Genomic DNA, 144,179 nt, shown 5'->3' on the forward strand with positions numbered 1-144,179 from the left:
GGTCCATACAGAAAAACATTGCACTAGGAACACGTGATTGAGGGAGCAGAAGTAGCATGTGTGTTCAATGTCAGTACTCATCCTGGCCGAACAGATGTGCTGCCAAGCCAAGGTCTCCAAGTGCTTCATCCCCCAATGTGACACATGAAGAGCTGAAGGATGTGAGGCTGGAGTGAGGGGGTAGGGGGAATGAAGATTCTGCAGTCAGAGCCCTCCATGGGCAATGTCAAGGCAGTGAGCTGGTAGCACAGCACAAAATAATTATGAATTCCACATCGTTAGTGAGAATTAGTCTAGAGTTGTTTGCAGCTGTTGACACAATGCAAAAAAAAATTAAGAGGAAACAGTTTCATGGTGATCGAACTCCATGTTGGGCCATGGGGAGGCAGGCAGGGTGTCTGCATTGGCATGCAGGCCATGGGATGAAAGTCGATGTTTTAATGACAGCTGCCTAAAAGTAGCGACCACCTCTGCAGAAGCTGTCCTGTTTCAACTGGGAGCTTAGACTGATGCCAGAACATGGAAATAAAAGGCTTTTCGTCAGTCAACAAGTGAAATTTTCCACCATACAAATATGGTAACATGAAAATTTTTGAAGCCATAAATAATCGCTAAAGAATTTTAGACGCCATAAATAATCGCTAAAGCCTCTTTCTCAGTTTGGGATAGTTGAGCTGTGCAGAGTTTAACGATTTAGAGCCCTTTTGCAATGGAGATGAACCAAGCTGACAATATGTGCCCTCACTGATTAAGGACACAGCAGTGCCGGTGTCCAGCTGGAATACCACAGAATGACTGAACAGCATTAGATCCAATATGAGCCTCTGTAGCGGCAGAGAAACTGCCAGCAGCAAAGCTGTGACAGAGGTGGTGGCAGGGTTGTCCTATCACAGCATAGGACACGGACGGCAGATTACCTGTTGACACACGACAGCCAGATGACTGTCCTCTCTGTAAATTCAGCACACCACAGCACAAAATGTGCACTGGCATGTGGAATGCCAATTGCCACACTCAGGACAAGACCATATGTCTGTGATGTGCATGATGGATGATGCAATGCTGAGGAGGGAGGGAGTTTCGGACCCTCCTGGATAACATTACAAAAAAGGTAATGCGATGCTGAGGTGTGGCGATGGGGCGGGGGGGGGGGGGGGAGGGGGGGAGGGGGAGGGGTGAAGGAGACAGTATGCGACACATGAAAGTCTCTCAGAGGATACTAGTGGTCCAGATACCTGTGAACTCGGATGAGACTTAGAAGTGGAATTAGAGGACGATGAGTCAGAATCATCAAATGATGACCGCTGCTTAAGATGGGGACTGACAATCGGAGAAACAGGAATGTCATTTATAAAGCATGCTGAGCTGCTGAAGCAACCTTGACAGATTTAGCAATATTAAGCAGTTCACTGAGACTGGGATTGGACTTGACCAAAGCTTTAGCTGTGAGCTCCCTGTCAGATGTGAGATGGACAATCATATACAGGGTGTTACAAAAAGGTACGGCCAAACTTTCAGGAAACATTCCTCACACACAACGAAAGAAAATATGTTATGTGGACATGTATCCAGAAATGCTTACTTTCCATCTTAGAGCTCATTTTATTACTTCTCTTCAAATCACATTAATCATGGAATGGAAACACAGAGCAACAGAACGTACCAGCGTGACTTCAAACACTTTGTTACAGGAAATGTTCAAAATGTCCTCCGTTAGTGAGGATACATGCATCCACCCTTCGTCGCATGGAATCCCTGATGCGCTGATGCAGCCCTGGAGAATGGCGTATTGTATTACAGCCATCCACAATACGAGCACGAAGAGTCTCTACATTTGGTACCGGGGTTGCATAGACAAGAGCTTTCAAATGCCCCCATAAATGAAAGTGAAGAGGGTTGAGATCAGGAGAGCATGGAGGCCGTGGAATTGGTCCGCCTCTACCAATCCATCAGTCACCGAATCTGTTGTTAAGAAGTGTAGGAACACTTCGACTGAAATGTACAGGAGCTCCATCGTGCATGAACCACATGTTGTGTCGTACTTGTAAAGGCACATGTTCTAGAAACACAGGTAGAGTATCCCGTATGAAATCATGATAACGTGCTCCATTGAGCGTAGGTGGAAGAACATGGGGCTCAATCGAGACATCACCAACAATGCCTGCCCAAACATTCACAGAAAATCTGTGTTGATGACGTGATTGCACAATTGCATGCGGATTCTCGTCAGCCCACACATGTTGATTGTGAAAATTTACAATTTGATTACGTTGGAATGAAGCCTCATCCATAAAGAGAACATTTGCACTGAAATGAGGATTGACACATTGTTGGATGAACCATTCGCAGAAGTGTACCCGTGGAGGCCAATCAGCTGCTGATAGTGCCTGCACATGCTGTACATGGTACGGAAACAACTGGTTCTCCCGTAGCACTCTCCATACAGTGACATGGTCAATGTTACCATGTACAGCAGCAACTTCTCTGACGCTGACGTTAGGGTTATCGTCAACTGCACGAAGAATTGTCTCGTCCATTGCAGGTGTCCTCGTCGTTCTAGGTCTTCCCCAGTTGCGAGTCATAGGCTGGAATGTTCCATGCTCCCTAAGACGCTGATCAATTGCTTTGAACGTCTTCCTGTCGGGACACCTTCATTCTGGAAATCTGTCTCGATACAAATGTACCGCGCCACAGCTATTGCCCCGTGCTAGTCCATACATCAAATGGGCATCTGCCAACTCTGCATTCGTAAACATTGCACTGACTGCAAAACCACGTTCGTGATGAACACTAACCTGTTGATGCTACGTACTGATGTGCTTGATGCTAGTACTGTAGAGCAATGAGTCGCATGTCAACACAAGCACCAAAGTCAACATTACCTTCCTTCAATTGGGCCAACTGGCGGTGAATTGAGGAAGTACAGTACATACTGACGAAACTAAAATTAGCTCTAACACGGAAATTAAGCGTTTCCGGACACATGTCCACATAACATCTTTTCTTTATTTGTGTGTGAGGAATGTTTCCTGAAAGTTTGACCGTACCTTTTTGTAACACCCTGTATTCAGATTCAGATTCAGATTCTTTATTAGTCATTCAGCATTATTACATGCAATAGACTTCGTCAGTTCACTTAACCTATTAATTTTACAGAATAAATTTTTACATATTTAAGTTGATATTGGGCATTTCTAAAAATTCTTCCAATGAATAGAATGGATTAGTTAACAAGAAGTTATGAACATTGTCTTTAAATAATTTGTCAGGCTTGATTGACCCATTTTTAGACAATTTGTTATATATTTTAATTGCTATATACTTATGACTATTGTTAGTTTTAGCTAATCTATTTTGTGGCAACAGCAGAGAAGTACACGTTCTTGTATAGTAACCATGCCTTTCATTTGTTACACTTAAATTACGTAGTTCAGCAAGTATGTAGTTAACACTGTCAAGAATGTATAAATTAATTACTGTTAAAATTCTATATTTAATGAATAATGGTTTACTATGTGTTCTATTATCTACCTTAGCCATTACTCTGCATCACCATAATTTCATTTATTTTTCTGCTGTTTCCCCAGAGTATTATCCCATACCTTAAAACAGATTGAAAAAAGGCAAAGTACGCTGTCCTTACGTACTCAAATGTCACACAACACATCAGTCTCTTCAACAAATATATAACTCTTGACAACCTAACCTCTATGTGATCAACATGAGGGTTCCATGTTAGACTGTTGTCAAGTGCAATACCTAAAAACTTTGCCTTTTGTTTTTCTATTTTTGTAGTCTTTGATAGACTGAACCACATATTATGGATCTTTTCCTCATTTAATAGCAGACCATTGGCATTAAACCATGATGTTGCATATTCTTTTGCCAATTTCATATCACTTATAAGGTTATCAAGTACATGGTTTACAGACAGAAAAGTTGTGTCATCTGCATACATATATGTCTTTACATCTATATTTCCTGGTAAGTCATTTATGTGTACAAGGAAAAGAAGTGGTCCCAATTTAGATCCCTGGGGCACTCCGTGTTGAACCTCGAGTATGTTTGACAGATGACTTCCTGAACTCACCACCTGTTTCCTTTTATTGAGATATGATTTGATGAGTTTTAAACTTTTATCACATATTCCATAGTACTCAAGTTTAGAGAGCAGAAGTGAGTGGTCAACACAGTCAAAAGCTTTGCTCAGATCGCATAAGGTTACCTGTGTGTGCACATGGTCCTCAAATGCTGCTAGAATGTCTCTGACTAAGAGCTCTATGGCATTTATAGCTGACCTTCCTTTTCTGTAACCAAACTGTGATGCACTTAACATACCATTTAGTTCTAGGTACTCATACATCTGCTTATATATTATGCCTTCAAAGACTTTTCCTAGTACTGGAATTAGTGAAATTGGTCTGTAGTTTGCAGGATCTGATTTGACACCCTTCTTAAAGACTGGAGTTACCTTGGATAGTTTGAGAGGATCAGGAAAAAACCCTTCTATGAGACACAGGTTTATAGAATATGTTAATGGTGCTGCAATGTAACGTATGATTTCTTTCAATAGATTGTTTGACATATTAAAAATATCTGTATTGTATGAATTTTTCATTTCTTTGACTATTTTAAGAACTTCATGTTGGCATACCTCTTTGAAGTGTTTCAATGATGATCTGGCCCTATTATGATTTAGGTTTGCTCTCTTCAGATAATCTATACATGTTACATTGGGTTTACTGATCAGCTTTTTGATATCATCAGCACAGCTTACAAAATATTTATTGAATGTATCTGCTGGTATTGGGACTGTCTTGTCGAAGTTTCTGACTTCACCTTTAACAGTATTAATTACTGACCAGGCTGTTTTGCATTGGTTTTTACTATTTTTTATGAAATTTGTGTTGTATCTTTGTTTTGCCAATTGCAACTCTTTCTTATACAGTTTCTTAGTGATTTTTTCGATATCCTTAATTTCATTAGAATTGTTTACTTTGGCAAGGAGCTTCAACAGCAGTAGCTTATTTTTTAGATTCTCCAGTTCTTTGGTGTACCAAAATTTACCCTTTCTTGTTTTATGGTATTTTTTGAACAAGATGGGCTTTTAAAATACCTGTTAAGTAATTGTGGAATGTTTCATAAACTGTTTGGGCACTGGAATCACAGTTTTGAGATAATTTGTCCCAGTTTGTTATGCTCAGCTGGTGTGTTAGTTTTATGAGATTGTGTTTTGTTAATAGTAAGGTATTAGATTTTGTTAACTTTTGTGCAGCCTTGTTCTCATCCCCTTTTATAAAATGTCTTAACTCTACTGTTAACATGGAGTGGTCTGAGAAAACAAATTCCTTTACCTTGGTGGAGTACATATCACGAGCACAGTTGACAAAAGCATTATCCAAGCACGCTTGTAGTCATGTTGGTTCTGAATTTACGTGATGAAAGTTGTGCTGCCTTAGCATATTCAGTAACTTATTTACACTGGGTTTGTTACATGTTACACCAAAGCTTGAATTGAAGTCTCCCCCAATTACAGTTACATATTGTTTCCATTTCGTTATGTAGCAGAGTACACTGTCTAAATTATCTAAAAGAGTTTTATTATCTGAGTCAGGGGAATGGTAGATACATACTATGATAAGTTTCACTATATCACATATGATCCCGGTAATTTCAAAGTGTTTCTCTACACATGCCCAACTAAGATCTAGTGGTCTACACTCTATTTCATTTGAAACATAGATAACAGTACCACCATTACGGTACTGAGATCTGCTAAAACTGTTTCCATGTTTATAACCTCCTGGTACATAGTATTGTATTTGTTCTGGTTTAAGCCAATGTTTTGATAGACATAAGAAAGAATACTTATTCTGTGGCAATGACTCCTCCAGAATTTCAACTTTGTTTTCAAGACCCTGAATGTTTAAAAATAGGATGTTGTTGTGACTTATCTGTGAGTTAGCAGGCTGGTTTTTCACATTTTTATTTTCTTCTTGGCTTGAAACCATAAAATTTATCACTGAATGACACAGACGTATTTTTCCTTTGGCTCCTCCTTAAGCATTGCTGTGTTGCTGCTCCAGTCGTTGTTGGTTCTGCTGCTGTTGCTGCTTCTACTGATAATGATGGTGCTGCTGCTGCTTCACTTATTTCTGGTGTTTGTTGTTCCATAAGTGCTGTGCGTTTCTGTGAATTATTAACATTTGGAGTGTTTACTTGCATTAATAAAATTTCACATTTGTCTTGGAGAGATGTAGCTTCACTGACAGCAGATTTCACATTGGAGTCTACAGGTAACACACACTTCCTGTCCATGAGAGGTATGACTTTTCTATCATCACACTGCACATTTGAGATTTTATTTACAAGTTCTAAAATTTTTGTTGCTATTACGTTTTTTCCAAGTACATTTAGATGGGAACCATGTGTTGTGTGAAATCTTTTCCCTAAATTGCTGATGTTCACAAATGTTACATTTTCAAACTGCTTGCAAATATTTTGCATCTCTTTATTTGCAGTTTCAATTTCTTTATTTACACAGGACCATTCTATCAAGTCTTAACGGTGTGGCACTGAAAAAACAATAACATTTGTTCCTCTCAGCTCATACAGTTTTCTTTTTAGCGAGATTAAGAGATCGTTTTTCTCGTACCTAGCTATATCATTTGATCCTGCCAGGAAGATGGAAAAGTCCTTTTTGCTCAATGAGGAAATTTTTTTCTTGACTCATTGACGTAGCAGCACTGAATTTTGCTCCTGGTTTTATTGTACAGTTAAAACTAAAATTCTGACTACTTGTACGCCGAAATTCAGTGGCTATATTTGGTCCTTGGCTGTCGGCATACATTTCAATTGAATCAAAGATTCCGCATACAAAACTTTACAGTTCTGGCACGTAAGACTGCACTTGCGTGTGAGATCCTGCAGCTTGTCAGCCTATACTGAGTACAATGTTCCATGCTATTTTTGATACTGATTAAAGTGGAGCTGAGTAGCAACTATTTGTATCTGCTGACTGCAGTATTCGATTAACAGTGCACAGAGGCCACTGAAAGACAATTCACTTGAATTTGAGAGTGGCCTCAATTTCTGCATGACTTCATGTAAACGACTGCCAGAAGACAAAAGAAAAGCATTTTGCTTCCTATCATAGATGTTACAAGCGAAACAATGGAGTTTGAAAGGATGAAGTTAGATTTCCTAGCTCTCCACTGCCAACTCGTTGAATGCAGTGAACGTCAGTGGGGGCATGGTGGTGGCCACCGCCTGATATGGTTGTTGCTGCTGAGACACCAACTGCAGGAGAGGGATTTGCTGTTCTTTGTGCTTCTGCAAGTGAGCTGTATTCTGTTCTGTTACAGTGACACCTGTTGCTGCCATAGTTCAATAAACTTGGGGTCCATAATACAGGAACTAAACGTAAACACAATGCCGTTGACGCAAGGGGGTAAGAACTCATAGTCACTAAAGAGTCTGAATATGATGAAAATGCAGGGCCTGTAAACAAAGCCAAAGTTATCGTGAGCAGAGTACTGAACAAACGCCAAGAACATAAGCCATAATGTCCTAGTCCAAAGCAGGGTTGAAAACAGAATAGCAACTAGGCATGATGCAATTGTGTGCGTGCAGTGGGATGGCGTGAGTAGATCTCTGACAGCTCGCTACACTGTTGTCAGTTTTCAACTGTGAAGTGCTAATGACTGCAGAGGAAAATTGTAGCTGTCTCTACAACTATCTGGGACCAATTTGTGCGCTGACTCTACAGTAGACAGCTGTGGTCGCCTGCCTGGATCCACGGTGCTGTCGGTGATACCATGTGATCTCGCAGTGGCTTCTGGTGGCGCCTGACTAAGTCTAGCTATAGTGCTGCTGCTCCACTATCGCTAAGACTGACTTTCCATTACCCAGGCTAATGATAATTACCTGTAAAATGCACAAGAGGAGTATGCAGGATCTGTCCCAAATGCTTCAAGAGTAATTTTTTTTATAGAGCTTTATTGCTTTTTATCGTACAAAACCTTAAAAATCTTCAAAGCACATTCCTTCTGCATCTAAATACTGCTGACACCACTTCATCCAGTCCACATATGCTTCCTGGAGGGCACACGCTCATGACTTTTGTGAGGCTCCCTACCTTGCCAAATTGCAGGTCAAGTAGTGTTTGCTGTTTCTATTTCTGTACTGTGTTGGAATTATGTGACATTTCGGTGTTGAATCCTCCTCTCGTTGTCACATGTTACACTACTGGCCATTAAAATTGGTACACCATGAAGAAATGCAGATGATTAATGGGTATTCATTGGACAATTATACTGGAACTGACATGTGATTACATTTTCACGCAATTTGGGTGCATAGGTCCTGAGAAATCAGTACCCAGAACAACCACCTCTGGCCGTAATAACGGCCTTGATACGCCAGAGCTTGGATGGCGTGTACAGGTACAGCTGCCCATGCAGCTTCAACACGGTACCACAGTTCATCAAGACTAGTGACTGGCGTATTGTGACGAGCCAGTTGCTCGGCCACCACTGACCAGACGTTTTCATGGTGAGATATCTGGAGGATGTGCTGGCCAGGGCAGCAGTCGAGCATTTTCTGTTTCCAGAAAGGCCCGTACATGACCTGCAACATGCGGTCGTGCATTATCCTGCTGAAATGTAGCGTTTCACAGGGATCGAATGCAGGGTAGAGCCACGGGTCGTAACACATTTGAAACGTAACATCCACTGTTCAAAGTGCCGTCAATGCGAACAAAAGGTGACTGAGACGTGCAACCAATGGCACCCCGTACCATCACGCCGGGTGATACGCCAGTATGGCGATGGCGAATACACGCTTCCAATGTGCGTTCACCGCGATGTCGCCAAACACGGATGCAACCATGCACGATCCGTTACAGCCATGCGGATAAGATACCTGTCATCTCGACTGCTAGTGATACGAGGCCGTTGGGATCCAGTACGGCGTTCCGTATTGCCCTCCTGAACCCACCGATTCCATTTTCTGCTAACAGTCATTGGATCTCGACCAACGCGAGCAGCAATGTCGCTATACGATAAACCGCAATCGCAATAGGCTACAATCCGACCTTTATCAAAGTCGGAAACATGATGGTACGCATTTCTCCTCCTTACATGAGGCATCACAACAACGTTTCACCAGCAACGCCGGTCAACTGCTGTTTGTGTATGAGAAATCGGTTGGAAAATTTCCTCCTGTCAGCACGTTGTAGGTGTCGTCACCGGCGCCAGCCTCGTGTGAATACCCTTGGAATGTGCAGCGCCAACATAAGGCCTTTTTTCTGCATCGTTTGCAGCATATTCACTTATGTATCCACTGCGTTTCCAACCACCATGGCAATATGCTCAATCCCCAACCTGATAATTGCTACAAATAGTGTGATGATGCAGCGTGAGGGCGACATTGTTGTGGGTTACACCAGAAAGCATTCCCAGTGGTTCAGCCCTCACCTCTTGTATGTGCATCTTCCACATCATGCTTCAGCCCAGCATAATGCCGAAGAATTTTTCAGGGCGCAACCTCTGGATGGAGCCTACAATGATGTGTACTGGCTTAGATCAGCTGGGGCTTTTTCCTGGTGATGATCACTACCTAGATTTCGATTGCGTTAAGCTGCCCTTTGGTAGTCCAAGCTCCAAGCTCATTGCAGGCATCTGTGCAGCCTGTGCACACTGATGCTCTTTACATGCAGGATCTGTCCCAAATGCTCAGTGAGTACATGAGGGGTCTGAGCACAGATCCCTGCAGCAGTCCTACCCTGATGTGCCATGCTCCTGAGGTGCTACCAGCAGCATGTACTTGAAATACATGCCCCTCTTGGTACGATTACAGCAGGCAGGCATGCAACTCAGGTACCCCCTGCACAACTATCTTATACAGGAAGCTCCATGCCACAGCAGTTGAAGGCTCTGGAAATGTCTATGCGCATCATCCCTAGGCGCAAGTGACACTCGTCAGCCCTATCAATGTGCCCCACCAGCTGCAGGAGTTGATGCTGTGTAGAGTGTCCCCTGCAGAAGCAAACTGTTCTTCAGGAAGTAGATCTTCCTTGCTGATTTGACGCTTCAGCTTCTTATTGTAGACCTTCTAGAATGCCTTGGAGAGGATGGACAGCAAGCTGATGGGCTTGTAGCTCTGCTCCAGCCTTGTGTCCTCGCCTGCCTTTGGAGTGGCTACCACTTTTGTATCTTTCCATACAAAAGGATAGTGGCAGGTTGTGAGGATACCGTCGAAGATCGACATCAGAATGCACACTGTGTCTGGTGGCAGTTGCTTCAGCACATGTTGTCCGCAGGGTCACACCCTCCTGTTTTGCCGGTCGGTGTGGCCGAGCGGTTCTAGCGCTTCAGTCTGGAACCGCGCGACCACCACGGTTGCAGGTTCGAATCCTGCCTCGGGCATGGATGTGTGTGATGTTCTTAGGTTAGTTAGGTTTAAGTGGTTCTAAGTTCTAGGGGACTGATGACCTCCGGTGTTAAGTCCCATAGTACTCAGAGCCATTTGAACCATTTGAACCCTCCTGTTTTCATGGGATGCAGATGATTGAGCTGCTGTTACACCTCCACCTCGATTTCTACGGTGTCATCATTGTTCGTCAGAACACCAGTCAGTCTACGTATAGTTTGCCGAAAATGTGTCACCCACGATGTGGGCATTGGTGTTTGGCTCTGAGATGACGTCACACCCCACTTGAACTGGCAGAGTGCACTGGCTCCGCCTCAGGAACTGCTTCGTCATCCTCCAGGTACTGTCGCCATCGGCCTTGAGCATGGCAATCTTGCCTGCCCAATCTCAATTCCGGTGGTTTCTGACTGCCACCAAGGTGTTACAATGGACCTGATTCAGTAACCTTTTGGTGGTGGGGTTTCTCTTCATCTGCCACTTATGAAGGATCCAAGTCGTCTTGGTTAACTTCAGTAGAATATCTGGCAGAAGTTGTTAGGAGTTGTTATTTGGCTTCTGTGGTTGATGTTCAATGGCTACATCAGCTGCATCCAGGGTCTGATGTGTGAATACAGCAAGTGCAGATACTGCACCCTCTATGCCTGGCATGGTGGCGATGGTCCCAGCATGTGTAATCTAAATTGCTCCTAGTCAACATCTTTCAGCTGTCAGTGGGTCTCCAATGGCGAAGCCCTGTCTGTTTCCTTGTCAATGATCACTGGCAGTTGATCTGATGACAGTGCTCAGGAGGTGGTTGTGATAACATTGTGGTGTCCCCCTTGATGATTCCGATCTCAAGGACATCAGAGAGGCTGCAAGTTGGGTAGATTGTGGGATCAAAAGGCCACACCAGCAGTGCATCATAGTTGTTGGCCACTGAGAGCAGGCAGTGTAAACTGGCATTGGTGATGTGGAAGTTTCAGTCCGGGTATCTGATGTTGAAGTTGCTGCCGATGAAGAGGTTGTCACAAATTGACAGCAGTACATCGAAGTCGTTTGCTTACAGAAGGCATTGTGGTGGTTAATATACCATCAAAAACTTTATCTGGGTCACCTCTGTACTGACAGTGATGCCAATAACTTCCATCACAACTGTCTCCAGAATTTTGCAAGTGATGATGGCTCTGTGATGTCTCCACATACACTGCCATGCCACCGCCCACCATCTTACAGTCTGTCTAGTAGCAGAAGTAGTTTGCCACCTGCATGTTCACGCAAGACTTGAGGTGAATTTTGGTGATGCATACATCCACTGCCTCATCCCACAGAAATAGTTGAAACTCGTCATCCTCGGTCCTGATGTTATTTGCATTCCATAAGCAATCAGTTAAATCAGAGCACTGTTGTATTATGCTGCTTGATGGGCAGCTTGAACCTCATGTGATATCAACTTCAGTTCTTTTGTGTCAAGTGGTGCAGATGACTGATGTGATCTTGGAATGCTCTTTGTTAGCTGGACTAGTTTAGAAAGTTGTTAGGCCTGGAATTTGAACTGGTCATTCTGTCTAACTTCCTTTCCTGCCTCCAGTCCTGTCTGGTGCTGGGTGCTCTGTCTCCAGTCTGCTACCATGCACACCTGCCATGGTACATACAGAACACTCCGTCTGTGCTCCATGCCCTGGTGTGTCTGCTTGGGTGGCAGGCTTCTGCTGAGCTGGTCTGGCTGGTCTTGACCCCGTTCCAGCAGTAGCGTAGCTTCTCACTGGCTGCTATGGCTTGGATAATGCAGGTGGTATGGTTCATCTGCACTGTTATGTGGTTGCACACTTGAAAGCAATGCAGCCACTGCAGTTTGCCATATGCTTTTTGGAGCTGTTGTGGCACTGTGATGGTTGCACCTTCCAGAGTGGACACACTTTGTTGTGGTGGTTACCAGCACACTTCACACAGTATGCAGGATCATGCAGAAGCGCGAGATGTAATCGATACCTTGGCACATGAAGCATTCTACTAGTCCCCATCTCTTAAGCAGCTCCGCCACTTGCTTCACCTGGAAAATCTTCCTGTAGCTCTGCATTGTCCACGAGAACAGTGAGGAAGAGAGTGGTGTGTCAGAGTTAACCTTGGGTGACTTTGTATGCAACATGGTGAATACACCAAAGTCCATATGCTTCATGGTGAGTACACCAAAGCCCATCTCTTTGAGAAGTTCCTTGTGGTGGCCAGGATCAATGTTGAACATAAGTTTGCAGAAGACTGCCATCTGAATGTTCATTGGCTCCAAAGAATGGGTGAAGCAGTGGATGCCCTGCTTGGTTATGAGAGTCTTGATCTCATGGTAGTCATGAGTATAGTAACTGGCAAATCAATACTGATACAGCACTGAGATACGAATGGTGAAGTTACTTTTCACTGCTGCCGTAATCTTCTCGTGGAAGTTAAAGGTACTAGCCCACTGAATGACTATCAGTTGGTCCTGTGGCGACTTGCTCTGTCAGTCTTCCTTTGCTTCCCCTACATTATCAGTGAGGTTGGAGAATCGGTTGCTGGTGTTGACCTCAGTGGCTTTGGCGAACACAAATACTTTGGCGGAGTGCTTACATCAGGGCTTCAGGAAGCCATCGTCTGCTGAGTGCTGCAGATGGGTTCTAACTCCCCTCTGCGACGCTTTTTGTTGTGCTGCACTGCTGGTGGAGCTTGAAGCCTCTCTCTTAGAGTGGTGACTTCGCTTGCATGAGTAGAATGTTTCTATGAGCGATGCTCCACCTCCATGGTTTCTTCTGCTGGTTTTGTCCCTTGTGTGAGGCCAGTCAGGAACTCCCTCTAATGACCAAGTTCTTTTTGTCCTCGGAAACAAAGAGAAGCTGCGCCAGGTGAGAAACTCTTGGGATGTAGCAACAGGTACAGAAGGCTTTAAGGAATCATACGTGAATGGAATGAGAGGAAACTTTAATACTCAATACAATGGAAGGTACCTTCTATCTTGCTCATCACAGTGTTTTCGATGAGTGTAAATATAGATATATGTATGAAGAACTAGACTTAGCGTACAACACATATCGGAGTGAGATAGTTTCCAGTTTTGTAGATGTTCGGTGTGAATCATAGAGCACGTTTGTAGTAGCAGCATTACTCGGTTCTGAAACAGCGATTCTCTTCCTTATAGTGAGATCTAAGTAGTTGAGCATGAAAATCAAAAATCTATTAACTACTTAGATCTCACTATAATTAATAACAATGGGAAACATTTATTCACCATATACAGGAAACCTACAACCACTGATGTTATTATTAATGCTACATCATGTCATCCTGACAAGTATAAAAAAGCATTTTTTAAGTCTATGATACACCGAATACTAAAATTACCGCTAGAAGCTAATGAGATCAAAAAGGAAATGACCATCTTAAAACAAATTGCAAAAACCAACTCTTTCGACACACGACAGGTAGATATCATTTTTAATAAAGTACAACAATCACAAAGTACTCCACTAATAAGTAATCCAAAATATATGAAGATGACATATATGGGAAACATATCAGATAGAATCACTAATTTATTCAAAAATTCTGGAATAACAATAGCATTTACAACTGACAATACTTTACAACAAAAATTAAGACATACCGTAAATAAAGATAATAGAAAATCTACCAGATCAGGAGTGTACAAGATCCAATGTAGAGACTGTAAAAAAATATATATCGGCCAAACAGGTCGAAATTTTGCAGTAAGGTACAAAGAACATACGTCAGGTACCTCACGAACAAAGTCTGTTTTTGGTCATCATATAACATTCAATAATCATGCTGAGGGGACAGTACAACAGAATTTACAAGTTCTTCATTATGCAAATAAAGGCTTACTTATGAATATCCTAGAAGAAATCGAGATATATGCTCATTTGAAAACCAAATCATCAATGCTGCTCAATGAACAATTAGATTTTCGTGAAAAATATTATTACGACCTTTTTGACGAAATTTTATAATAAAAGCATCTACTCTTTTGTTTTTTAATATAAGATTAGTTATACCCATGGCAAAATCAATGTATGTAAAATATGCAGCATCAGCAGTCTCATCAGTTATTTAGATATACATAATGTGGAACGTACTATTGGCTGCTAACCTAATGCTATAAAGAACATTGCCATAAAAACTACAGTTAAAACAAGACGATTCTACAGCATGCAACAAAGATGCAAGTGTGATGTAGACGACTCGGTATAATCGATATATACCACAACGCCAAGGATTTTTATCTTTGATGTAACTGGCACTGTAATAGTATTAAGGTTGTCCATAGAGGGCACAGCTATCACACATCGCAATTCACTGTTTTATCCTAAATATAAATAAGTTGTAGACATAACTACTATCTGTTAATCAGATATTTAAATGAATCAATTTTATGTTATTAGTGTATTTCTTACTTTTATACTTTGACGATGGCGTCATATTATGAACGCTGATTGGCAGTTATGAAGTAGTGTGACAGGAAGTAGGCGGAGCCTCTACATATTTAAGCTCGTGCTCAGCACTCATAACCATCAGTTGACTGCACAGCAACAAGGAGAGCTCCACCTACCAACCCAAGGGAGCCAATGGGTATAATTAATTTTATTTTAATTTTATTTCATTTTGTTAAAATTTTAACATCATTAGACTTTTTCATTCATTTAAAGATTGGTATCTAGTATTTCTTAAAATTTATTCACAGGTCTGAGGATGGTTTTATAGAGAAAACCGAAACCGGTTACCCATTAAAACAGACATAGCGTGATCAAGACTGAATTTTAATCAAAATATAACACTGCTTTTATTTTAGCATTTGGTATGCGCTGACAAGCTGAACTGTTACACAGATTGGTTCTAATAGTAGCATAAGTACTTGAAGACGTGTTACGTTCCAGATCTGGTGCTGTTTCTACTTATGGCCCAGGTCTCTGGACGGGTGGCCTGCAAACGTAACAATAAAATTAATAATTTCATTGTCATTCGGCTATTAGATCAACACACAACACCAAACATATAGTACATTAGTTAAATTATACATAACACATAATGTTCATTTTAACTTAAGACATTGAAATATCTCGAAAACTACGCATCAGATCAAAAAACGTTATAATTCCAATTCGTTTGTCCCGCAAGAGGACATCCAACAATACTTGACTCGGCCCGCCACCCGATCTCGAGCGTGGGTAGCGGGGGAGAGGGAAAACTTTGAAATCTTCAATGGGAACCCCAATTTTTTTAAATATTTTTTTTTTTTTTCAGATTACGACTTGACGGCAAAATCTACATACGTTTTGTCTGAAGCATTTTCTTCGTTTCGACACAGACGGCGCTGTAATAGGAGGAATACAAATGGGTAAACAATGCTAACTTACCACTTGCTACTCAATGGCCCTTGAATATCCAATGGTACCTGGGACCATACTTCCACGCTGCGAGGGTAGGACATGCCAGTAATTCATAACTTCTAATTGGAAATCCCATTCGCAACATTCTATTCCTCCAAAATATCGAACAGATGACTACTCGATGAGCCACAGTGGCCAAGGCTCAAGGCGAACGCTACTCTGCTTTCCCGGTTAGAGTAGGTATTCCAACGTAATACCACCAACTTAAGTACATTTGGTGATCCGCTTCTCAAAAGACAGTACGCAGGGCAGAAGCATATCTGCGAGAACGTTAGCAAAGGCGTTTCTGATGCGGTCGACCGTGTCATAACGTCGTGTTGGCACTTGCTGGTAGATCTTATCTTTTAAATAGCTTTACCCGTAAAATCGTAGTCTGCAATAAAATATGGGGCTTCCCATTCAAGATTTCAAAGCTGCCCCCCCCCCCCCACACCGCTACCTATGCGTGGGGTAGGATGGCAGGTCGAGTGCGGTATCGTTAGATATCCACTTCCGAGGCAAACAAACCGGAATTTTGTAATTGTAGCTTTTTTTATATGATGTGTAGATTTCGAGATATTTCAATGTCTTCAATTAAACTGGATAAAAATAATGTAGAGTAATGAAATTTTACGAATACATTTGTCCAGGTAACATATTTAAGTAACACTGCAAGATCGCAGGTTAATGCTAAATGCGAGGCAAGCTATGGGACATGTGAAATGCTTGTGCGTTCATAACCGTTGTCACCGCCAGAACGCTGAATGAACCAGACACCCCGGCTGGGATGTTCGGGAGCTTGGTGCAAGTCCTTTTACTTGACTTCGATGCACGATGATGAAAACAACGAAGACATCCAGACGCGAGCAGAAAAAAAAAACGACCCAAGTGGGAATTCAACCCGAGAATGTGTAATCTGAAATAGCAACGCTAAGTGCTAGGCCGCGAGCTGTTCACGCAAATTTGACGACGACAAAGAAATTATAAGAGACGCATGACGCGCAGAGGCTAAAATGTGACGGGTTTTTGACTAATATTAGCATGGAAGTTTAGATTAAACTAGCAGAGGATTGTATAAACATTCATTACGTCGAATCATATTACGTAGAACACATCAAACTAAAATATTTTCACAACAATCAAAGAGCAAACTCCTTTTTCAAATGGTAATTATTGTTCCATATTTAAGTAATTATTGTTCCACCAACTGCGACATAGTCGCGTGTACAAACAGTGAACCAATACTGTCAAATGTTTTTTATTCCAGTCCTTGATCACAATATCAATTCTTTAGACGATGACCGGTTTCAGTCCGTAATGACCATCCTCATTGTAGGACATGGTGTAAAAGAGATCTGAGGATAGTCATTACCGACTCAAACCGGTCATCGTCTAAAGAATTGATATTGTGATCAAAGACTGGAATAAAAAACGTTTCAATCATTGTTCCGTATTTCAAGTTACATTCTTCAAATTCAATAAATATTTTATATTCTTCAAATTAATAAATATATTGTAGAACACTCTTTAAAGTAGCCTATGCTCTTCCTCAGCATTCAAGCTATCTATTGATATTGTGATCAAAGACTGGAATAAAAAACGTTTGAATCATTGTTCCGTATTTCAAGTTACATTCTTCAAATTCAATAAATATTTTATATTCTTCAACTTAATAAATATATTGTAGAACACTCTTTAAAGTAGCCTATGCTCTTCCTCAGCATTCAAGCTATCTATTGATATTGTGATCAAAGACTGGAATAAAAAACGTTTCAATCATTGTTCCATATTTCAAGTTACATTCTTCAAATTCAATAAATATTTTATATTCTTCAAATTAATAAATATATTGTAGAACACTCTTTAAAGTAGCCTATGCTCTTCCTCAGCATTCAAGCTATCTATTGATATTGTGATCAAAGACTGGAATAAAAAACGTTTGAATCATTGTTCCGTATTTCAAGTTACATTCTTCAAATTCAATAAATATTTTATATTCTTCAAATTAATAAATATATTGTAGAACACGCTTTAAAGTAGCCTATGCTCTTCCTCAGCATTCAAGCTATCTCCATACCGTATTTTATCAAAATCGATTAAGCGGTTAGTCGTGAAAGCGTAACAGACAGAGTTACTTTCGTATTTATAATATTAGTATGAAACTATAGAGATAGTATGGACAATTGAAAAGTAACATTGTTCTTAGTGGACAATGATGCGATAGCTAGTCCACTTTCAAGAGAGACCGTACGGTAGTTTTTAGGGGGGTCTTGGGCAAGACCTGGTGTGTGGAATCTTTTTAATATTTTCGAAGACGAATGGCGACTTTAAATAACCGTTAAAAAGTTCCAGCTCTGATCTTGTTATGAACCTGCGTAATACCTACTTTTAAATCATCTTCTTGGAAGAAAAAATACCTGGCTGCTTTATAGTTTTTCCTTTATCTGAGAGCTTCTCGTATCGTAATGCCGATGGGCAGACAGACAAGCACTTTCGCACTTACGTTGCTACTATTGTACAGCTCGGGCAATCCGATTGGCTAACAACACTCTGTGGCTACAATTTACGCTACGTAGCTGCCGCCCAGTGGGTGCCTAAAATATCAACTAAGTTCAGCCCGCTAGGGCCAGAATCGCGCGTCGAGTCGCAATACCAAAATACGAAAACTGTGCATAATTGGCAACAGAAAATGTTGGTGTTGGGTCGGTGGGATGCGTTGATATTGGCTCGGCAGGATGTGAGCATTGATAACTAGAAGTGTTACGGCTTTAAACAGGTACTACTAAAATGAATAAAGCATATATGAAGTGAGTATTTGCGGATTTTTTTTTTTTTTTTTTTTTTTTTTGCGCTTGCTGCTTTAAACTAGCGACAGTGGAGTTACGACATGGGAAAGATGTATCTGTTGCCGAATACGAGGCAACAGGCAGCCAAGTAAGAGAGATAAATGTGTGATCGGCTTACCGGGGGCGGATGGTGGCGGGCCTAGGTGTGGAGGCGGGCTCACGCCCCCCTGGTGGCGGCACGTCCCTCTGCTGGCGGGGAGGCGGAAGCCTGAAAAACACGCAGTGTATCGAGTTAACAGTGTTGTTTATGTTTTATAGTAATAACGCTGGTCCATATACGACAGACAGACTACTAACCACTTGTACAAATCGCACCATACCCCCTGTTAGAGTCAAAAGGTTGTCGCATTACGTTAAGAGCACTAGTGGTTAGTCATTCTTAATAATAATGATGATAATATTGCCTAGTCACACAAGTAAACATACAGCTATATTCTAAAGCAGTGTCCGGCAGCCATTGTAAGAGCAACAGAAAGTTTCTAGAGACGGTGTGCGAAAGACACAGATATCTGAACTGTTTATCACTATTGTTGTTGTTGTGGTCTTCAGTCCAGAGACTGGTTTGCCGCAGCTCTACATGTTACTCTATCCTGTGCAAGCTTCTTCATCTCCCTGTACCTACTGCGACCTACATCTTTCTGAATCTGTTTAGTGTATTCATCTCTTGGTCTCCCTCTACGATTTTTACCCTCCACGCTGCCCTCCAATACTATATTGGTGATCCCTTGATGCCTCAGAACATGTCCTACCAACCGGTCCCTTCTTCTTGTCAAGTTGTGCCACAAACTCCTCTTCTCCCCAATTCTATTCAATACCTCCTCATTAGTTATGTGATCTACCCATCTAATCTTCAGCATTCTTCTGTAGCACCACATTTTGAAAGCTTCTATTCTCTTCTTGCCCAAACTATTTATCGTCCATGTTTCACTTCCATACATGGCTACACTCCATACAAATACTTTCAGAAACGACTTCCTGACATTTAAATCTATACTCGATGTTAACAAATTTCTCTTCTTCAGAAACGATTTCCTTGCCATTGCCAGTCTACATTTTATATCCTCTCTACTTCGACCATCATCAGTTATTTTGCTCCCCAAATAGCAAAACTCCTAAGTTACTCATTTCCTAATCTAATTCCCTCAGCATCACCCGACTTAATTCGACTACATTCCATTATCTTCGTTTTGCTTTCGTTGATGTTCATCTTATATCCTCCTTTGAAGACAGTGTCCATTTCGTTCAACTGCTCTTCCAAGTTCTTTGCTGTCTCTGACAGAATTACAATGTCATCGGCGAACCTCAAAGTTTTTATTTCTTCTCCATGGATTTTAATACCTACTCCGAATTTTTCTTTTGTTTCCTTTACTGCTTGCTCAATATACAGATTGAACAACATCGGGGAGAGGCTACAACCCTGTCTCACTCCCTTCCCAACCCCTGCTGCCCTTTCATGCCCCTCGACTCTTGTAACTGCCCTCTGGTTTCTGTACAAATTGTAAATAGTCTTTCGCTCCCTCTATTTTACCCCTGCCACCTTCAGAAGTTGAAAGAGAGTATTCCAGTCAACATTGTCAAAAGCTTTCTCTAAGTCTACAAATGCTAGAAACATAGGTTTGCCTTTCCTTAATCTTTCTTCTAAGGTAAGTCGTAAAGTCAATATTGCCTCACGCGTTCCAATATTTCTACGGAATCCAAACTGATCTTCCCTGAGGTCGGCTTCTACCAGTTTTTCCATTCGTCGGTAAAGAATTCGCGTTAGTATTTTGCAGCTCTGACTCATTAAACTGATAGTTCGGTAATTTTCGCTCATGTCAACACCTGCTTTATTTGGGATTGGAATTATTATATTCTTCTTGAAGTCTGAGGCTATTTCGCCTGTCTCATACATCTCGCTCACCAGGTGGTAGAGTTTTGTCAGGATTGGCTCTCCAAAGGATCTATAATAGCCAAATAGATAAGATGAAGGTCTCATCTGTAAACAATAGTAATGTACCGTCGAAGAGAAACAGAATTATTGTGTCAGATTATTGTGTGTGTTATTTATTCATATTAGTTGATAGTTCCTTCAAAAACCGAGAAATGGCAGCTCTGTTTCTAATTTTAATTCTCACTAACGGCAGCTTTGGCAGGATGAGTGCATGTAAACAGCGGTATGCGCCAAAAACCATGCTGCCACTAGTAGTAACGTGTGCGGTGTTCCTGCCAGGAAAACACTTTTCAGAGACGATTTGTGCAAATCCGAGGATGATGTGGATAACTAAGACTCAGATAAAGATCCTGAATATGTTCCTGAACGCAAATGCGTTTCAAAATTGTTGCTGAGCAGGTGAATGTGATAATTATTGAAGCAAATAAACAATGGTAAGTTGTGACGCTTACTATTGTTTGCATGAATTTACGTGACAGTGTGACGGAGGAAATGTTTAAGGCCCATCCTTAACACTATTTACGTGCTATGGCAAGGTGACAACAACATTACAGCTGCAGTTGGTTTCAGATTGTAAACAAACGTTTATGAGCTGCTTCGTTGAAGACTGGCGTATTGTGAAATTGTATTTAGTACTTCTAGTTGATTGGAGTTGCCTACCAGAGAGAGAATTTACGTGAGTTACAATCTTTACATCACATTTTTGTGTAACGAATGTCTTAAATCTAAGAACAGAATTGTGTTACAGTTTGCATATGAATATGGCGTTAATGAATGGAAATATAAAAAGGAAATTAAGTTTCTGGTAATCTAGTTAACAAAATAAGCAGTCAGAGGCATAGCAAAAATTGCGGAAGTTAAGTATATGTAAGGTAAATGATTTCTAATTCTGGTTCAAACCGCAAGCTTGTAACGCAGCTACTCGCAGTGGTTTAATTCCCGCTGAGTACACATGCATATGCACATATTTGTGATAGATGCAAGAAGGTGTGAAGGTGTGGATGCAGCGATGTTGAAGGCACAGCGCTTCGTGGTGATGACTTACTTGGGTCCACCCGGAGTGACGGGCCTGCAACAAATGGTGTACAAATTACGTAATCAGCAAGACGTGTCTTGTCATACTGCTAACATTACTCCTAATCTAAGAGGGAAAACTTTCATTAAAATTATTTCGCAAATAGCGAAGTGGTTCCATTCTGATCACGTTGCCGGACTTGCTTTTTATTACTATTTCATTCGCTTATGGTATGCATAATATACAAAGATGATAATCATCAGTACATAATTGCAGAAGCTTAATGATTAGTGTACAAGTGTAGCATAGTCACAATAAGATTCCAACATTAAATTCTTGCCTTATGTTTCAGAAAGATGGCGTCGACTAAGAAGGTAATATGATGTTCTGTACATTAAAATGTGTTATGATGCTAACAGTACTTTTTTTCTTTATTGTTATTTTAACACCTTATACAAGGTAGGTTGGCAGCAGCAATACTATGCCGCTCTTCGGCCACAGATAGTACAATATAGGAAGACATAGAAATACAAAACAAAATGATGAACAAAAAACAGTAGACACACTAGGTAAAAAACATGGAGCCATTCACAGGTGTAGTAAAATAAAAAACGTTCAACACTGGTACACGAACACAGATGACTGAAATGGCACACGTGAACGATGGAGTGTGGGTGGTGAAACACTAGAGCACTAACACAATTGCACAAAAAAAACCGGTGGCGATCTCTGGCCCGTGAATGTTCACTGTACGTGTAGGAGTCCAGGGACCTGCCAGAGGGGAAGAGGTGGGGGAAGAGGGAGAGGGGAGGTCGTAGATGCCAGTGGTAGAGGAGATGGGAGGGGAAGGAAGGAAGGTAGGGGGTAGGGGAAGCCCGGGGGAGAGGAGGGAGGGAGGAAGGGAGGAGGGAGAGACGGTAGAGAGGGTGCCCTTGGGAAAAGACGCAGGGGGTGGAAGGGGAGGATCAAAGTTGGTAGGAGGATAGATGGAGGGAATGAGGGCATCATCAGGGAGGGGGAGTTGGCAGAAGCCACCTTGGGCGAGGGTATGGAGAGTGGAGAGATGGAGAGCAGGTGGGACGTAGGAATACAGCCGCAGCAGTGGACGGGGGTGGGAGAGGATGGGAGAGACAAGTGGGTGAGGGGGATGAAGTTTATGGGAGGTGAAGAGGATCTGTATCCGTTTGAGGAAAAAGAGGAGGTGTGGGAGCGGAATGGGGTCATACAGGATCCGCGTGGGGGAGGGGAGGCGGATGCGATAGGCGAGACAACAGTACATGGACTGAGGGCGGTAAATTATCTTTCAGACGGTTTATGTTATTTTGTAAGGCCGTTGCTGTGCCCTTCCTGCAGACACAGGAAAAAAAGTTATTTCACTGCAGTTGTACACAGGAGGTCGTATGATGTTGACGAGATGTAAGTTTTGTTTGAAACGACCATAATTAAACATCGTGGACGATATACACAATCCAGTCACATTAATGTGACCACTGCATATATTCGAAGTCAGTGTGCAATAACCACTCAGAGACGGCAGGTGGCAGCACTAGCAGTGGGCGGTATATAAAGCGTATCGAGTGGATGCGGACACATTGTGCAGTCGTTGTAACGCGGAAAAGAAGCGATTTCTCTGAGGTCCGAAAAGACGTGATAATTGGCTTTTGAGCCAAAGGTGAAGGCAGATCCGAAATGGCCAAATTTGTAAGTAATTCGCGAGCCGCCATGATTACAGTATACCACGCAGACAAAACGGCACTATCCACAACCGGCACCAAGGCAACTGTGGTGTACCACTGACCGTAGATGACAGGGGTGAACGACGGCTGCGGAGATGTGTACGGGCTAACAGAACTGCAAGTGTTGAGCAACTGACCGCCCAGATGAGCCAAGAGACTATCAACGATGTCTCCTCAGCGACCGTCAAAAAATGGTTCAAATGGCTTTGAGTACTATGGGACTTAACTTCTGTGGTCATCAGTCCCCTAGAACTTAGAACTACTTAAACCTAACTAACCTAAGGACATCACACACATCCATGCCCGAGGCAGGATTCGAACCTGCGACCGTAGCAGTCGCGCGGTTCCGGACTGAGCGCCTTAATCAGCGACCGTCCAGTGAATGTTATTGCCTATGGGCCACTGCTGCAGGCACCTAAATCATTCACCCATGCTGACTGTCGTTCATCGGCGATGGAGGCCGGAACTGGCTGGACAATACCGCAAATGTACATCTACTGAGTTGTGACAGGGGGAATTTTCAGATAAATCACGTTTTATGCTGCATGGGACAAGTGCCTGTTGGTTTACATTGCGTGAAACGATTGAAAGAAAAGGGGTCCAGACTGGATGAGAGATCGTTATGCTCTGGAGAATGTTTTCGTGGCATTCCCTGGGTGAACTTGTCATTCTGAAAGGCGCAAAGTATCAACACAAGTATGCATCTGTACTTGAGGTCCATGTACACCCCTACATAGTTTGTTTTCCCTTGGAAGGTGAGCCGTGCTGAACCCAGCTTACGCGTTGCTTTAAAACTTTGGTTTCCTGCGGTTATTGCGGTTATGCCGTCGTTCCTCCTCTTTCTACGTGTGGCAGCAGTGATGTGTATCGATATTTGCACCGTATACCATCTTTGGTCTGGTGCTTATAGTTACGGCTTGGCGGTGTGCAGCCAGTTGGTCGGTTGGAGCGGATCAGCCACCAAGTCTCTGCGCAGTGCAGTCGGCCGGGCCCGCTGGTGGTCTCTAGGCAGTGTCGGAGCGTGTGGGGGCTGTTCCGAGTGCTGCGAGGTTCGTGGCTCACCGACCCAAGACATGAAACTTGAGTGGTGTTTTAATTACCGAAACCACGTCTTTTCACGTTGTCCCGTTGGTTGGTGGTTCGCTGTTGGTGGTATTCCTGGAAGCAACAGCGAGTGTTCGAGTTGGTGAAGATTTAGCCGCCGTGTGGTGGAATTAACTATATTTGTCGATTTGAAATTCAAGTGCGCCAGCGGAATTTTCTGCCTTGTGGCCGTTAGTGTTCCGGTTACCTGCTCTGGTCGCTGACGTAAACTCAGGCACCTGTTGTCGCTGTCCAACATGGTGTGTAGTTTTAGACAGCTTAATGTATATTTGGTTGTGGGCTGCGGTGTCTGTAACGTTTTGGCTTTGGAACCCTCGATACTGGTCGGTGGTTAGCAAGTCGTCTTGTCGATGGGTCCCTGACTGTCTCTTGGTTGTGTTGCCGGCGGATCGAGTATAGTTGGGCCGACTTCTTGTCTCACCTAAGCGAACGTTAAGATTTCAAGAGCAGACCGAACCCCCTGGAAACTTCTGAGCGCCGTTGCCTAAACTGCCTTTCTTATTATCCCTTTAATTGTGTGTTTTTAATGGCTCATAGCCGATAGTTTTAATTTGTATGCTGGTAATTGTGTTTTTAAAATCAAAGGCTTTCTGCCTGTTGAAAATTTATTGTATTGTTTTTTTAAAAAAATGTTCAAATGTGTGTGAAAACTTATGGGACTTAACTGCCAAGGTCATCAGTCCCTAAGCTTACACACTACTTAACCTAAATTATCCTAAGGACAAACAAACACAGCCATGCCCGAGGGAGGCCTCGAACCTCCGCCGGGACCAGCCGCACAGTCCATGACTGCAGCGCCTCAGACCGCTCGGCTAATCCCGCGCGGCGTTTTTTAAAAGCATCGGCCTTCAGCCACTTTAAGTTTCAAGGATCTTTCTTATCAAATATTACTTTTTGGAAGATAAAGCTGTGGGCTTTCTGCCTGTTGAAAATTCATTGTAGTGTATTGTTTTTAAAAGCGTCGATCTTCAGCCACTTTAAGTTTTAAGGATGTTACGTATCAAGTATTACATTCTTTCAAGATAAGCTGTGGGTCTTCTGCCTGTTGAAAATTTATTGTAGTTGTGCTGTTCTTAAAATGATGGGCCTTCAGCCGCTTTAAATTTTTGGATTCTTACTTATCAAGTCTTACATCACTTGCGCTTAAACGCTATTTAAAGTTAAAAGCTTTTGGCCTTCTGCCTTGGAAAATTGGTTGCAGTTTTTTTTTAAACAATGGTCTTCAGCCGTTTTGAAGTAAGGTTTCTTATTGGTCATAAAGCTTGGGCCTTCTGCCTGTTCAAAAGTTATAGTAATTTTGTTGTTTTAAATTTATGGCCCTTCATCTGCTTTTAAAAACTTAATCTATCTGACTAGTCAAGTCTTACATCGCTTGGGCTTAAATACTATTTTGGGTTAAAGCCTAGAACCTTCTACCTCTAAAAAGAAAAAAATTATAGCAGTTATATTTAATTCATGAGCTTTCAGCCATTTTAGAATTAAAGACGTTTTCAGTCGATAGTCAAGCTTAGAAGTTGCGCTGTAATGTTTGGACAACTAAATAAAGTGTTATGTTTGGAGTGTAACTGACAGCCACCCGTTCTGGCCCTCATCCACAATTCCTACTACTTGTCCTGTCCTGTGGGTTTAGCAGGGCGTCTCAGCAGGATAGCATATGCCAGCATGACAGTGCGACACGTCACCCAGCAAGCAATGGGCGTGCGTGGTTCGAAGAGCACAGGGATGACTTTACCATATTCCTCTGGCCACCGAACTCCTCCAATTTAAGCCCAATCGAGTATCTGTGGGACCGACTCGATCGGGCTCTTTGTGCTATGGATGCTCAACCCAGAAACCTAACGAGCTCGCCACGGCACTGTATCGGGCATGGCTCCACATCCCTGTCAGGCCTTCCAGCAAGTCTAGCAGCTGTCCACGCTGCAAAAGATGGTTATTCAGGCGTTTGACAGGCGGTGACATTACTGTGAATGGACAGTGTAGCCTGTGATTTCCCGCCAGTAGCTAAGTCCACAACACCGTGGTCTTATCTTGGGGTAGTTTGTTCTTCTTATAGCTTGTAAGGTTCTCATTCCCTTCCTGGTGAGATGCTTTATTTTGTGTATGAAGTTTCCTGACGGTACTAGTTGACCTTCTTGAGATTGTAAATGGCTTTCTTCTCAAGGGCATTAGCTATTTCATTGCCAGTATTGTCGATAAGCACACAAGGCGAAAAATTAGTGAATTCAGGAGACATCACGCCAGAACCGTGAAAAACTGCCTCCAACCTCCATAACGGCCTCAATACAGCTCTTTATTCACATGAAGTGTTGAGTGCTATTGACAAGGGATTTCAGATCGATTCCGTGTTTATGGATGTCGGGAAGGCTTTTGACACTGCACTGCATAGGCGGCTCGTAGTGAAATTGTGTGCTTATGGAATATCGTCTGAGTTATGTGACTGGGTTTATGATTTCCTATAGAGTGGTCACAGTTCGTAGTAATCGACGGAAAGTCATCGAGTAAAATAGAAGTGTTATGGGCCCTCTACTGTTCCTTATCTATATAAACGAATTTAGAGCAGCCGTCTTCGGTTGTTTGTTGCAGATGACGCTGTCGTTTATCGACTAATAAAGTCATTAGAATATCAAAATAGACTGCAAAACGATTTAGAAAAGATATCTGAATGGTGCGAAAAGTGGCAGTTGACCCTAAATAACGAAAAGTGTGAGGTCATCCACATGAGTGCTAAAAGGAACTCGTTAAGCGATAAATCAGTCTACTCTAAAAGCCGTAATTTCAACTAAATATCTAGGTATTACAACTACGAAAAACTTAAATTGGAAGGAACACATACAAAATTTTGTGGGGAAGGCTAACCAAAGCTGCGTTATATTGGCAGGACACTTAGAAAATGTAACAGACCCACTAAGGAGACTGCCTACATTACGCTTGTCCGTCCTCTTTTAGAAGACTGCAGCGCAGTGTGGGATCCTTACCGGATAGGACTGACGGAGTACATCGAAAAAGTTCAAAGAAAGGCAACACGTTTTGTATTATCGTGAAATATGGGAGAGTGTGTCACAGAAATGATACAGGATTTGGGCTGGAAAACATTAAAAGATAGGCATTTTTCGTTGCGACGGAATCTTCTCACGAAATTCCAATCACCAACTTTATCCTCCGAATGCGAAAATATTTTGTTGACCCCTACCTACATAGGGAGGAACGATCATCAAGATAAAATAAGGGAAATCAGAGCTCGTACGGAAAGATATAGGTGTCCATTCTTTCCGCGCGCTATACGAGATCGGAATAATAGAGAATTGTGGAGGTGGTGAACCCTCTGCCAGGCACTTGAATGTGATTTGCAGAGTATCGATGTAGATGTAGATGTAGATGAAGAGCGTTTACAAATTCCTTCAAGTATGCTATATGCAGCTGAAGCCACTCATTGACGACAAGATGTCGTAGAGCTACCAAACAGCAGGGATGCTAATTTCTTCATTTCATCCGCTGTCCAAAAGAGTAAATGTCAACGTCTGCGGGATTAAGATCAGGTGATATACACTCCTGGAAATTGAAATAAGAACACCGTGAATTCATTGTCCCAGGAAGGGGAAACTTTATTGACACATTCCTGGGGTCATATACATCACATGATCACACTGACAGAACCACAGGCACATAGACAAAGGCAACAGAGCATGCACAATGTCGGCACTAGTACAGTGTATATCCACCTTTCGCAGCAATGCAGGCTGCTATTCTCCCATGGAGACGATCGTAGAGATGCTGGATGTAGTCCTGTGGAACGGCTTGCCATGCCATTTCCACCTGGCGCCTCAGTTGGACCAGCGTTCGTGCTGGACGTGCAGACCGCGTGAGACGACGCTTCATCCAGTCCCAAACATGCTCAATGGGGGACAGATCCGGAGATCTTGCTGGCCAGGGTAGTTGACTTACACCTTCTAGAGCACGTTGGGTGGCACGGGATACATGCGGACGTGCATTGTCCTGTTGGAACAGCAAGTTCCCTTGCCGGTCTAAGAATGGTAGAACGATGGGTTCGATGACGGTTTGGATGTACCGTGCACTATTCAGTGTCCCCTCGACGATCACCAGTGGTGTACGGCCAGTGTAGGAGATCGCTCCCCACACCATGATGCCGGGTGTTGGCCCTGTGTGCCTCGGTCGTATGCAGTCCTGATTGTGGCGCTCACCTGCACGGCGCCAAACACGCATACGACTGTCATTGGCACCAAGGCAGAAGCGACTCTCATCGCTGAAGACGACACGTCTCCATTCATCCCTCCATTCACGCCTGTCGCGACACCACTGGAGGCGGGCTGCACGATGTTGGGGCGTGAGCGGAAGACGGCCTAACGGTGTGCGGGACCGTAGCCCAGCTTCATGGAGACGGTTGCGAATGGTCCTCGCCGATACCCCAGGAGCAACAGTGTCCCTAATTTGCTGGGAAGTGGCGGTGCGGTCCCCTACGGCACTGCGTAGGATCCTACGGTCTTGGCGTGCATCCGTGCGTCGCTGCGGTCCGGTCCCAGGTCGACGGGCACGTGCACCTTCCGCCGACCACTGGCGACAACATCGATGTACTGTGGAGACCTCACGCCCCACGTGTTGAGCAATTCGGCGGTACGTCCACCCGGCCTCCCGCATGCCCACTATACGCCCTCGCTCAAAGTCCGTCAACTGCACATGCGGTTCACGTCCACGCTGTCGCGGCATGCTACCAGTGTTAAAGAATGCGATGGAGCTTCGTATGCCACGGCAAACTGGCTGACACTGACGGCGGCGGTGCACAAATGCTGCGCAGCTAGCGCCATTCGACGGCCAACACCGCGGTTCCTGGTGTGTCCGCTGTGCCGTGCGTGTGATCATTGCTTGTACAGCCCTCTCGCAGTGTCCGGAGCAAGTATGGTGGGTCTGACACACCGGTGTCAATGTGTTATTTTTTCCATTTCCAGGAGTGTAGTTGACAAGCCGAGGTTCGGGAGGATGCCTGAATGTTCATCAGATCACGTACCTACGCGATTGGCTTTCTGAACACAGCTGTTGTCATCTTGGAAGATGGCTTGACAAGCCGAGGTTCGGGAGGATGCCTGAATGTTCATCAGATCACGTACCTACGCGATTGGCTTTCTGAACACAGCTGTTGTCATCTTGGAAGATTGAAGTTTAAAGTCGTGTTGAGAGCGCAGTCGTTACAGATGGAGCATAAGCGCTGATTTCGAAAGAATGGGGAAGAAAATTGGTCGTGCCCATTCCTAACGACACATCTCCATATTTGCCTGGAGCGATTTAGGGAAACCGTGGAAAACCTAAACCAAGACGGCCAGACGGTAATTTGAACCGTGCGAATCAAGAGCGCTAACCTTTGCGCCACACCGTCCGGTCGAAGATAAAAGTGTCCACAGCATATTCACAGCTTTCTCGTCATGAAGATATAGAAGAATGAGTAACATCTGATCACCGAGAATGTTTAAACTAACATTCTGGTTCATGTTCACGGTAACCTGAACGAGTGGGCCCAAATCAAGGCACAAAAAAAAAAAATAAAGCTCCCGAAACATCATAGAAGCACATCCGGTCTGAACTACACACTCAACCCGCCGCGCTTTACACGCTTCGTTGGGCCCTCAGTGTATTCGCCGTTTTGCGCCATTTGAAAAGAGGCAAAATCGTGACTCGTTGATCGACACAATGCGCCATTCAAGACTAGCAATTGTATGTGCCGCAGCAAGCAATGCCCTTTGGGAGTTTCGCGACTCCACATACTCACTGCATGTGGTTCCCTTCTCAAAGTTCGCTTGGAAAGTGGTTGAGATGGACCTTTATTTACTGACACCAGCAATTCTTCTTCCGTTCCAAACCAATTGTTACTGACAAGGCATGATATTCCCCTCCAGTCCCTTTCAGGATCTTTTTAAATCCACTGTTCTTACGTCCAGTGATACAACATTCCTTGCAAAAACATTGGACAGTCCATATTGATACCCAACAAGTTGGACAACTTCATTGAGGGTTTGTGCACGCACACGTCCAAACATAATGTCTCCAGTCTTCTGTTCTGCTACGTCTCATTCCTAACTCATCTTACTGCACTGATTAAGACAACCGACTGCCATGATTTACGTAAAATTTTTGTAAATTTGTGGTAAGTTCTTATGGGACCAAACTGCTTAGGTCATCGGTTCTAGCTGAATACAGGAGACATCACGCCAGAACCGTGAAAAACCGCCTCCAACATTCATAACGGTCTCAATACAGCGAGGAAAAGCGCTTACAATTTCCTTCAAGTATGCTATACGCAGAACAACTTAAACTAACTTACACTATGGACAACACACACACCCATTCCCGAGGGAGGACTCGAACTCCGATGGGGGGAACTGCGCGGACCGTGACAAGTCGCCCTAGACCGCGTGGCTATCACGCGCGGTATGATTTACGTCAATGATGGACTGTCGCGTATCCGACTGGTTGCCAATTACAACGCTCCAACGTGACCACAGCGCTCTTTTGAGGGGGTAACTACACTCATGCTCATAAATTAAGGATAATGCTGATACATGGTGAAACAACGCTCTGGTGGGCGGTTTGCGGGTTTAAATCACCTCGGGGTATGACCATGCGGGTGCATTTGACCCACGGTCGTCGCACGGTGACGCTGGCAGTGGTCCACATACGCAGATGTATGTTGGTGCAGGTCAGAGTTCGGTGCAGCGAGTAAGTGTGCAGACGTTTTCTGACGTGCTAATGGTGACTGTGTGTTGAAAAAGGCTCAAAGAACAGATATTGATGACGTTAGGAGAGGTAGAATACTAGGGCGACTGGAGGCTGGTCAAACACAGCAGGTCATAGCACGGGCCCTGCATTTGCCACAAAGTGTGATCTCAAGGTTATGGCAACGATTCCAGCAGACAGGAAACGTGTTCATGCGCTACAGCACGGGATGTCCACAGTGTACAACACCACAAGAAGACCGATATCTCACCATCAGTGCCCGCAAGGGCCATGGAGTACTGCAGGTAGCCTTGCTCGAGACCTTACCGCAGCCACTGGAACAGTTGTCTCCAAACACACAGTCTACAGACGACTGAACAGACATGGTTTAACGCCTGGAGACCTGCAAAGTGCATTCCACTGACCCCTGGTCACAGGAGAGCCCGTAAAGCCTGGTGTCAAGTACACAGAACATGGTCATTGGAACAGTGGTCCCATGTTTTGTTCACAGACGAGTCTAGGTTTAGTCTGAACAGTGATTCTCGCCGGCTTTTCATCTGGCGTGAACCAAGAACCAGATACCAACCCCTTAATGTCCTTGAAAGGGACCTGTATGGAGGTCGTGGTTTGATGGTGTGGGGTGGGATTGTGATTGGTGCACTACACCCCTGCATGTCTTTGACAGTGGAACTGTAACAGGTCAGGTGTATCGGGACGTCATTTTGCACCAGTATGTCCGCCTTTTCAGGGGTGCTGTGGGTCCCACCTTCCTCCTGATGGATGATAATGCACTGCCCCACCGAGCTGGGATCGTGGTGGAGTACCTTGAAACAGAATTAGGCGAATGGCGTGGCCTGCCTGTTCTCTAGACCTAAACCACATCGAGCACGTCTGGGACGCTCTCGATCGATATATTGCTGCATGTCTTCAAACCCCTAAGACACTTCAGGAGCTCCGACAGGCACTGATGCAAGACTGGGACGATATACCCCAACAGCTGCTCGACCACCTGGTCCAGAGTATGCCAACCCGTTGTGCGGCCTGTGTACATGTGCATGGTGATCATATCCCTTATTCATGTCGGGGTACATGCGCAGGAAATAGTGGGGCTTTGTAGCACATGTGTTTCGGGACGGTTTTCTCAACTTATCACCAATACCGTGGACTTACAGATCTGTGTTGTGTGTGTTCCCTATGTGCCTATGTTATTAGCGCCAGTTTTGTGTAGTACCACGTTGTGTGGCACCACATTCTGCAATTATCCTTAATTTATGAGCATGAGTGTTAACACACCGTCCAGTCACATTAATGTGACCACCTGTCCAAAGCCTGAATAATCACATTTTGCAGCGTGGGCAGCTGCAAGACGAGCAGGAAGAGCGTCAGTGAATTTCTGGAAGGTACTGACAGGGATGTGGAGGCATGCCGACTCCTGTGCCTTGGCTAGCCGCACTAGGTTTCTTGGTTCACGATCCATGGCGCGAACAGCTTGATCGAGGTGGTCCCACAGAGTCTCTTGATTGGGTTAAAATCCGAGGAGTTTAGTGAACAGGAGAATACAGTAAACTCATTCTGGTGCTCTTAGAATCATGCACATACGCTGCCAGCTGACAGTTACATTGTCCTGCTGGTAGATGCCATCGTGCTGAGGAAAACCAAACTGCATGTAGGGGTGAAGATGATCCATAAGAATGAACGCATAACTGTGTTGATCCATTGTGCCTACCACAACGAAGAGGTCATCCAAGGAATACCATGAAAACATTCTCCAGTCCATATAGCTCCTCTTTAGGCCTGAACCCTTCCGACGATTTCTGCACGATGTTTGTTTTCAGGCGTTTTATGCCGTACACGCCAACGACCATGTATCCGATGGAGCATAAAACGTGATCGTGATTCATATGAAGAGGCACTCAGTGGACTTCCAGCTGCGGTATTGACGTCGTTGATGAAGAACAGTCAGCATGGGTGCGTAAACCAATCACCTGCTGCGCAAGCCCACACGCAGCAACATTCGCCGACCGATCGATGAGGAGACATTACTGGTAGCCCCCATGGATCTTCTGGGCGGTTAGTTGATAAACAGTTGCACGTCTATTCGCCCATACAAATCTCCGCAGCAGTGAACTGTGGTGCAACACCGTTGTCTCGGCTCCATTTGGGTACGCATGGTATAGTTTAACCAAGGCGGCATATGAATAGTTTACAGACTTAGCCGTTTCGGAAATGCTCCCATCCTTGGCCCGAAAGCCAACGATCATGCCCTCATGGTAGTCAGTAAATCGCTCCATTTCTGTATTACAACGACTAGACTGTGTGTCACGTTATTCCCAAACACGTTTTGTATACCCTCCACTGCTAGTACTGCCACATGCCGTCTGTGTGTGGTTATTGAACGGTTGACGCCGAACATAAGCGGTTGTCACGTTGTTGTGACAGGATTGTGTATTTTGAGCGGTGAGTTTATGTTCTCTTATCCAACAAAATTAGGTATGATCTACTTATCCGTCAAGTGTTAGCCACTATCATATAGGCCACAGGGTGGTTCGAGCGTCCACCCCCACTCCCCCACCTCACGCACTCACAGATCCTTAAGTAAAGTAATAGGAGACCTGGAATTGGACAATGGGGGAGCATACTTCGTGGCTCCAAAGAAGGCTGTAAGCACGGCAGTCATTATAGTGGCTCACTGCTTTTTCTTTCTAGATAAATTACGTTTAAGCAATGTAACAATAGTGCCACGTGTATTTGAATTTCGAAGCTATGTCTGCCCATCTGTCTTACAGAAGATTAACCTATAGAGCGAGAAGACGAGAAAGACCTATGGTTAGAACAGAAATTCACACACCCTTTATACGAACGGTACTTCTGATGAAACTAAGAGACTACAGGATAAGGCGTAGACTATTACAAATACGTTTACAGACAACATGCATTGTAGAAAATATATTCAGCAGGTTAGAGTGAGGCAAGATACTAAATCCAGCATTATAAACGGTAAAGCTGTTAGAGATAATTTACATAATGTGAAATCTGTAGAGATTGTTCCTCATCAAACTATTAGACATTTCCAAGCTAGTTCCTTGATGAAACAAAGAAAAGGAAACAATATTAATATGAAATTCTCGCCTCATTGGTCACATAAAATTAGTTTTGAAGCTTAAATTTCCGGGAATCGTACCACTGTCCTCATGTCCCTATGAGGTTGGTGGTAATTGTGTTGAAAACTTCGAGTTACTGTTTTAGCGTTTTAGTACCAAGAATATTATTTTCATTGTTGCCGTCGTGGAAAACTCAGTAACCACATCATAACTTAAAATAGATTGTGTAGTGTGAAAATTTTAAATAATCTGTTTCGTGGTATTCTACGCTTGCCCAGTTACTCTTAGTAGACAAAGTCGTTTTCGTCATTTAGAATCCTTCCAGTCGAGTACTATTTGAAAAGTGGTCTCAGTGCCATTACTACAGTGATTCATAACTATTTCAAATTACTTGGGTGTGACAAGTCGCATCACAACAATAATAGTCCCTTCTTGTTCAATATAGTATGTACGTTCCACCTTAGGGCTACTGCTTACCTGGGTCTGATGGTGGTGGGCCGTGATTTCTCCTCGCCATCTTGCCGCTCCCTGTAACACGAGCGACAGTTCCTCAGCATCGGCTATACAGCTTTCTTTTACTACTATTATATTATTTATGTTCACGTCTTCCTACAGAAATTCCTTTCATTACTGCTTTTTCAACTGAAGTTTTGACAAAGGTTTTCATGAGATGATTAACTGGCGTTGTCTGCTTGCTTATTTATCTCTTCTGCCCCCTCTTCCCTTTTTCTTCTGAAAAGCGACTTTTGTTTATAAATGCCACGTCTGTATATAATACCGTGTACATCTAGCCGATTCTCGAAGGTTCCAATGTGTTGCATTAATTCCTACAAAACTCTCCAAGAGTTCTATTCTTCTATTCGTTTAAATTTACCCTTCAGAACTGTCACCAGTCACCCCAGCGACAGAAAAGAGTATGGATTTGACAATAACATCGGACGTTTTTGGAAATCTGCGTGTCATCCTTTGACAGCCTCGACAAGACATTTTTTCCTAGTGCCATCGATTGACACCTCTGACAACGCCTCCCTCCCTCCCCCCCTTTCTCCCTTTCTAGTTAAAAAGTCTTAGATCAAGCAAATTTTGTTAACCTAGGAGTTCTAGGGTTACAAGTATTGTTTTTTGTTACATTCAATACAATATATTTTTCAGGTACTAAAAATCTGTTACAGATTTCTCCAGGCATTCCAGAGTTATTCTGTAATATATACACGCTCATGTACGACCATATTTTTGTATACAGAATGATTCTCACTGACGGTAAAAAAAAAAAAAGACTGAAGCGATGTAGATGACGCTGAGGCATGTAATGTAATATAAGACACTTCCGGGCGCAAAGGTCAGGGAATATCCCAAAACTGGATGACAAATGTTGGACATATGACGTTACCAGATGACGTACCTCACTGCACGTACAGCGGTTGGGATTGTCAATTCTATCCTCACCGGTAGGGGGCAATGCTACATATCGCTCAGCTAGGGTACTCAGTTTTCGTTTTTACATTATACGATGTGATGTGATGAATCGGTTTACATTTACAAAAACAGAATAGCCTAGTGGAGCTATGTATAGCGCCGCCCCTACCAGCGAGAGCAGAATCGACAAACATAACCGCTGCACGTGTGGGAGGTACATCATCTGGTGACGTCCCATGTTCAACATTTGTCATCCATTTTTGGGATATTTCCCCGCGGCTCCATATGTATTATATTACATTAATTTTCTCAGTGTCAACTACGTCGCTTCGGAGACTTTTAAACGTCGATAAGAATCGCTCTCTTACTGGATCAGTCTCATTGTTAACACCGTTTTCATTTCTTGAACTGTTCAGGACATCGATATGAGGTTTACGGGAGCTGGCAGAAGACAGAGGTACACGTCATACTGTCACATGTTTATGTTTAAACACTTATATCGACCTAGATAGTGAAGCGAATTCATATTTTTGATGTAGCTGTACAAGTTTTTAATGGCATTCAAAAGCTCTTGAAACACGACAACAACGTTCGTTAATGTTGGCAGTGAATTATTTAACAAAAGTATCTGAGGAATGTACGGAAACAAAGAAATAAAGAGTCCGAAATCCGCTATTGTGGCGGAAACACCTTCAAACTTCTTGCTGCATATAACGGTCGAGTGTGATATGAGTGGCCCATTTGGTGGTGTTCATACCGCAATAACGGATGGCGGCAGCCTTTTGGCTCAACTTCAGCACTATTATGAAATTAATTTGTGAAAAATCTGAATACCAACATTAATAAGCGTTATCTCAGCATACTCTTCTTCCCAAACGCTCTATTAAGAAATAAATTCCTTGGTTTAGCGTCTTGTTTGATACAAGAGTCATGAATTTAAACATGTTACAGAATTATATACCCCTCTGCCATCTACCATTCACAGAAAACCTCGTTTCGATATCTCGAACCATTCATGAAATAACATCTAATGTCCGCAGCTCGTGGTCGTGCGGTAGCGTTCTCGCTTCCCACGCCCGGGTTTCCGGGTTCGATTCCCGGCGGGGTCAGGGATTTTCTCTGCCTCGTGATGACTGGGTGTTGTGTGCTGTCCTTAGGTTAGTTAGGTTTAAGTAGTTCTAAGTTCTAGGGGACTGATGACCATAGATGTTAAGTCCCATAGTGCTCAGAGCCAGTTGAACCATTTTTTTAACATCTAATGTGATTCGACTGTACACTGACAGGAGAAAAATTGTATCATCAATAGTATTGGGAAGTGCTTAAAAATGTCATTGGGAAAGCAGATAGAAAAAGATTATTTACTCAGTAATAAGAATGGCTATGAGGTGGCAGCTGATAGGGGCATGGTTAAGTGGGAAGTGCCTCAAGGGTCCTCCCAAACCCCTGGATCAATTTCAGCCAAATTTGGCACAGAAACAGTGAACCACAGGGTTTGTAACCTCTTAACTCCAATATGAGCAGAAATAAGAGCATAAACATATATTTTTCAGCACCTACTGTGTAGGCTTCCCCGTATGACTGGCATATAGTATGTGATTAGTGTTGGCTTACCTAATTAACCTGCTTTTCAGGGCACCCTATACATTAGGTGCAAGAAATGGTTTGCCAGCCTCTAACATATAAGCTGCTCTGCATGACAGGTGTACTGTGTTGTAGTAGCATCAGCATGCTTTATCAGTCTGCTTTGCATGGCAGACTATAAGTCAGGGGCAAAACAATGGTTTTGAAACCCCTGACTTACAGGGTACTCTGCATGAAAGGCGTGTTGTCAAGGTGGTATTGACCTCCTTTATTGGCCTGTTTTGCAAGGGCAACATGTGTGCATGGACACAGCTCTGGGAGAACTGAGTTAGGTAAAAGCAGAGGAAGGACAGAGGTAGGGGGCAGGAAGAGATGTATACGGAGTGAGGGGGCAGGACAGGATGGACAGAGGGGGCGTGAAGGAATGGACAGTGAGGGGGGGCAAGGAGGTGAGGGATAGAGAGAGAGGGGCAAGGAGATGGACAGAGAGAGGGGGAGGAGTAGATGAACAGAGGGGAGATGAGGAGATGGACAGAGGGCTGGGGAGGAGGAGATGGGAGAGACAAGGAGAGGAGGAGAGAATCAGTGAGGAAAGTGAAGAGGAGATGGCGAGAGAAGGGGGTGAGGCGTAGATGGACAGAGAAAGGGGGAGAGTGGTGTGAACAGAGAGAGGAGAGAGAGAGATTGTCAGTAGAGGGGGAGGAAGAGATGCACAGGGGGTGAGGAGGAGATGGAAAGAGAGAGGGGATAGGTGGAGATGGACAGAGAGATTGTAGGGGGGGGGGGGGGAAGAGATAAAGTATTTCTATTTTCTGATGACATTAGCATAGTAGTGAAGGACGTTGAGTAAAACACAGGCAGTTTTGCAAACACTGCAGTTCAAAGCAATTTCATGGCTAGATGGGAAAAAAACTGTTGCTAAATCAGAGTAAGACTCAGTTTTTAATTCCTGACACACAATTCAATTAAAACTGCCATTTTTTATTACAGAGAAAAGGCGCACGATGAGTAAGCCTGGACAATCCATATTCCTATTTGTTAGGGTACATGGCAAGCTGTCATGGAAAGTTCATGTTCAAGAAGTTGTTCAAAAACTGAATGTTGCTATATTTACCAATAGAGCAGTACCTGCAGTAAGTGATAATCCAACATGAAAATGAGCCTACTTTGCATTTTTTCATTCGCTTATGACATACGGCATCGCATTCTGTCCGAGGTGGTTCTTTCTATCCTGAAAGGGTTTTTTGGCTCTGAAACGGGCAGTTTGAGCAATATGCGATGTAAGTTCGAGGCCTTCTTGTCGACGCAGTAATATTAGTGTAGGAGCCGTCGAATCGGGCAAAATTTTCCATATTACCATAGGTTGGAAATCAACCGTGGTGGCGTTATGAGCATGAAACGACAGTCAACCAGCAACAAGTGAAGGTATTTTAAACCGCTACAATCATTCGTATCATTTCAGGAACTTTCGAAAGGATGTCAACTTTGTAGCGATTTTGGACGAAGGAATTTTGAACATTTGCTGCAAGCAATGTGATTTGAGAAAAAAGAAGTGTTTAAAATTTAATTGTTGTTTTCTGTTTCACCGTTGTCTTTGGTCTCACTGACTGATCCGTTGTACTTGTTAGAACAAAAGTTCATTGATGCGTACATTGGCAAACATTAAAAAATGTGGCCTTTACGTTTCATTATTAACAACACTACAGTTTACAGTATCATATATCGGTTATTTTACTGCAGTGATGTTTTCAAGTACAGTTTAATATTTTAAGAAATTATAACATAATGTAACTTCCAGCGTAGTTGATTTTCGCAGGAAACATCGCAGAACATTCTCATCTAGTCATGAATAAAGCTTTTAAAGTTTTTCTTCGTTTTGACTGTTAAGCTGAAACTATTATCTTCAATTACTTAATAACTAGCTGCGCTCCTTAGCAGTTATTAGCTGCGTCGAGTTCATTTAACTGTACATACTTCAGGGCACTCGTCGCTGACTGGCTATCGTTTTGTGGCCGTACCTCTTTACCTATAGTAATGTGGAAAACATTTGCTGGATTCGACGTTCCCTACCATGCTCTGAACTTATCACTTTGTTTCTCTCCACCCTGTTTATACATACTGATGTATGGTGTGCTTTTGACATGAGTAAAGAACAACAATCCATAATAACGCCAACACAACTTAGAAGCCGTCATTGCCTTCGATAGGATGCATGCATTTGTTGTGCATTGTACATCTAGCGTAAGAGACAAAGCTCAGATAAGGACATTCTCTACTCCAAAGGGTACGGTGGGGTGTTTGAAATAGTGCCTGTTATAGGGGCCTAGTTCCTTCCAGCCAAAAGAAACGTTGCCAGCACGTTCAACAGTAGTGTTGCTCCACAATAACTTAATTAAATGAGAAACTGGGCTGAACGGAAGCGGGTATGTAGAATTTTATAGCAACGTATTAGTATTTTTTCTTCTTTTCTTTCTTGCCAGCAAAATTATTTTTTTCTACATTGTAGTTGTTGTGGTCTTCAGTCGAGAGAGTGGTTTGATGCAGCTCTCCGTGCCACTCCATCCCGTGCAAGCTTCTTCATCTCTGAGTAACTACTGCAGCCACATCCTTCTGAATCTGCTTAGTGTATTCATCTCTTGGTCTCCCTTTAGATTTTTACCCTCCACGCTTCCCTCCAACACTAAATTGGTGATCCCTTGATGCCTCAGACTGTGTCCTACCAACCGCTCCGTTATTCTAGTCAAGTTGTGCCACAAATTCCTCTTCTCCCCAATTCTATTCAGTACCTCCTTGTTAGTTACGTGATCTACCCACCTAATCTTCAGAGTTCTTCTGAAGCACCAGACATCAAAAGCTTCTATTCTCTTTTTGTCTAAACTATTTATCATCCATGTTTCACTTCCATACATGGCTACACTCCACATAAATACTTTCAGAAAAGACTTCCTGACACTTAAATCCACACTCGATGTTAAAAAATTTCTCTTCTTCAGACACGCTTTTCTTGCGATAGCCAGTCTACATTTTATATCTTCCCTATTTCGTCCATCATCAGTCATTTTACTCCCCAAACAACAAAACTCATCTACTACTTTAAGTGTCTCATTTCCTAATCTAATTCCCTCAGCATCACCTGATTTAATTCGACCACATTCTATTATCCTCGTTTTGCTTTTGTTGATTTTCGTCTTATATCCTCCTTTCAAGACTCTGCCCATTCCGTTCAACTGGTCTTCCAGGTCCTTTGCTGTCTCTGACAGAATTACAATGTCATCGGTAAACCTCAAAGGTTTTATTTCTTCTCCGTGAATTTTAATTCCTACCCCATTTTTTTCTTTCCTTTACTGTTTCCTCAATATACAGATTGAATGACATCGGGGATAGGCTACAAACCTGTCTCACTCCCTTCTTAACCACTGCTTCCCTCTCATGCCCCTCGACTCTTACTGCTGCCATCTGGTTTCTGTGCAAACTGTAAACAGCCTTTCGCTCCCTTATTTTACCCCTGTCACCTTCAGAATTTGAAAGAGAGTATTCCAGTCAACATTGTCAAACGCTTTCTCTAAGTCTACAAATGCTAGAAACGTAGGTTTCCCTTTCCTTAATCTACCTTCTAAGATAAGCCACAGAGTCAGTATTTCCTAGCGAATTCCAACTTTTCTACGGAATCCAAACTGATCTTCCCCGAGGTCGGCTAATCCCATTTTTTCACCCGTCTGTCCGTCTGTCTTATATAAAATATATTTATGTTATTCATAAACAACTTCTGCATTTATAAATAATAATGGGAAACTCTTGCCTTTGATTATGATGAAGCACGTTCTATTCAGTACTAAATAACAACAATAATTATATATTTTTATGTGTGTACATGTAAACTGTGCTTGCATCAAAAGCAATTGATTTGGTTCGATAAAAGCGCAGACGTTACGCGATCAGCTAATTCCTATTACTTATAAAAAGCAATTTATATTCTGCAGGGATATAACATATACAACGGACTAACACTGAATGATGTGCAATTCTAATTATATTCCAAACAAATAACTAAACAAACAAAAAACGAAAAGAAGTCTTCGGTTCCCTGTATCTAGCTTACACATTCATTAACGTTTCTTTTCCTACTAATGCTACCAATACTGTTGGATAAATCTACCATTTACTATGTCATTTATATACTGCGCCAAAACTGTCGAACCGTAGCTTTGGTAGATCGCAACTCCGATCTATTAAGATGTATGTATCATTGTAAGCTCATATAAATGAGAATAATTATTTATTTTCGTTCAAATATTGACTCATTTCTTATTATTTATTACCATTAATCTCTTTGATATGTTATTGACAAGTTCCCAAGTAAGAATATGGATGAGTTGTGTTGTAACAACTTGAATAACCGGCTTGGGCTATGTCTGTGTAGCCGCCATTACGGCTATGTCATTGAGAGAGACACGGATTGTAGTAATTATTCAGGACCTGCTTGCTATTTAATTTGACTAAATCCGATTTGTTTTGGTGCACTTTAGATACCGGTATTCAAAGCTAACATTTTCGCGAGTAATAAGAAATCAAGCCAGTTATTCCACAAACAATAAATATTTCGTGCAAAACTAGAATTTTCAATTAATCTAGGGTTAAAAATTCTTTATAATGAATAACCTGTTACCTGCACGTAATGAAAGAGGAAGAAAATTAGACCATCGGAATTGGGGAGATACCGTTCTGCCTTATATTTTCTAGAATTTTCAAAATGAAATGGAAAAGCTTTCTAGCAGAGGAGGCGTCTCTGTTCGGCTATGAAACAGTCAACTACATGACGGAAGCACTTACCATAATACCACAGGCCAATACTACCTAAAGTTATGAAATGTTGTTGTTTATGGGTTTGTATGTATAAATGGAAATTGACGCTTATCTTATTAAACAAGATTAAGTACACAAATATGGAAATGTGGTTATTTGGTAGCTATCCGCATAGTGTGCTGTCGTACTATTGTTTGCATGGGATACATTGTAGCTTCTAGTTGCAAGCGCTATGGTGATTAAATACATGATTTCGTGTTAAGTCTATGATGTAATTAATATGCTACTGACCTAATGCAAGATTTTGACTAATGTTTCCGACAACACGGATGAGTTAATTATACTAGTAACATTGACTGTCAAAACAGTAGAGAGAAGACCGAATCTACTAATTGCAGGTTAACAAATTTTCAATTGGTAAGAGACTAACTGTTGAGGACACTAAAGTGGATAAAACTGAATTAAGAGGCAAGACCGTTGACAGTGTTAATCAACACAAAGTTCCTTATGTTATTATGAAAAACAGGAAATATCTACCAGAATTATACTATCACTTCACTGACATTTGAAACTAGGGCTGTAGGTATCTCAAGATTAGTTTTCTTTTACGCATTACTTTATTGAAGAAATGGCTCCTTTTATTGTTCTGATATGTTGTTTGACGGAATTCAGATTACACAAACTGGAGAAAACTTCATTTAGTTACCATTGCAGACTGTGTTTTAAATGACAACGAGAGTTTTGAATAGTTTTCGCATTAATATTGAAGGTAACAGAAACAATGATTTTGTTATTGGCAAATGTTAGATGTGTACTATAACTTCACTGTCTTGTACTGATGTCATTCCTTAGTCACTATAATTACTGATGCATAGAAAATTCATGCAGTAACATATTTTTCATTCAAATGCCACATCTTGGTTGAATATTTATGTCGCACTTAGTTACATGATGTATGAGAGTAACACAGAGATACCACTTAGATCTCCTATATAACTATATAATGTTTGATGCAAACACACCATTATTACGCTCCTAAATCACGAGGGACGTTGAACAGGTAATGCAACACTTATTTTTCTGGGTTAGTTTGGGTTGAAGAAATGCTGAATAGTTGTGGGACATCGTGGAATATTCCCGCTTCCCCCCCTATAGTTTCATAAAGATCCGACAGGTGGCTGCGCTATACGAAGCCTTTAAAATGACGTCTGTAGCGGAGGTGCGATCCATGCAGAGAGCTGTCATTGAGTTTCTTCTGGCGAAAAGCTAGAGCATCGCAGATATTTATAGGTGCTTGTAGAATTTTTACGGAGACCAGGCAGCGAACAAAAGCTTGGTGAGTCGTTGGGGTCGGCGTCTGTCAACAGCGCAACAACGTCGAGCAAATCTGTTCAATCTCCTGCGTGCCGGCCGACCACACACAGCTGTGACTCCTGCAATGTTGGAATGTGCGGACACTCTCATTCGAGATGATCGACAGATCACAATCAAACATCTCGCTATACAACTGGACGTCTGTGTTGGTAGTCTGACACACTCGTCAAGCATTTAGAATACTTATAGGTGTGTGCCCGCTGGCATCCTCGCGCCTAACAGAAGACCATAGAGAGCAGCGAAGGACCATCTGTGGGAACTGCTTGGGCGTTACGAGGCTGATCGTGATAATTTTTAGTCTAACACCGTCACAAAACCACACGACTTCTCTTTCTCATCCATACTACAGCCTGGAACTCCATCTGTTTGGCCCGATGAGGGATACACCCCACCAGATACATTACGTGGAAGATGGGGAGGCTACTGATGCAGCAGGACTTTGGCTCCAACGTCGACCAGTAGAGTCATTCGGGCATACAGGTCCTCCCGTGAGGTGGCGTAAGACCGTTCCATTGAACGTACATTATGTTGAAAATATGATTTTGTAGCCAAAAGAATGGGGGAATAACATGATGTATTGGAATCTTGCATAAAACCAACTTAACGAGAAAAAAAATGTGTTGCATTACTTATTGAACGCCCCCCCCCCCCCCCATATTTACACTACTGGCCATTAAAATTGTTACACCAAGAAGAAATGCAGATGATAAACGGGTATTCATTTGACAAATATATTATACTAGAACTGACATGTGATTACGTTTTCACGCGATTTGGGTGCACAGATCCTGAGAAATCAGTACCCAGAACAACCACCTCTGGCCGTAATAACGGCCTTCATACGCCTGGGCATTGAGTCAAACAGAGCTTGGATGGCATGTACAGGTACAGCTGCCCATGCAGCTTCAACACGATACCACAGTTCATCAAGAGTAGTGACTGGCATATTGTGACAAGCCAGTTGCTCAGCCACCATTCACCAGACGTTTTCAATTGGTGAGAGCTCTAGAGAATGTGCTGGCCAGGGCAGCAGTCGAACATTTTCTGTATCCAGAAAGGCCCGTACAGGACCTGTAACATGCGGTCGTGCATTATCCTGCTGAAATGTAGGGTTTCGCAGGGATCGAATGAAGGGTAGAGCCACGGTTCGTAACACATCTGAAATGTAACGTCCACTGTTCAAAGTGCCGTCAATGCGAACAACAGGTGACCGAGACGTGTAACCAATGGCACCCCATACCATCACGCCGGGTGATACGCCAGTATGGCGATAACGAATACACGCTTCCAATGTGCGTTCACCGCGATGTCGCCAAACACGGATACGACCATCATGATGCTGTAAACAGAACCTGGATTCATCCGAAAAAATGACGTTTTGCTTTTCGTGCACCCAGGTTCGTCGCTGAGTACACCATCGCAGGCGCTCCTGTCTATGATGCAGCCATGGTCTCCGAGCTGATAGTCCATACTGCTGCAAACGTCCTCGAACTGTTCGTGCAGATGGTTGTTGTCTTGCAAACGTCCCCATCTGTTGACTCAGGGATAGAGACGTGGCTGCACGATCCTTTACAGCCATGCGGATAAGATGCCTGTCATCTCGACTGCTAATGATACGAGGCCGTTGGGATCCAGCACGACGTTCCATATTACCCTCCTGAACCCACCGATTCCATTTTCTGATAACAGTCAGTGGATCTCGATCAACGCGAGCAGCAATGTCGCGATACAATAAACTGCAATCGCAATAGGCTACAATCCGACCTTTATCAAAGTCGAAAATGTGATGGTACGCATTTCTCCTCCTTATACGAGGCATCACAACAACGTTTCGCGAGGCAACGCCGGTCAACTGCTGTTTGCGTATGAGAAATCGGTTGGAAACTTTCCTCATGTCAGCACGTTGTAGGTGTCGCCACCTGCGCCAACCTTGTGTGAATGCTCTGAAAAGCTAATCATCTGCATATCACTGCATCTTCTTCCTGTCGGTTAAATTTCGCGTCTGTAGCACGTCATCTTCGTACCAATGTTAATGGCCAGTAGTGTACATTTAAACATTTGTGTTTTGCATAGTTAACACTGAAACGATCTTTACTAAAAAGAGTTTTTCTACCCTCAGTAGATAATGAACGTAAAATAAATTATGGCAAAATAAAATAATATAGAGACGCTAGGGATGACAATTGGTGCCCTGTTGATTGGTCACTAGGTTTGATCTTCAGAACGCTGTGGTCATTAATAGTCTGTGGCATTAACAGGCAACTAAAAATATACACAAAACAAGTAAATATAGCGAGGTGCCGTTTTCGTTAAGTTATGGTGAAATATGTGATGAATTTCCTGATGTACCCAATTAATTATTATTGTTTGTAGCTGCCGAACTACGACACTTACTTTTCAAAATGAAGCTATACACTTTTCCTGTAAAATTTGTCAATTTTTTCACTACATGTTAGCGAAAATCACATTTCGATATATTTACTCCTTCTGGACATACATTCTAAGAACAAAAACGACGCACCACGAAGATATCATCAGAACTGGACTGAAACCGTAAATGCGGTGTACGTGTGCAGACAAACAAAGGATTACAATTTCAGAAAAAGAGAAAGAGCTTCACAAACTGGGCAAATCAATGACGTATTGGTCCACCTCTGACCCTTATACAAGCAGTTATTCCACTTGGCATTTAATGACACAGACGTTGGATATCCTCGTGACGGATTCTGTCCAGCTGGCGCCTTAGGTCCTCAAAATTCCGAGCTGCTTGGTAGGCCTCGTCAAAAACGGTCCATACGTTCTCAATTGGGAAGAGACCCGGCGACCTTGCTGGCCAAGGTAGGATTTGACAAGCACTAGAAACTCTCGCCGTCTGCGGGCAGACATTATCTTGCTGAAATGTAAGCCCAGGATGGCTTGTCATGAAGGGCAACAAAACGGGGTCCAGAATATCGTCGACTTACCCTAGGCTGTAACAGTGCCGCGTATGGCAACCAAGGAGGTCTTACTACGAAAAGAAATGGCACTCCGGGCTATCACTCATGCTTGTTGGGCTGTATGACAGGCGACAACGAGGTTAGTATCCCATAGCTGTCCAGGAGTCTCCAGACACTTCTTTGGCCTTGAATCTCATTAACCGACGTAGAATTGTCTTCAGTGATGAGACCCGCTTACAACCACGCCCTAGTGACCGCGGTACACCTACGGAACAGCGGTACGTCGACGATGTTCTGTACCCTGTTTTGTTGCCCTACATGGAAAGCCACCCTGGACATCCAGCAAAATAATGCCCGCCCGCACACGGCAAGGGCTTCTGCTGCTTATCTTCGAGCTTGCCGTATCTTGGCCAGAAAGGTGGCCAGACCAACATCTACATGTGCATGGCTACTCTGCAAATCACGGCTTCTCTGCAAATCACACGTAAGTGCTGGCAGAGGGTTCATTGAACTACCTTCACAATAATTCTCTGTTATTCCACTCCTGAACAGCGCGTGGAAAAAAAGGATCACCTGTATCTTTCCGTGTGAACCCTGAGCTCCTTTACTTTTATTATGAGGATCGTTTCTTCGCTTGTAGGTCGGTTCAACAAACTATTTTCGTATTTGGAGAAGAAAGTTGTTGATTGAAATTTCGTAAGAAGAACCCACTGCAACGAGAAAAGCATTTGTTTAAATGACGTCCACATCAAATCCTATAACATGTCCGTGACATTATCTCCCATGTTTCTCGGTAATACGAAACATGCTGCCTTTCTTTGAAATTTCTTGATGTACGCCGTTAATTTTATCTGGTACGTATCCAACACCGCACAGCAGTACTCCAAAATAGCGTAGTGTAAGCAGTCCCTTTAGTAGATCTGTTGTAACTGCTAAGTGTTCTGCCAACGAAATACAGTATTTGGCTCGCTTTCTCGAAATATTTTCTGTGTGTTCTTTCCAATTTACGTTGTTCGTAATTGTAATTCCTAGGTATTTAGTTCAATTTACAACCTTCAGATCTGATTGATTTATCGGGTAACCGAAGGTTAACGGATTCCTTTTAGCACTAATGTGGATGACCTCACACTTTACAACCGCGCGACCGCTACGGTCGCAGGTTCGAATCCTGCCTCGGGCATGGATGTGTGTGATGTCCTTAGGTTAGTTAGGTTTAAGTAGTTCTAAGTTCTACGGGACTGATGACCTCAGAAGTTAAGTCCCATAGTGCTCAGAGCCATTTGAACCATTTTGAACCTCACACTTTTCGTTGTTTAGGGTCAATTGCCAATTTTCGCACCATAAAGATATGTTTTCTAAATCGTTTTGAAATTTGTTTTGATCTTCTAATGATTTTACTAGAAGATAAACGACAGCATTATCGCCAAAAAACCCAAGACGTCTGCTCAGATTGTCACACAAATCGTTTGTATAGATAAAGAACAGCAGAGTGTTTATAACACTACCTTGGGGAACGCCAAAAATCGCTGACGTTGCACTCGGTGACTTCCCGTCAGCTACTACTACGAACTGTGGCCTCTCTGACAGGAAATTACGAATTCAGTCGCATAATTGAAACAGTATTCGGTAAGCAGCCAATCTAATTACAAGCCGCTTGTGAGGCCCCAACTGAGAACGTTTGAAGTATTATGGGCAGGGCCCTCCAATCACCTCGTGATTTTGACGATCTAACGCGCCAATTGGACAGACTTTGGCACAATATCCCTCAGGATGACATCCAATAGCTCTATCAATCAATGCAAATTCGAATAACTGCTTGCAAAACATAAGAGGTGGAGCAACAGGTTATTGAATTGCTCGTTATGTGAAGTTCTTTCCCTTCAATAAATCATCCATTTTTTTCTGATATTGTAATAACGTGTTTGGTTAAACATGTACATCACATCTACCGATTTCCGTCCAATTCTGGTGCTTTGTTTTTCTTGTCTTGGAGTATATTGAGGGTGGTACGTCTTAGCTGACTCGCCCTGTAGATGTAGAGGGCTAAGACAAACTCGTGCTAAGAATGAGTTGTTCTGAATGGATCTATCGCAAGCTTAGAGTGTATGTCCGGCAGGTGTCCGGATAACTGTAGGCACTGCGCAGCGGAGGCGGCGGCGTACTTACTGCGAAAGGGCGCAGGCGACGGCGGCCAGCAGGAACACGGCCGTTAGCAGCCACGCAGTCCTCTGAAACACACAGGAACAGCTGACTGACCATCTACCTGTCCAGCTCAAGCTACGCAAGCAGCAACCGAAGAGCTGGAAAGTGCGTTGACGCCTGCAGGCCTCTGGTCCTGTACTGGCACATTTATGTTTGCAGTGTCTACATTACTGGCCATTAAAATTGCTACACCAAGAAGAAATGCAGATGATAAACGGGTATTCATTTGACAAATATATTATACTAGAACTGACATGTGATTACGTTTTCACGCGATTTGGGTGCACAGATCCCGAGAAATCAGTACCCAGAACAACCACCTCTGGCCGTAATAACGGCCTTCATACGCCTGGGCATTGAGTCAAACAGAGCTTGGATGGCATGTACAGGTACAGCTGCCCATGCAGCTTCAACACGATATCACATTTCATCAAGAATAGTGACTGGCGTATTGTGACGAGCCAGTTGCTCGGCCACCATTGACCAGACGTTTTCAATTGGTGAGAGATATGGAGAATGTGCTGGCCAAGGCAGCGGTCGAGCATTTTCTGTGTCCAGAAAGGCCCGTACAGGACCTGTAACATGCGGTCGTGCATTATCCTGCTGAAATGTAGGGTTTCGCAGGGATCGAAGGAAGGGTAGAGCCACGGGTCGTAACACACCTGAAATGTAACGTCCACTGTTCAAAGTGCCGTCAATGCGAACACGAGGTGAGCAAGACGCGTAACCAATGGCACCCCATACCATCACGCCGGGTGATACGCCATTATGGCTATGAATACACGCTTCCAATGTGCGTTCACCGCGATGTCGCCAAACACAGATGCGACCATCATGATGCTGTAAACAGAACCTGGATTCATCCGAAAAAATGACGTTTTGCCATTCGTGCACCCAGGTTCGTTGTTGAGTACACTATCGCAGGCGCTCCTGTCTGTGATGCAGCGTCATGGGTAACCGCAGCCATGGTCTCCGAGCTGTAGTCCATGCTGCTGCAAACGTCGTCTAACTGTCCGTGCAGATGGTTGTCTTGCAAACGTCCCCATCTGTTGACTCAGGGATCGAGACGTGGCTGCACGATCCGTTACAGTCATGCGGATAAGATGCCTGTTATCTCGACTGCTAGTAACACGAGGCCGTTGGGATCCAACACGCCGTTTCGTATTACCCTCCTGAACCCACCGATTCCATATTCTGCTAACAGTCATTGGATCTCGACCAACGCGAGCAGCAATGTCGCGATACGATAAACCACAATCTCGATAGGCTACAATCCGACCTTTATCAAAGTCGGAAACGTGATGGTACGCGTTTCTCTTCCTCACACGAGGCATCACAACAACGTTTCACCAGGTAACGCCGGTCAACTGCTGTTTGTGTATGAGCAATCGGTTGGAAACTTTCCTCATGCCGTCACGTTGTAGGTGTCGCCACCGGCGCCAACCTTGTGTGAATGTTCTGAAAAGCTAATCATTTGCATATCACAGCATCTTCCTGTCGGTTGAATTTCGCGTCTGTAGCACGTCATCTTCGTGGTGTAGCAATTTTAATGGCCAGTAGTGTAGTACGAGAGGACTCACTGCCTTCCCATTATTTCCCCTCCACGATGATGTGACGAAACGCAATCTTTATGTGGCAATACTTTGTTCCATATTACCTTACAAATGTACAAGGTGATATTTAGTAATACATTACAAGGGCCCCGCGATATGTAGCCTTTGCCTGGTCGAGACATACGTCTGCTGTCTACAGTGTCTCCAGACAAGAGTGGACGCAGAATACCGTGGCAAATAGCTGCGCAATTGGCAGGGCAGACGTGGGGGAGCAACACTCGGGGAGGTTGCAGGCAGGGCTGTAGGAGAAATGCCGATTGCTGGAGGGGAAGTTTTGTGCTAAACTGAAGCTTACACTCACATGTTTTGTAAATATTAAGTAACGATTTATTTTCGCCTTGCTTGTTAACCATTTGTAACTTTCAGAGAAGCGTCATGAGTATGGAATTTTGAGTGAAACATACAGTTCTCTTGTTGCCATGTTAAAATTTACTTCTTTTGCTGTAATACAGTGGAGTGTATACAATGTCACCTCACTAAAGTGTTGTGCAGATGCAACTTCGAGAGAATTCTGAAACAGACGTTTATTAATTGAGGAACGAAGAAAAAGCAAGGTCAACGGCTTATGAAAAAGCACATCCTCGGTATAAAAATAAACGCGTAATGTCTTCACTTATATTGTGCAAAACCCAGAGCATTTCTCGTTTGATCAGCAATCGACGGCTCTCAAAAATTACATTCTTTCATCTGAAAACACTATAGTTAGTGGAATGGCAGGGTAGATCACGAAGTTTCGTGTAAGAACCATATGGAAAAATACTCACCTCTTTGTATGTTATCATTTACCAAAATCTCATTTCGATATATCAAACCATTTATGAAATATGAGGAAAGTTGTGAATATTTTACTATGGCTTCATCGCTGGCGGCAATGGCCTTGCCGCAGTGGATACACCGATTTTTGTCATATCAGCGAAGTTAAGCTCTGTCGGGCGCGGCCAGCATTTGGATGGGTGACCGTCTGGGCCGCCATACGCTATTGCCATTTTTAAGGGAAGCGCTCAGCCTCGTGATGCCAATTGAGGAGCTACTCGATCGAATAGTAGTGCTCCGGTCACAGAAAACCATCATAACGACTGGGAGAGTGTTTAGGATGACACGGAGATCAGATGGTCCCAGTGGGCCACTTGTGGCCTCAAGGCGGAGTGCTTATTGCTGGCGCTCGCGATTGCAATTGAGTCTGCTACATCAGATCAATTTTCTCGAGACTGGTATCAGATACAGACCTCAGCCAAACTTCAATTGTCTTACCTAAATTTCATATGCAGCAACATGTTATGTAGTACACACCAAACGCAAAATCATAGCGAACCCTATTTTTCGCTGCAAACCATTTCAGATTTATCGCAGTGTTTTACTTAAATGCAAATACCACAAGAAATATAACCACTAACGAAATGATGGGCACATCATTATGAAGCTGACATGTAACTGTATATTTAACGCAAAAATGAATTTTTTAGCGAATAGTTTCTGTAAAATAGTTTGAGGGAGTGTGCAGGCCGTGCGCCGCGATTCTGTCATCGCAGGGCGTAGCTGACCGGCCGATAGCGGGCTAACAGTGTAGGTCTCTCCTGAAGAGACAAATAAACTCGCCCAGCACTATGGACGAAAATTGATCACGGCGCATCGTACACTGTACTCTGCGTGGACTCTACATGAGGCGTTCGCTGTCAACGGATGCTCGGCACTACTTGCGTGAACACAGGACATGGAAAGTCCAGTTCGGCATACATAAAGTTAAAATATTTCCCGACAGGCAGCGGATTATACTGGACAGATCGATCTGTCCGATTTCCAAAATGCCACTAGATGGCGCTTGGGGTGGCAAGTGAGTTACGAAACTTAACTGTGGAACAAGTTAATGACACTAGAAGCTTGCCCGCATCTCGTGGTCGTGCGGTAGCGTTCTCGCTTCCCACGCCCTGGTTCCTGGGTTCGATTCCCGGCGGGGTCAGGGATTTTCTCTGCCTCGTGATGGCTGGGTGTTGTGTGCTGTCCTTAGGTTAGTTAGGTTTAAGTAGTTCTAAGTTCTAGGGGACTTACGACCACAGCAGTTGAGTCCCATAGTGCTCAGAGCCATTTGAACCAACACTAGAAGCTTATTGTGAAGTGACATCAAAATGAATTGTCCCAGGATACTACCGCAAAAGTAGATAGCAATCGAAAAATGAAGAACTTTGGAGATACTGGATTTCGTAATTCTACAGTGTTTTCACATTTTAATTTGCATTTTATGACAGTGTGCTGCTGCAAGGCAATTGTACATTGAAGATTTATTACAAACACACCACTCTTGGTTGGTTCAAATGGCTCTGAGCACTATGGGACTTAACATCTGAGGTCATCAGTCCCCTAGAACTTAGAACTACTTAAACCTAACTAACCTAAGGACATCACACACGTCCATGCCCGAGGCAGGATTCGAACCTGCGACCGTAGCGGTCGTGCGGTTCCAGACTGAAGCGCCTAGAAGCACACGGCCACACCGGCCGGCCCACTCTTGGTACAGTTCGCTATAGTTAAATGTCGGTTAATGACATACTGGCGGTAACAGCCTTCGGAGAACCTAAGAAAAAAGCTCCTGTTTTGTAGTATGTACTGAGTGTGATCGAGAGCTTGCCAGCATAGCAGATCAACATATTCGGTGAGGGGACTGCCAAGCCTTTGTAATAAAAAAATAATAAAAGAGTAAAATTTCTATCGAAGAAATATGAGACATGTTATGTAACTCCACACAGAACAGTAGAAGAAAACGACGAAGAAAGAGAAAGAAAAAAAAGGTTAGAGACGTGGAGTTACGGAGGCGTCCTGCATTTTAATTTTTTTTATTTGTTTCGTTTTTGTTGCTCCCCTTTGCGTTTGTGTTCTGATTACAGACCGAAAGATTAAATTTCTGCGAATGAAACGAGCATAAATGACATTTGCTTTCTTGCTTGTCACAAAAATTTAGCTGCTTATTTTCGAAGATGTCGCGGTTTCCGTGAATCTTGTTAGGCAGAATTATATTCGCAAATTTTTAGCTTTTTTCCAATATTTGCGATTTCCGAGGGTCAGTTTACCCATGGAAGAAACTAATGTTACTCGCGTCATTATCGACTGCTATCGACTTTTATGGTTATGCGGTATCGTCATTTTGATATCACTGCACAGCAAACTTCTACTGAAACTAGATGCTCCTTCATGTTGCAGTCGCCTACGAAACTATTCACTGCTAGTCGGGTTTTGATGCTTGCGCGTAAGGTGACATGATATTTTCATACTATTATGTTGGAAGCAAAACTACACACGTTTTACAGTATGACGAATGTATGAATGAGACGTCGAAAGCTCAGAAGTACCGCTAAAATACTCTTAGCTGCTGCTCGGGTAGAGTGTGTGTCTTTTTTTGCTGTACCACGGAAGACTTGCCCGCCTATACGATATACGAAAAAGCACAATATCTAATACATTTTGTGTTAATGTTAATGAGTACTGACAGTAATAATTGTCTAAAGTAAATCTAAAAGATTTTTACTGTTTTTTTATTACATATACGACGCAGTGTTTGGACAAGGGATGACAGTTGTTCTTTCAGCGGGATCCGAATAATATGTCGCCAAAGAAACTGCTATAGGCATGCGTATTCAAACACAGGGATATGAATCCATGGACTCTGCATGTCAGCAGGGGACTGTTCAAGCTGGTGGAAGCTTTGTAATAGTGTGGGGCGTGTGCAGTTGGAGTGATATGGGATCCCTGATACGTCTAGATACGACTCTGACAGGTGACACGTACGTAAGCATCCTGTCTGATCCCTGCATCCATTCATGCCCACTGTGAATTCCGACGGACTCGGGCAATTCCAGCAGGACAATGCGATACCCCATACGTCCAGCTACATAGTGGCTCGAGGAACACTCTTCCGAGCTTAAACACTTCCGCTGGCCACCAAACTCCCCAGACATGAACATTATTGAGCATAACTGGGATACCTTGCAACGTACTGTTCAGAAGAGATCTTCACCACCTCGCACTCTTACGGATTTATGGACAGCCCTCCAGCACTACTTCAGACATTGGTCGAGTCCATGTCAAGTCGTGTTGGGGCACTTCTGCCTGCTCGCGGGGGCCCTACACGATATTAGGCAGGTGTACCAGTTTCTTAGGCTCTTAGTGTATTTCACTTGGTCGACGGACACACGGAAGAAGCCCGAAGGGGCACCATTTATCCTGCAGCGATTATAACGGTACCATGAATAAAGATGAATAATGAAAAATGTATATTGTAACAGCAATCAGTTCTCGTTCTGGCTACGACTAAGCGAACTTATACGTCATTGCTTAAAGTTTTTTATGCGTAGCATTATACACTCCTGGAAATGGAAAAAAGAACACATTGCCACCGGTGTGTCAGACCCACCATACTTGCTCCGGACACTGCGAGAGGGCTGTACAAGCAATGATCACACGCACGGCACAGCGGACACACCAGGAACCGCGGTGTTGGCCGTCGAATGGCGCTAGCTGCGCAGCATTTGTGCACCGCCGCCGTCAGTGTCAGCCAGTTTGCCGTGGCATACGGAGCTCCATCGCAGTCTTTAACACTGGTAGCATGCCGCGACAGCGTGGACGTGAACCGTATGTGCAGTTGACGGACTTTGAGCGAGGGCGTATAGTGGGCATGCGGGAGGCCGGGTGGACGTACCGCCGAATTGCTCAACACGTGGGGCGTGAGGTCTCCACAGTACATCGATGTTGTCGCCAGTGGTCGGCGGAAGGTGCACGTGCCCGTCGACCTGGGACCGGACCGCAGCGACGCACGGATGCACGCCAAGACCGTAGAATCCTACGCAGTGCCGTAGGGGACCGCACCGCCACTTCCCAACAAATTAGGGACACTGTTGCTCCTGGGGTATCGGCGAGGACCATTCGCAACCGTCTCCATGAAGCTGGGCTACGGTCCCGCACACCGTTGGGCCGTCTTCCGCTCACGCCCCAACATCGTGCAGCCCGCCTCCAGTGGTGTCGCGACAGGCGTGAATGGAGGGACGAATGGAGACGTGTCGTCTTCAGCGATGAGAGTCGCTTCTGCCTTGATGCCAATGATGGTGGTATGCATGTTTGGCGCCGTGCAGGTGAGCGCCACAATCAGGACTGCATACGACCGAGGCACACAGGGCCAACAACCGGCATCATGGTGTGGGGAGCGATCTCCTACACTGGCCGTACACCACTGGTGATCGTCGAGGGGACACTGAATAGTGCACGGTACATCCAAACCGTCATCGAACCCATCGTTCTACCATTCCTAGACCGGCAAGGGAACTTGCTGTTCCAACAGGACAATGCACGTCCGCATGTATCCCGTGCCACCCAACGTGCTCTAGAAGGTGTAAGTCAACTACCCTGGCCAGCAAGATCTCCGGATCTGTCCCCCATTGAGCATGTTTGGGACTGGATGAAGCGTCGTCTCACGCGGTCTGCACGTCCAGCACGAACGCTGGTCCAACTGAGGCGCCAGGTGGAAATGGCATGGCAAGCCGTTCCACAGGACTACATCCAGCATCTCTACGATCGTCTCCATGGGAGAATAGCAGCCTGCATTGCTGCGAAAGGTGGATATACACTGTACTAGTGCCGACATTGTGCATGCTCTGTTGCCTGTGTCTATGTGCCTGTGGTTCTGTCAGTGTGATCATGTGATGTATCTGACCCCAGGAATGTGTCAATAAAGTTTCCCCTTCCTGGGACAATGAATTCACGGTGTTCTTATTTCAATTTCCAGGAGTGTATTCTATTCTGTGGTGTAGAATAAACACATTTAAATGGGAGATTAAACTGACTATCAAGTAACAGTACCTAACAAAAAATGTGGAGCACCCGAAAGTGGAGGAGGAAACGATGTGAAACTTCAAGGATCGACAAGGTTCGTGATGTTATTTCAGTGATTATAAAATCCAGCCAAATTCACGAAAAACTTGGCAGTATAAGCCCACCTATCCGTATGACACTGCACGCCCTCTGGCCTGGATGCATGCGCTGGTACAATTGGGAAAGACCTCACAAAGCCGTCGTATCCTTTCCTGACGCAAGCTGCCCACAACTACTGTTATTTGGTCCTCACGGACTGAGTTCAGGTCCAAACTACTCCCACCACATGTTCTATCAGGAACACATCTGCGGATCTTGCTGATCAGGGGAGTACATCAGGTATCACACAGACATCGTACAGACGCGAGCCACGTGTGCGCGCGCAATACCCTGTTGCAGAATGGTACCACGATACTGCCGCAAGAAAGGTAAAACATGATGAGATATCAGACTCCCCTCAGTCACTACCAGCCGTGACATACCAGATGATTCCCCGGACGATAATGGCAGCGGTAACGCTGCTGTGCATCTCTGGAACACTGGGAGGATGGCACCTCTCTAACGTCGTCGCCATACAGTCCGACAATGATCATCGGGGTAGTGTAGAAGCGCGATTCATTACTGAACAGAAGCGCGATTCATTACTAAACACAGCCGGCCGAAGTGGCCGTGCGGTTAAAGGCGCTGCAGTCTGGAACCGCGAGACCGCTACGGTCGCAGGTTCGAATCCTGCCTCGGGCATGGATGTTTGTGATGTCCTTAGGTTGGTTAGGTTTAACTAGTTCTAAGTTCTAGGGGACTGGTGACCTCAGCAGTTGAGTCCCATAGTGCTCAGCGCCAGCCATTACTAAACACAATACATCACTCATCAGTAGTCCATGTTCCTACTCTTGGCACCACTCCAAACGTAGCCGTTCGTCTTGTGGTATCAGGGGCAACCCACGTATGAGACGGTAATTCTCTATCCAGCAGTTTCTACTCTTCGATCAGTGGTGCGGAATGACATTTAATGTTGCAGGGAATTCTTTACTTGTTCTCGGGTGGTGTGTGAATCTTCGATGGGGTTACGATGTGCTTGGTGCACAACACGGATCCTCACTTGGGGTTGTTAGAAGTGGTCGATCGGACCTTTTGCGGCGAGTACACCTGCCCTCACTTTCTCATGTAGTACGCCATCGGGCCATCGTCGCATCCAAACGTCCTACAAATACGGATACTGCACGATTCGACCAGCCGGGTTAATAAAGACCCACAATGAACCCTTTTCATATTCTGTCAGTTGTCGATAATCTTGTGTCACATCAGAAGGCGGCATCTCCGTGTTCTTCACCGTGATCGCTCAACATCTGACACTGCTAACTATTTGTAGTATCGTTCCCAGAACCGATCGCGGTCCTCTGGTTTGGAGCCGAGTGGAAGGCTTAAACCAGAGGCTCAGACGATTCTGCGGAGATCTGGGGTGCAAATTTCTTGACCTCCGCTATCGGGTGGAGAAATGTAGGGTCCCCCTGAATAGGTCAGGCGTGCACTACACTCCGGAAGCGGCTACAAGGGTAGCGGAGTACGTGTGGAGTGCACATGGGGTTTTTTTTAGGTTAGAGAATTCCCTCCCTAGGCCCGACAAGACGCCTCCTGAGACGCGGCAAGGTAGGAGTAGGCTAAATGCAACAGGGAATAACAATATTAATGTGCTAATAGTAAACTGCAGGAGCGTCTATAGAAAGGTCCCAGAACTGCTCTCATTAATAAACGGTCACAACGCCCATATAGTACTAGGGACAGAAAGTTGGCTGAAACCAGACGTAAACAGTAATGAAATCCTAAACTCAGATTGGAATGTATACCGCAGAGACAGGCTGGGCAGTGAAGGGGGAGGCGTGTTTATAGCGATAAGAAGTGCAATAGTATCGAAGGAAATTGACGGAGATCCGAAATGTGAAATAATTTGGGTGAAGGTCACTGTTAAAGCAGGCTCAGACATGGTAATTGGATGTCTCTATAGGCCCCCTGGCTCAGCAGCTGTTGTGGCTGAACACCTGAAGGATGATTTGGAAAATATTTCGAGTAGATTTCCCCACCATGTTATAGTTCTGGGTGGAGATTTTAATTAGCCAGATATAGACTGGGAGACTCAAACGTTCATAACGGGTGGCAGGGACAAAGAATCCAGTGAAATTTTTTAAAATGCTTTATCTGAAAACTACCTTGAGAAGTTAAACAGAGAACCGACTCGTGGCGATAACATATTAGACCTTCTGGTGACAAACAGCCCCGAAGTATTTGAAACAGTTAACGCAGGACAGGGAATCAGCGATCACAAAGCGGTTACTGCATCGATGATTTCAGCCGTAAATAGAAATATTAAAAAAGGTAGGAAGATTTTTCTGTTTAGCAAAAGTGACAAAAAGCAGATTACAGAGTACCTGACGGCTCAACAGAAAAGTTTTGTCTCAAGTACAGATAGTGTTGAGGATCAGTGGACAAAGTTCAAAACCATCGTACAATATGCGTTAGATGAGTATGGTGGTGGTGGTGGTTAGTGTTTAACGTCCCGTCGACAACGAGGTCATTAGAGACGGAGCGCAAGCTCGGGTTAGGGAAGGACTGGGAAGGAAATCGGCCGTGCCCTTTCAAAGGAACCATCCCGGCATTTGCCTGAAACGATTTAGGGAAATCACGGAAAACCTAAATCAGGATGGCCGGAGACGGGATTGAACCGTCGTCCTCCCGAATGCGAGTCCAGTGTGCTAACCACTGCGCCACCTCGCTCGGTCTAGATGAGTATGTGCCAAGCAAGATCGTCAGAGATGGAAAAGAGCCACCGTGGTACAACAACCGAGTTAGAAAACTGCTGCGGAAGCAAAGGGAACTTCACAGCAAACATATACATAGCCAAAGCCTTGCAGACAAGCAAACATTCCGCGAAACGAAATTTAGTGTGAGGAGGGCTATGCGAGAGGTGTTCAATGAATTCGAAAGTAAAGTTCTATGTACTGACTTGGCAGAAAATCCTAAGAAATTTTGGTCTTATGTCAAAGCGGTAGGGGGATCAAAACAAAATGTCCAGACACTCTGTGACCAAAATGGTACTGAAACAGAGGATGACAGACTAAAGGCCGAAATACTAAATGTCTTTTTCCAAAGCTATTTCACAGAGGAAGACTGCACTGTAGTTCCTTCTCTAGATTGTCGCACAGATGATAAAATGGTAGATATCGAAATAGACGACAGAGGGATAGAGAAACAATTAAAATCGCTCAAAAGAGGAAAGGCCGCTGGACCTGATGGGATAACAGTTCGATTTTACACAGAGTACGCGAAGAAACTTGCCCCCCTTCTTGCAGCGGTGTACCGTAGGTCTCTAGAAGAGTGTAGCGTTCCAAAGGCTTGGAAAAGGGCACAGGTCATCCCCGTTTTCAAGAAGGGACGTCGAACGGATGTGCAGAACTGTATACCTATATCTCTAACGTGTATTAGTTGTAGAATTTTGGAACACGTATTACGTTCGAGTATAATGACTTTTCTGGAGACTAGGAGTCTACTCTGTAGGAATCAGCATGGGTTTCGAAAAAGACGGTCGTGTGAAACCCAGCTCGTGCTTTTCGTCCACGAGACTCAGAGGGACATAGACACGGGTTGCCAGGTAGATGCCGTGTTTCTTGACTTCCGCAAGGCGTTCGATACAGTTCCCCACAGTCGTTTGATGAACAAAGTAAGAGCATATGGACTATCAGATCAATTGTGTGATTGGATTGAAGAGTTCCTAGAAAACAGAACGCAGCATGTCATTCTCAATGGAGAGAAGTCTTCCGAAGTAAGAGTGATTTCAGGTGTGCCGCAGGGGAGTGTCATAGGACCGTTGCTATTCACAATATACATAAATGACCTTTTGGATGACATCGGAAGTTCACTGAGGCTTTTTGCAGATGATGCTGTGGTGTATTGAGAGGTTGTAACAATGGAAAATTGTACTGAAATGCAGGAGGATCTGCAGCGAATTGACGCATGGTGCAGGGAATGGCAATTCAATCTCAATGTAGAAAAGTGTCATGTGCTGCGAATACATAGAAAGATGGATCCCTTATCATTTAACTATAAAATAGCAGGTCAGCAACTGGAAACAGTTAATTCCATAAATTATCTGGGAGTACGCATTAGGAGTGATTTAAAATGGAATGATCATATGTAGTTGATCGTCGGTAAAACAGATGCCAGACTGAGATTCATTGGAAGAATCCTAAGGAAATGCAATCCGAAAACAAAGGAAGTAGGTTACAGTACGCTTGTTCACCCACTGCTTGAATACTGCTCAGCAGTGTGGGATCCTACCAGATAGGGTTGATAGAAGAGGTAGAGAGGATCCAACGGAGAGCAGCGCGCTTCGTTACAGGATCATTTAGTAATCGCGAAAGCGATACGGAGATGATAGATAAACTCCAGTGGAAGACTCTGCAGGAGAGACGCTCAGTAGCTCGGTACGGGCTTTTGTTAAAGTTTCGAAAAGATACCTTCACCGAAGAGTCAAGCAGTATATTGCTCCCTCCTACGTATATCTCGCGAAGAGACCATGAGGATAAAATCAGAGAGATTAGATCCCACACAGAAGGATACCGACAATCCTTCTTTCCACGAACAATACGAGACTGGAATAGAAGGGAGAACCGATAGAGGTACTCAGGGTACCCTCCGCCACACACCGTGAGGTGGCTTGCGGAGTATGGATGTAGATGTAGATGTTTACGCTGCTTTTGTTCCCCGCTATGCCAGATAACAACACTAAACACGAATAATATTAATACATCCACAACTAAATTCTCAGACAGCAGTTGAATGTGCAAAGTATGAAACTTCCTGGCAGTTTACAACAGTATGCCAGAGTGAGACTCGAACTCAGGACTTCACTATTGGCGCATAGGTGCTACACCGACTAAGCTACGCGAGCACGACTCACGACGCCTCCTCACAGCTTCCTTCTGTCACTCATCTCCTGACTTCTGAACATCACAGAATGATTTTCTGGAATCGCAGCTACAGGTAAAAAATTAATTCTGGAAAGATCCCCCATTCTGTGACTAAGCCATGTGTCCGCCATGTCCCTTCTTCCAGAAGTGCTAGTCCTGCAAGTTCCACAGGAGAACTTCTGTGAAATTTGGAAGGTAGATGATGAGGTACCGCCGAAAAGTAAAGCTGTTCATGAGTGGAGCCTGGTTAGCTCAGTCGGTAGAGCAGCTGCCTGCGAAAGACAGAGGTCGCGAGTTCGAATCTCGGTCCGGCAAACAATTTCAATCTACCAGGAAAGTCAACATTAATGCATCGGGGTAGCCATTCTACCTCTCACAGAGCAAAGATACGCTAAAAATTGCATTTGATCAAGAACTGGTAAGGTAGATGGCAAAAGGAACAGAAAATTGGATACCGGAGACGTGAAGACAGCTGAGCAGTGCTGAACTACACTCCTGGAAATGGAAAAAAGAACACATTGACACCGGTGTGTCAGACCCACCACACTTGCTCCGGACACTGCGAGAGGGCTGTACAAGCAATGATCACACGCACGGCACAGCGGACACACCAGGAACCGCGGTGTTGGCCGTCGAATGGCGCTAGCTGCGCAGCATTTGTGCACCGCCGCCGTCAGTGTCAGCCAGTTTGCCGTGGCATACGGAGCTCCATCGCAGTCTTTAACACTGGTAGCATGCCGCGACAGCGTGGACGTGAACCGTATGTGCAGTTGACGGACTTTGAGCGAGGGCGTATAGTGGGCATGCGGGAGGCCGGGTGGACGTACCGCCGAATTGCTCAACACGTGGGGCGTGAGGTCTCCACAGTACATCGATGTTGTCGCCAGTGGTCGGCGGAAGGTGCACGTGCCCGTCGACCTGGGACCGGACCGCAGCGACGCACGGATGCACGCCAAGACCGTAGGATCCTACGCAGTGCCGTAGGGGACCGCACCGCCACTTCCCAGCAAATTAGGGACACTGTTGCTCCTGGGTTATCGGCGAGGACCGTTCGCAACCGTCTCCATGAAGCTGGGCTACGGTCCCGCACACCGTTAGGCCGTCTTCCGCTCACGCCTCAACATCGTGCAGCCCGCCTCCAGTGGTGTCGCGACAGGCGTGAATGGAGGGACGAATGGAGACATGTCGTCTTCAGCGATGAGAGTCGCTTCTGCCTTGGTGCCAATGATGGTCGTATGCATGTTTGGCACCGTGCAGGTGAGCGCCACAATCAGGACTGCATACGACCGAGGCACACAGGGCCAACACCCGGCATCATGGTGTGGGGAGCGATCTCCTACACTGGCCGTACACCACTGGTGATCGTCGAGGGGACACTGAATAGTGCACGATACATCCAAACCGTCATCGAACCCATCGTTCTACCATTCCTAGACCGGCAAGGGAACTTGCTGTTACAACAGGACAATGCACGTCCGCATGTATCCCGTGCCACCCAACGTGCTCTAGAAGGTGTAAGTCAACTACCCTGGCCAGCAAGATCTCCGGATCTGTCCCCCATTGAGCATGTTTGGGACTGGATGAAGCGTCGTCTCACGCTGTCTGCACGCCCAGCACGAACGCTGGTCCAACTGAGGCGCCAGGTGGAAATGGCATGGCAAGCCGTTCCACAGGACTACATCCAGAATCTCTACGATCGTCTCCATGGGAGAATAGCAGCCTGCATTGCTGCGAAAGGTGGATATACACTGTACTAGTGCTGACATTGTGCATGCTCTGTTGCCTGTGTCTATGTGCCTGTGGTTCTGTCAGTGTGATCATGTGATGTATCTGACCCCAGGAATGTGTCAATAAAGTTTCCCCTTCCTGGGACAATGAATTCACGGTGTTCTTATTTCAATTTCCAGGAGTGTATACAACGCGATTGCGAAAAAGTGCCCAGGGAGTATAAAACTCTGTCGTAGCTGAGGTACTGTGTAAGTTGCTGGGCTCGCAATAAGAACGATAAGAACTGTCGAGATTCTCATTAACAATTACAGCACGGTGCCCGTACGCCATACGGGCGCGGCCATCCTGACATTGGCGACGGCGCCCGTATACCAAATGTGTGTGAAATCTTATGGGACTTAACTGCTAAGGTCATCAGTCCCTAAGCTTACACACTACTTAACCTGAAGTATCCTAAGGACAGACACACACACCCATCCCCGAGGGAGGACTCGAACCTCCGCCGGGACCAGCGGCACAGTCCATGACTGTAGCGCCGCAGACCGCTCGGCTAATCCCGCGCGGCCGACCGTATACCGTACGGCCGAGCCTTTATTTGGCTCCGTAAGCGCGTTTAGCGCGTCTCCGAAGCAGTTTAGTCAACTAATGTGGAGGTATTTCATTCTTCTTCCGCAAGAGGCAAGCACTTATCGGCTATCTCATCCTGGGAGCGGCTGTTAGCACTGCAAAGACGAAGTTACCTGCACTTCATTCACAGGTGTTTACGATCGTGAAAATATCGCGCAGCGAGTTGACCGAGGCAGAGATCTTAGATATTCTTTATGGAGATGCAGGATCTGAAATTGACGACTCTGACAAAAAGGATTCGTACTCTCCAGACGAAAGTACAAGTGATGATTCAGGTATGTATATGTCTCAATTGTTCATAAAGTGAAGAGTTCATTACCGCATTTTGTATTGTGAGTAATGTTCATTACTTCACTTGCATTTAGTACCTTTTAGTACCAATCTTAGCATTATTTTTTTTTCTATGGGGACAGTGGTACAGACCATCAGTCACCATCTGTGGTACCTGGTCGTGTGTGCCTCACTGAGCACAAAGAGCAAGATTGGTCGGAACCAGACCATCAGCCAGCACTGCCGGTTTTCGAGAATGTAGTCGGCGTAGCATACATTGTTCAGATGCTACTGAGGAGCTTCGATATTTTAGTTATTTCTTTGATGACGACCTTATTCGGCTCATCAAAAGTGAAACGAATCTGTACGCTAGTAACGTTATTACGACAATGAAACGCAAAGGTAGCCTGAAAATAAACTCTGTTTGGCATAAGTCGTCCGCAGTAAAATTGTAAGAGATTTACTGGTCTCTCAGTATTATTTTGCATATGTGCGTCGTCAAATTGCCGAAAATCAGTGATTATTGGTCAACAGACTCGTTTCCACAGACAGGATTTGCGAGTAAATTGTTGAGTCCTGATCGATTTTGCGCTACATTGTCGATGTTCCACTTGAATGACAATGCTTCGTTCATTAGCAGAGGCGAAGGAAAGCACGACCCACTTCACTTTGTTTGATTTCTTTGTGAATAAAAACAAAATTAGTTTTCGTCCAGGCATGAATCTGACAATAGATGAGGCAATGTGTCCCTTACGTGGTAGAACAAGCTTCAGAGTATACATGAAAAACAAACCAATATGGATTAATATTGTATGCTCTCTGCGATTCATCAACTGGTTATATGCTAAACTGTGATGTATATAAAGGTTCTGCAGGCAGTGTTGACAATAGTATCCAGAGCCTTGTAAAAAGGTTGTGTTCACAGTACTTTGGCAAAGGATATTGCTTTTATATGCATAGGTACTACACCAGTCCATCTCTTTTGGACATGTTGTGGGAAAATAAAGCTCTTGGAGTGGGAACTGTAATGAAAAACAGGAAAGGTTTGCGACGAATATTCAGAGCACTAAAACTATAAAAAAAAGATAGTTTTTCAAAGGAAACACCATCTCTTGGCAGTGAAGTGGAAGTCAAAACGAGATGTTTTTTGTCTTTCCACAAAGCACAAGTCTACCAGCACTAGTATTCAAGTGAGGGCCAAAGGTGGAATAGCAGAAATTGTAAATCCAGACGTTATTATTGATTACAATAAGAATAAATCTGGGGTTGACAGAGCAGGTCAGTTCTCCAGCTATTATCCGTTTGCCCGAAAAACTTTGAAATGGTGGTAAAAGCTGTTTTTCCACTTGTTTATCGTGTCAACTGTCAACAGTTTTATTTTATATAAAGCGAAGAAATTGGCTCAGAAGAGCGGAAATATTTTTCAGCAACGAGCCGCTTCATTCTCACAAATTGAGAGGACATTTGCAAGGCACTTTCCAGAGAAGGTCCCATCACTGCAAACAAGGTGAATACTACAAGGTATTGCAAAGTATGTTCAGACAGGGGGAAGAAAGGTACGGGTAAGCGCATCAAGAAGGAAAGTAGATGGTGGTGCTAGGACTGTGGCATTGGCCTTAGCTTCCCACAGTGTTTCCAGGATTTTCACACAAAGGCTAACTACATCTGAACTATTAAAATGCTCTAGTTTACAGGTACCTGCAGCTAGACGGTCCAGTGATATTTTGTTTTAAATTTAGATGCAGTAATAATGGCACTACTCAAGAGAGAGATCATGTAAAAGTTTTTTATCGACGTTTTTTGTGTCATTTGTATATTATATTGGAAAATAAACTCACGTTCATTGAAAACTCTTACTTTTTCACTTTAAATGATGCAAGAACCATATTCGTATCATTTCTCTGTTCTTTGCAATCTAATTTCAAACATCCATTAAATACGACAGTTCACAGCCAAGTGCCGGGTGTAAAGAGGGCAGTGTTGAAAGTGTTAAAATTACTGGCGAAATCATAAATTTTGTTTTACATGGTAGACTAATTTCAAATTTAGCTGAGAGGTGGTCTGCGCTTCAAATGTTCTTACTTTTGAATGGTGTCAGATAATACAAAACAGTGTTATAGCAACGTGTACCATCGTACATAAATGTTTGTGGGCTTAATACTTTAGTAAGATGCGACGACCAGCGGCATACTTGCGTGATTTGTAATTCTCTGTGTCATCTACAAGCTGAGTGCAACGGAAAACACACTCCGCACCTTACTGAAGACGAATCGACACCTCCGTGTCCCGTAATTAGCATGCAAGTCTCTTAGCTGCTGCAGCCTTGGGCCGCGAGGCATCGGAGCGCGAGCCAGAGGGCCTACGGAAAAACTCCGAGTCACGAACAAAACCTCACAACAGAGAAATTGTGCTCCCAACTTCAAAAAACAGGAAATGCTCCACCTTCTACCACAATAACTATCTCTTCCACATACCTAAGTGCACCTTAGTTTGGTGAGTTTAGTGACAACCCCCCCCCCCCCCCCTCCCGCTTCCAACGTTTCCCACCAACTTGTCTGTAGAGTCCACAGTATCATCTCTGGCTTAATAACCAAGTCAAATAAAAACTGAAGGCTTGCACGTTGTGCGACAAAACTTACAAATCCTGCAGTAAAATAGAAATTCGGAAATACGACGGGAGAACAAAAGGCCAGAGGAAAAAAGGTGAAACAACGGCACGATGATTTCTCAGCAGGGAAAGTTTGTCAGTGATATTCGCATATTAATCAAACCAGGAAGGAAGGCCAATAATGAATCGTAGCCACGGAACTTCTTAATCTTGGCAGCAAGGTTTGCAATCTGAGTACAGTTTTGGGTGGAAGATGTGGAAGATGAAACAAGAGAAAAGGAATACGCAGATGGAAGAGGTTAAGCAAATTTAAAACAAACGAAACGAAATTTCGAACCAAACAACTAAAAACAATAAAAAAAAGTACTGCTCTGTGTGACTACAACAAAGCATACAGTGAAACAAATTTATTTGTACTCTAAATATAAATAATAAAACGGTTTATAGCGAAATTAGTTGTGCTGTGTTGAAGGAAAGTTTACATCAGACACCCATATAGTCCATTTGGAGGAAAACTAGCAAGAATATTTAAATGTAACCTGACTCCTCTTGTGGCACTACGATTCTTGTTGAGGAAAGTGTCACTATAAATGTGTCTCTTACGGTTGAAGAGGACAATTAGCTGAAAGACCTTTACTGTCATCATAATAAATGCGAGAGACAACAGGATAAAAAAAAGTGATATAGCATATTTATAAAAAAGGAAGCCTTGCTTAAGTGTTTATTGACGATGACTGGAATTCCGTGTTAAGCAGAGAAGACCGACTTTTAAATTTCGTTTGCTCTAGAGAACTTCGCAAAGTCGTAAAATATGAAATGGTGATGTAGGAAATTAAATATGCCACTACAGCTAAACGCACCTCCATCAGCGACAGATCGCTAAGCGGATTCCATAGAGTTCACGAGACAACGAATTTAGAAGATAATCATATTAGCAAGGAAATGGTACCCATATTCTTTTCGGATCACCTTTGCGTAAGATGCAATATTAGATACCTCCGCCAACAAACATAAAGGATTCGACCAACTTGGGAGCTGAACTTACACACATTCCAGGATTACGTTTTAAGAGAGCGAACAAAATAGATGAAACATGAATTTTAAGGATAGAACAGAAACAAAGTCAAACATAAACGGCTCTGAGCACTATGGGACTTAACATCTTAGGTCATCAGTCCCCTAGAACTTAGAACTATTTAAACCTAACTAACCTAAGGACATCACACACATCCATGCCTGAGGCAGGCTTCGAACCTGCGACCGTAGCAGTCCCGCGGTTCCGGACTGCAGCGCCTAGAACCGCAAGACCACCGCGGCCGGCTAAAGTCAAACATATAATGGTTAGCTATGCACGAGAAAAGTTCTTTAAAACATATTGATTTTCTATGTGATTAACAGATCGAAACCGATGCCGTTGAATTTCAGTATTCACGTGTACGTGACGCGTACGACGTTTCGGTAACGTCTAAGGAACAATTTAAACGAAGAAATGAGCTAAAGGAAAAATCAGTAAGTAATAAAAGGGTACCTTACACTATTTGAGGCGCCAAAAATACGAGTACGAATAAAAACGACCTTACAACAAGGACAAACGTCTTTATATCACCTAGCAAAAAGTGCACAAAACAGGAGGAGAAATGTGTCGGCGGAAGGCGATACCGGACACAGCGGTAGGCGTTTTAAATGCGCTTCCTAGAATTTTCGGTATACTATACGACAGTGATGAAATGGCATTATTAAAAGATATCGAAAACAGGAAAATATTAATACGAGGGTTGTCCAGAAAGTAAGTTCTGATCGGTCGCTAAATGGAACCACAATGAAAATCAGAAACATTTTATTTGCAAGAGTTAGCTACACTTTCCAGATACTTCTCTACATAGTCGACTCTCCGACTTATACATTTGTCACAGTGTTATACCAAACTTCCAACACCATCGTCATAGAAGGCAGCCGCCTGTGCTTTCCGATAATTCTCTACGCTGGTCTATAGCGCGTAGCCTGCGCCCAAGTGTTGTCTTCGTATCCAGCGTTTCATGTGAACAGAGATGGTACTCAGGACGAGCCAATTAGGGTTGTGTTGTGGGTGATCGAACACTTCCCATCGAAAAGCCTGCTGGAGCGTCTTCACTGCCCTGCAGAGTGCGGCTGAGAATTGAGGCGATGAAATTAGAAAAGGGACTTGTCATCATTTTTCGGGTGTATGAGTTATTACTATAGTTTGTATTTTCACACGATTCCGCATCTGTTGGTTCTAAAATGGGACTTGTTCAGTGTTTTTTCCCCTGTTAAAACCAGTGTTGAAATTACGTTTCGTGCAGAAAGAAGACTTGTCACAAAGACAAGGCCATATATTGCACGAAAGAACGTGAGGTGTGAGGGCAGCACTATAGCGGTTTGCAGTAATCAGCTGTGAGATTTCAAAACGGCTTCGGCGATGGAACCGTCAGACGAGTCAGAAGACAATTTACATGAATTTAGAAGCGAGAAAAGGCGCCCCCAATCGTGGAAGAGGAATGTGATTTAACAAAAGACGGTCAAGGGCACGTTGTGAAAAACTTGTACAAGGAGAAGAGGTGGGAAAATCAGAAATGATCACATTCGATTTCATGCACAACGTGACTTCCACACATACCGATAACTGATATGTTCTATTTGTGGCAGCCATGGGTATTTATATTTGGTATTCATAGATTTTCTGATAAGAAAGCTTTCATTTATATGTTTGATGAAGTAACCGCTAAGAAGCGTCCTAATGCAGTGGTTTGTCTCCTTATGGATTTGATAACTTAACATGTGGCCTCTAGTGTGAAAAAATTTTATGCATTTTCAGATGCTTGTACAGGGCAGAATAGGAATCGCACAATGGTTCAATTTTGGTACACTTTAGTTCATACTGGTAGATTTTCCAACGTTTTCCACATGTTCCCAACCCGTGGGCATTCCTACAATGCCTGTGATAGGGATTTTACAAGTCTGGAATTACGGAAAAGGAAACAGGACACAGTGTATACTCCCCACCAATGGTTCACAGTACTACAGAAAGCAAGGAAACGCATGCATGTTGAACTATGCACACAAGACGCATTTCTTGACTATCAGAAATATCCAGATTCATTTTTTAAGAAGTCTGTAACTGTGAAAGGAGATAAATGGGCTGTTACTCGTTACAAACTATTTGAGTACACTGACCAGTCAAAAATGTGTCTCTCTTTCACCCAATAGCAGTGCAATGATGAAATATGATTTTCGTCTGGTTAAGGCTGGGACAGTCCCTCATTTCCATAATGTGCCGAGAACATACATGGACGTCACTCCACTGAAACCTAAGAAATTGAATGATATTGCACGCATGGTTGACGTTATCCCTTTGCAGTGGGTATTTTGATAGCCTTCTAAGGCAATGCGACATTAATAAACTGACTGGTCGAGAGGACGCCAATGAATCTGGAATTGAAGTTTGGGACAGTGACCAAGAGTGACAAATTTATGAACATGTATCTCCGTCAATATAAAAAGGGTTGTTTAATAAGTAAAACATGTGGAATTAACTCTCCCATGTTACATGTGTATGACCATGTAGAAATGATTAAAAATAATATTTTGCTTGTATACGTGGTATTTTGTTTCGTTATACATTTCAGTACAATATCTGTTGTTTAAATAAAAAGGGGATATGTCAGTCATCTTCTGTTACCGTGTTCTATTAATTGCCTTCATCGTAAGACTGCAGATTGTATTCTTCCTCACAAGTCTGTGGGACTAATTATAAGGTTTGGGAATAACGCTATTCAGAGTTATACAGTTTTTACAACATATCTCAGAACATCAGTTGAGTGACATATTCCCTTTTTGATCTCAATGCCTCAATTGCCATGAAGAAGGAAATGCGTGGCAGTTGTGTTAGGCGGGTTGCATTCATTATGGCGAAGCCCCTCATCGGGCCCTCCTACTTGGACGGAGACATCGTTGTTCTAAACACCTTTACTCGCTCACAACAGTAAAGAGCGTCTTGATGCGATCGACGGTCGTACTACAGACACTACCCAACACATTTGTACAAAGCTTCATCGGGTTTTCACTGTGATGTCCATCTCGCAATCGATCGGAACTTGCTTTCTGGACAACCCTCGTAGACACGTTCCTAGCAAAGAGCTGTCATTAAGTTTCGTCTGGCGGAAAACCAGAGCATTGCAGATAGTCTTAGGCGCTTGCAGAATGCCTAAAGAGACCTGGCAGTGAACAAAAACACATGAGTCATTGGGCAGGGCGTCTGTCATCATCACAGCAAGGTCATAGAAACCTGTTTGATTTCTCGCGTGCCGGCCAGCCGCGAACGGCTACGACTCCGGCAAATTTGGAACGTACGGACACTCTCATTCGAGGTGGTTAACAGCTCACAATCAAACACCTCGCTGCCCAACTGAACATCTCTGTTGGTAGTGCTGACTCTCTCGTCCACCATTTGGGGTACTCAAAGGTGTGTGCCCACTGGATTTCTCGTGGCCTAATACAAGGCCATAAAGGGCAACGAAGGGCCTTCTGTGCGGAATTGCTTGCGCTGTAGGAAGCTGATCCTGACAATTTTTGTCGAACTTTGTCACAGGCGATGAAACCAGAAACAAAACGCCCATTCGTGGAGTGGAGCTACACCACCTCTTCTCTGAAGGAAAAGTTCAAGGCCCTGCCCTCAGCCTGCAAAGCCACGGCAACACTCATCTAGGACTCTGATGGGGTTACTTACTTGATGTCGTCCATCGTGGTGCAACGATCAACTCTGAAGTGTATTGCGCTATCTTCAGGAAACTGAAGACACGACTTCAGCGTGTTCCTCGCCAGAAAAAAAGGTATGAACTTTCCATGACAACACGAGGCCTCACAAAAGTCTTCGCGTCCGAGAGGAGTTCACAAAACTTTATTTAACTGTTCTGCCTCATCCAAGCTGCAGGCCGGATCTCGCACCTTCCGACTTCCATCTGTTGGCCCAATATAGGTTGCACTCCACGAGAAGCAAAACGTAGATGGTGGGGAGGTTATTGATGCAACAAGACGTTGGCTCCGACGTCGACCAGAAGAATGGAACTCTGCGGGCATACAGGCTCTCCCAGTGAGCTGGCGTAAGGCATTCGAAGTTAACGGAGATTTTGTTGAAAAATCGGGTTTGTAGCCAAAAGAGAGGGGAATAATATGACGGATTGTAACCCTGAATAAAACCAACCCGCTTTCAGAAAAAATACGTGTTGGATTACTTATAGAACGTTCCTCGCAGTATGGTCCGACAAGTAGCGAATGTATCTCTTGTCAAATGATGCAGGGCGTCGCTTGCACCGAAGGGCCAATGAAGTGTTTAACCTGCAGTGAATGAAGGTTGTAGTTCAGAGCAGAAATGGTTCTGTGATGTTTCAGGGGTACTTCTCGCACCGTGACTTGGACCAAAGTTCGCGGCCCAGGTCGACACACAGTTTTAGTCCGCCAGAAAATTTCATGTAGAAACCTCTTTCGCAATAATGACGTTGTTAATAGGACTGACATCAGGTGGCCTGGGGTTACACAATCAGATCCACGTCTTTGGAGAACTAACCAGAATTCGGGAACGATGTGACGGAGCACTGTCTAACTGAAACTACAGGCCCCCTGTAAGGAACTGTAAACGAACAAAAAGGTGCACATGCATGAACAGCAGGTTTCGGTAATTCTCGCCGGTGAGAGACGTGTCATGCCATGAGAAGATCACACACACATAAATACCTCCACCACGAGCCTAAAAGCAGCATCGCCTCATATTGCATTCTTATTTGTACCCCATCATCCAGACCTACCAATGTATACCATCATGGCTTCTGATCCTCAGTGAGGAAGTGATGGTGAGTTGTATGGCTGTTAACGTACTGATGTTGTCCATCAGTCAATAGGCAAGCAATTTGCTTCGTAGTGTAGCTGCTAACCGCGATAGTACACAGCATACCCCTGTCGGTGGCAGATGACTCTGGAACCGGCGGTTTTCCCCTAGTAGTATTAGACACGGCATGTGGATGACTAGGACGTGATATAGGGAAGAATATGGACTAGGTAGTGTAAATGGGAGAGGAAAATGGCTGAATGAGTTCCGCAATAACTTTCGTCTGTTAACGGCAAATTCACTGTTCAAAAACCACAAGCGGAGGAGACATACTTAGAAAAAGGCTGGAGACCAAGAAGATTTCATTTGGGTTACATCATGGTCAGACAGAGAGCAATGAGAAAAGCGTTCAATGATTTTGAAAGTAAGACGTTGTCAACCGACCTGAGCAAAAACCCTAAGACATTTGGTCGTATGTAAAATCAGAAAGTGGGTAAAAATCATCAATTCATATTCTCAGCATCAACACCGGCACCGAAACGGAAGAATAGAGAGAAGGCCGAAATAATGAATCCGGTCTTCCGAAGCTGTTTCACCGCGGAAGATTGTAGCACTGTCCCTCCTTTCAATCGTCGTACGAACGTCGAAATGGCAGATATTGAGATAACCGACCGTGGAATTGAAAAGCAGCTACAATCAATTAGTAGTGGACAGGCGTCAGGACGAGATGACATAACCACAAGATTGTATAAAGATTATGCGAAAGAACTTGCTCCCCTTCTAGCAGTAATTTATCGTAGATCGCTTGAGCAATGAAAGATACCTAACGACTGGAAAAAAGCGCAGGTCGTTCCCGTTTCTAAGAAAGACCGTAAGACAGATCCACACAATTATAGACCTATATCGTTGACGTCAGTCCGTTGTAGGATTATCAAACATGTTTTATGCTAAAAAATTATGACGTTTTTGGAAAATGAACATCGCCTCTATAAAAATCAACATGGATTCCGCAAACAGAGATTCTGCGAAACTCAGCTCGCTCTGTTCCTTCATGAGATCCACAGCGCAGTGCACAACAGAGCTCAGGTTGATGCCGTGTTCCTTGACTTCATTAAGGCATTTGACGCCGTCCCACATTGCCGTTTAATGAAAAAATACGAGCTTACGGAGTATCGGAGCAGACCTGCAATCGGATTCAAGACTTTCTTGCAGATAGCACTCAATAAGTCGCTCTTAACGGAACAATATCCGGAGTACCACAGGGAAGTGTGATAGGTTCGTTGCTGCTTATAATTTATATAAATGATCTAGTAGAAAGAATAAGATTCTCTTTAAAGCTATTCGCAGATGATGCAGTCGCCTATACCAAAGTAGCAATGCCTGAAGATAGTAAGAATTTGCAGAACGACCTGCAAAGAATTGATGAATGGTGTAGGTTCTGGCAGTTGACCCTGAACGTAAATAAATGTAACATATTGCGCACACATAGGAAATGTAATCCACTTCTGTACAGCTACACTATTGATAACAAACAGCTGGAGACATCGTTTGCCGTAAAATATCTAGTCGTAACTATCCAGAGCGACCTTAAGTGGAATGACCACATAAAACAGATAGTGGGAAACGCAGATACCATACTCAGATTTATCGAAAGAATCTCAAGGAAATATAACTGATCCACAAAAGTAGTGGCTTGTAAGGCGCTTGTTCGCCCGAATCTTGAGTGTTGTTCATCATCTGGGATCCCTATCAGGTAGGACTGATAGAGGAGATAGCGGAGATCCAACGAAGAGCGGCGCGTTTCGTCACGCGATCGTTTAGCTGGCGAGAGATCGTTACGGAGATGTTATACAAATTCCACTTGCAGACGTTACAAAAGAGGCGTTGTGCATCACGGAGAGATGTACTATTGCAATTTCGGGACAGCACTTCTCAGGAGCAGTCGGTCAACATATTACTTCGCCCCACATACATCTCGCGTATTGACCACGAGGAGAAAATTCGAGAAATTAGAGGCAATACATAGGCTTACCGACAATCATTGTTGCCACTCACTGTCCGCAAGTGGAACAGGGTTGGAGGGATCAGATAGTGGTACCGAAAGTACCCTACACCACACAGCAGCCGGCCTGGGTGACCGAGCGGTTCTAGGCGCTACAGTCTGGAACCGCGCGACCGCTACGGTCGCAGGTTCGAATCCTGCCTCGGGCATGGCTGTGTGTGATGTCCTTAGGTTAGTTAGGTTTAAGTAGTTCTAAGTTCTAGGGGACTGATTACCTTAGAAGTTATGTCCCATAGTGCTCAGAGCCACCACACAGCATTAGGTGGCTTGCGGAGTATGATGTGGATGTAGATGCACAGAGATTCCATTATCAGATATTGGATCGTACGGCGTACCCACGAACTGAACATGAAAAAGTGTGTGATCTCCACTGTAGTATTGAAAAAAAAACTCTGTTAAAATTTGGCTACACAGTACATCACTGGTATTTATGAATTGTCGATTCAATTGAATGATGATTACAACCACAAATTACTTAAATTGAAACTATCACATAGAAAATATTGTGGGAAGGCGAAACAAAGACTACGTTTTATTGGCAGGACACTTATATAACGCAACAAATTTGCTAAAGAAGCAGCCACCGCTACGCTTGTCCGTTCTGTTATGAGCACTGCTACTCGTCCTGGATCCTTACCAGGTGGGACTGACGAAGGACATGGAAAACATTCAGAGAAGGGCAACTCATTTTGTATTATTAGTATGGAAGAGTGTGTCAGGGATATGATAAGCTGCCTGTTGTAGAAATCACTAAAATGAAGGCGTTTTCCATTGTGGCGGGAACTTTAACGTAATTTCAATCATCAGCTTTCTCTTCCGAATGCCAAAATATTTTCTTGACCCCCAGCTAGATAGGGAGAAATAACCATTGTTATAAAATAGGAGAAATCAGAGCTAGCCCGGAAAAATTTAGATGCTCATTTTTCTCGCGTGCTATTCGAGACTGGAAATGTGGAGAAATGATCTGTAAGCGCTTCTGTGGACCTTTTGTCGAACACTGAAGTGTAAATTGCAGAGCAATCATGTAGATGTAGATGTAGTGTGTCTCTTTCTTAGCTTTTATCCCGTCATAGGTGGTCCGTTGTTTTCATAATTTGGCAAATTTATTTTTAACTTTGTAGCCGATGCACTTCTTATCGCCACAGTAAACCTACGGAAACGTAATGAGCCTACTGTATAGAGAGAGTCGTGCGGGTTATCTGTGATGCATATGAACTTCATTCTATGACTTGTCGTATGTTAAGCCCGCCGTTGTGACCGAGCGGTTCTAGGCGCTTCAGTCCGGAACCGCGCGACTGCTACGGTCGCAGGTTCGAATGCTGCCTCGGGCATGGATGTGTGTGATGTCGTTAGGTTTAAGTAGTTCTTAGTTCTAGGAGACTGATGACCTCAGATGTTAAGTCCCATAGTGCTCAGAGCCATTTGAACCATTCGTTAACCACTTGGGCATCGTATTTTGTGTGGTGTAAATTGAAAACAATCCCAGCATTTGCCTAAAGAAGATGGGAAAACAGCCTAATACAACACTGAGACTGGCATCTGGACTAGATCTCGATGGCTCCCACCCGGGCCTCTCTCCCCTCCTATCCTGGAAAGCTATTGCAGTGCGCGTTCAGCTGTACGAGCAGTCAACAGTGTGTGTTCGAGCATAAAAGCACTATGGAGCTCAACAGCGGATGAATCGGACCCTGGTGTGAGGGCGGCCGCAGGACTAGTAGCCAGTGCAGTCTTACCTTGAAGGCCATGGCGGTGCGCCAGCGAATGCTGCTTGCCACGGCGCTGGCGGCCTTTATAGGCGGCGCTGGGAGCGTCTCCGCAAACAAACGACTGCTGGTCACGCCTCTTCAGAGAAGCGAGCAGCGTCATCACTTTTCTCTCCGCAACAGACAGGCTTCACACACTTCTCCGAGATGGCGGCTAATAAACACCTGGGAGAGTTAGTGCAAATATACACGCGGTCGCACAAAATTAACTAGTCGCATCGGGGGAAAAAAAAAAAAAAAAAAAACCAGAAACAAATATCGCATCTCATGCAGTAGCAGAATAAAAAGTAGACGGATACTGGTGGTACAAAACAACTTACTTCGACATTAAAGAAGTAGAAAAAAGTTTAAAAAACCTTAAACTATATTATAACTTGGTAGTTTTCAACTTAGTATACACTGAGGTACCAAAAGTCATGGCATTCCTCCTGCTAACGTCTTAGACCTCCTTTTGCCCGGCGTAGTGCAGTAACTCAACGTGGCATGGTCTCAAAAAGTCGTTGAAAGTCCCCTGCAGAAGTATTGACCCATGGTACCTCTGTAGCCGTCCATATTTGCGTAAGTATTGCCGATGTATGATTTCGTTGATTTCGTGCACGAACTGACCTCTCCATTATGCCTCATAAATGTTCGATGGGATTCACGTCTGCGTAGCCATATAATTCGCTCGATTTTTCCAGAATGTTATTCAAACCAATCAATGTTATTCAATCCAATCACAAACAATTGTGGGCTGATAACATCTTTGTTTGGAAACATGAAGTTCATGAATTGCTGCACATGGTCTCCAGGTAGCTTTTCCAGTCAATGACCGGTTCACTTGGAACAGAGGCGTTGTAGTTGCTCATTTGTTTTGGTTTCGAAGCAACCATCCTTTCGTTTAGGAAGAAAGTCAGTCAAGCTCTAGCTCTCAGCTGATATAAAACTACAGAGCGTCGAGTTAAGTGTTTATTTTTTCTGTGTTTCCCTCGTAATATATTTATTAAATTTCATGCGCTTTTCTCTGCTGAGGAGGTTTAATTCCGCGTTTTTGTAAGGGCAAATTCATTCATTCTGTAGCACAGTTGCTCCTCGCTGGACAGCCAGCTACATAGCTCATTAACGAATCTGCGCCCATTGGTGACACATCGGGAGGGTAGCGAGATGCATATATAGATTTCTGTCCGGTTTTATAGCTTATTTCTCCCGGTTAGTCTTGCTAGGATGGCTAGGATGTGTGCATGCTGTGTGCTGAGCTGGCTGCAGTTCGTTAACAGCTGAATGCTCTTTTAGCTACTATGTGTCACCTTCAGGTCGCTGTTTCGGGGTGTAGCGGTGGCGGAGAACCTGGCGCGTCGCATGGCACCCTCTAGTGTCGCTTGTTTCGTCCACGTGCTCTGCTTCCGAGGCATCTTCTAGTGCACCCGACACGGTAGCTCCACCCTCATAGCAGGGTGAGTGGCGAGGGGTAACGCGTTCGTGTCGCTCGAGGTGGAGGGCCAGCGTGAAGACTGGGCGGCTGGCCTAGCCCATTCATCCTGTGAGTGGACAGGTGGCCGCTCCTCAGCAGGGTCCGAGCAGGCACACGGTGGCTAGAGGTTACTAGTTACTGGGAACTCCAATGTTAGGCGCGTTTTGGAGCCCCGTAGGCAGATAGCGTTGAGGGCTAGAAAGAAAGGCAATGTGCACTCGGTGTGTCTGTTGGGGAACCTTATTTGAGATGTGGAGGCGCCCGTGCCTGTGGCTATCGAGCGTGAAGGGTGCAGTCGTCTCCAAGCGGTAGCTCACGTCGATACCAGCGACGCCTGCCGTATGGGTTCTGAGGCGATCCTCAGTTTGTACAGGCGGCTGGAGGAGGTGGTTAAGACTGCTGGTCTCGCGCACGGGGTGTCAGCAGAGCTTGCAATTTGCAGCATTGTTCGCAGAGTTGATCGGGGTCTTTGGTTTGGAGCCGAGTGGTGGGTCTCAACCAAAGGATTGGTCGAGTCAGTGACGGTCTTGGCTGCGGATTTTTAGAGCTGCGTTCTCTTTTGAGGATTTGTAAGACTCTCCTTGATAGGTCAGGGGTGTACTACACAAAGGAAACAGCTACTCGGTTAACAGAGTGAACTCCCTGGACTAGCAGGACAGAGCGGGTGAGGTTATATTTGTGGAAAGGGGCCAAAGTAAGTTGCTGTCAGTTACACTCAACATACAAATTTTATTAGTTAAAACACACAATAGCCGCGCGGGATTAGCCGAGCGGTCTAAGGCGCTGCAGTCGTGGACTGTGCTGCTGGTCCCGGTGGAGGTTCGAGTCCTCCCTCGGGTATGGGTGTGTGTGTTTGTCCTTAGGATAATTTAGGTTAAATAGTGTGTAAGCTTAGGGACTGATGACCTTAGCAGTTAAGTCCAGTAAGATTTCACACACATTTGAACATTTTGAACAAAACACACAATAACATAAGCAAAAATTAAAAACTCTCAAGGTTTTAATGAAAGAGTTCTTTTGATTTGATTTAAATCGGCTGAAAGCCACATACGAAAATCCAGGGCCCAAGGCCTAAACAAGGAATTGAGGTACAGGAGTTCTTCTGGAAGTTTCACTTCTTTAAAAAATATATATATATTTTTTACTTCAATAAAAATAGGCTGAAGGCCACACATTAAGCAAGAACAGTGTTCGGCTTAAGGCTAAAAAAAAAGATTTTCAGTGTTAATTCTGAATAGGCTGAAACGCGGCTGAAGGCCGTATATCAACCAAGCAACTTAACGGCTTAAAGCCTAGGATGAAGAGCTTTCAATTTAACGGACTGAGGACCTTAGCTTAAACATTTCATGCAAACTCGGGTGAAGGCCTCATACTAAAGAATAACAATGTTATGACTTAAGGCAAGAGCAAGATTTTAAATTTTAGTTTAAGAGAGATTAAAACTCGGTGGAAGGCAACATACTAAAGAACAGCAATCTTATGACCTAAGGGCAAGACAAAATTATAATTTAAGAGAGTTTAAAACTCGTCTGAAAAACACACACCATGCCAAAACAATTTTGAGGCTTAAGGCCTAGGAAGATAAAGCTTACAATTTTTATACGCTAAAACACGGCTGAAGGCCACCCAGAGTACTTAAGACTAACAGGAAATCACTATGTAAAACACAAGGAGCGGCGCTCAGAAGGTTCCAAGGGTCGGCCTGGGAAGTAACACTAACGCACGTTTAGGTGAGACAGACAGCCAGACCGACAACCTCTTATCGGAAGGCAACCCAACTGAAAGTCAGCAGACAAACCAAACAACAAAATCAGTTCTGCTCCACCCGACGAGCAAAACGACAACAAGACGTCAATAGCACAACGTTCTGAGTACTGGTGCGCAAACCAGCCGAGTCAGAATAAACGCCCAAAACTACCAACACACCTCAGCTGTCGAACCACACGCCGTGCTGGACATCAACAACACGACGAGGAAAATACACTGCCAAAAACTACGTCAATGCCCAGGGCAGGTAGCCGGAACGTTAATGGCCACAAGGCAGAAGATACCGCCGTTGCACTTCATTAATGAAGGAGTGAATTAAATTAAGTTCAATCCTATCCAAGCAAACGGGTGCAATTCTAGCCGACTTCAATGCACACACGTTGTTGCTCGCGGGAATCTCGCAGAAAGCAAAAACCAGGATCAAACACGAAGAGAAGTGATAGCAGTTGAGGCTTGATAGTAGGTTAAGTGAGCAATCAACTTTAGAGTCCAAGATCAGCGGGAGACGAACTTCGTAACCCTCTCAAAAAGGGCCTCACAACTCCAAACACGCGTGCATGCCACGAGCGGCTCCGGCCCGACTCCGAGCGATAGGAACCTCCTGGCTGCTCTGCGCCAACCGACCGACTGCCACACACGGAAACGGTCAAAGGACCAAACAGACGTCGGCTGATGGGACGACCGATCGAACGACCAACCAATAGTCATTCCAGTCCAGTCTCCTTCAGTCAGACACCGCATGTGTGTCGCCAGTGGTCGGCAATTACTGGCTGTCCGCACCTCACTGCTGCTCCGTCCCCGACGCTCCTTCGTCGCCGACCGCTGCTCCGTCCCCGACTGCACTGCTGGTCCGTCTCCGACTGACTTCCAGACACACGACGACCCGGAAATACTATCGGTAGCTCCAGAGATGGTACGACAGTGAACTTATCGATCAGCGCTGCTGCTGCCACTCACGGGCAAGTAAGGCAGAAGTTAGTGACGCCAGTTAATGGAAAAGGAAACAAGGTGGCAGTACCGTGAAAGAAGATGACAAACAATAAATGGTATGAACACGAGCCGCGCACGGCTCACAGAGTACTTGTGGAGTCCACATGAGGGTACTTTTAGGCTAGACAGCGGTTGAGGTTCGTTGATGAACACTCGCCAGTAGATTCACAGGAAGGGTTCAAATGGCTCTGAGCACTATGGGACTTAACGTCTGAGGTCATCAGTCCCCTAGAACTTAGAACTACTTAAACCTAACTAACCTAAGGACATCACACACATCCATGCCCGAGGCAGGATTCGAACCTGCGACCGTAGCGGTCGCGTGGTTCCAGACTGAAGCGCCTAGAACCGCACGGCCACTCCGGCCGGCTCACAGCAAGGGAAGTCAGATTGCGTTCACAATAAAGACACTTCGACTATAATAATTTTAGCAGTAAACTGTCGAGGTATTCGTAATGAAGTTCCCGAATTTTCTTCGCTCCAGGAAGTCCTCACGCTGAAATCATTCTTGGGACCGAGCGCTGGCTGAAGCCCGAAGTGGAAAGCTCTGAAACACTAGCAAGTCTTGGAACGTATATTGCAAAGACAGATTAGAGGCCATAGAAGCGCAAGTGTTCATTGCCGTTGACAAAAGTATTGTCTCCGTTGAAGTCGAAATTGAGTGTGACAGTGAAGTTAGCTGGTCGCGTGCAACGGGTGTAGGTGAAACCAAGTTAACTGTTGGATGTTTTTACTGGTCATCTGATTCTGCTGCGACAGTTTTAGAGTCATTCAAATAAGTCTAGAGTGAACAGCACGTAAATGCCCAGATCATGCAATACTACACTCCTGGAAATGCAAAAAAGAACACATTGACACCGGTGTGTCAGACCCACCATACTTGCTCCGGACACTGCGAGAGGGCTGTACAAGCAATGATCACACGCACGGCACAGCGGACACACCAGGAACCGCGGTGTTGGCCGTCGAATGGCGCTAGCTGCGCAGCATTTGTGCACCGCCGCCGTCAGTGTCAGCCAGTTTGCCGTGGCATACGGAGCTCCATCGCAGTCTATAACACTGGTAGCATGCCGCGACAGCGTGGACGTGAACCGTATGTGCAGTTGACGGACTTTGAGTGAGGGCGTATAGTGGGCATGCGGGAGGCCGGGTGGACGTACCGCCGAATTGCTCAACACGTGGGGCGTGAGGTCTCCACAGTACATCGATGTTGTCGCCAGTGGTCGGCGGAAGGTGCACGTGCCCGTCGACCTGGGACCGGACCGCAGCGATGCACGGATGCACGCCAAGACCGTAGGATCCTACGCAGTGCCGTAGGGGACCGCACCGCCACTTCCCAGCAAATTAGGGACACTGTTGCTCCTGGGGTATCGGCGAGGACCATTCGCAACCGTCTCCATGAAGCTGGGCTACGGTCCCGCACACCGTTAGGCCGTCTTCCGCTCACGCCCCAACATCGTGCAGCCCGCCTCCAGTGGTGTCGCGACAGACGTGAATGGAGGGACGAATGGAGACGTGTCGTCTTCAGCGATGAGAGTCGCTTCTGCCTTGGTGCCAATGATGGTCGTATGCGTGTTTGGCGCCGTGCGGTTAAAGGCGCTGCAGTCTGGAACCGCAAGACCGCTACGGTCGCAGGTTCGAATCCTGCCTCGGGCATGGATGTTTGTGATGTCCTTAGGTTAGTTGGGTTTAACTAGTTCTAAGTTCTAGGGGACTAATGACCTCAGCAGTTGAGTCCCATAGTGCTCAGAGCCATTTGAACCACACAGGGCCAACACCCGGCATCATGGTGTGGGGAGCGATCTCCTACACTGGCCGTACACCACTGGTGATCGTCGAGGGGACACTGAATAGTGCACGGTACATCCAAAACGTCATCGAACCCATCGTTCTACCATTCCTAGACCGGCAAGGGAACTTGCTGTTCCAACAGGACAATGCACGTCCGCATGTATCCCGTGCCACCCAACGTGCTCTAGAAGGTGTAAGTCAACTACCCTGGCCAGCAAGATCTCCGGATCTGTCCCCCATTGAGCATGTTTGGGACTGGATGAAGCGTCCTCTCACGCGGTCTGCACGTCCGGCATGAACGCTGGTCCAACTGAGGCGCCAGGTGGAAATGGCATGGCAAGCCGTTCCACAGGACTACATCCAGCATCTCTACGATCGTCTCCATGGGAGAATAGCAGCCTGCATTGCTGCGAAAGGTGGATATACACTGTACTAGTGCCGACATTGTGCATGCTCTGTTGCCTGTGTCTATGTGCCTGTGGTTCTGTCAGTGTGATCATGTGATGTATCTGACCCCAGGAATGTGTCAATAAAGTTTCCCCTTCCTGGGACAATGAATTCACGGTGTTCTTATTTCAATTTCCAGGAGTGTAGTTGGAGGCGACCTCAACCTCGTGAGTACAGATTGGAATGTCTGTGGAATCATTGTGTGGGGTACAGACAGAAAGACATGAGAAATGCTTTTGAATACGTTTTCTGAAAATTGTCTTGAGCAGCTAGCTCGGCATCCCACACGAAATGAAAATATCTTAGACCCTGTAGCTGGAAATAGGCCGGAACCTATTGGCACTGTCAGTATGTAAACCGGGATTAGCGACCATATTGTCATTATAGCAACTATGAATACGAAAGTTAATAAATCAATCAACAAGTCTAGGAGAGTGTTTCTGCTAGATAGAGCAGATAAGCTGTTATTAGCATCTCACACAGACATCGAATTTGCATCACTTAGTTCCAGTAAGATGGATGTAGAAGAGTAATGGGCAAAGTTTAAACAGAATGTAAGTCGTGGTATGGAGAGTTATGTGCCTAGAAACTACTTTTGGTTTAATAACAAAATTCGGAAGATTCTGAGGAAGCAGACGCTATTGCACTCTCGGTCCAAGATGAAACGCACAAATGACGGCTATCGAAGATAGTAGAAATTAGTGCATCATCTGTGGAAATATCTATGCGGTAAGCAAACAACCACAACCGTCACACCTTAGCAACCGGAGAAAATTATGGTCTTATGTAAAATGGTTAAGCGGTTCTAAAGCTTCCATTCAGGCCCTTCTTGACCAGTCTGCTGTGGTAGTTGAAGACAGCAAAATGAATACCGAAGTTTCAAATTTCACGTTCAAGGAATCGTTCACACCACAAGAGAATCGTACAAACATACCGCCATTTGACGATCGGACAGACTCCCGTATGAACGACATAGTAATAAGCATACCTGGCTTAGAGAACAGTTGAAAGATTTGAAAGCAAATACATCACCACGTCCGGATGGAATCCCAGTTCAGTTTTGCAAAGAGTACTCTATGGCAATGGCCCTTGATTAGCTTGCATATATTGTGAATCTCTCGCCCAGCACAAGTCTCAAGCGACTGGAAAAAAGCGCAGCTGCTCCAGTACATAATAAAGGTAAAAGAAGGGATCCGCAAAATTACAGACCGATATCCCTAACTTCTGTTTGCTGCAGAATGCTTGAACATATTCTCAGTTCGAATATAATAAACTTTCTTGAGACTGAGAAGCTTATGTCTAAGAATCAGCATGGTCTTGGAAAGCTCGCTCGTGCGAAACTCAGCTTCCCCATTTCTCACATTATATACTGCGAATTACGGACGAAGATAAACAGGCGCATTACATACTTCTAGATTTCCGGAAAGCATTTGACACGGTGCCCCACTGCAGGCTGTTAACGAAGGCAGGAGCATAGGGAGTGAGTTCACAGATATGCGAGTGACTCGAAGACATCTTAAATACTAGAACGCAATATGTTGTCCTTGTCGGCGAGTGTTCATCAGAGACGAGGGTATTGTCAGGAGCGCCCCAGGGAAGTGTAATAGGACCGGTGTTGTTCTCTGTATAAATAAATGATATGGCTAACAGGGTGGGCAGCAATCTGAAAGCCGGCCGCGGTGGTCTCGCGGTTCTAGGCGCGCAGTCAGGAACCGTGCGACTGCTACGGTCGCAGGTTCGAATCCTGCCTCGGGCATGGATGTGTGTGACGTCCTTAGGTTAGTTAGGTTTAAGTAGTTCTAAGTTCTAGGGGACTGATGACCACAGCAGTTGAGTCCCATAGTGCTCAGAGCCATTTTTTGAGCAATCTGAAGTTGTTTGCTGATTATGCCGTGGCGTACAGTAAGTTGTCGAAGTTGAGCGATGGTAGGAAGATACAAGACGATGTACACAAAATTTCCAATTGATGTGATGAATTGCAGCTAGCCCTAAATGAGGAGGAATGTGAGTTAATGCGGATGAGTAGGAAGACATAACCAGTAATGTTCAGATACAGTATTACTAGTGCCCTGCTTGACACAGTCAAGTCGCTGGTACGACCTAATCTTGAGTACTACTAGAGTCTTTGGGAGCCGTACCAGGTCGGATTGAAGGAAGACATCAAAGCAATTCAAAACCGGGCTGCTAGATTTGTTACCGGGAATTTCGAACAACACGTAAATGTTACAAGAGATTCTTCGGGATCTCACATGGGAATCCCTGGAGCGAAGGCGATGTGACGTTCTTTTGGAGAAACACTATTGAGAAAATTTAGAGAAACGGCATTTGATGCGGAATGCTAAACGATACTACTGCCGCCAACACACATTGCGCGTAAGAACCACAAAGATAAGATACGAGAAATTAGGGATTATATGGAAGGAATTAGGCATCGTTTCTGCTTCGCTCTATTTGCGAGTTGAACAGGAGAGGAAATGACCGTTAGTGGTGCAGGGGGACCCTCCACCGTGCACCGTACGGTGGCTTGCGGAGTATCTGTGTAGATCTAGATGTAGATGTAGATGTAGATGTAGATGTAAGACCCAGTCAATTCCACGTAAACACAGCGCACACCATTACGTAGGCACCACCACCTTGCACAGTGCCTTGTTGACAAGTTAGGTCCATGGGATCGTGGGGTCTGCACCTCTCTCGAATCGTACCATCAGCTGTTTCCTACTGAAATCGGAACTTATCTGGCAGACCACTGTTTTCCAGTCGTCTAGGGTCCAACCGATATGGTCACGAACCCAGGAGAGTCGCTGCAGGCGATGTCTAACTGTTAGCAAAGGCACTCGCATCGGTCGTCTGCTGCCGTAGCCCAGTAAAGCCCAGTTTCGCAGCGCCGTCCGAGCGTTCATGGAACGTCCCACACTGATTTCTGCGGTTTTTCACGCAGTCTTGCTCGCCTGTTAGCACTGACAACTCTACGCAGACGCCACTGCTCCCGGTCGTTACCTGAAGGCCATCGGCCAGTGCATTGTCCGCGGTGAGAGGTAATGCCTGAAATCTGGCATTCTCGGCACACTCTTGACTCTGTGGGTCTCAGAATATTGAATTCCTGAACCAATTCCGAAATGTAATGTCCCATGCGTGTAGCTCCATCTACCATTCTGCGTTCAAAATCCCGTCGTTCGGCCGCTATCACGTCGTGAACCTTTTTACACGATTCGCCTTAGTAGGAATGACAGCTCCACCAATGCACTGCGCTTTCATGCCTTATGGACGCCGTACTACCGCCATATTTATTCTGTGCATATCGCTATCCCATGATTTTTTTTTACTTCAGTGTAACAAAAAAATGGTTCAAATGGCTCTGAGCACTATGGGACTCAACTGATGTGGTCATAAGTCCCCTAGAACTTAGAACTACTTAAACCTAACTAACCTAAGGACAGCACACAACACCCAGCCATCACGAGGCAGAGAAAATCCCTGACCCCGCCGGGAATCGAACCCGGGAACCCGGGCGTGGGAAGCGAGAACGCTACCGCACGACCACGAGATGCGGGCTCAGTGTAACACTCACAAGGGAACCTCCCCATCACACCCCCCTCAGATTTAGTTATAAGTTGGCACAGTGGATAGGCCTTGAAAAACTGAACACAGATCAATTGAGATAACAGGAAGAAGTTGTGTGGAACTGTGAAAAAATAAGCAAAATACACAAACTTAGTAGTTCAAGGGAAGATAAGCAACATATTGGACGATGGAAACGCAGGAGCGCCGTGGTCTCGTGGTAACGTGAGCAGCTGCGGAGCGATAGGTCCTTGGTTCAAATCTTCCATCGAGAGAAAAGTTAAATTTTTTATTTTCAGTTTATGTGACAAACTCTTATGTTTTCATCACTTTTTTGGGAGTGATTATCACATCCACAAGAAAACCTAAATCGGACAAGGTAGAAGAATCTTTTTACCCATTCGCCAAGTGTACAAGTTAGGTGGGTCGACAACATATTCCTGTCATGTGACGCACATGCCGTCACCAGTGTCGTATAGAATATATCAGATGTGTTTTCCTGTGGAGGAATCGGTTGACCTATGACCTTGCGATCAAATGTTTTCTGTTCCCATTGGAGAGGCACGTCCTTTCGTCTACTAATCGCAAGGTTTTGCGATGCGGTCGCAAAACACAGACACTAAACTTATTACAGTGAACAGAGATGTCAATGAACGAACGGACAGATAATAACTATGCAAAAATAAAGAAAGTAAAATTTTCAGTCGAGGGTAGACTTGTACCAAGAACCTCTCATTAAGCAGCTGATCACGCTACCACGGGACCACGGCGCTCATAAGCTCACTTTGTCCATTATGTTGCCTATGTGGCCAATGGACTACTCAGTTTGTATATTTTGCTTATTTTTTCACAGTTCCACACACCTTCTTCCTGTTTTCTCAATTGTTCTGTGTTCAGTTTATCAAGGCCTATCCACTGTGCCAACTTATAACTAAATCTGAGGGGGGTGCGATGGGGAGGTTCCCTTGTCAGTAGAGTGAGACCTAAAAGGGTGCATATTTTAATATACACTCCTGGAAATGGAAAAAAGAACACATTGACACCGGTGTGTCAGACCCACCATACTTGCTCCGGACACTGCGAGAGGGCTGTACAAGCATTGATCACACGCACGGCACAGCGGACACACCAGGAACCGTGGTGTTGGCCGTCGAATGGCGCTAGCTGCGCAGCATTTGTGCACCGCCGCCGTCAGTGTCAGCCAGTTTCCCGTGGCATACGGAGCTCCATCGCAGTCTTTAACACTGGTAGCATGCCGCGACAGCGTGGACGTGAACCGTATGTGCAGTTCACGGACTTTGAGCGAGGGCGTATAGTGGACATGCGGGAGGCCGGGTGGACGTACCGCCGAATTGCTCAACACGTGGGGCGTGAGGTCTCCACAGTCCATCGATGTTGTCGCCAGTGGTCGGCGGAAGGTGCACGTGCCCGTCGACCTGGGACCGGACCGCAGCGACGCACGGATGCACGCCAAGACCGTCGGATCCTACGCAGTGCCGTAGGGGACCGCTCCGCCACTTCCCAGCAAATTGGGGACACTGTTGCTTCTGGGGTATCGGCGAGGACCATTCGCAACCGTCTCAATGAAGCTGGGCTACGGTCCCGCACACCGTTAGGCCGTCTTCCGCTCACGCCCCAACATCGTGCAGCCCGCCTCCAGTGGTGTCGCGACAGGCGTGAATGGAGGGACGAATGGAGACGTGTCGTCTTCAGCAATGAGAGTCGCTTCTGCCTTGGTGCCAATGATGGTCGTATGCGTGTTTGGCGCCGTGCAGGTGAGCGCCACAATCAGGACTGCATACGACCGAGGCACACAGGGCCAACACCCGGCATCATGGTGTGGGGAGCGATCTCCTACACTGGCCGTACACCACTGGTGATCGTCGAGGGGACACTGAATAGTGCACGGTACATCCAAACCGTCATCGAACCCATCGTTCTACCATTCCTAGACCGGCAAGGGAACTTGCTGTTCCAACAGGACAATGCACGTCCGCATGTATCCCGTGCCACCCAACGTGCTCTAGAAGGTGTAAGTCAACTACCCTGGCCAGCAAGATCTCCGGATCTGTCCCCCATTGAGCATGTTTGGGACTGGATGAAGCGTCGTCTCACGCGGTCTGCACGTCCGGCACGAACGCTGGTCCAACTGAGGCGCCAGGTGGAAATGGCATGGCAAGCCGTTCCACAGGACTACATCCAGCATCTCTACGATCGTCTCCATGGGAGAATAGCAGCCTGCATTGCTGTGAAAGGTGGATATACACTGTACTAGTGCCGACATTGTGCATGCTCTGTTGCCTGTGTCTATGTGCCTGTGGTTCTGTCAGTGTGATCATGTGATGTATCTGACCCCAGGAATGTGTCAATGAAGTTTCCCCTTCCTGGGACAATGAATTCACGGTGTTCTTATTTCAATTTCCAGGAGTGTACATTGCCTGATAAAAATAGTGAAGCAACAAGAAGGCATGACTGGACGTCAATGTAATATAGTCCACTTATACACCGTCACCAGGTACATAAACGATTAGAGATACAATTCTCTGCGACAGGTTGAACGGACACCACTATGCATTAGTGTTGTTCATATTTAGTGCTGCTACCAGGTCTAGTAGGGCATAGCGGGGCTAGTACAGCATCAGATAATGAGTGATCACTGTAAAGAACACGGTGATGCCACATCCTCGTTTGAGTTGACGGTGTTATCAGCACCTGACAGAGTTTGAAAGTGACCTCATTGGTGGGCTCTATTAGGCCGACTGGTGCTGCACTTCGATGTGACAGTGGTGCCAAATTTCCGGTGAGATCCGCAGAGACAATTTTAGCATTAAATTCTTAACAGATAATCTTTTCCTCTGTGACCGTCCTGAAGTAACAGTTCCATATTCTTCCAAAACTGATAAATTCAGGCTGACTTCCTGCTTAAGGCGCTTCTCTTAGTTAACAGCCAGGTCTGGACTTCAGGAACCTCCCGAAAGAAGAAGGCGTCAAGTAGCACTTTTCCACTAGGCCACAACATATAAACGTATGGCAGTATAGCGCCCCTAGCTCATCACCGGTGTAAATGTTCCATTAACAGCGGCAGAAGACTCACCGCGCGAGCGTGATTTGTTCTCTTCAGTCGGCGAAGCGCCGGCTATCCACTGTGATCGCGGAAGGTAAACACGTACCCGAAATTTAGGCAAAGACAGAATTAGAGAACCTAACGATTGCGCGGCATGCACGGGCCGCCGTTAATGGACGTTTCTGGATTCGTCTGTTAGTTGATAGATGCATATTATTATAAAATACGGCTAACAATCGCGTACCACATGAATATTTCACTCGGGCCACATGTGGCCAACGGGCTGCTGTTCGATGACCGCTGGGTTAATGGTAACACTCCGTCATGTTTCACTGTCGCTTTTCATTGCTCACAGGTCTCATCTCACAATTCTCATTGTTCCATCCCTACAGTTGCTTTCGTTAAATCAGAAGGCATTTACCTTCTAACCTTTTTTGAGTGATGTTTTTTCTGTTGACGAAACGTGATAAGCCTTACTAGTAAACTTTTTACCTCCGACTTCAGTGCGAAATACTTGTTTGCTTTGTTGTTTGTAAATCTTTCGACTACAGTGCATTCCAATTAGCGAGTCCAGTTTAAGCTCTTTCAGGTGTTAAAACTGTGTTATGATGTTATGACCCTTCGTGTTCACCTAACATTGCAAGCTAGCCTGTAGTGGCAGCAGTTCGCCGTCTGCCAAACGACAAAAAAGTCGTAACCACCAGATCCAAGAGGTGCCACGGTTATCAATAGTGCAAAGAAATCTAACTAGTGGCCCCAGTGTGGATCAAACCTGAGTTGGCTAACTTGTCATAAAATTAAATTAATCGCTTCACACCCACAACAAATTAAATGACATCATAGGGAATGAGAATGGGTGTTGTTTAAAAATTAATAACATGGACCTACGGTATCACAAAGAGATTTATTAACTAATGTCAAGGTCAAGTGAGAACAAACATATAAACAAAAACTTCAACTGCGCAACATTTCATTAACACAAACTGAGGTTGTTTGGCAGTAGATTTGGGAAACCTAACTGGAATTTACGTGTAAATGAGACTGGCTACTGTGAGTGGAAAGATGCCATCCTAGGCAGGCACACTCTTCTGTATCGTTCCACTGATTGGTCTCTCGCGTCAAAATACAATTAAGCATGCAATGGACACTAGGAGTGACTACTGCGAGTACAAGGCTGTTATGAGAAAAGATGGTTGCGAAAACGATTTATAGGATTCTGAATTTGCCGAAGCTGCACAACGTTACCGATATAGCCGGTGAAGGACGAGACGCTGTCGTCTGCGGACGGACGCTGCCGAAGCGTCGTACTGCTGTAGATGACCCCACGTCCGCCGGTGATTGTCTCACGTCCGCGCAGATATAAAGTTTCACCCGGGTCTCAGACGTCTTTACAACTAACTGCTTTGTCTGTAGAAACGGAAGAGCTTTTGCGACTGTACTCCGCGATGGTTGAGAAGCAAGCGCCACGCCTCTCTGTTTTGCTCAAAACCTTCCGAAACCAGCCTCTCCCCCCCGATGTCCTAGAATAAACCTATCATGGCCCAGCAGTGGTTACCGTGACAATCATGTTTTCTAGCAAGAAGACCCGATCTTCCCCAACCAATCACTGCAGTGCAGTACACATTTTGTTCTCTGAAAAAACAGCACACAATGCCTGGAGATCCTGCAGCCAAACCCCTGGCGCATTTCACGAGATGAGGTAGTGGGCGCCGTTTTGGCGGGGCGCGGTGGCATCTAAGAAACGCGACTTCCGGAGACATTCGCTGTCCCAAGGTACGCCGTTCTTGTAATAAACGCATTAGCCGGGCGCCAGCCCGACGTCGCTTGACCTGGACCCGCACATGGAATAAGGAGACCAGACTCCCTCACCACGCCCACTCGTTAATAGGCGCCAGGATGCCCTGCGCCGCCAGTTTTTAAAGAAGTGAAATTTCGCATCCAGCGACGGTGTTCCCACCCTCTTGCTTGGTCGCTAGCGGAACAAGCTCGGCCGCCAGCATGGCGGCCCATAAATCACTGCCCTGCCAGGCTCAGGGCCCGTTTCGGTGACTCCAAAGGAAACCGCGAACTGGCTTGCTGCTCGGGGAAAGTTCTAAAGCTGCCCCTAACGCAATGGTCACCTCCAACGCCCAAAAATCTGTCTCTATAGCCGAGTTTAATTCTATTACTGCTATTCAAGTCGTGCAACTACTGTGAGATCAATCAGTGGTTTAAACTAACCCTAATAGTCTATTAGGGTAATATCAATCAGGGAAAATTTCGATACACCAAAGGCAAATGAAATTGTATGATAATCACCGGAACAAAATGAAAGGGGAGATGCCTGACGGGTATTACCACGGCAGTGGCCAGCCCGGAAGGCACCGCCATCTTTCAACATCTCGACGGTTAATACCTATTAATCTTTGTACCAACTGACCGTTTGATGCACGCCTGTAAGTAGGATAGAGTATGATGTTTTCGAGGCTACACGAAACAGCTTCTTTTTCTTTGGGTCCTAAATAACTTAAACTACGAAGAGCACAAATGGAAATTGCGCAAAACACGCACGTTAGTCAATGAAAATGCAAACTGTTCATATTACTGATCAGTAACTCATGTGTGACCAAAGCAGCAACTTCTGAATGACGTATTAGTCGGAAACAAAAAATGAATGAAACAATGAGCTCCCATGAATGAAGATTTATTCAAATATTATACAACTAACTGTTCCCAGTCATACGTTACTGTGGCTCAGTCTGGTCAAATGAAAAATAATGGAAGGAGAAGGCGCACATTTCTAACGTGAATGGGCATTGTGTATACGTCCTAATCTTCTTCTCCCAATTCTGACTCTGTCATCTCCTCCTGCTCCTCCTCTCTTTGTACATCTCCTCCTCCATCTCCTCTCTCTGTCGATCACCTCCTGCCCCTCTCTCTGTCCGTTTGCTCCTTTCACTTTTCTATGTCTATTTCCTCCATTCCCTCTGGCCATCTCCTATTCCCTCCTGCTCTCTGACCGTGAATCTTGCTTATTGTTACCGCAGCTCAGTGGTTCTAATCATAAGTCAATAAACCATAAATACAACTTTAACATTTACTAACAGTGTTTCACTATATAATGCAGGCTATGTATGTCCATATGTTTATTGCAGAAGCATGTAAAAATATGAAGTAAATCAGTCGGGAGCTTTTAGAGATTTTTGGTAAAAACGTTTCCCCTTTATATATTACGTATTTATTTATACAGTATATTGCGTATGCTAGAAATAGGTTATAAAAGGACACACATATTCAAATGCAATATTTTGTCACAATTTAGAAGCAGTCGGTGAAGAACTTTCGGAGATTTAAGATTTTGAACGAACAGACATTTACATTTTCATATAGATTTCGCCTATAATTATTGCACATGGGTATTGTAGTGGACTGTTAAGGCAGCCAGTCCACAGAGACGGGTAGCCGAAAGGGCACACCTACACACACGCCGACTGGCGCGAATTCTGGAACAGGATTCGTAATGAATGTGATAAAGAAAAGAACGTAGCTACTAGAACACTTAACTTTTATATCGTCCTTTGGTATACAGCATTCTTGATGATACAAGTGAGACTATCTTGAGATACATGCAATGGTACAAATGGCGCCTTGCTAGGTCGTAGCCATTAAGTTAGCTGAAGGCTATTCTGTCTCTCGGCAAATGAGAGAAAGGCTTCGTACGTGTAGTCGCTAGCAATGTCATCCGTACAACTGGGGCGAGTGCTAGTACGTCTCTCGAGACCTGCCTTGTGGTGGCGCTCGGTCTGCGATCCTGACAGTGGCGACACGCGGGTCCGACATGTACTAATGGACCGCGGCCGATTTAAGCTACCACCTAGCAAGTGTGGTGTCTGGCGGTGACACCACAGGTATTACATATCACGCTCCAGTAGGTATATATAAACATTTATCTATTTGATTGCTATGTTGTGTCAAAATTTGAAAGCAATCGGTGAAGAACTTTCACAGGTTTAAGATTTTCAACAAACGAACATGAGGTTTTTGCTAACGACGTATCATCTTTATTGTTAGATATGTACACTCCTGGAAATGGAAAAAAGAACACATTGACACCGGTGTGTCAGACCCACCATACTTGCTCCGGACACTGCGAGAGGGCTGTACAAGCAATGATCACACGCACGGCACAGCGGACACACCAGGAACCGCGGTGTTGGCCGTCGAATGGCGCTAGCTGCGCAGCATTTGTGCACCGCCGCCGTCAGTGTCAGCCAGTTTGCCGTGGCATACGGAGCTCCATCGCAGTCTTTAACACTGGTAGCATGCCGCGACAGCGTGGACGTGAACCGTATGTGCAGTTGACGGACTTTGAGCGAGGGCGTATAGTGGGCATGCGGGAGGCCGGGTGGACGTACCGCCGAATTGCTCAACACGTGGGGCGTAAGGTCTCCACAGTACATCGATGTTGTCGCCAGTGGTCGGCGGAAGGTGCACGTGCACGTCGACCTGGGACCGGACCGCAGCGACGCACGGATGCACGCCAAGACCGTAGGATCCTACGCAGTGCCGTAGGGGACCGCACCGCCACTTCCCAGCAAATTAGGGACACTGTTGCTCCTGGGGTATCGGCGAGGACCATTCGCAACCGTCTCCATGAAGCTGGGCTACGGTCCCGCACACCGTTAGGCCGTCTTCCGCTCACGCCCCAACATCGTGCAGCCCGCCTCCAGTGGTGTCGCGACAGGCGTGAATGGAGGGACGAATGGAGACGTGTCGTCTTCAGCGATGAGAGTCGCTTCTGCCTTGGTGCCAATGATGGTCGTATGCGTGTTTGGCGCCGTGCAGGTGAGCGCCACAATCAGGACTGCATACGACCGAGGCACACAGGGCCAACACCCGGCATCATGGTGTGGGGAGCGATCTCCTACACTGGCCGTACACCACTGGTGATCGTCGAGGGGACACTGAATAGTGCACGGTACATCCAAACCGTCATCGAACCCATCGTTCTACCATTCCTAGACCGGCAAGGGAACTTGCTGTTCCAACAGGACAATGCACGTCCGCATGTATCCCGTGCCACCCAACGTGCTCTAGAAGGTGTAAGTCAACTACCCTGGCCAGCAAGATCTCCGGATCTGTCCCCCATTGAGCATGTTTGGGACTGGATGAAGCGTCGTCTCACGCGGTCTGAACGTCCAGCACGAACGCTGGTCCAACTGAGGCGCCAGGTGTAAATGGCATGGCAAGCCGTTCCACAGGACTACATCCAGCATCTCTACGATCGTCTCCATGGGAGAATAGCAGCCTGCATTGCTGCGAAAGGTGGATATACACTGTACTAGTGCCGACATTGTGCATGCTCTGTTGCCTGTGTCTATGTGCCTGTGGTTCTGTCAGTGTGATCATGTGATGTATCTGACCCCAGGAATCTGTCAATAAAGTTTCCCCTTCCTGGGACAATGAATTCACGGTGTTCTTATTTCAATTTCCAGGAGTGTATTTCGATACCATGTGGCGCTCCAGTAGGTGTACAAAAACACGTTCGTATTTGAATGCAACGTTGTGTCGAAATTTCAAAGGAGTCTGTGCAGAACTTTCGGATATATACGATTTTGAACAAACGAACATTCAAATTTTTATTTATACGCATGATCAGCAGCATCATTATGACCACTGCCCACGGCGAAACATAATACCGGCTGGTCACGTTGCAGGCACGTGACGTTGTAAGGAAAGTATATAAGAGGAGCAGAGACGAATTAGGACTCGATCTAGAGACGATACGGGCTCGAATGAAGACACTGAGTGAGGTAAGTGAATTTGACAAATGGCACATTATCGTGGTCCGTTGCGAGCGAACGAGCAAATCGCAAACGGCGACGATTCTCAGCTGTTTGCGAGCTACTGTCCTGAGTATCTATAGAAAGTGTTTGAGAACAGTGAAACCGCGAGTAGGCGACAAAGTACTGGACATCCAAGCCTCATCACAGAACGTGGAATGGAAATCGAGCCTGGCCCACTCTGCGAAACAGGACAGACGGCTATCTGTAACAGATATAACGGCAGAGTGTTCTGGAGCGCATTGCTCACCGTACATACCTAACCACGGGACTCGACGACAGAAAACCCCTACATGTTCGCTTGCATACCGAACTGCATCGTTAACTACGATTGTAATGGGCACGGGGTCATTGAGACTGCACCGTGCATCGTTAGAAACGTGTGGCCTGGTCGGATGAATCACGGTTACTCTTACACCAGGTCGAGTGCCTTGTCCAGGTGCTCTATCACCCAATCGATCGTTTGCTCGAAACATGCTCTGCGCCAGGGAAACAGGCTGGTTGGGCCACTATTATGCTATGCGAGGCATTCGCCATGGCACTTAAAAAAATGGTTGAAATGGCTCTGAGCACTATGGGACTTAACTTCTGAGGTCATTAGTCCCCTAGAACTTAGAACTACTTAAACCTAAGTAACCTAAGGACATCACACACAACCATGCCCGAGGCAGGATTCGAACCTGCGACCGTAGCGGTCGCGCAGCTCGAGACTGTAGCGCCTAGAACCGCTCGGCCACTTCGGCCGGCCATGGCACTTCCATAGGACTTGTAGTAATCAAAGACACGATGGCATTTGTGGCTTACATGATCATTATTGCGAACCACCTGCATCTCTTCATGCTTGATGCCATCGCTGATGATGGTAGCTCTTCCAGTAGGAAGTCACAAGTCCAGAAAATTATAGTTCAATAGTTTGGTGGGCACGATAGTCAACTCACGTTATCGACTTGGCCACCAAATTCTCCTGATCTGAGTCCGACTGAACACATCAGGGACGCTACAGGGTCGCAGCTACGCTTTCACAAACCACTGGCCCATAACTTACGGAAACTGCGTGAGCTGTGTGTCGACATCTGCTGCCACATACCTCCAGAAACTTATCAAGGACTTGTCAAGCCAATTCCACCAAAAATCGCTGCTGTTTTGCATTTCAGAGGTGGACCAAGACGCTGTTAAGCATGTGGCCTCAATGTTTTGGTTCATCATTGTATGTTGATACTGTACAGGGTGTTCGGAAATTCCCATCACAAACTTCTATCACTTGTAGAACGGAATGAGTACGTAATATTTTCAATAGGATCCCATGTGAACGACAGTTTCAATTCATATGTCTAACTTACCCACTTCTGCGTGAGGTGTTGGATTCAGCGTGACAAAAACAACTATTAGTTCACATTTCGGAAGTAAATACGAGGGTTGCCCAGAAAGTAATGCACCGCATTTTTTTCTTCAACAATTCTTTATTGAACATAATGAGAATTACACACACAAAAGAATGTTGTTCTATCTACACATCCTACTTTTCCACGTAATCTCCACCCCGTTCTATGGCCTTCCTCCAGCACAAAACAAGGGCATTTATGCACTGTCGTTACCTTGTCCTGGTAGCGGAGCCAGTGCTTAACTGTGTGAATCACCTCCACATCGCCCTCAAAATGTCTTCCACGAACGGCATCCTGTAATGGCCCAAACAAGGGAGAGTCCGAGGGGGCTAGGTCAGGGGTGTCAGGTGTGACAGCCTTGGATGGTCTCCCCCGACCGCTGCAAATCTAGAGCCCCGCCGAATCGTCTTCTGATGACTTCACCATCCGTGCCCAGCGACTAACTGTTCTTCAGTCGGCAGGTGCTCCACAGACTTTGCACAACCATTAGTGAATATTCCCCACAGTTTGTTTCTCTGTAGTGAAAAATTCAATGACGGCACGTTGATTGTAACGTAAATCACCTACAGACGCCATTTTGAAACTGTCCTGTAGCTACGCTATCTATTGGAAGTGATGGAAACTTGGCGCTCTCACTCAAAGAGATTTCAAAAATAATACATACATAATGTTTCGCATTCGTAGCATTGTTTCTGGCTGAGAAAAAAAATGCGGTGCATCACTTTCTGGGCAACGCTCGTATAACGAAACATCTGTTTGTCACTTAAGCACATTTGTTTGTATTAGCACTTAAACATTACGTGTTTACATTTCCCCAAAACAAAAGAAGAACCAGTATATGGTACGTATGGAATGTAATGTTTACGTGTTAATGTATTTAAGTGATAAATAAATGTTTCTTTTCGGATTGCTGCCTATTAATTGTATTGCTTCACGCATATTTCGGTTCCTCAAACATAAATAGATGAGTTAAACACCTGAACTGCAACCGTCATAGCGTTCCTATTCAAAATATGTAATCATTCCCCTCTACAAGTCCTATAAGTTTGTAATAGGAATTATCGAGCACCCTGTAGATACACATTTACAAGCGCCGGCGCCTATAACTTTGAAGCTCTGTTGCGTCGTTGGATGACATTTCCGAATTTCGGATCCTATTCAAAATATTATGTTCTCACTCCCCTGTACAAGTCCTAGATGTTTGTAACGGAAATTTCCGAACACCCAGTATTTTAATCATCTTGTTGGGATTGGAAGCTCTTGATGACTGTTTTTCCGAGTCTGCGAATTAAAAGTAATTTTTCTTAAATGTTTGTTTTGTATGTTGCCATAACGATCGCTTCAAATTCTGAAGGACTGTGTTTTAGTACTCACTAAAACTTGTAAGGTATCGGGAAGATTAAACGCTCAGCCCACCGCCCCGATACAACAGCTACTTGACACCGAGGTAAGCTTGGAGACACACTTTGAGGGACGCCTAGAGGCCTTCCCCAACCTCTGTTCTATGTTCAAACAAGTATCGTAACGGTTATGGAGGGAAACCCATATTGTCAGGCTGGAGTGAAAGCCAAAGTTTAACGACGACATGCCATTTTCCAAACGTGGAAATTCCTTGTAATCTCGGCTGTTGTGCATGCTCTTTCTGCCATGAGAATTGCGGGTCGTACATAAAGCTAAGAAGGTTGATGAAAATTAATCTGATTTGCCAGAAAAATAACAAAGGCTGGACATACGCTCCCAGAAAGGGCTCTCTGCAGAATACCAAGATGGTGTGAGTGGGGGACTTCGGAAGAGCCGGACAGAGACTGACGAGACGCGATAGGAGCGACTCCTGTTCCAGAGGTCGGACTGAGGACATCGGTGACGGCCTTGATGTGACTTGGCTTCCAAGCGGCACTGCCGCTAAGGCTGGAGATCCAGTTCTGGCAGCTGCCGAAAGACACTCCCCACCCTCCTCATCCACGCCGCCAGCCGACCCCAGCGTGCACTCAGAGATGCCGCCAGTGGCTTGACCATCACCCGGTAAATGACTTGCAGTACAGCACTCTCATCAAAGTCCGCCTGCCAGATCTGTTTTGCCTCTTAGCAGCCACGATTGAAAACCTGGTAACTACCTTGACAGTTCTATGTTATTACTAGTGGGCATATTATTATTTTATTTCGTTACTTATACTAGTGGGCATATTATTATCTTATTTCGTTAGTTATAGTGATTTGTAAAGTATGTAGTAGCTGTAGTCCATAACACTGTTTTTTGTCGAATAAATATATGTGACAATTCACTTGTTCTTGCATCTGGCGTTCCTAGTCCCTTCATTTATTATACAGAGGCCGCCTTCGAGTAGAAATTAAACTATAATTAACTTCCGAACCCGGAAATACTTCGAACTGATAAATATGTACGCGAATTCGATATGCAGCACATCCTACCTCTGTCCATCTCATTTCCTTTCCCGCTCTATGTTCATTTGTCCCTCTCTCTCCTCCTCCTTTTTTATTTTTATTTTATTTTATTTTTTACTTATTTTTACCCTCGTGTACTCGTGTTGCGAAGGAATCCAAAGGAACCCTGAAATGGAAATTAAAGTCTCTTAAAATGATTGGGTAAATCTGTTGGGATGGCTCGTACACAGGGTATGCGGGGGATCTCTTCAGGTTTTGGATTGTCAGGATGGTAGCCTCAGTGACAGTATTTACCATATTTTTAATTTGCGATTGGTACGATTACGAAGATTGGGACGATTCAGATTCCCCATTATTGCTCTAATCATCCTTTTTCTATGTTAAAAGCGACTGCGAGAAACAAAACGAAACAGCGGATTGTTGTGTGCACAATTTTTTTTTAAATTATTAAATATAGGGAGTACGAATATATACATAATAAAACTTCCTGGCAGATTAAAACTGTGTGCCCGACCGAGACTCGAACTCGGGACCTTTGCCTTTCGCAGGCAAGTGCTCTACCAACTGAGCTACCGAAGCACGACTCACGCCCGGTCCTCACAGCTTTACTTCTGCCACTATCTCGTCTCCTACCTTCCAAACTTTACAGAAGCTCTCCTGCGAACCTTGCAGAACTAGCACTCCTGAAAGAAAGGATACTGCGGAGACATGGCTTAGCCACAGCCTGGGGGATGTTTCCAGAATGAGATTTTCACTGTGCAGCGGAGTGTGCGCTGATATGAAACTTCCTGGCAGATTAAAACTGTGTGCCCGACTGAGACTCGAACTCGGGACCTTTGCCTTTCGCGGGCAAGTGCTCTACCAACTGAGCTACCGAAGCACGACTCACGCCCGGTCCTCACAGCTTTACTTCTGCCACTATCTCGTCTCCTACCTTCCAAACTTTACAGAAGCTCTCCTGCGAACCTTGCAGAACTAGCACTCCTGAAAGAAAGGATACTGCGGAGACTTGGCTTAGCCACAGCCTGGGGGATGTTTCCAGAATGAGATTTTCACTCTGCAGCGGAGTGTGCGCTGATACGAAACTTCCTGGCAGATTAAAACTGTGTGCCCGACCGAGACTCGAACTCAGGACCTTTGCCTTTCGCGGGCAAGTGCTCTATCTGCCAGGAAGTTTCATATCAGCGCACACTCCGCTGCAGAGTGAAAATCTCATTCTGGATAAACATAATAAATGGTTCAAATGTCATGATACCGCCCGCATCTCGTGGTCGTGCGGTAGCGTTCTCGCTTCCCACGCCCGGGTTCCCGGGTTCGATTCCCGGCGGGGTCAGGGATTTTCTCTGCCTCGTGATGGCTGGGTGTTGTGTGATGTCCTTAGGTTAGTTAGGTTTAAGTAGTTCTAAGTTCTAGGGGACTGATGACCATAGCTATCTCATTCTGGATAAACATAATAAATGGTTCAAATGTCATGATACCGCCCGCATCTCGTGGTCGTGCGGTAGCGTTCTCGCTTCCCACGCCCGGGTTCCCGGGTTCGATTCCCGGCGGGGTCAGGGATTTTCTCTGCCTCGTGATGGCTGGGTGTTGTGTGATGTCCTTAGGTTAGTTAGGTTTAAGTAGTTCTAAGTTCTAGGGGACTGATGACCATAGCTGTTAAGTCCCATAGTGCTCAGAGCCATTTTTTTTTTTGGTCCTGATACCTTAGTTAAAACTAACTGCGAGAAGGAAACTAAACCACACATTTTCACATCATTCTTTTTCTCGCAGTCGTTTTTAACAGAAAACCTGCACAATTTTCTAAAAAAATAGTGACTGTTTGTCTGGATGTTTGTTAGAGTATTGTGCAAACATTTTAAGTAAACAGATCAAGAACGTCTCAGGATTCTTACTAACAGCCTTTCCCTTTATGGTATGTGTATTTATATGTTACATACATTAAGAACGATATAGCCTACGTGCGTCCAAATTTTTGTTTGAGTATCACGTAAAAATTTGAAGTACGTCGGTGAAGAACTTTCCAAAATTTTTTGTAACAATGTAATATTGCAACATGTCTTGATTTAGAACTACAGACTTATATACCGTATATATTTAAAAATATGTAGGCTATGTCTGTCCGATCGTCTATTACAAAGTCGCGTAAAATTTCCCAAACTTTATTAGAGTATCGTGTAAAAATTTGAAGTAAATCGGTCCAGAACTTTTCGTGATGTTTGGTAACTACGATAAACTACAACTTGTCGTTAAGAACCCAAAGCCGGCCGAGGTGGCCGAGCGGTTCTAGGCGCTAGTCAGGAACCACGCGACTGCTACGGTCGCAGGTTCGAATCCTGCCTCTGGCATGGATGTGTGTGATGTCCTTAGGTTAGTTAGGTTTAAGTAGTTCTAAGTTCTAGGGGACTGATGACCTCAGATGTTAAGTCCCATAGTGCTCAGAGCCATTTACACCATTTGAAATAAATTCCTTATAATAGCCTATGTTCTATTGAGAAGGGATTAGACAGTTAGGCACCCTCAGATCAATATATGAGTATAATTAATTCCACCGAATCACTGTACTTTTCTTTTGTGCCCTTTGATCTCATTCTGGCAGAAGCTGACATTTTGTTAACAGGAAGGGAGTCGAGAACCAAACGAACTGCACCAGCACCTTTGCTTGCAACAATTAGGTGACTATTATATTGATCGGATTATTTGTCAACGGGGAAGGAGAATAGAAAAGGGCCTGAGACAGAAAGGCTCGTTAGGCTCTGCGCTTATCTGAATTTCCTAAACTTTCAAAATATTTGTAAAAAATACATCTTGGAATTATAAAATCAGTTTCTAAAACAGGATATTGCAGTGCCTGTGTTCGTGCAAAGTACGATGTAAAGTTTCTTGGGACATGCATGAATTTTCGAAAGAGCAGGTACGGCCGTGACTACAGCCATTATCAGTTATGCAACTGATGGTTTCTTTATTCGCAACCTAACAGCGTAGTCGCCGCAGTACCTGTTCCTTACAACATGTATGCATTTCCCCATGGAACTTTGCATCGTAGTTAGGACGAACACAGGCATTGCAATATCGTATTCATCCGCCGACACCGTGCAAGCGACTTTCAATTAAAATATCTCCCCTGTACGGAAAAAACATGATGAATGTACGAATACACGTTGTAGACTCACGGTTGACAGCGTATGGAAGTTAGTGTCTGACCGTGAGTCGCTAGTGAAAAGCGGGAAATTCGGGTTCGAGTCCTGGTCCAGCGCAAATTTTCATTGTTGTCATTCCATTAGACTGCTGATGGTTGTCCACATTCGCAACTGTGAATACACTTCATGCATACAATTTCTGAAATCCATCTACTTCTTAAACGGGGGGACATCAGTCTCACCTATTTCCTTTTGCACAAGTTTCTTTGCATTATCTCAACAGTGGTATGTTATTTATCAAAGTTGTACGCCCTTGCTATCAAAAATTGTGAGGCAATAAATATGGTTCCTATCTCTCCTCTTTTATAATTAACTGCGGAGTCAAGCAACGTTGGGCTTTTCTCTTCTATAGTGTGCCACTACCTTCTTCTAGTGAGCCTCATTCTGTTGTTGTTGTTGTGGTCTTCAGTCCTGAGACTGGTTTGATGCAGCTCTCCATGCTACTCTATCCTGTGCAAGCTTCTTCATCTCCCAGTACCTACTGCAACCCACATCCTTCTGAATCTGCTTAGTGTATTGATCTCTTGGTCTCCCTCTACGATTTTTACCCTCCACGCTGCCCTCCAATGCTAAATTTGTGATCCCTTGATGCCTCAAAACATGTCCTACCAACCGATCCCTTCTTCTAGTCAAGTTGTGCCACAAACTTCTCTTCTCCCCAATCCTATTCAATACCTCCTCATTAGTTACGTGATCTACCCACCTTATCTTCAGCATTCTTCTGTAGCACCACATTTCGAAAGCTTCTATTCTCTTCTTGTCCAAACTAGTTATCGTCCATTTCTCACTTCCATACATGGCTACACTCCATACAAATACTTTCAGAAACGACTTCCTGACACCTAAATCTATACTCGATGTTAACAAATTTCTCTTCTTGAGAAACGCTTTCCTTGCCATTGCCAGTCTACATTTTATATCCTCTCTACTTCGACCATCATCGGTTATTTTACTCCCTAAATAGCAAAACTCCTTTACTACTTTAAGTGTCTCATTTTCTAATCTAATTCCCTCAGCATCACCCGACTTAATTTGACTACATTCCATTATCCTCGTTTTGCTTTTGTTGATGTTCATCTTATATCCTCCTTTCAAGACACTGTCCATTCCGTTCAACTGCTCTTCCAAGTCCCTTGCTGTCTCTGACAGAATTACAATGTCATCGGCGAACCTCAAAGTTTTTACTTCTTCTCCATGGATTTTAATACCTACTCCGAATTTTTCTTTTGTTTCCTTTACTGCTTGCTCAATATACAGATTGAATAACATCGGGGAGAGGCTACAACCCTGCCTCACTCCTTTCCCAACCACTGCTTCCCTTTCATGCCCCTCGACTCTTATAACTGCCATCTGCTTTCTGTACAAATTGTAAATAGCCTTTCGCTCCCTGTATTTTACCCCTGCCACCTTCAGAATTTGAAAGAGAGTATTCCAGTCAACATTGTCAAAAGCTTTCTCTAAGTCTACAAATGCTAGAAACGTAGGTTTGCCTTTTCTTAATCTTTCTTCCAAGATAAGTCGTAAGGTCAGTATTGCCTCACGTGTTCCAACATTTCTACGGAATCCAAACTGATCTTCCCCGAGGTCCGCTTCTACCAGTTTTTCCATTCGTCTGTAAAGAATTCGCGTTAGTATTTTGCAGCTGTGACTTATTAAACTGATAGTTCGGTAATTTTCACATCTGTCAACACCTGCTTTCTTTGGGATTGGAATTATTATATTCTTCTTGAAGTCTGAGGGTATTTCGCCTGTCTCATACATCGTGCTCACCAGATGGTAGAGTTTTGTCATGACTGGCTCTCCCGAGGCCATCAGTAGTTCTAGTGGAATTTTGTCTACTCCCGGGGCCTTGTTTCGACTCAGGTCTTTCAGTGCTCTGTCAAACTCTTCACGCAGTATCTTATCTCCCATTTCGTCTTCATCTACATCCTCTTCCATTTCCATAATATTGTCCTCAAGTACATCTCCCTTGTATAAACCCTCTATATACTCCTTCCACCTTTCTGCCTTCCCTTCTTTGCTTAGAACTGGGTTTCCATCTGAGCTCTTGATATTCATACAAGTGGTTCTCTTCTCTCCAAAGGTCTCTTTAATTTTCCTATAGGCAGTATCTATCTTACCCCTAGTGAGACAAGCCTCTACATCCTTACATTTGTCCTCTAGCCATCCCTGCTTAGCCATTTTGCACTTCCTGTCGATTTCATTTTTGAGACGTTTGTATTCCCTTTCGCCTGCTTCATTTACTGCATTTTTATATTTTCTCCTTTCATCAATTAAATTCAATATTTCTTCTGTTACCCAAGGATTTCTATTAGCCCTCGTCTTTTTACCTACTTGATCGTCTGCTGCCTTCACCACTTCATCCCTCAGAGCTACCCATTCTTCTTCTACTGTATTTCTTTCCCCCATTCCTGTCAATTGTTCCCTTATGCTCTCCCTGAAACTCTCTGCAACCTCTGGTTCTTTCAGTTTATCCAGGTCCCATCTCCTTAAATTCCCACCTTTTTGCAGTTTCTTCAGTTTCAATCTGCAGTTCATAACCAATAGATTGTGGTCAGAATCCACATCTGCCCCAGGAAATGTCTTACAATTTAAAACCTGGTTCCTAAATCTCTGTCTTACCATTATATAATCTATCTGAAACCTGTCAGTATCTCCTGGCTTCTTCCATGTATACAGCCTCCTTTCATGATTCTTGAACCAAGTGTTAGCTATGATTAAGTTATGCTCTGTGCAAAATTCTACAAGGCAGCTTCCTCTTTCATTCCTTCCCCCCAATCCATATTCACCTACTATGTTTCCTTCTCTCCCTTTTCCTACTGACGAATTCCAGTCACCCATGACTATTAAATTTTCGTCTCCCTTCACTACCTGAATAATTTCTTTTATCTCGTCATACATTTCATCTATTTCTTCATCATCTGCGGAGCTAGTTGGCATATAAACTTGTACTACTGTAGTAGGCATGGGCTTTGTGTCTATCTTGGCCACAATAATGCGTTCACTATGCTGTTTGTAGTAGCTAACCCGCACTCCTATTTTTTTATTCATTATTAAACCTACTCCTGCATTACCCCTATTTGATTTTGTATTTATAACCCTGTAATCACCTGACCAAAAGTCTTGTTCCTCCTGCTACCGAACTTCACTAATTCCCACTATATCTAACTTTAACCTATCCATTTCCCTTTTCAAATTTTCTAACCTACCTGCCCGATTAAGTGATCTGACATTCCACGCTCCGATCCGTAGAACGCCAGTTTTCTTTCTCCTGATAACGACGTCCTCTTGAGTAGTCCCCGCCCGGAGATCCGAATGGGGGACTATTTTACCTCCGGAATATTTTACCCAAGAGGACGCCATCATCATTTAATCATACAGTAGAGCTGCATGTCCTCGGGAAAAATTACGGCTGTAGTTTCCCCTTGCTTTCAGCCGTTCGCAGTACCAGCACAGCAAGGCCGTTTTGGTTAATGTTACAAGGCCAGATCAGTCAATCATCCAGACTGTTGCCCCTGCAACTACTGAAAAGGCTGCTGCCCCTCTTCAGGAACCACATGTTTGTCTGGCCTCTCAACAGATATCCCTCCGTTGTGGTTGCACCTACGGTACGGCCATCTGTATCGCTGAGGCACGCAAGCCTCCCCACCAACGGCAAGGTCCATGGTTCATGGGGGGGAGCCTCATTCTATGTGGTATGAAATAGATTTGAGATCGATTGCTGAAACAGCCCTGATAATCGTAATCTCTCTTTTCTTATTGGTGAGGTAACGTCGCCCAACTTATGTGCAAGGGTTGTACTGAATCGTGGTGGAATAAAAGATTAAGGTCTAATGATCTTCATGACAAAGGTATGCAAAGGAAATGTTTGCAATCCCGTATTGCCATATTGGTGACGAACTATTCTATTGACATTCATTTCACATTTCTAAATTTAGTGCCTCTCTCAGATGCATCTACAAAGGAGGTGTCTTGCAGTGGTAACTCAAACTGAAGATTAATTTTCATAGAAATCTGATATTTATTATATAAAGTTTCAGTTCAACATAAAAAAATCTTATAATCAGGAATAAATTTAAGTTAGTGTGATCCCATGCCAAACAAATAGACTTCGATTAAATTGATCAGTGAAAACACCTCTCGACGAGACGTGGGATGTCATTCACTCTAGGGACAAGAAAGCTCCAAGTTAGAATACCTGTTAAGAATTTAATTATTCCAATAACAACCGTTCAAGGAACGTGTCACTGAGCATGTCAGGGTTTATTGTACTCAGGGTAATTAGTGTCATGCTGTTATGTCGGAAGCTATGAATGTACAAAGGAAACAGGCCAACGTGTGGTGGCCACGTTCGTTATTCCCATGAGATTATTCATGTGGTTATCCTATATGTTCTTAGAATCGAATGGTGTCCAATACCAGACAGAGAATCAACATGATTCTGTCAGACGTTGCCACACGTTTTAAATATAATGTCAAAGCTCGTCAAAGGCGATAGGAGGAACAAATAATAAAGAGAAGATTAGAGCTCAAGATTACAAAGAAACACACATAGGGCCATCATTCATGAAAGACACCAAGTCTGCTCCACTACTAGAATTTCTTTACTGTCGGGAATGTTGCAACTGAATGTTACTATTAATTCAGTCCAAACATCCACAGTAACAAAAAAGTGTTTTACTGCTGTACTTCCTTAACGGTAGCACCTTGCACACAACGACCAAAAACATAAACAATCTCCTGACGGGCGCCGGCGCCACTAGAACAGAAATGTGGCAATACAACAAGAAACAACCAAAAACATTTATTAAGAACTATCATACCATACAGAATTTTCATACAGTTCGATGTGTGGGACTTAATGTCCTAAATCTACGAGGGTTTTTTTCTTTATTAAATTTGAATTCCCCATCTGGTTCGGGCTGGCAGCAGCATAGGCGCCGCTCTTGACCCTAGAGACAGTTAAGTACAGAACATAGAGACATTTAAAACAACATAAAGGAGAAAATATGGCGAAACAGGGATATAAAAAAGGCGGGAACATAATGGAAGATAATAAAAAGGGGGTGACTGTAAAAATGGAGATAAAAATCTAAAAAACAGTAGTGTACACAAAAAACCACATCCTGTGACGATTAAAAGAACACAAGGTGACGTACGGCTGGAGCATAGAAGTTGCGACGAGCGGCATATCACAGAACAATCATGGACAGCAACACTATGTACAAGGCAGGCACACAATTAAAGCCACATCACTTGACTTCACTGTATAACAACAGCAGACACAACACTGACGTAGCACAATGACAACGAAGAACAAACTGGGAGGATCTACCAGGGGTAGGGATACGAGGGAGAATGGAAGAAAAGGAGGGAATGGGCAGTGCTAGAGGGGGGGAGGGAAGGGAAGATGGGGTGGGGGGGGTGGCGCCGAAGGGGGTCAGGGAGGGAAAGACGGGTGAGGGAAACAGCTTAGGAGGGGGTGCAGAGACTCAGGGGGGAGGAGGAAAAACGGCTTTGGTGGAAGGAGGGGAGAGGAAAAGGAGTGGGCCCTGAGGAGGGGGGGACAAGGCCAGGCTACAGTTGCTAGGGAGGGTAGACTTCACGGCAAATCTCATCATTTGGGAGGGGGAGGTGCTGGAAATTGCTCTGATGAAGGAGATGGAGGGTGTGGAGGTGGAGAGAGGGAGGGATGCAGCGATAGAGGAGTGGCAATGGGCAGGGGGTGGAGAGGAAGGAGGGCACCAGGGGGTGGGGATCAAGCCTGCAGACAATGTAAAGGATGCAGATATGTTGGAGGAAAAGGAGGAGATGGGGGAGGGGGATGAGGTCATTTAGGAGGTGTGTGGGGGATGGAAGGCAGATACAGAATGCAAGGCAGAGCACATGGCATTCTGGGATTTGGAGGGCCTTGTAAAAGCGGGAGGGCAGAGATCCAGGGAACGCTGGCATAACAGAGTATAGGGAGGATGAGAGATTTGTAGGTGTGGGGGATGGTGGAATCCCCACATCCTGCCGAAAGGAGTTTAAGAAGACAGAGGCAGGTATGGGCTTTCTGCTGGATGCTCAGTAGGAGATGAGAAGTCCAGGTGAGGTGACAGTCGAGGGTGAGGCCAAGGTATCTCAGGGTGGGGGTGCACTGGATGGGACAACCATAAATGGTTCGGTAGAAATCATGAAGCAGTGGGTGGTGTGGCCTATGATGATTGCCTGGGTCTTGGAGGGGTTGATACAAAGGAACCACTGGTTTCACCAAGTGGTGCACTGGTCAAGGTGGGTTTGGAGGGTGTGTTGGGACTGTTGAAGGGTAACATATGAGGGACATTCAATACGTGAAGCAACAGCATTTTTCTTAAAGTGGGTTACTTTTATTCAGGATTCCAGTACACCATATTATTCCCCACTCTTTTGGCTACAAAACCCTATTTTTCAAAATAATCTCTGCTCAATGCGATGGCCTTGCGCCATCTTAGTGACAGCGCCTATATCCCCTCATGGTACAACACTACTGACCAACGCTGGGACCAACACCTTGCTGCATGTATAAATCCCAGTCACTTACGTACTTCATCCCACAGAGTGCATCCTTCATTGGGCCAAACAGATGGAAGTAGGAAGATGAGAGATCTGGGCTGTAGGGTGGTTGAGACTGAACAGTCCAATGAAATTTTCTGAGCTCCTCTCGGGTGTGTATACTTGTGTGATGCCTTGCATTGTCGTGGAGAAGGAGAAGTTCGTCTGCTTTTTGTGGCGATGGACAAGCTGAAGTGGTTTCTTCAATTTTCTAAGGGTAGTGCAACAGACTTCACGTTGATCGTTGCACCACAAAGGAGGACATCAAACAGAGTAACCTCTTCAGAGTTCCGGAAAACCATCGCCATGACTTTACTGGCTGAGGGTGCGGCTTTGAACCTTTTCTTCGGAGGAAAATCAGTGTGGCTCCACTCCATGGATTGCCGTTTTGTTTCCGGTTCGAAATGATGAACCCACGTTTCATCGACTGTGACGATATTTGACAAAAGATTGTAACGATCAGCCATGTAATGTGCAAGCAATTCTGCATGGATTGTTCTTCATTGCTCTTTACGGTCTTACTTCAGGTGGCGAGGAACCCAGGGGCACACAACCTTCAGTACCCCAACCGGTGGATGAGTGTGTCAGCACTACCAGCAGAGATGTCCAGTTGTGCAGCGAGATGTTTGATTGTGATCCGTTGGTCATTTCGAACGACAGTGACCGTCAGCGAGAGCGCACCGCTGGTTCCTGATACTTACTAAAGCGAGTACACCGTTCGCTTGTTACATACACTCCTGGAAATTGAAATAAGAATACCGTGAATTCATTGTCCCAGGAAGGGGAAACTTTATTTACACATTCCTGGGGTCAGATACATCACATGATCACACTGACAGAACCACAGGCACATAGACACAGGCAACAGAGCATGCACAATGTCGGCACTAGTACAGTGTATATCCACCTTTCGCAGCAATGCAGGCTGCTATTCTCCCATGGAGACGATCGTAGAGATGCTGGATGTAGTCCTGTGGAACGGCTTGCCATGCCATTTACACCTGGCGCCTCAGTTGGACCAGCGTCCGTGCTGGACGTGCAGACCGCGTGAGACGACGCTTCATCCAGTCCCAAACATGCTCAATGGGGGACAGATCCGGAGATCTTGCTGGCCAGGGTAGTTGACTTACACCTTCTAGAGCACGTTGGGTGGCACGGGATACATGCGGACGTGCATTGTCCTGTTGGAACAGCAAGTTCCCTTGCCGGTCTAGGAATGGTAGAACGATGGGTTCGATGACGGTTTGGATGTACCGTGCACTATTCAGTGTCCCCTCGACGATCACCAGTGGTGTACGGCCAGTGTAGGAGATCGCTCCCCACACCATGATGCCGGGTGTTGGCCCTGTGTGCCTCGGTCGTATGCAGTCCTGATTGTGGCGCTCACCTGCACGGTGCCAAACACGCATACGACCATCATTGGCACCAAGGCAGAAGCGACTCTCATCGCTGAAGACGACACGTCTCCATTCGTCCCTCCATTCACGCCTGTCGCGACACCACTGGAGGCAGGCTGCACGATGTTGGGGCGTGAGCGGAAGACGGCCTAACGGTGTGCGGGACCGTAGCCCAGCTTCATTGAGACGGTTGCGAATGGTCCTCGTCGATACCCCAGGAGCAACAGTGTCCCTAATTTGCTGGGAAGTGGCGGTGCAGTCCCCTACGGCACTGCGTAGGATCCTACGGTCTTGGCGTGCATCCGTGCGTCGCTGCGGTCCGGTCCCAGGTCGACGGGCACGTGCACCTTCCGCCGACCACTGGCGACAACATCGATGTACTGTGGAGACCTCACGCCCAACGTGTTGAGCAATTCGGCGGTACGTCCACCCGGCCTCCCGCATGCCCACTATACGCCCTCGCTCAAAGTCCGTCAGCTGCACATACGGTTCACGTCCACGCTGTCGCGGCATGCTACCAGTGTTAAAGACTGCGATGGAGCTCCGTATGCCACGGCAAACTGGCTGACACTGACGGCGGCGGTGCACAAATGCTGCGCAGCTAGCGCCATTCGACGGCCAACACCGCGGTTCCTGGTGTGTCCGCTGTGCCGTGCGTGTGATCATTGTTTGTACAGCCCTCTCGCAGTGTCCGGAACAAGTATGGTGGGTATGACACACCGGTGTCAATGTGTTCTTTTTTCCATTTCCAGGAGTGTATTTTTACGAGCTCCAAACAGGAGCAACTGCAGTAATGGATGCGAGCTGAGCTGGCGACCCTTCGCTCACAGCTTCAGGCTGCGTTGGCTTCCGTCACACAGCTTGACGCTGCTGCCAAGGGACGTCACTGTGGGGGATCGGACGTGGGAATGCGAGGGACGTCGAGCACGTCCCACGTGTCCTCCGATCGGTCCACTGCTGTGACCTACCCGGGTACTGCCTGCACTGAGGTTGACCCCTCACCCGTGGTCGAGTGAGAGATCATTCCAAAGTCTGGCAGGCAGTGAAAACTTTCCGAGGGGCCGATCTTAGGGCCTCCCTGGTTCGTTTCACGAACAGGTTTCGTGCGTTATCTGTGGATGACGATGCCTCTGACCGGATGCAGTCGTCCACCCTGTTCCAGAGGAAGCTTCTCGTCCCGCAAGGTCTGGGCATTCACAGAGGGTGGGTTTGCTGGTAGTTAGGAGCTCCAACGTTACGCGCGTAATGGGGCCCCTTAGGAACATGGCTGCTAAGGAGGGGAAGGAAGCCAGTGCATTCCGGGGGTGTCATTCCGGATGTGGAAAGGGTGCTTCCGGATGCCATGAAGAGTACAGGGTGCAGCCAACTGCTGGTAGCTCATGTCGGCACCAATGACGTGTGTCGCTTTGGATCGGAGCAGATTCTGTCTGGTTTCAGGCGGCTTGCGGAAATGGTAAAAACTGCAGTCTTGCTTCCGAGATTAAGGCGGAGCTCACCATCTGCAGCATCGTCGATAGAACCGACTGGTGCAGAGCCGAGTGGAGGGTCTGAATCAGAGGCTCAAGCGGTTCCGTGACCGTGAAGGCTGCAGATTCCTTGACTTGCGCCATCGGGTGGTGGGTTTTCGGGTTCCGCTTAACCGCCTAATATGTCAGGAGTCCACTAGACACAGGAGGCCGCTACACGGGTAGCGGGGGCTGTGTGGAAGGGACTGGGCGATTTTTTAAGTTAGAGTGTCTCAGGGAACCACAGAAGGGGCGTCAGTCTAAAAGTGGGCAGGTAAAACACAGTAAGGTAGTTGTAGCAACGATTGGTATTGTAGTTGTAAATTGTCGTAGCTATGTTGGGAAAGAACCAGAGCTCCAAGCCCTAATAGAAAGCACTGAAGCTCAAATAGTTGTAGGTACAGAGAGCTGGCTAAAGCCGGACATAAGTTGAGCCGAAATCTTTTCAAACGATCTAACAGTGTTCAGAAAGGATAGATTAAATACAGTTGGTGGTGGCGTATTTATTGCTGTCAGAGGTAGTTTGCCTTGTAGCGAAATTGAAGTAGATAGTTCATGTGAAATAGTATGGGTAGAGGTTATGCTTGACAATCGGACTAAACTATTAACTGGATCGTTTTACCGACCTCCCGACTCAGAAGACATGGCTGCTGAACAGTTCAAAGAAAACTTGAGTCTCATTTCAAATAAGTACCCCGCTCATACAATTATGGTCGGTGGTGACTTCAAACTACCCTCGATATGCTGAAAAAATTATAAGTTTAAACTCGGCGGCAGACATAAAACGTCATCCGAAATTGTACTGAATGCTTTCTCAGAAAATTATTTTGAACAATTAGTTCATGAGCCCACTCGAATCGTAAATGGTTGCGAAAGCATACTTGACCTTTTAGCAACAAATAAACTTGGATAAATAGTGAGTGTTGTGACGAATACAGGGATTAGCGACCATAAGGCAGTTGCTGCTAGGCTGAATACCGTAACACCTATAACCATAAAAAAAGAAACGCAAAGTATATCTATTTAAAAAAGATGATAAAAATGCTCTTAACGCCTTTTTAAGAGACAATCTTCACTCCTTCCGATCTGATCATGTAAGTGTAGAAAAGTTGTGGAATGTTTTCAAAGAGATAGTATCAACAGCAATTGAGAGATACATACCACATAAATTAATAAGTGATGGTACTGATCCCCCATGGTACACAAAACGGGTCAGATCGTTGTTGCAGAAGGAACGAAAAAAGCGTGCCAAATTTAAAAGAACGCAAAATCCCCAAGACTGGCAAAGTTTTACAGAAGTTCGAAATATAGCGTGTACTTCAATGCGAGATGCTTTTAATAATTTCCACAACGAAATTCTGTCTCGAAATCTGCAGAAAACCCAAAGAGATTCTGGTCATACATAAAGCACACCAGTGGCAAGACGCAATCAATACCTTCACTGCGCGATAACAACGGTGAAGTCACTGAAGCAGAGTTATTAAACACGGTTTTCCGAAACTCCTTCACCAAAGAAGACGAAGTAAATATTCCTGAATTCCAATCAAGAACAATTGCCAAGATGAGAAACATAGAAGTATATATCCTCGGTGTAACGAAACAGCTTAAATCACTTAATAAAGGCAAGGCTTCCAGTCCAGATTGTATACCAGTCAGGTTCCTCTCAGAGTATGCTGATAAAATAGCTCCATATTTAGCAGTTATATACAACCACTCGCTCACAGAAAGATCCTTACCTAAAGACTGGAAAATTGCTCAAGTCACAGCAATAGCCAAAAAGGGAAGTAGGAGTAATCCGCTGAATTACAGGCCTATATCACTAACATCGATTTGCATGTACTGTATTCGAACATTATGAAGCACCAAGAAGAAAACGATTTATTGACATATAGTCAGCACGTATTCAGAAAATATCGTTATTGTGAAACATAACTAGCTTTATACTCATGAAGTAATAAGTGGTATCGACAGAGGATGTCAAATTGATTCCATATTTTTAGATTTCCAGAAGGCTTTCGACACCGATATTCACAAGTGTCTTTAACCAAACTGCGTGCCTACGGAGTATCGCCTCAGTTGTGCGACTGGATTCGTGGTTTTCTGTCAGAAAGGTCACAGTTCGTAGTAATAGACGGAAAGTCATCGAGTAAAACAGAAGTAATATCCGGCGTTCCCCAAGGAAGTGTTATAGAGCCTCTATTGTTCCTGATCTATATTAACGACATAGGAAACAATATGAGTAGTCGTCTTAGATTGTTTGCAGATGATTCTGGCATTTACTGTCTTGTAAAGTCATCAGATGAACAAAACGACTTGCAAAATGATTTAGATAAGATATCTGTATGGTGTGAAAAGTGGCAATTGACCCTGAATAAAGAAAAGTGTGAAGTTATTCACACGAGTACTAAAAGAAATCAGCTAAATTTCGATTACGCGATAAGTCACACAAATCTGAGGGCTGTAAATTCAACTAAATACTTAGGGATTACAATTAAAAATCATCTAAATTGGAACGATCACACAGCTAATATTGTGGGTAGGGCAAACCAAAGACTGCGATTCATTGGCAGAACACTTAGAAGGGGCAACAGGTCTACCAAAGAGACTGCTTACACTACGCTTCTCCGCCCTATTCTGGAATATTGCTGTGCGGTGTGGGATCCGCATCAGGTGAGACTGACGGATGACATCGAAAAAGTACAAAGAAGGGCAGCTCGTTTTGTATTATCGCGAAATAGGGGAGATAGTGTCACAGACATGATGCGTGAATTGGAGTGGCTATCATAAAAACAAAGGCGTTTTTCGTTGCGACGGGATCTTCTCATGAAATTTCGATCACCAGTTTTCTCCTCCGATTGCGAAAACATTCTGTTGGCACCCACCTACATAGTGAGAAAGGATCATCACGATAAAATAAGAGGAATCAGGGCTCGCACAGAAAAATGTACGTGCTCGTTTTTCCCGCGTGCCGTTCGAGAGTGGAACGGTAGAGAGACAGCATGAAGGGGGTTCATTGAGCCCTCTGCCAGGCACTTTATTGTGAATAGCAGAGTAATCACGTAGATGTAGATGTAGATGTCCCAACATTGCAGGAGTCACAGCTGTGTGCGGCCGCCCGGCATGCGGGATATCAGACAGGTTTCTGCGACCTTGTTGCGATGATGACAGACGCTTCGCCCAACGACTCACCGCGCTTTTGTTCCCTGTCATATCTCCATAGATATTCTGCAAGCGGCTATGAAGTCTGCGATGCTCTGGTTTTCCTCAAAAAGAAATTGAATGACAGCTTTCTGTTTCTAACTCACCTCCATTACAGACGTCATTTTGGAGGCTATGTATAGCACCACTATCTATCGGAACTTCGTGAAACTACTGGAGCAGAAGCGGGAATATTCCACTACGTCCAACAACACATTGAGTGGTTTTTCAATCGAAATTGGCCGAGAAAAATTGTTTTGCATTGCCTGTTGGACGTCCCTCGTAGTGCCTACACGTCTAAACAACTCTGCTGTCTCTAGGCTCCATACGATACTGTCACTATGACTCAGTGCAGTTTGCAGACACTCTCTTAGTTCTCCACCAGGAGCTGTACTGAGCTACCTGCTGGCACTGAACTGTACTGCCTGACTGCTGAATGGAAACTGTGCGAATGTCTGCGGCGCGCTGTGTTTTTAGTCCATGGATGACAACACTCTGGCGGCTGGCTGCACTGTCAGCGGATGAGTATGATGTGAAGATGGATGGGGCGTGGAAGCAAAATCTGGCCCTAATTTGTGAATGCCACCTTGAGGCTCTGTTCGATCGCGCCTGGTACACATCATCCTTCTCTTGACGGTGGGCGGGGGCGGGGAGGGCGAGGGGGGGGGGGGAGAAAGCTGATGTGAAGCCGGCTGCCTTCATTAGCGTCCTACTTCTTTCCTTGCCATTGTGCATATTTGGTGGGTGCGTTATGTTGCTCCCTGGCGTTCACCTGCAGCATCGTGAGAAACCCACTCAAAACCGCGGTGAGGGGGCGGCTGGTCAAGCGTTTGCCAACTTCATGTCTGTTCTCTGGTCTGAGGTGCGAGGTGGGAAGTCCACTTCCGTCGGTTCCTCTTTGGTTGGATGCAGCTGCATCGTAAGGTCCCACAGACAACAGGTATTCTGATTCTATAAAAGAAAACGTCCTAGGAGGTCTGGCTATTTGAATCTGAACGCTGTGCTGCCGGATTAGATTTTTATGGTGCTTTGCGACTCTATTTGAGCTTCAGTATTTAACATGACATTGCTGAGCTTCTCTATGACCATACATGGCACCCACATCTTTTTCCCATACTTTTACACTGAAATGAGTACATGATCATTCAGATTAAAAAATTTTCGTTTGGACTGTTGTCGAACCTCAGCTTGTGAATAGATGAATGGCTATAAAGTAGACATCGATGTTCGATGGCGTCTTCCATGTAATTTCTCCACTAGAGATTGTTCGTCGTTTGGAGTCGCTCTGTACTAAGAGAAGAAGATAAATAAAGTACTGTCTTTACAGTACTGCTGAACCAGCTTCATCATGCGCGACTTGAAAGTTCGTACAAATTTTCAGCGAGTCACTTGGTCTCAAGGTGAAACGGTGCAATCCAGAAAGTGTGAAATGCCACACCTAAGAAGAAAATTGTGTACCTTTGTCAGTGACAATAAAGTTCGGCAGTCCTTCAGTAGAGAAAACCTTTGATAAGGCCTGAGCAGCCGTTGTTGAAAATGCCTACCACATCTGTATCACAAATCAAAATTTGGAGAAGGGGTCAATAAGGAAGAGCCAGTGGTTGCAGAGAAAGCTCCTGAAAAATCAGTATGTGGACGTGACCAGGGTTCTGACGCCTGTGGCCACAGAAAGTATTATCGAGGCGTAAATATTTTTCGAATAACAACACCCTCAAGCAATGCGTCTGATACGATGCCTCTGTGGCATTAATGTAGCATCTGTAGTAGATTAGATTTAAGCAGTAATAATCACTCATGTCTTGCCTGATTCTGGGTATATCAAAATGACGCTTCTGTACACTGTAAATCCTTGCCTCATATTCCAATAAGACTTAATCTATTGTTCACTAATCAACGTCTTATCATTAGACCACGCCCTGTAAACATACTGTTTGATCTCCGGCAATACAGGATCGTTAGGCACAAGTTAGGCAATTAAATTTTCATTTACTGGGAATTTTTTCACAGTGTCTTCACTACTGATATCTATTTAAAAACAAACATCAGCTCATCAGTTAAATCCTATGGACGCTTTCGCGTGTTGTGATTCGAATCTGAATATAACTTCGTAGTCATAATTCGACATAAGTAGCACCCACCATTGCAAACGTTGAGCTGTCTGTGTAGGAACATTATTTTTTGGTCCAAATATCCTCTTCAGTCCCAAGCAATAGTACAAGTGATCTACTATTGAGTTGTGTAAATTGAAAGAGAAGGGGGAAGACAGATCCGGGCAATCGCAGAGGGTGAGATTATTGGTAGTTGAGAGCTCCAACGTTAGGCGCGTTATGGGGCCCCTTAGGGACTTGGCTGACAAGAAGGGAAAGAAAACCAATGTGCACTCCGTCTGCATATCGGGTGGAATCATTCCAGACACGGAAAGGGTCCTCCAGGATGCCATGAAGAGCACATGGTGCAGCTAACTGCAGGTGGTTGCTCACGTCGGTACCAATGATGTGTGTCACTTTGGATCAGAAGAGATTCTCCCTGGTTTCGAGCGGCTAACAGAAGTGGTAAAGGCTGCCAATCTTGCTTGCAAGATGAAAGCAGAGCTGACCATTTGCAGCATAGTCGACAGGACCGATTGCGGACCTTTGGTACAGAGCAGAGTGGAGGGTCTGAATCAGAGGCTCAGACCGTTCTGCGACCGTGTAGGCTGCAGATTCCTCGACTTGCGCCAAAGGGTGGTCGGGTTTCGGGTTCCGCTGAATAGGTCAGGTGTCCACTATACGCAGGAGGCGGCTACACGGATAGGAGCGGCTGTGTGGCGTGGACTGGGCGGTTTTTTTAGGTTAGAGGGTCTCGGGAAAACACAAGGAGGGCTTCAGTCACAAAGGGAGCAGGCTGGACACAGGAAGAACGTAGATAAAGGAACCATTGGTATAACAGTTGTAAACTGTCGTAGCTGTGTTGGGAAAGTACCAGAGCTCCAAGCGCTAATAGAAAGCACTGATGCTCAAATCGTTATAGGCACTGAAAGCTGGCTAAAGCCGAAATTTTTGCGAAGAACCTAACAGTGTTCCGCAAGGATAGGCTAAACACGGTTGGCGGTGGTGTGTTTGTTGCTGTCAGAAGTAGTTTAACTTGTCGCGAAATTGAAGTTGATACTTCCTGTGAGTTAGTATGGGCAGAGGTTATTATTGGCAACCGGAATAAAATAATAATTGGATCCTTTTACCGACCTCCCAATTCAGATGATACAGTTGCTGAAAGGTTCAAAGAAAACTTGAGTTTGGTTTCAAACACGTACCCGAATCATACGATAATAGTTGGTGGTGATTTTAATGTACCCTCGATATGTTGGCAGAAATACATGATTAATTACGAAGTCTTGCGAATAGTAAACGGTTGTGAAAACACACTTGACCTCTTAGCAACAAATAATCCTTAGTTAATAACGAGCATCAAAACCAATACAGGGATTAATGAACACAGGGTTGTCGTAGCGAGATTGAATATCGTAATCCCCAAATCCCCGAAAAATTAGCGAAAAATATACCTATTCAAAAAAGCAGATAAAAATTCACTTGTCGCCTTCCTGAGAGACAATCTCCACTCATTCCAAATTAATAATATAAGTGTAGACCAGATGTGGCTTAAATTCAAAGAAATAGTATTGGCAGCAATTGAGAGATTTATACCAAATAAATTAACAAACGACGGAGCTGATCCTCCTTGGTACACAAAACGGGTTAGAACATTGTTGCAGAAATAACGTAACAAACATGCCAAATTTAAACAGACGCAAAATCCTCAAGACTGGCGTTCTTTTACAGAAGCTCTAAATTTAGCGCGGACTTCAGTGCGAGACGCCTATAACAATTTCCACTACGAAACGTTGTCTCGAAACCTGGTAGAAAATCCAAAGAGATTCTGGTCGTATGTGAAGTATGTTAGCGGCAAGAAAGAATCAATGCCTTCTCTGCGCGATAGCAATGGAGATACTATCGAAGACAGTGCTGCCAAAGCAGAGTTACTAAACACAGTCTTCCGAAATGCCTTCACAAAAGAAGACGAAGTAAATATTCCAGAATTCGAAACAAGAACAGCTGCCAACATGACTAACGTAGAAGTAAATATCCTCGGAGTAGTGAAGCAACTTAAATCACTTAATAAAAGCAAGTCTTCTGGTCCAGACTGTATACCAATTAGGTTCCTTTCGGAGTATGCTGCTGCATTAGCTCCATACTTGACAATCATATACAACCGTTCGCTTGACGAAAGATCCGTACGCAAAGACTGGAAAGTTGCACAGGTCACACCAATATTCAAGAAAGGTAGTATGAGTAATCCACTACATTACCGGCCCGTATCGTTAACGTCGATATGCAGCAGGATTTCAGAACATATATTGTGTTCGAACATTATGAATTACCTCGAAGAAAACTGTCAATTGACACATAGTCAACATGGGCTTAGAAAACATCGTTCCTGTGAAACACAACTAGCTCTTTATTCACATGAAGTGTTGAGTGCTATCGACAAGGGATTTCAGATCGATTCCGTACTTCTGGATTTCCGGAAGGCTTTTGATGCTGTACCACACAAGCGGCTGGTAGTGAAATTGCGTGCTTATGGAATATCGTCTCAGTTATGTGAGTGGATTTATGATTTCCTGTCAGAGAGGTCACAGTTCGTAGAAACTGACGGAAAGTCGTCGAGTAAAACAGAAGTGATTTCTGGCGTTCCCCAAGGTAGTTTTATAGGCCCTTTGCTGTTCCTTATCTACATAAACGATTTGGGAGACAATCTGAGCAGCCGTCTTCGGTTGTTTGCAGATGGAGCTGTTGTTTATCGACTAATAAAGTAATCAGAAGACCAAAACAAACTGCAAAACGATTTAGAAAAGATATCTGAATGGTGCGAAAAGTGGCAGTTGACCCTAAATAACGAAAAGTGTGAGGTCATCCACATGAGTGCTAAAAGGAATCCGTTAAACTTCGGTTACACGATAAATCAGTCTAATCTAAAAGCCGTAAATTCAACTACATACCTAGGTACTACAATTACGAACAACTTAAATTGGAAGGAACACACAGAAAATGTTGTGGGGAAGGCTAACCAAAGACTGCGTTTTATTGGCAGGACACTTAGAAAATGTAACAGACCTACTAAGGAGACTGCCTACACTACGCTTGTCCGTCCTCTTTTAGAATACTGCTGCGCGGTGTGGGGTCCTTACCAGATAGGACTGACGGAGTACATCGAAAAAGTTCAAAGAAAGGCAGCACGTTTTGTATTATCGCGAAATATTTGAGAGAGTGTCACAGAAATGATACAGGATTTGGGCTGGAAATCATTAAAAGAAGGGCGTTTTTCGTTCCGACGGAATCTTCTCACGAAATTCCAATCACCAACTTTCTCCTCCGAATGGGAAAATACTTTGTTGAGACCGACCTACATAGGGAGGAATGATCACCACGATAAAATAAGGGAAATCAGAGCTCGTACGGAAAGATATAAGTGTTCATTCTTTCCACACGCTATACGAGATTGGAATAATAGAGATTTATGAAGGTCGTTGGATGAACCCTGTGCCAGGCACTTAAATGTGCTTTGCAGAGTATCCATGTAGATGTAGATGTAAAAAGTGAAGGGGCTATTATATCAACTGCATCAGGTCTTTGTGCGGCTTCAGCGGTTACGAGAGAAAATGTGTGCCGGACCGGGATCCGAACCCAGGATCCCTTGTATACTAGGCAGCTGCGTTAACCACTGCGCAACTGGTCGGACTATCTTGTTATCCATCTCAGCTGACCCGCACTCCGACCCAGCGCCACCTACCTGCAGTTCCTCTCCGTGTCTTCCAAGCTCGCTACTTTGAGTTCGGACGTAATTGCGCATCTGTACTGAATGTGGTGCATTCATTGCTCATTGAGGTGAATCAGTTATATGAATGCGTGGTATCTGTACTTTTGGACATGTCCGAAAGAACAGACACCATGCAGTTGTGTTAACTGCTTTGTGTTAATGCTAGTTAAAAATGAATGGCCCCTAAAAAATTTTTGAAACTATAGCAGAAATTTTTTGTACATGACATCATATGTCGTACCTCAGGACTAGAGTTGTAAAATTACCGTAGGCTACTGTAGACAGTCAAAAGTAATCATAGACTACGGTAGTTTTCCTAGTAGCCTTGGTCATTTAAGTCTGAACCGCATTATATGTATGTTAGGTGAGTTGCAGACCTATCAGGCGTTACCTCATTTCGATCACTTCGTTTGCGTAAGCGATCAGCTTCTTATTAGATTCCACTACAAACAAATGGTGAACCTCCTAGGAAGTGCATGATGTTAGGAAGACCTCCACTAACAAATTGTAAAACTGTTGTTTATTAAAATACAACCGGTTTCGCTGCCTAAAGCCGCATCATCAGGTGCGACTTACTTGGTTAAAAGCAAACAACAGTGTCACCACATTTTGTGGAGATTAAAATTAATAAAGCAATGTCTGAAATATACTTACAGCGTTAAAAGATCATAGGCATATCCATCGCTTCTTGCCAAAATTTGCTATTCAGTGAATCTCGTCAACACTATGGCGAGCAAAATGTAAAGAAGACGTGCATCATGTTTTAAAATTAGACTGCATTTGAAATGAAAAAAAGAGAAGGAGTAGAAGAAGGGGTTACGAGAGAATAAGGGTTTGGTTGTAGGAATGAGAGAGGAGAAAGATTGGCTGAGATCTCCAATAAATTCCAGCTAGTAATAAGGAATTCTCTGTTCAAGTATCAAAAGAGGAGGTATACCTGGACGAGCGCGGGAGAGACGAGAAGTTTCCAGTTAACTTACATCAAGGTCAATTAGAAATTCCGAAATTAGATACTGAATTGTAAGGCACACCCAGGAGCAGATACAGATAACAATTTAGTAATGACGAAGAGTAGGCTGAAGTTTAAGAGGCTAGTCAGGAAAAATCAGTGCGCAAAAAAATGGTATTCGGATGTACCATGGAATGAAGCCCCCCCCCCCCTCACCCCTTCATTAACCATGGACCTTGCAGCAGGTGGGGAGGCTTACGTGCCTCAGCAATACAGATAGCCGTCCGTATCTGTTGAGAGGACAGACAAACGTGTGGTCTCTGAAGAGGGGCAGCAACCTTTTCAGTAGTTGCAGGGGCAACAGTCTGGATGATTGACTGAGCTGGCCTTGTAACACTAACCATAACGGCCGTGCTGCTATTGGTACTGCGAACGGCTGAAAGCAAGGGGAAACTACAGACGTAATTTTTCCCGAGGGCATGAGCTTTACTGTATGATTAAATGATGATAGCGTCCTCTTGGGTAAAATATTCCGGAGGTAAAATAGGCCCCAATCGGATATCCGGGCGGGGACTACACAGAAGGACGTTGTTATCAGAAAAAAGAAAACTGACGTTCTACGGGTCGGAGCGTGGAATGTCAGATCCCTTAATCGGGCAGGTAGGTTAGAAAATTTAAAAAGGGAAATGGATACGTTAAAGTTAGATATAGTGGGAATTAGTTAAGTTCGGTGGCAGGAGGAACAAGACTTCTGGTCAGGTGAACACAGGGTTGTAAATATAAAATCAAATAGGGATAATGCAGGAGTAGGTTTATAATGAATACAAAATTAGGAGTGCATTATTGTGGCCAAGACAGATACGAAGCACACGCCTACCACAGTAGCTCCGCAGATGATGAACAGATTAAAGAAATGAATGATGCGAAAAAAGAAAGTATTCAGACAGTTAAGGGAGACGAAAATTTAATAGTCACGGGGGACTGGAATTCGATAGTAGCGAAAGGAAGAGAAGGAAAAGTAGCAGGTGAATATGGACTGGGGGTAAGGAATGAAAGAGGAAGCCGTCTGGTAGAATTCTGCCCAGAACACAACTTAATCATAGCTAACACTTGGTTTAAGAATCATGAACGCAGGTTGTATACGTGGAAGAGTCCTGGAGACACCAGAATGTTTCAGATAGATTATGTAATGGTAAGACAGAGATTTAGGAACCAGGTTTTAAATTGTAAGACATTTCCAGGGGCAGATGTGGATTCTGACCACAATCTATTGGTTATGACCTGTAGATTAAAATTGAAGAAACTGCAAAAAGGTGGGAATTTAAGGAGATGGGACCTGGATAAATTGACTAAACCAGAGGTTGTACAGGGTTTCAGGGAGAGCATAAGGGAACAATTGACAGGAATGGGGGAAAGAAATACAGTAGAAGAAGAATGGGTAGCTTTGAGGGATGAAGTAGTGAAGGCAGCAGAGGATCAAGTAGGTAAAAAGACGAGGGCTAGTAGAAATCCTTGGGTGACAGAAGAAATACTGAATTTAATTGATGAAAGGAGAAAATATAAAAATGCAGTAAATGAAGCAGGCAAAAAGGAATACAAAGTCTCAAAAATGAGATCGTCAGGAAGTGCAAAATGGCTAAGCAGGTATGGCTAGAGGACAAATGTAAGGATGTAGAGGCTTATCTCACTAGGGGTAAGATAGATACAGCCTACAGGAAAATTAAAGAGACCTTTGGACAAATGAGAATCACCTGTATGAATATCAAGAGTTCAGATGGAAAACCGGTTCTAAGCAAAGAAGGGAAAACAGAAAGGTGGAAAGAGTATATAGAGGGTCTCTACAAGGTCGATGTACCTGAGAGCAATATTATGGAACCGGAAGAGGACGTAGATGAAGATGAAATGGGAGATATGTTACTACGCAAAGAATTTGATAGAGCACTGAAAGGCCTAAATCAAAAAAAGGCCCCGGGAGTAGACAACATTTCATTAGAAATACCGATAGCCTTGGGTGAGCCACCCACGACAAAACTCTTCCATCTGGTGAGCAAGATGTATGAGATAGCGAAATATCCTCAGATTTCAAGAAGAATATAATAATTCCGATCCCAAAGAAAGCAAGTGTTGACAGGTGTGAAAATTATCGAACTATCAGTTTAATAAGTCACAGTTCCAAAATACTAACACGAATTCTTTACTGGCGAATGGAAAAAGTGGCAGAAGACGTCCTCGTGGAAGATCAGTTTGGATTCCGTAGAAATGTTGGAACACGCGAGGCAATACTGATCCCATGACTTATCTTAGAACACAGGTTAAGGAAATATAAACCCACGTCTCTAGGCGTTTGTAGGCTTAGAGAAAGATTTTGAAAATGTTGACTGGAATACTCTGTTTAAAATTCTGAATGTGGCAGGGGTAAAATAAGGTTCAAATGGCTCTGAGCACTATGGGACTCAACTGCTGTGGTCATAAGTCCCCTAGAACTTAGAACTACTTAAACCTAACTAACCTAAGGACAGCACACAACACCCAGCCATCACGAGGCAGAGAAAATCCCTGACCCCGCCGGGAATCGAACCCGGGAACCCGGGCGTGGGAAGCGAGAACGCTACCGCACGACCACGAGATGCGGACGTAAAATAAGGGAACGAAAGCCTATTTATAATTTGTACAGAAATCAGATGGCAGTTATAAGAGTCGAGGGGTATGAAAGGGAAAGGGAAGCAGTGGTCGAGAAGGGAGTAAGACAGGGTTATAGCCTATCCCCGATGTTGTTCAATCTGTATATTCAGCAAGCAGTAAAGCAAACATAAGGAAAATTTGGAGCAGGAATTAAAATCCATGGAGAAGAAATGAAAATATTGAGGTTTGCCAATGTCATTGTAATTCTGTAAGAGACAGCAAAGGACCTGGAAGAGCAGTTGAACGGAAGGACAGTGTCTTGAAAGGAGGATATAAGATTAACATCAACAAAAGCAAAACGAGGATAATGGAATGTAGTCGAATTAAATCACGTGACGCAGAGGGAATTAGATTAGTAAATGAGACACTTAAAGTAGTAGATGAGTTTTGGTATTTGGGGAGCAAAATAACTGATGATGGTCGAAGTAGGGAGGATATAAAATGTAGACTGGCAATGGCAAGGAAAGCGTTTCTGAAAAAGAGAAATTTACTAACATCGTGTATAGATTTAAGTGTATAGATCGTGTATAGATTTAAGTGTCAGGAAGCCTTTCCTGAAAGTATTTGTATCGAGTGTAGCCATGTATTGAAGTGAAACCTGGACGATAAATAGTTTAGACAAGGAAAGAATAGAAGCTTTCAAACGTGGTGCTATAGATGAGTAGGTCATGTAACTAATTAGGAGGTACTGAATAGAATTGGGGAGAAGAGAAATTTGTGGCACAACCTGTCTAGAAGAAGGGATCGATTGGTAGGACACGTTCTGAGGCATCAAGGAATCACCAATTTAGTGTTGGGGGGGGGGGGGCGTGGAGGGCAAAAATCGTAAAGGGAGACCAAGGGATGAATACACTAAGCAGATTCAGAAGGATTTAAGTTGCAGTAGTTACTCGGGGACGAAGAAGCTCACACAGGATAGAGTAGCATGAAGGGCTGCATCAAACCAGTCTCTGGACTGAAGACCACATCAACAACATCCCCACAAAAAGAAATCCGTCGACATTAAATTAGGCGACCTAGAAGGCCCATTAATAAGGCCACCTCTGCCGATCCGTGATCAGTGTAAACTTGGTCTAATACCTTCAGTGCATCAAACTAGTCTCTGGACTGAAGACCACAACAACAACATATGCCCAAATCAGGGGCAGATAGTCTGAAAAAATGGATTTGTTAGGCTAAGAAGATCCTTCTTCAATTTATCATCAGCGGAACGTGTAATAAGCATATCGCTAATTAGAGATTCTACGTAATGTTTTTTACAATTGTCATTAACAAAATGAAATTTAAATTTAAAAATTTAAAATAGACAAAAGTCGTGTGTGTGGTTTGCGACATATTGATGTAAAAATTATAACGACTGCTGGTGGATCGCTAATAACAACACAAGATGTTAGGAGAACTTCTTTATTGTAATACGTGTTTCGGCATAGGCCGTCATCAGACGATGAAAACACAAAGTTACTGAAAAAATTTTAGACGTAAACAGTGTCGAGTCACACCTAAAACTCCACAGTGAGAAGATAGCAGTTCCAAGTGATAAACATCATTCCCTAGTCAGGCCCTGTAATTGAGTCAAGAGTGAAAAAAAAAATCTGTGTCTGGCAGCAGCAACATGGACTTGTAAATCAAAACATTTCACAAGAATTTCTTTAATATCATTATAAGAGAGAGTCATAGGTTCACAAGTAGGTGAGAATTTCTGAAGGAGTTGAAATGCAGTGGGGACTGCAATGCTAATAAAACGGATTATCATTGCACATCAGCTGATATCTGATCCTTGACGTAGTACTGCTCCAGACGCTGGATATAGTTGTTCCAGGACTCAAAATTCCGATCGAAACCCAGAAAGGGTAGCACTGGCATCTTTAATGATTTCAAGACTCTTTTAGCCGATACCATCGCTGTCTGAACACAATTTGAAACACCCCATAGGTTTTTTCTTCTTTATTATACAACGAGCTACAATTTGAAATTTAGTCCAGCGCCCAATTTAAGTTTAGTACACAGTGCTTTATAAACTTTGAATGCCAAAATACGTTTCCCTATGCCAGTGTCATTTCTTGGCTTTATAGGCTAAAATTCGATCTGCAGCATGGCGATCTGGCAAACCTTAATTTGCAGCGTATGCTAAATCCTGCTACTTGCAGGCCTCATCAAGTAGATTAAACCCATCACCATGAGTCAAATGCTTATTTTTAGTTTCGTTCCAGAGTCCACAGAAATTTTGTACAGGAATATTAAGTTAAAATGGCCATTTATGGAGAAAACCATCACCACCTCTCATGGTATGCTACTGCACTGTCTGAGGTTTGCACACACCGTTATACACCAAATCGAGAGTGTCTATCCAACTTTTTTTTTATGCTAGAAAGCCGAACCATTTCACTAAATTCCTTTTCCACAACACAAGAAATACGTCCAGTTCAGAACTTTCCTGTAATTCCTTTGCTATTTCTTCACCGTCACTACCCTAAGAGATGCAAGTTATCTGGTTTGTCCTCCGCAATTTGGACACTGTGGAGCTCTCTGTCGATTAGTTAGTAAGACAAGACTTCTCAAACGCATTTTTATAGTTCGAAACACGCACCAAATCGCCTACGTTGAACTTCTGCTTATAATTTACTAACACAGGTCTAATAATTTTAAAGAATTTCTTACTGTTTGGGTTTTTCAATCGTACTTTTTGACCTTTGTCCTGCCTATGTATGTTGGTCATACATAATATTTCAGTGTATGATCTCTTATCTTTCGACAAATCATTTTTGGTTTTCGAAGTTTTTTGGAATATTAGCTCTACTTAACCAGTGTCCACTGAAACTCCCTATCACTAACATGTAGAGTGCCCCTGTTAAGCTTTCCTAGATTATACGGCTCATCTCGACTAGCACTGTGGCAGTTGATGAAATCGGTGATAATATATGCTTCTTCTTCTCTTGTCCTACCACCATCCGCCAGCACTGTGTATGAGAGCTATTGAAAACTTTCTGTTACGGGTCTAAGAGTTTGAAAGAGAGACTGTTCACACTCCAGCTGTCCCAGTTTTAATACCCGCATTTTAAAACGAATTTCTTTCCACACCTCTTCTTAGCTCTTCTATCTGAGACTCATGTCGATGGATTCTGTAATTCGCCTCCCCCATCATGGATTCATACTACTCGACTTTCATAGCCATTAATCAAGCATTGACACTTCCGCTGACTGCTTCAATCTTTGGCTCAACATGTTCCCCACACAGCTGGATTCAGCTCTTCCACCTTCGATTAAACTTTCGTAACTGCTGCCTTAGTAATGCTATCCAATTCCGTTAACTTTGTGTTGACTGCTTGCTCACTTCGTTGGATTCTATCATTCAGCTGGGATTCACATTTCACATCCGCCGCCTTGACACTGACATCCAATTCCACTTATCTTTCGTTGATTGTCTCGATTTTTCTGTTGATGTATAAACGCTTCTGCTTCATCCCATTGGAACGAGCACACCGCATACGTGCGAATTGATCTAGAGCCTACAATATACTGACACAGTTGCATTTAGGTAAGCTGCCTTTTATGCAGAATATCGTTGAAGTTTCGTCTATATCGGTCTTCATCCAGTTTCCTCGTTTTATCACTAACCAGAAAGCCGTGCAGCGAGTTATTTCAGCAGTCTCCACACATGTTAACAAATTCAGTCAACGACATGTCGGTTCGTACGTGATCTTGGTAAATATGCTTTAAATTCAGATTATCTTGTTTGAAAGCAATAATAAAAATCACATTATCCCGGATTAACTGCTTTTGTGTCCTTGATTATGTCTGCCTCAAATAAGATGTGTCAACTTGTATATGGCGGCCAAAGCAAACATATTTCCAGATCTCGCTCTGATTTTCCACTGCTACATGACGAAATATAAATACACTGTTTGGCTTTACTTTTTCAGGCGGTGGAATATCGCCACTTTCCCTGAGCGTCTGCTAGGCTGCTCCCTCAATGCCATGCGAAATATCCTGCCGTAGCTGATATTCTGGCTGAAAAAATATATACATGCTCGAAGAATACCTCCTCAGGAAGTGTTAACAATGTTAGAACAATATTTGTCTTTCCACAGTCTCAAAGTCCTATAATTAAAGCATGTATGTTATCGGAAAGTAATGATCCATACTGTTTCTTTTTCTTCTGGTTTCCAGCATCATCATTGATGGACTAGTCAGTTACTACAAGACTCTTGTGAAAGGGATGTTTCGTCCACTCAGTCATGATGACGACAATGGGCTGACGTTGGCAAAGAGGGTATTTTATAGAGAACTCACACACATGTAGCTCTCTTTATAAACAAATACATATTGCTGGGTGTACGATCAGTCTTGGTTGTAAAATGGAAAACAATAAATGACTTTTTCCTACTTAGTCTGTTTTTAAAATAATAGTATGCATGTGCAGACAAAGCAGTTTAGCAGGTACGTAAGATACTACTGAATTAGTGGCATTGTTTCAAGACTATTGTTTCATACTTCAATAAGACACTTTGAGATACGGACCCCTACAGTTGGGTGCTAGTAGCTGCTTATGAACCACACACCCAGGGCTGTCTCTCAGTGTATTGGACAGTTTAATTCGCCAGCGTTTGGTTAAGCAGCATCGGTGGAGGCAGCCCCAAGGCACTGGGGGTGGTGCCTTAGGCCGTGCCAGTAGTTGCGGCAGCAGCAGTGGCGCCTGAACGAGCTAACTCCTGGTAAGAAGCTATATATTTTTATAGGTGATTGGATAGGGCGGTGTGGTGGTGGTGGTGGGGGGGGCGGGCTTTGTGTGAAATGAACAACAGCTTTTGAAACACACTGTGCTTTAATAATTTTTTTTTCATCACAGATTTTATTGCACAGTTGCAACAGAGAATTTTAAAAATAGCTGCCATCTGTAGGCTTTAAATTCGGCCCGTATCCCATTCAAGCCAATAGGTGGCATTACCCACAGAAGAATTTCTTCAGTGAACTCACCCTCTATAGACCTGACAGGATCTACACTCATACACTTTTGGTACTGGGGGTCCACAGGCATTCGTACACTGCTCCACTTGGTACATAGTAACACTAATTTGTTTAATTAGTCTACAGACTCATAGCAAATTGTTCTTACATAAGGCTGCCAGTGGCACAATCTTTCTGTGGCATCGACAGTGCCCAGTAAAGATTTTCTAAATTCACAACTTTTGAATATTTTAAAAAATTGCTACACCAAGAAGAAATGCAGATGATAAACGGGTATTCATTGGACAAATAGATTATACTAGAACTGACATGTGCTTACATTTTCACACAATTTGGGTGCATAGATCCTGAGAAATCAGTACCCAGAACAACCACCTCTGGCCGTAATAACGGCCTTGATACGCCTGGGCATTGAGTCAAACAGAGCTTGGATGGCGTGTACAAGTACAGCTGCCCATGCAGCTTCAACACGACACCACAGTTCATCAAGAGTAGTGACTGGCGTATTGTAAAGAGCCAGTTGCTCGGCCACCATTGACCAGTCGTTTTCAATTGGTGAGAGGTCTGGAGAATGTGCTGACCAGGGCACCATTCGAACATTTTCTGTATCCAGAAAGGCCCATACAGGACCTGCGACATGGGGTCGTACATTATTCTGCTGAAATGTAGGGTTTCGCAGGGATCGAATGAAGGGTAGAGCCACGGGTCGTAACACATCTGAAATGTAACGTACACTGTTCAAAGTTCCGTCAATGCGAACAAGAGGTGACCGAAACGTGTAAGCAATGGCACCCCATGCCATCACGCATGGTGAAACGCCAGTATGACGATAACGAATACACTCTTCCAATGTGCGTTCACCACGATGTCTCCAAACACGGATGCGACCATCATGATGCTCTAAACAGAACCTGGATTCATCCGAAAAAATGACGTTTTGCCATTCGTGCACCAAGGTTCGTCGTTGAGTACACCATCGCAGGTGCTCCTGTCTGTGATGCAGCGTCAAGGGTAACTGCAGCCGTGGTCTCCGAGCTGATAGTCCATGCTGCTGCAAACGTCGTCGAACTGTTCGTGCAGATATTTGTTGTCTTGCAAACGTCCCCATTTGTTGACTCAGGGATCGAGACGTGGCTGCACGATCCCTTACAGCCACGCGGATAAGAAGCCTGTCATCTCGACTGCTAGTGATACGAGACCGTTGGTATCCAGCACAACATTCCGTTTTACCCTTCTGAACCCACCGATTCCATATTCTACTAACAGTCATTGGATCTCGATCAATGCGAGCAGTAATGTCGCGATACGATAAACCGCAATCGTGACAGGCTACAATCCGACCTTTATCAAAGTCGGAAACGTGATGGTACGCTTTTCTCCTCCTTACAGGAGGCATCACAACAACTTTTCACCAGGCAAAGTTGGTCAATTGCTGGTTGTGTATGAGAAATCGGTTGGAAACTTTCCTCATGTCAGCACGTTGCAGGTGTCACCACTGGCGCTAACCTTGTGTGAATGCTCTGAAAAGCTAATCATTTGCATATCACAGCATCTTGTTCCTGTCGGTTAAATTTCGCGTCTGTAGCACGTCATCTTCGTGGTGTAGCAATTTTAATGGCCAGTAGTGTATATGTCTGTGTCCCATGAATTTAATTCTGACGTGACCTCACCATACACGTCAACTGTTGAGACTTTACGGCTATACATATGGGATGGATCATACTCATCCGTCATCTGATTCTTCATGTACCCCATCACATTACACATACATTATAGTATTTCCTCTAGTACTGTGCATATTGAACTCTGGTACCAATGCATTGTGCGTTTTAAACTTCAGTCACTACGGCAAAGTCATTCTGTCGTGACAGACCCACATTTATTCGTTTAGATCTAACAGCTGCCACACTATATATGCAGGTGAAGAGAAGTGCTCTTGATAGGGCACTCGCCTGCAGTTCTGCAAGATGTGGCAGTTTTTATGGTAGCAGCTGCTACTGTACCTGCTACTGCGATGGTGTATAGTGTAGAGGAGCGACACCAGTCCGATAAAAGAGGAAGACCATCTCTGTGTTGCTGTGACAGTGCAGCCAGTAGCATGTGGGTTTCCTCATCCAGCAGCTCTGCCATTACTGGATCAGGGGCTCATTGTGCTGCTGGAACAGTAACAAACCGTATGTATAATTGAATGTATATTTGTTAATAACAATGATAATTACATTATTATTCAAATATAACAATTTTACTCCTCTTATACATGGAGGCGTTGGCTGAGACCTCTCAGTATGAAGATCAGACCCCTAATGAGGCAGGCTTGGCCAGCTGGATTCATAATATAGTAGAGGGGAGAGGTGGGGAGAGCTCGTTTCCTATTGTTACAGCCTCGCTATTGGTCGGCAGGTTGGAGATGAGGTAAGGGGGAAGGGGCAAAAGGGGAGAAATGAGGTTCCCATGGATGACCTCTATCATTTGCTGCTGGTTCCCGGGAGGGGGGGGGGTAGGGGAGTGACCATGAAAAAAAGTCATCCAAGTGTGTAACCTGTCACTGAAAATCCTTATCAGTGACCCCAAGGTAAGATCATCATCTGGCCTTGTTCTCTCACAGGTAACCTAATAGTAACTTACTATTATGTATTAAATGAAGTAGGCAACAAGTGCTGTGTAAAGTTATTTCACAGTTGCTTAATTCACTAGAATTTCAGTGAAAGTTTCCTCCACATTACTGTAAGAAGCAGTAACATGTTTATTTTGAAGAAGCAAAAAGCAACATAATTTTAATGAGTTGTCCCGAAAAATTTTCTTGTATCTGTAATTCCATTTGCAATTACTCACATCGAAGGCTTACAAATTAGAGAATGCAAGAAAAAGGTACCATGTGGATACAACTTCCCTTTAGGTAAATAATGCCTTGAAAGCTTTATGATAGGAAAAATTTCACGTGGGGTGGTTTGACATTAGTGTAAACATTATACTTTTGTTATTACCGCAACACTATACTTTCTAAGACAGGAGAATCAATAGGCGAAAACCAGAATCACATATATATGAGCAAAGCATGTAATTATTGGAAAACAAGTTTGCACCGCAAATAAATTCACACTACAAGTTAATTAAATTTTATTTACGTTGAAATATATTAAGTTTCATCTTACTTTTATTTGCCACTTTTTTGACTGTATGTCTGCTCTCTTATCTGTGTGGTCAGTGCATCTGACTACCTTGCATTGGGCCCAGGTTCGATTCCCCTCCGGCTCAGAGATTTTCCACACTCAGGGACTGGATGTTGTGTTGTCCTCATCATCATTTAATAATCATCGACATGTAAGTCGACCAATGTATTTCAAACTGTATTTGACATGTCTTCATACACATCACTTAAAACATCACCACACAAACAAGTATCATGAAGAAAGAAGTTTAGACTCGCGTCTGAAGAAACAGTTCTTTTCAAAATTAACTTGTGAACCTGCTTTTGGTTACACTTTTTTAAAAAGTGTAGTTCATATGAATATCATAATGCCAGCCTGAGTGGCCGTGCGGTTCTAGGCGCTACAATCTGGAGCCGAGAGACCGCTACAGTCGCAGGTTCGAATCCTGTCTCGGGCATGGATGTGTGTGATGTCCTTAGGTTAGTTAGGTTTAATTAGTTGTAAGTCATAGGCGACTGATGACCTCAGAAGTTAAGTCGTATAGTGCTCAGAGCCATTAAGCCAATCTCGTATTAATACACATACAGTATCCAATGTAGGTGATATAATTTTCAAACAGTTGAGGATGACAAAATTAAACCACCCTTATTAAGAATGTCAAAATAAAGACATTCATTTGATTTCAGAACTGGAACACAAATTTCACATGACCTCTTTTCTACAGCCTTCTGTGTCATAGATCCGCAAACTTAAACAATAACAGGATTATTATTAGGTATATCATTTTTGTTCGTATCTTTGGCACATCTATCTTCAATTCTTGGCTTGCTAGATATACTGAACCACTCCAAAATCATCATTCAGAATCTGGTGGTTGAAAGAAATGCTCCAAAACGTGAAGACAGAAGTCAAGTAAACTCTTGACATCAATTTTGGTTTCATATTCTAATATTTAAGTGTACAATATATGATAATTTGCTCCAGACAGTTGTTTGTCCAATCCAGATCTTGCTTCTAAATTATTGGTCTGAAACTTTCTAGTCAGAAAATACCATTTAGAAATTGTTGAGACATAACTGAATAATGTAAGAAGAACTTCGTTGGCACAATGCTTTGTGTTTTGTGTTTTGCTCTTGAAAGGGATTAACCCTTTATGTTTAGTGCTTAACCAATATTTAGAACTTCCCAACAAATGTAGCTTATAACAATTACAAACAAATTGTGAACTGGATTTCTCAGAATCTTTATCTTCAACCATTTCTTTAGGAAAATAAATTGTTTCAAAATTCCCTTTTTTCCTTATGTGGATGCAAATACCACCATGGCTGTAATTTTTTCAACAAAATTGACCAGCTAATGCATAATTTTAAAAACCAACCATGTAAAGTTTTTCCTTGTCAAGCCAGCGTTCTGTTAGACATATTGAAGTCGGGTATGGTGAGGGTATCATATAAATGAGGTGTGACATGATATGGTAGACCAACACATTATTGAGTGAATACATTCACAGATAAAAGAGGAATGACTGTTCACCATGGATGCTAGGAACAGAGTCAAGTCTCTGGTCATTGACAAGTATTGCACTCATAGCACGTCAGCAACCTAAATCGCATCATATGTCCCCACAGAACACTTGTCCCCCATAGTGTGAAGCTTTGAAGTCAAGACAAGAGTAGGGTGAGCGACTGTGGAAGTGCTAGGTACAGACATACATGACCGATAGTGTCACGGCCTGCAATTTCGTGAGACATGCCTGGCCTGTGTTTTCAAAGTGATGTTGTGCAGATGTGTTTGACTAGTCGTACTGTGGCTGTCACTTTCTCGAGACATGACTGGACTGTTTTTAAAGTCACATGGGCGTGGTATGAGCACTGAACGGTTGGTATAGCTGGCTGATGTTGGAAGCATTCAATGCATGCACACGAGATGCAAGTGGAACCACTGAAAAGATGGGGTTGAGATGTCAGTAGTGAGGATGTCGGCATGTGGAGGCCTCACATGTCAGAGAGACTTTGATCTGATCACAGTGATGGCGTACATTGAGGGGGCAGTGTGGTTCACATTAACTGGTAATTTATAAGCAGTACAAACTTCGGTGGGTGCACCTGTACCAGTTGCCATCCATGGCAAACTGGATGCCATGATGCGGTAGAAATGCTAAGTAACAACCCATTCTGGGCCATGGTTGAAGTGGTACTGTTGGAGATACAAACTTAGTGTCCAGCAGTGTTGTGTTGAACTTATGTTGGGGAGAGGTGCTAAGGTTGTCAACGGTGGTTGAGGGCAAATTGTGCTGTTGAAAGAGGTCAAAAAGGTGTTATGTTTGGTTCCTCTGATGTTTTCTGTGTGTGGCATTGTAGAGCATCGTCAACCTGTAGTAGGTGTGTAGTAGTCCTAACATAGAACCAGGTGGACACAGCCAGTGAAATCAGTGTATTCATGTGAGGATCAACGGTAGGTGGTGGTCGGGATGTGTAGCAGTGAGTCATGTGGAAGAGATGTGTCGACAGTGTACTGTGCAGCTGGAAAGCATGCCTGATGATGCCAGTGGCAGGGTAGCTGGGTGGTGAGGTAGGGCACTGTGTTCTAATGTGTGTGCTCCAGTGTGTGTCAGGAAGCCATGACAAAGTGATTGTTGCATAGAGCAGAGAGTGGGTGTGATCAGATATAGGGTGGGCATGACTGATCAGCAGAAATGGGGCTACACAGAATGGGGCCACACATATGCTCCCACTGTAATCACCATGACGATTGTGTGACATGCCCTTCGGCTGCTCACACAGCAGGGCGGGTGCAGTGAATATATCATTATTACAATGTGGGAGCAATGTTTTCCCTGTATGGAGTGCATGTTGTGATGGATAGCAGTCAGTGTAGCGTTGTTGAATTACCAAGAGCTCATCGACTGTGGAGGCACACTTGTAGAGTGTGTTGATAGATGTACAATTGTCTTCCTATTGTTTGTCTTGAGTAGTTGATGTACCAGATAGGGTTGGAGGCCCCAGGGCTAAAAGTCCTGGGATGTAGTGGCTTGTATCAAAGTACAGGAGCAGGATGTTCTGTGTCATTAAGAGATGGGAATGGATTAAAAAGTCCAGCAATAGGTCAGGTTTTATGATACGATTAATGAGGAATGTCCATGTAAGGTGGCATGAAAGCGACAGTTTCATGGTCCAGGTCATGGATATGTGCACTGTAGTCGATGACATGGAAGCTTTCTGCAGTTGCTGCGCATGCAGTGCAGTATGTTCATCCATCGTCGATAAGCTTTCGAATAGCTGAGGGCGGGTGTCAGAACTGATGTCTGCCAAAACGTAGTATGTCAGAGACAATGAGGCATAGGGTTTGGTTGAAAAATCGGTGCTCACAAGTGGATCCAGCGGAAGTGGAAGCCTCAGAGAACACTATAATTTAAGTCGATGATAAGACCATGTTCATGTGTGTGATTAGAAATTTGAGCCTGGTAGTAGTTACTGTCAGTAGGATGACAGAAGATTTGCTGCTGTGTGGAGTGTCAAGGTCAACAGAATAGATGTACTTGTTACAGGCGCTATCGAGTAGTCGAAAGACTGGCGACAGTCGCATGTTGGCAGATATTTGCGTGAACATGGTGACACATTGGAGCGGTTGCTCGACTCACAGTTGTTTTTTTGGCTGTGTGACAGTCATTGTGTCGAGCAGTGGCTGTGACGTATGTTACATGATGCCGATAGAAATGGTCTTGCTCAATCGAAGCATGCTTGGTTAGTGTTGTGGCTGCATGGGCATGGCTTGGCTGGCAATGTTCTGCACAGGCATGTGAGCAGCATACTCAGTAGTATTTGGTGCAGGCCTGAGCACGATGCAATTAGAGATATTCTGCACAGCTGTAGGTGCAGCATTGTTAGCGGTATTCCGTGTAGGCATGGGCGCAGCACAGATGCCGAGGATGTGATGGTTTGTTGATGCCATAAGGTCATCACTACAGGTAGATGCAATATTGTCAGAGTCAGAAGTGACCAGGTGAAGTCGGTCGGGCATGGCCAATGTGTGGAAGTTAGCATGTTGAGGCTGACACTGCAGTGCTTGGCAGTCAGCATTGCTGTTAACAATGTGAATACATTGTTGGCATTCTACGGAACATTCTTTGCATAGTTGTCCATTTGTCATGCCAGTCGCTACAAATAAGTTGTCAACAGATGCAGACCAGTCTTGAGGTTGGTCCAGGCGAAACTGAGTATGCTCCGGATTCCTCCACAGCACAGTGTGAGTGTCTGAAATCTGGGTAGTTGGCAGCACCAGATGTGGGTGGAACTAATTTACATGGTTGTGGAAAACACAGTATCTGTGGCGGACGAACCCAAATCTGAGGAGTTGGGATGTTGCATTTCACCAGTTATGTAGTATTTCTGTAGGGCTAGAATATCAATAAGGTGCCACAGTAGATCATATGTTGCTTTTAACTGTTCAGCACTATCATCATAAGTTGAAGCGAAGTATTGAAGCACATCACTTGCAGTACACATCACTGTAGTGACTGAGGAGTCGGTTGAGAAGCACTATACTGTCCAGAACAGAAAACTTCAGTGTGGTGCGTGAATTTCGGCACACGACCATTACTTGTGGATGGATTTTTCATAGTATGACAACTGTATCGGCGATAATTTTATCTTATATGTGGTCAAGGCGATTTGTCGGAATCACCAGTGTGGAATTCGGGTATGGTGTTACAAATAAGGTACAAAGCGGATAATAATGATGTAGTTTATTTTTTTGATTCAAAAATGGTTCAAATGGCTCTGAGCATTATGGGACTTAACTTCTGAGGTCATCAGTCCTCTAGAACTTAGAACTACTTAAACCTAACTAAACTAAGGACCTCACACACCCGAGGCACACTGCCCGAGGCAGGATTCGAACCTGCGACCGTAACGGTCACGCGGTTCCAGACTGTAGCGCCTAGAACCGCTCTGCCACTCCGGCCAAGAGGGCTTGATATATTGCCTATAGGTATTTGTCATGTGTCACCACTCAAGTCCTGGTTGTGTGCTGCAGGTCAGTGTTTCCTGGATGGTGATGTCATAGTCTTCTGGATGACTGGAGTTATGCTCTCAGATGTAATGTGATCTTCTGTTGCTGGAATAGACAGACGGCATCCAGATGTGATCTTCAAGGTTTTGTTCGTAAGTTTCGTGTTTCCTCTGAATCTGCTAATGTTTCTGTTGTCAGTGCTATTTCTGTAGTTACGGAGTTGCCCTTAGATCTAGCATAGCTACTTACTGACAGAGTAGGTTTTCTTTTTCTTATCACATAATATAATTTGATCACAGAGGAAACTGACATAAATAGTGTTTCCGTTTCTTTAGATAAAATTTTGCTTCAAATTTGCAACAGAGTTTTTTAATTTTGTTCACAACTTTCACTGGACGTTTCAGTTGTTACATACCTCTGCAGAATGTTCTCTAATAGTGGCCACCGGTTTATTTTCAAGTTTAGAGGCGCTATCCTTGACAGCTCATGGACATTACAATATTATTGCCAACAGATACTTGAACGTACACACAACTAACAATCTTTACACTAACTTGAATTTTTTGAATGCTTCCCACTGATAACCCATAGAAACATGTAGAATCATTAATTACAGTATGGCACCACATGACACTTTGCACAGTTCTATCTATATTTTTTCACAAATCTGTGACACTTTTTATCACATCTTCCGCAAGCTGTTCTTCGTTTCTCTTATGAAGATGTTCATCTCATCGAGATCTCCTTTCATCTGGATTTTTCCCAGAGTCAGTTTTAGATGTTTTATTTAAATAATAAGATAAATTGGCGAAAATTCTTGGTATTACGCTGTCTCTTGATTTTGGTCAAGATCTTAGGTATTTTTGCTTGTTTCCTAGCATATCCTTAAACATATCAAAGTTTATTCTGTCCTCTTCATTGAACTGCTTAACACATACCACAGAACTCTCGGAAGGGAACCAGTATTTTACTGGAATTGCTTTCAACCATTCACAGTGTTTGTCCTTATCTACTGGGAACCAGAATAACGTGTTGTAACTTTGACCACCACTGGAATGGTAACTCTTTGGGCATCCTGGAGCATAACACGTGTCTGGCATCTGAAAAATGTCGTTTAACTAACAGTAATACACATTTCCTGTAGTTAACAAACTACTCTCAACTAGCATGTTTTCTATTTGGCCTCATTCTCTTATATTGTATTTAAATGTCGTTTCTATAAAAACATACCAGTCAGAAAACTTACCTTTAGAGACAGACTAGCGATCTTTGGACGTTTAGAGACAAAGTTTAACAAAAGTAGCAGACCTCGCTGCAAAGAAAGCCAAACATTCACAATCTCGACGTCTCATAACATAGAACTGCATAATTTCAATAGGCTGTCTTCACAGCTTTACCATTTCTCATGACTATGGCTGGTGTGGAATAGAGCTTAGGATGAGGTTAGCCAAGAAGAAATGGGCACAAAAATACTAGATACAACAATAGGTATTTGTAGAAATCGTTTGGAGATAATCAATAAGCTAATAAGGAAACTACCTGCCGAGGACGAAACTAATTTTCATCACTGCAGTACATGTGTTCCAGACAGCACTATTTCTAAAATTTTATGTTAAGTACAGTACTTCGATGCTACATACAACAGATTTTTGTCTCAACAATTCTACTTTGTTTTTATTTTTAGAGGTAGTTAAGAATCTGATAGCTTGTAGGTGACATAAACATGATGCTTCCGTTACCAATACAGTACTTAATTTTGTAAACAAACTTTCTACTGCTGTCCAGAACAGTTATTATTCAGTGTTTGCAGCAGTAGAAACACTGTTGTACTTACATAACATATTAATTAGGGTGAAAAGTAGCTTTAAATTCATAAAGCATAAATAAATTTCGTATTTCCACTGCACTCGAAGACTAAAGAGAAAAACTGTTCCCATAATGGTGAAATGAAAAAATCCCTGTACAATTTTGTCTATCCAGCAGTAATATGAACCTCAACAACTTCATACTCCCAGTTACAATATTTTTCTAATCCATACATCACTTTAAACTATGCTGTGTTACTTTATTACAAATAAATGTTTATAAGGAATTGTTGAATGCCAGAATGAATTTCCTATCACACAGTTTAAGAACATTTTTCCATTTTACAAAATATTTTCTCCTTAGTTGGAAAAGTGCTTTTAAAGAGCCCACATACAAGCAATGGGTTGCAGCGATTTTTGTCTCAATATGGCTGCAATTCGTTTCTGTAGTTAAGTATGGTTGTGCAGTTTTATTTTATTTCACTTTGCCCATGTTGAGTAATAACTTCGCAGTAGAATTCATAGTTATTCAGGGACCATGAATTACTGTAAGACATGGAGTACAGAGCTGCCATTTATATTAAGAAATAATACAAAATGCACCCTTAGTTTTTGCAGTGGTTAGCATTTTTAAACTTGTGATGCAGAAGTAGAATTTTTGGGAATTTGATAAAAGTATCCCTGTACACTGGGCTTCTCCAGATAATATTGAGTTATGCATCAAGAATTACATGCATTGTTAACAAGTTTTAACTTTCAAACAGAATGATCAACTGTAATATTAACTGGTAGTCAAGCTACACTCAAGTTCCTTCTGACTTCTCACAGTCTTTTTCTCATAAAATTTATAACAAGGTTTATGGTAGTCAGAAGTACTGATACTGAAAACATTCCTACAGATATAAAAGTCTTCCGAGCAAAGTTGTTTACATTATGACATGGAATGATACTCAGAAAAGTTGTATGTCAACTGATTCTGAATGTGGAAGCCTACACAGACATGAACATTTCTATAGACACATTGAGATGGCAAAATACATTGTGTAAATACTTGAAGTTAAGCTATGAAATAGGCAAAAGGTTTTTAACAAGCTACCAAAGTCATTAAGGAGATAAAGGACTTTAACTGATTTAAAAATTGTTTAAAAGTATACTTTACAGAGAAACGTGTTTGCAGTATGAGTGAGTATGAAATATTACATTAAATATCAGTTGTTATCTTCTGACACAAAACGGTAATGACCTCATATGTGCCTGCAAAATGTAACCCTGTTTTCTTTGCTGTACATTTATTGCATATCCAAAATTGTATGACATGCCATACACAATCAACTGAAAACTATCAACTGGACTCCATGGGCAAGAATAAATAAATAAGTGAAAAAATACCAAAAACGAAAAACGAATTTCATTACCCTTGTAGTAAGATGTACACAACCCACTGGTGTCAATGAAAAATGCTACATATTATGTAAAATAGTCTACAGTTACTAACTGGAAGAAATCGTTTCAAAACAAGTTTAATAAATTACAATTCCTGTATTTTTTATTTATTTTTTGTGTGGGAATACCTACTGCTGCTAAACGGTCGATTTTCCAGAGGACAACTTCTCAACACAGTGGCGTTCATAATAATGGACTGATAGAAATTGTTCGGCAAAACGTTTGTGTGTGGCGGTGTTAAGGCATGCGATCAGTTGCAGCAATATCATATGTGACAGATTGCTGTGATCCATCGCTCATGTGTGGGACTCTTAAGAAAGTTAAGTGGTTATTAACTGTCAAAGCTTATGTGTGTAAGGTGTGATGGCAATGTGCAAGTAGGATGTCTCCACTTGTAAGCTGACTTTTGCCAGTGGTGGTGGGGGAATGCTCATGTAAGGAATCCAAGGATCTGGAAACCTTAATTTAAGCCGGGTTCAAACACACAACTACAGTGATGCCATAGACAAGGCACCACAGTTGGAGTTGTACAATATTGTGGATTAATAAAATACATGAAATATAATGAGAATAACCTGACATCATTATTTTATCCATGTTGAATCTCGGCGACTCTGGGCCCATTTATCATAGTTAGTGAGTGATCAACCATCCCCAATCACTTTGGAAAATGTTTTATTTCAATGCCATAACCAGTTTCTGGTTACCATGTCCATCTATCATTAGATGGCTAATATGTTCAGTTAGATAGATATTTTGATCAGCAGAATGTCATCTATTCCTGCAATAAAGCTAGGTTCACACATGCAACAAAGTGTAAACAAAGCTAACGGCAAACTGCAGTTGCAATGCAGTTGCGTGTGTGGACTCACAGTTTCTAGTGGCGCAACTCAAGAGAAATAACTTTTGTCATGCCTCTGAAAGTTGAACTTGGTTGTATTTTGTTGCACCACTTTCCTTCTACTACTTCTCACTGGTGGCAGATTTCTAAATGCAAGCATTCTGTCTCATTTATCACAGAGCAATTGCTGCTGTGCTCCTGTTCATTTCAGTGTGTTTTCATCTTATTATCGAAAAAGTGAAAAAGGTGGTCAGCAGATACACTTTTCCATCTTCTAGAACTTCAAGAACAGTACCCATGTTTGATTTTCTGCAGTAAAATCACGTATCCCATAATCTTAAAATTTTTTATTTTCGACTAGCTAACAGTTTCATTACATACTCTAACATCAACATATAAAAGACTGAGAGGAAAAAAAAAAAACACTTTTACACAGCACAGTTTCAACTTGTCTTACATGGAAAAGATATAAAGCATCAGAGGTATGACGAACTTCGTAATTTTTATTTCCAATTTTAACACTTCCTCCAAATAAAAAATATCAAAAAACACTAAATATCACACTGAATTAATCTTCTGTACTCCAATTCCTTCATGCAGCGTCTCGAATCGAACCCTTTCCAATGCCTTGGTTAGTAGATCAGCTACTTGATATGTCTCGTCAATGTTTTCTAACCCAGGATCCCCTTTCAAAAATCTCTGACGTAAAAGTGGCGAACTTCATTGTGCTTCGACTTTCGATGATATGTTGGATTTTTAAACAACTTCACTTTACTTGCACTGTCAACATAGAGTGTGGGAGGTGTCACTTGTTTGGATATTCCAATCAGTTCATACAGCAACCTTTTCAGTTAGAGCACTTCCTTTGCTCCTTCACTGGCTGATATTATTTCTGCTTCCATAGCTGATGTTGTCATTGTCTTTTGTAATTGACTGGTCCCTGACACAGCCCCATGAGGGGGTGTTGCGACAATACCTGTTGTTGAACGCCTTGTGTCCTTCTCACCAGCATAGCCAACATCACTGTGGACTACTAAACAAGCTGCATTGTTCTTGTAAATAACTCCACAAGTCATCGTATTCTTGAGGTACCTAAAAATTCTTTTCACTCGACTCCAGTCTTCAACTGTAGGATCTTCCATGGCTCTAGTCGCTTTGTTAACTGCAAAAGCAATATCTGGATGGGAGACTGTACTCAATTACATCCGAATCCCACCACTTCACGATAAGGAACTTCGGCTTGACATCACTTTCTTCACGTCCAGTTGGCTTAGAAACTGCATTGGCTTCATCCATTCCAAATCTCTTCAGAATTTCCATTATATAGTCCTATTGATTGATTGCTATTGACCCCTCTTCATTTTGCTGTATCTTCATACCTAAAAAGTTCTTGAGAGATCCTCTAGTTGTATGAAACCCCCACTTCAACATTTCCATGAACTCTTCACTATCTGCTTTATTGCTGCCCAAAACTAAACCGTCATCAACATAGACTACAAAATAAAAACAATTTTTGTTGCTCTGATGGTAGAAGAGACATGGATCAGCTCTGTTGTTGTTGTTGTTGTTGTGGTCTTCAGTCCTGAGACTGGTTTGATGCAGCTCTCCATGCTACTCTATCCTGTGCAAGCTTCTTCATCTCCCAGTACCTACTGCAACCTACATCCTTCTGAATCTGCTTAGTGTATTCATCTCTTGGTCTCCCTCTACGATTTTTACTCTCCACGCTGCCCTCCAATACTAAATTGGTGATCCCTTGATACCTCAAAACATGTCCTACCAACCGATCCCTTCTTCTAGTTAAGTTGTGCCACAAACTTCTCTTCTCCATAATCCTATTCAGCACCTCCTCATTAGTTATGTGATCTACCCATCTAATCTTCAGCATTCTTCTGTAGCACCACATTTCGAAAGCTTCTATTCTCTTCTTGTCCAAACTATTTATCGTCCATGTTTCACTTCCATACATGGCTACACTCCATACAAATACTTTCAGAAATGACTTCCTGACACTTAAATCTATACTCGATGTTAACAAATTTCTCTTCTTCAGAAACGCTTTCCTTGCCATTGCCAGTCTACATTTTATATCCTCCCTACTTCTACCATCATCAGTTATTTTGCTCCCCAAATAGCAAAACTCCTTTACTACTTTAAGTGTCTCATTTCCTAATCTAATTCCCTCAGCATCACCCAACTTAATTAGACTACATTCCATTATCCTTGTTTTGCTTTTGTTGATGTTCATCTTATATCCTCCTTTCAAGACACTGTCCATTCCATTCAACTGCTCTTCCAAGTCCTTTGCTGTCTCTGACAGAATTACAATGTCATCGCCGAACATCAAAGTTTTTATTTCTTCTCCATGAATTTTAATACCTACTCCGAATTTTTCTTTTGTTTCCTTTACTGCTTGCTCAATATACAGATTGAACAACATCGGGGAGAGGCTGCAATCCTGTCTTACTCCCTTCCCAACCACTGCTTCCCTTTCATGTCCCTCGACTCTTATAACTGCCATCTGGTTTCTGTACAAATTGTAAATAGCCTTTCGCTCCCCGTATTTTACCCCTGCCACCTTCAGAATTTGAAAGTGAGTATTACAGTCAGCATTGTCAAAAGCTTTCTCTAAGTCTACAAATGCTAGAAACGTAGGTTTGCCTTTCCTTAATCTTTCTTCTAAGATAAGTCGTAAGGTCAGTATTGCCTCACGTGTTCCAGTGTTTCTACGGAATCCAAACTGATCTTCCCCGAGGTTGGCTTCTACTAGTTTCTCCATTCGTCTGTAAAGAATTCGTGTTAGTATTTTGCAGCTGTGACTTATTAAACTGATAGTTCGGTAATTTTCACATCTGTCAACACTTGCTTTCTTTGGGATTGGAATTATTATATTCTTCTTGAAGTCTGAGGGTATTTCGCCTGTTTCATACATCTTGCTCACCAGATGGTAGAGTTTTGTCAGGACTGGCTCTCCCAAGGCCGTCAGTAGTTCCACTGGAATGTTGTCTACTCCGGAGGCCTTGTTTCGACTC

At 44.1% G+C, this 144,179-nt stretch overlaps 1 protein-coding gene across 3 annotated transcripts; it reads right to left on the reverse strand.

Annotated features, from left to right (window-relative positions):
- Window positions 1-15,251: 15,251 nt before the first annotated feature.
- LOC126259186 (proline-rich protein HaeIII subfamily 1-like) lies at window positions 15,252-76,029 on the reverse strand. 3 transcript variants are annotated; one of them, XM_049955768.1, is made up of 6 exons: window positions 75,880-75,922; window positions 48,550-48,611; window positions 34,751-34,801; window positions 21,643-21,666; window positions 18,786-18,875; window positions 15,252-15,375 (listed from the first exon to the last, which is right to left on the reverse strand). In XM_049955768.1, the coding sequence occupies exons 1-6, from the start codon at window positions 75,889-75,891 to the stop codon at window positions 15,348-15,350; spliced, it is 267 nt and encodes an 88-aa protein (XP_049811725.1). In that variant the 5' UTR covers window positions 75,892-75,922; the 3' UTR covers window positions 15,252-15,347. The 3 variants fall into 3 exon arrangements, with proteins under 3 accessions (XP_049811725.1, XP_049811724.1, XP_049811726.1); XM_049955767.1 differs by lacking the exon at window positions 34,751-34,801 and having other exon boundaries at window positions 75,880-76,029; XM_049955769.1 differs by lacking the exon at window positions 21,643-21,666 and having other exon boundaries at window positions 75,880-75,932.
- Window positions 76,030-144,179: the final 68,150 nt, after the last annotated feature.

This window comes from Schistocerca nitens, chromosome 5 (assembly GCF_023898315.1).
Source record: "Schistocerca nitens isolate TAMUIC-IGC-003100 chromosome 5, iqSchNite1.1, whole genome shotgun sequence".
Classification (NCBI taxonomy): Eukaryota; Metazoa; Arthropoda; class Insecta; order Orthoptera; family Acrididae; genus Schistocerca; species Schistocerca nitens.

What these genes read in the sequence shown, in the direction of transcription:
- LOC126259186 (XM_049955767.1), bottom strand. Translation starts at nt 76,012, where the DNA reads ATGACGCTGCTCGCTTCTCTGAAGAGGCGTGACCAGCAGTCGTTTGTT. An exon ending in GTCGCCTGCGCCCTTTCGCA is followed by an intron (nt 21,667 to 48,549) that starts GTAAGTACGCCG and finishes CATTTGTTGCAG; the next exon opens with GCCCGTCACTCCGGGTGGAC. An exon ending in GTCACTCCGGGTGGACCCAA is followed by an intron (nt 18,876 to 21,642) that starts GTAAGTCATCAC and finishes CGTGTTTTTCAG; the next exon opens with GCTTCCGCCTCCCCGCCAGC.